Below are 114635 nucleotides of genomic sequence, written 5' to 3'. Positions count from 1 at the left end.
TGAGGGATGGGACGGAGACAGACAGTTCAGGGATTGAAACAGCCTGGGAAGAGCTCAGACTCTGGGCAACCCTCACTACCAGCACCACCCAATCCAGGATAAGCAAATTACGATTTGCAGTAACCATAGTCTGGCCTATCCAGACTACTTGGGAAACTGTATTTATCACAAGCCACCGTGCGTTGGGAGTAACTGGAGCACATGAGGAAGAAAGAGCAAGCTCACAAAAGGGTTGCACTGCTAACACATGGTTTGACTATGATCTCTTAATTGGGTCCAGTTATCGTCACTCAGAGAGCCTAGAAAGCTGGTAGAAAGCATGTCCATAATGTCTGAGCCCTGAAACATCTTGAGGCAAAGGTAATGCTAGCAATATCAACCCACACCACGTCAAGGAGAAGTGTGTTACATTTTTAGACTGTGAGCCCTCTGGGAGACAGGCAACCATTTTAAAACCATTTTTGCCACTATCTAAACTAATCTGAGAACCTCTTAGATGAAAAGCAATACATAAATAATAGAAGTAAGCAAGCAGTAAGTCACTAGAACCAACTTTCCCACCATGACCAGAGGATATGTTCATCCTTTGACTCAGAGGAGGCCATAGAGGATCTCTCAGTCTATGTAAGGTTTCCCAGCATTGCTGGAGTTCACACTTAGAAGACCAGGGAAGGCCCCTTTCAACAGTCAGGGAGGGGTCAAAACCAGTTCATTCTACCTGGGCAGTGGCTGTCATAAAAACCAGCAGTCAATTTCAGGCACGTGCTGGAGCAACATCTCTCTGGTGTTGTCAGATGCAGCTCTCTTGAAGGCCTGCTGGGAGCTATCCAAGGTCCTGACCTGCTTTCTCTTGGAGCTGTGCAACGCCTGTGTCCCTCCCAGATCCCAGTCTCAGCAGAGACCCCAGTTTGGAAGCGTTTACAGAGTCACTTGGCATCCTGACTTCCCTCATTGCTGCAGGAGCAGATAACTTGAGGCCATGATCCTGTCACTGCACCAATGAGGGAGCTGCACAAGTGAAGCTGCTCCTGTTGAAATGTCCTTGCCTGCTCATCCTCTCAGTGGAAGTTAGCTTGCACTGTGGTTTAGCTATTCTTGTGAAATTTTAATTGGATGCATTATGTATTTTTGGCCATCGATTGGAATTATAGCTGCAAAGTCAGTTCAGGAAATGTGACTATCTGGGGCTGGGGATACAATAAAAAGATCAGGACTGGGTAGAGCAGCAGGTATTGTAACTCCTCAGGTTTCAGTTCTGGGAGCCAGTGTCTTAGCAGCAAAACCTCAGCAAATAAGATCTTCTTTGTTCCCAGCCAGTGACTCAGGCTGGCTGTAGAGCAACCCAGAATCAGATGCTGTCAATTTGATGACTGCCTAGGACTGGGTTTCTCTTCCTGGCACGCTCTCAACTAAGAGAAGAGCCACAGGACAAAGTATGACCCATTCTGCTAGCCACTCCAGCTTCCCAATTTGCAGGACCAGAAAGAGCAAAGGATCATCGCTTGGGGGAGTTCACTAAACCCCTTCCAAGGCTAACTTCACAACCATGAGGTCTAGAAACCTGGTCTTTCTTCTTAGGGAAAGCTACATTTCTCAGGATGCTCGTTTCTCTGCGCCCAGGACCAAGTTTCTACCCAGCCTCCAGAAGCCCTGGAGTTCCTTTTAAGTTCATTCCTGTTCATTTGCTTTGGGAACTACAAAGAGCTCATGAACTGAGTCCCACCAGGACACCCTTGTTAAATCTGACAGCGGCTTCAAAACATGAGGGTAAAAGCCGTGGGATTTTACACCACTTCCTCCTGCAGTCTGGAAAGCACCCAGGAGATGCTGCCGGGCAGTGAAGCTGAGACTTTCTACTTGCAAGCATGCAGACGCTCTTCACTGGGCTACAGCCCCATCACCTATGACAGGCCTGCATAGCATAAGGCCCAGGGGCCAGATGCAGCTTTGTCTTTACGTCAAAGCTAGAGATTGGTATGCATGACCAGAGTCCAAAGAGCCACTGCAGACACACCCAAGAGATCCAGCTGGCTCACTCAGTGGGGTTTGGGACTTCCTTTTGCTGCAATGACAGCAGGCATGCACGCAAGCCCACTGCTGCCCCGTCCCATCACAAACTGCCTTTGGAAGTGCCCTGCATTTCAAAAGTGGCTTGCCATGAAACCCTGGAGGCTGCTGTTCAAGAAACGCAAGCCAAAAGGCCCCTTGGGCAAGCAGAAACGTGGCCATGCAGCCCTTTGGATCCTGGCCAATATTTTGCATTAACTTTATAGGGCAAGAAATGGTTATTTCCCCAAAGGAGTAATCATGCGGAGCTGAAAGGACGGGGGACACCATTTGAACAGCACTGAACAAGGCTTTTGTTCTCTGCACAAAAAGAGAGAGAAAGTCACTGTCTGCTCCAGAGACGGACATCAGCCACACCCACACCAAGTCAGGGTTCAGCACGGAAAAGAAGCCAAGCCAGCCCCACTACCTACCCTGGTGGAAATGGAGGCGGTTGCTGGGAGTTGCCTACGAGCTCACAGGGGCAACTGGGCTGCTCGGATCGTCTCTCTTTGTACTTGAAAGAATCTCAGTCTGTTAGGTAAGGCTGAGTGGCAGGTGAACTTTATAAAGGGGCGTGGCCAGGGAGAGCAATCCTGGGAGGCAGCCAATGGCAGGGAAGATGGACCTGGGGCAAGAAGATGGACCTGGTGCCAAGGGCAGAGCTTGCGTTCTCCCCTCCTCTTTTCCTTGTTCCCCTTTGCCCCTCCTTGCTAACTGCTGTTTATAAAAAGACAGAAGAGAACAGAGAGAGGCTGAAACATGGTCAGTGGACCTTCCTGGCACAGGGGAAAGGGGTGTCCCACCATCCGGGATGGCTCGGCATATTCTTTGCATATGTTATCCTGGATGAGGGGGACAACAAACTGAAGTTGAACCCAAATAAGAGAGAAGTACTGACTGTGGCGGGTCGGGAGCTGAGAGATGGTTTAGATCTGCCTGTTCTGGGTGGGGTTACACTCCCCCTGAAAGATCAGGTACGTAGCTTGGGAGTGCTCCTGGACCCAAAGCTCTCAGGCTGAGGCGGTGGCCAGGAGTGCTTTTTATCAGCTTTGACTGATACGTCAGCTACGTCCATTTCTAGTGGTGAGTGGCCTCAAAACGGTGGTGCATCTGCTGGACCAGCCTAAAGCGTATGAGCCACAAATGGGGACCGTGTTGAGTAACGATGGCCTGACACCAGACTGGAGATGGGGTGGGGCACAGGGGGCTCCTTCCCCTGTGTTCCTTAAAGAGGATCCAAGGAGCGTCCAGCCAGGGCTGAAGAGTCATGCGCCTCCCAATCCACAGTTACGTGAATCCAAAAATCAAGGAGAAGGCAAGATTGACTGTATGGGAGGTGGGAGCTGCATAAGACGGGGACAACCTACCCGCATTCAGCCCCCAGCATTTTATTGAAGGTGGACAAAAGGCCATCTTATCCAGATCCCAGCAGCTCCCACACGATCACGCTCCCCTCCTTCTAGCTGGATCTTTGAAAGCACACGACGACCTCTGATCAGGCACACATAGGGCTCTCCTAGCCTGGCTGGGCACTCCTCCAGCTGTTTAGCATCACGCGAACCAAGTCTAAGGACATTTGGACTACGCATCCCGCATGGACCAGTTTGGCCAGTTTGTTCAACTCCAAGAGCTCCTCCAGCATAAACAAACGACAGGAACGCCAAACCTGGAGGGTGATACTGGTCCGCCTGCAATGTACAGAAAGTCAAAAGCAGGCCCTGCCCAATGGTGCCAAAGAGGCTGGAAGGGAAGCAAACCCAAAAGGGCTCCCTGTGGTGTAATGGAAAGCCCAGCAAGCACAGCATGTCGAGTTGATGGCTGACTGATTTCTGGCAGAGTCCGGAACTCTGGCTGAAGGGAGAGTCACAAGCCCCTCACTTCAGCCTCACCTCCGACTGCCGCTTCTGCTGTCCTCTCTTTGTGTCTAAGGGCCAAGAGACACCAGCGATGGTGTGGGCACCTTTGAAGGTGGCGGCTCCCTTACACTGAGCAGGAGGAGAGCAACTGTCCCTGTCTGTCCCAGCATAGCATCCCTCCCAGTGGCTGTTGTTGGGGTCTCCTGTGGACTTTTCAGACTGTGAGCCCCTTTGGGACAAGGAACCATCTTCTCATTCGTTTTGCTGGGTAAATGGCCTGGGTGAACAAAAAGGTCTTTATCTGGCAGCTGAAAGAACAAAGTGATGATGCCAGGCAAACCTCACTAGGGAGGCTATTCCATAAACGGGGTGCAGCCACTAAAAAGGCCCTCTCCCTGGTAGCCACCCACCTCGCCTCATTTGGCAGGGATACCCGGTTCAGATCCCCACCAGACTATGGGAAACACCTATACTGAGCAGCAGCAATAGCTGAAAGGCATCGTCTCACACTGCGTGGGAAGAAGCAATGGTAAACCTCTCCTGTATTCTACCAAAAGACAACCACGGGGCTCTATGGTCACCAGGAGTCGACAACGACTCAACGGCACACTTTACCTTTACCTTTAACTGAGCAAAGAGGCATCTTTTAAAGTGGCAATTCTCTTGCATTTAGCAGAAGGAGAGCAAATGGCCCTATCCAGCCCCAGCACAGCATCCCTCCAGTGGCTGTTGCTGTCTCCTTTTAAAATCTGAGCCCTTTGGGGACAGGAAACCATCTTATTTATTTTTCTATGTAAATTGCTTTGGAAACTTTGGTTGAAAAGCGATACATAAAATAGTAGAACTGGAAAGGGTATTATTTGTGGGAATCAGAAACTTGAAATGATGCAGGATATCATCCCATTCATGTAAAAAAATGTAAAAAAATAAAAATAAAAATGTAAAAATAAATAAATCTCATGAAGGTGTTTATGTCTCTATGTTTTGTCCATTGATTGCTGTTTTAAGTTCTGTCACTATATGCCACCCTGCGTGTGTTTTTCCAAGAAAAGGCATAATATGCTGGGGAAAGTTGAAGGCAAGAGAAGAAGAGGATGGCCAGCAGCAAGGTGGACAGACTCGATTACGACAGCAATGAATGCACCACTGAGAGACCTTAAAGGCCAAGTGCAAGACAGATCAGCCTGGAGAGAATCTCTCTATGTGGTTGCTAAAAGTCGTTGACCCTAACTTGATGGCGCTTAATCAATCAATCAATCAATCAATCAGTCAGTCAGTCAATCAAAGGCACACATAAATAAAATAAACATTTCAGCTCAGAGCGAATCATGACCCACTTTCTCATGCAAAAAGTCATCCAATTTTAGAGGTTTATTTTCCTCAGAAAAAGGTAGGGCTTTCAGTTTTCTCCAGTGCTCTTGATATTACAGGACAGGAAAGATCAGTGGTTATGGGTTGGCGATCACTTCCAAGTTTATCAGTAACGGTACAATTCTGACGCATCAGGAACACAGATCTCCCTTCATAGCACATGTCATCCTTGTGACGGTGTCAGTGATGTGGCCTTGCTGGTCTCAAAAACTGGCGATCAGAGCTGCGAGGGAGCACATGATTTGTGCGAACAACTTGGAACCAGTTCAGTAGCCTGCTGGGAAACCTCCTTTCCGGGAATCCGAAGCAGCGGCCCAGCCGTCATCTGTCCAGAGAATGGCCTGTACCACCGACCCTGGAATGCTCCTTTTGATCTTGTGCTTCCTTCTCTTTAGTTCCTCTTCTATTTCCTGGTTAGAGAGGAAGAATAAACCAACACATGGACCCAGGTTACACATCACTTCCAGCTCTGTCCAAGAATCCTTCTTAACTTATTCTGCACTTCATAAGAACTGCCTGGCTGCAGCAGGATCATGAGGCCCAGAGGTCCAGCAGATTCACAGAGGCTAGCAAGGGGCGTCTTAGAAGCCCAGGGGCAGAGTCCATGGCTTTGCGTGTGAAAGTCTCAGCTTCAGTCTCTGGCTGGTTAGTTAAAAGGATTTCAGGTACCAGAGCTGCCTACTGAGACTCCCTTGTGGGAACTGTGATGGCAATGGATGCTGCCAAGCCAAAAGGTTAAGGGTTGATGTTACCTTTAACTCTTGAAGGGAGGTGGGGGGGGATGATATCTAGATCTGGATGCCTGCACACTGGCCCCCTTTCTCACCGTCCTAAGTGCCTGTCACCCAGCTATCTCATTCAGCGTGATTCGTCTTTTCTAAGTTTTTCTTTTTTTATGTAAGCATGACCTTGAGTGGCGCAGCAGGGAAATGCTTGACTAACAAGCAGAAGGTTGTCGGTTTGAATCCCCACTGGAAATACCGTTACCGAGCAGCATAAGAACATAAGAACAGCCCTGCTAGATCGGGCCCAAGGCCCATCTAGCCCAGCATCCTGCTTCACACAGTGGCCCACCAGATGCCACTGGAAGCCTACAGCAGGAGTTGAGGGCGTGCCCTCTCTCCTGCTGTTATTCCCCTGCAACTGGTACTCAGAGCAGCAATATCGGAAGATGCTGAAAGGCATCATCTCACACTGTGCGGGAGGCAACAATGGTCAACCCCTCCTGTATTCTACCAAAGACAACCACAGGGCTCTTTGTTACCAGGGTGCTTTCCAGGCTAGACCCCACAATGGGGTCAGGACATATCTCAGACGTGTGCTTCCACACTTCCTGCGCCGTGACACCGCAGTCCCTACGTAGAAAGCAGGGCGCTGTTCACATTTTCAATGCCTTGTTGCAAATTTAATCGCTGCAATATAGAGCAAGGATGTTGTACATCCGGCATGAAAAAGTTGCTGGTTTGGGGTGCATGAACTTTTGATGCATGTTAAAAGTGCTTGCAGGATTTTTATTTTTATTTTAATAATAATTGGCTATATATAGATAGATAGAGAGAGAGAGAGAGAGAGAGAGGGGCTTTCACTGGTTTCAGACACTTCTAGACGTTTTGAGGCTCATGTCATCTGAGAAGGGGTAATGTCTAGACAGCCATGACATGACAGAACTTCATCACAGAAAATGAAAGCCAATGTAGAGTGGTGGTTAGCGTGTTGGGCTAGGACCAGGGAGACCCGAGTTCAAATCTCCATTCAGCCAGGAAACTCACTGTGTGACTTTGGTCCAGTCACTTCGTGCTCAGCCTAACCTACCGCACAGGGTTGTTGTGGGGATAAACACCACCAAGTACGCTGCTCTGGGCTCCATGGAGATAGGGTGAAATATAAATGCAAATAAATAAAATAAATAACGAAGCTCCTGGGAGGGTCATGTCATTATCGAATCAGTTCCCCCAGTCTCCCCTGATCTAAACCAACAGACCTTTTCCACATTTGGCTCCAGCACAGTAACGTCAGGAAACAGCTGGTTATGGACTCGGGGTGTTTCCACAGCCGTCTTAACATCATAGCCGAACCAAAGGGAATTGATGATTGTCTAAACAATGCAAAATGCCACAATATTAGCATATAATCCCACATTTTCAAAATAGTTTATGAGATCTGCAGTCTCCTAGTTATTATTATTATTATTTATATTTATAGCCCCCTCTTCCTCCCAGGAGCCCAGAGCGGTGTACTACATACTTAGGTTTCTCCTCACAACAACCCTGTGAAGTAGGTTAGGCTGAGAGAGAAGTGACTGGCCCAGAGTCACCCAGCAAGTCTCATGGCTGAATGGGGATTTGAACTCAGGTCTCCCCGGTCCTAGTCCAGCACTCTAACCACTACACATCGCTGGCTCTCTGACAAAAGGCCCCACCAATAGCATTCGAAACAGTCCTGTATTATACGGGAAGTCCCGTATCTGAGGCAAAAATCTCTTGTCCTGAACAGGATGCTGTTTTTCCCATATTACTGGCAGGGTCTGGGGCTCTCCCTCATCTCTCAATGCATTTACATTGAGCCCTTTGAAGTCTGGGTGAAATCCATATTATAATGTAAAAGAAACAACAAAGTTCGCAAAAGAAGCCCCAGGTGCTCTGCAAACCTGCAGGAGCAACGGCCTGGTTTTATTTACATCTTTCAAGCTGCTAATGGTTTACTTTTATCAAATGTAAATAGACCTACAGACTCCTGCTAACCGACTCATCACTTCTGGTAAATAAAAAAGCTGTGTATGTATGTATGTGTGCAAACCTGGGGGATTCTCTTAATTTTTCACCTGACACTTGCTCTACGTCTACGTGTGATGGTCTGTGTGAACAAGAAGCTTTGTGAAATGATGGGGCTTGTTTTGTTGTTGTTCTTACAAACGTATTTGGTGAGCCACTGTGCGAAACAGGATGCTGGACTAGATGGGCCTTGGGCCTGATCCAGCAGGGCTGTTCTTATGTTCTTATGTATTGCTACTCAGGCTTCTAGGATGACCCCACTCCTAAGAAACACACACACACACTTGTGTCCCGTATTCAGTCAATGGAATGTTGGCAACCCTACCCACCAATCTGCGATCCATGTGGGAAACCAGTGGGAAGTTAACGGACAGGAAGGCCTTTGCCTTCCAGCTGCCAGTGCCCAAGGCAAATGGTAGCCACATTTCTCAACTGCAAGAGAACCTCTCCTCATTCTGTCTCTGCTTTGTCATGATATTCCAAGGACAGTGAGTTCAAGATGGGCCAACTGGGCTTCCTAGAGCTGCTTGCAAGAGACTGTACCACCCTAGAGAAACCACTCTAGGAAGAATCTGCAGAGCCATCTTGGAGGCACTTCCTCCCAATGGCTAGAAAAAGAGGTGATGGCTGCCAGCTTCATTCTCCTAGGTTTCTCAAGGGTCTCTGCTTGGATTCTGTATTCATACGTGTCACTTCCAGTTGCCATGCTATCGGCTTAAGCATGCCAGACTCCCTAACGGTAGACCTTCCTGCAATGGTCGGCCTTCAATAGTAGGCCTTCAGTGGTAGACTTGCAATGGTTGGCCATCCCAAATGGTAGGCCTTCCTGCACTCGCCAGATGTTCCCTGTCCCAGCCACTCTGGCTTCTTGGGCATCTTTCTCAGTCCAGCGAGTGGAACCTACCAGTGCTGTAGCTGTGGTGATTCTCGTCCCTCCAGAAGCACCAACCACCATCCTGACCTTATTGTTCTTATCCACCAGGATAGATGGGCACATGGAAGAGAAAGGCTGTTTACCTGTTAGGGATGGAGAAACACAGGTTATCTTTTCTGCCTGGCAAAATGAATTAATGAGTTGTAGTTCAGCAACAACTGGAGTGCCGAAGGTTGCCTACCCCTGCAGTAGGGGATCCAAGGTAGAGGAAAGGTACTGAGGATTCCTACAGTCCGCATGGATCAGAGAGGCGCTGTGGTATATAGTTTGGCCAGGTAGAGGGCAGTTGACAAGAAAGAAGAGGGGATGAATTTCTTATGGATGAACCAACTCCTCCCTATCCCACTCCAGCATAGCATCCCTCCAGCAGCTGAGGTGGGTGTTGACTATGTTTCATTCATTCATTCATTCATGCATTCATTCGATTTCTAGACCACCCTTCCAAAAATGACTCGGGGCGGTTTACACAGAGAAATAACAAACAAAAATAAGATGGATCCCTGTCCCCAAAGGGCTCACATTCTAAAAAGAAACAGAAGATAGACACCAGCAACAGTCCCTGGAGGGATACTGTGCTGGGGGTGGATAGGGCCAGTTACTCTCCCCCTGCTCAATAAAGAGAATCACCATGTTAAAAGGTGCCTCTTTGCCAAGTTAGATTGTGAGCCCTTTGATGACAAGGAGTCACCTCGTTTATTTTTCTGTGAAACTGCTTTAAGAACTTTTTTGATTGAGAAGTGGTCTATGAATAATCATAATACAGTTGTGTAATACAGCACAGTTCTGAACTGAACCTAATACAGTCATCATCATCAGAACAACACCATGTATAGGAAGTCAGCAACCAGAAGCTAGCTCCGGGGGTCTTACCTGGGGCAATGAAGTTTGCTTTGGAAGGGGGAACCCCAAAGCCATTGATGATCTGAGGAGAGCTGAAGTCGTCCATCTCATCATTGAATATAATCCCATTCACAGTGGAACGAACCTCGGAGCCAAAGCTAAGCCAGACAAGAAAGGTACAACACACCCCTGAGTGGAGCAAACTCTTTGGACACCACAAGCTTCTGTGCAGAAAGCGGGAGGCCATCTAGTCACACAAGGACATAAGGGAGCGACGTGGCCACCCAGCGCCATGACCAGCTGACAGGTCTAGGGCGCTTTCCAGATTAGACCCTACAATGGGGTCATGTTGGGTCTCGGAAGTGTGCTTCCACACTTCCTGCGTTGTGACACCGCAGTCCCTATGCAGACAGCAGGGTGCCGTTCTCATTGCCAATGCCTTGTCGCAAATTTAATCGCTGCAATATAGAGCAAGGATGTCATATATCCAGTGATGGGAAGTTACTGTTTTTTCCAGGTTGTTAGTTGCCGCAAGATGGCTCCCCCTGCTGTTTACGCTTAGAATGCGACTTGCTTGAACAGAGGCATTTTGCTGCTGTTGAGCAGCTAGCCTGGAAAACACCTGGGTGAAAACACTGCACATCCTACAGGAACACACTGGGTGCCCAAGCGCCTGCTTTGCATTCTTTGGAAAGAAAAGCAACAGGCCTGAGTAGCAAGGAGCTCTGGCAGGTTTTAGAAATGGGCCCAGAAGAATCTCTGAGTGTGTGTTAAGGTATGTCGGGGTTCTATCCTGCCCTTGAATTTTGGGACCCAGTTCTGCCACCACATGGAGAATACTGAATCTGTTGTGCATAAGAGAGCTGGTCTTGTGGTAGCAAGCATGAATTGTCCCCTTAGCTAAGCAGGGTCCACCCTGGTTGGCACTGGAATGGGAGACTACCTGTGAGCACTGTAAGATATTCCCCTTAGGGGATGGGGCCGCTCTGGGAAGAGCAGAAGGTTCCAAGTTCCCTCCCTGGCAGCATCTCCAAGAGAGGGCTGAGAGAGACTCCTGCTTGCAACCTTGGAGAAGCCGCTGCCAGTCTGTGTAGACAATCCTGAGCTAGATGGACCAAGGGTCTGACTCAGTAAGAGGCAGCTTCCTATGTTCCTAAGTACAGCCTGGAGAGCTGAGAGACAAATCACTAATCTGGTGGACTATGAGCTATGCTAGTCTGAATACTCCCCCTTAAGATACTTTGGTGATACCGATCCAGTGAGGGCGATACCCACCATCGTCAGCAGAGCCCCTACATGGAAGTAACGTTTGAGCTCATACTATTGGTTGATGGTGCTGGTGGCGGACACAGCACTGCCATCGTCAGCCACAATGGAGAGGTGGGATGTACCAGCATTATCCGGTGTGTAGTATTCTGGCTCATAGTAGCTCGTTTCGTGCGTGACATTGGTGATCTTGGCCCACAGGGCCTCTGCAAAGGACACCGATGTCATGCTTCTGATCACCTGGAAGAAAGGGAAAGAAGAAGAGGATGATCCCACAGAGATGGGAAAGGCATCGTTACAGGGCTGTTTGGAGGCTACAACTCCCATAATCCCCAGCTCTAGTGGCCAATAGTCAGGGGTTATGGGAGTTGTAGGCAGCATCTGCAGGAGGGCAGAGGTTGTGCAGCCCTGAGAGAAAAGAAGGCAACTCAAGGCATCAAGGACCTGGAGCACCTTCCCTATAGAGAAAGGCGAAGGTGCTGGAGGAGACACCCATCTTCCATACTGCCAATAAAAGGAGCCAGGATGGCTCAACCATTGTGCAGCTGTGGCTGTGCACAGAAAACGGGTCACAGGGGTCCCTACCAGGAAGGTGGGCCACTGGGGGAGCTGTGCTTTTCTTTGCCAGCTGCACAGCTGTGATGGTTAGCAGAGCCACAGGAGCAGCTAGGAGCAGCTGGACAGAGGGCTGTGGTAGCAATGGTGGCGATGAACGGCCAAAAACTTCGGACACCAGCTGCTGCCAACGTTGCTACTCCATTGAAATGAGCCCTCCTGCGTCAGATCAGAGGTCATTTTAGCCTGGCATTCTGTGTCCAGCTCTGGTCTGTCAGACATCATAAGAATCTTCCAAGGTTTCAGGCAGGAGTCTCTCTCAGCCCTATCTGGAGATGCTGCCAGGGAGGGAACTTGGAACCTTCTGCATGCAAGCATTCGGGCGCTCTTCCCAGAGCAGCTCCATCCCCTGAAGGGAAGATCTTCCAGTGCTCACACATGGAGTCTCCCATTAAAAGGCAAACCAGGGTGGATCCTGCTTAGTGAAGAGGACAATTAATCCTTGTGAGGCACAGCCAGGAAATGCTTGACTGACAAGCAGAAGGTTGCCTGTTCGAATCCCCACTGGTAAGTTTCCCAGACTATGGGAAACACCTCTATCAGGCAGCAGCAATTTAGGAAGATGCTGAAAGGCAACATCTCATACTGTGCAGGAGGAGGCAATGGTCAGCCCCTCCTGTATTCTACCCAAGACAACCACAGGGCTCTGTGGGTGCAAGGAGTCGAAATCGACTTGACGGCACACTTGACCTTACCACAAGGCCAGCTCTCCACCCTAGAAAGTTCACAGGCACACCATGATATCTTCTATATTATACATATATACAATATCCCCTGTGTTACAGACCAGTTGGCCACCAACCTTGTGGATGCTGATGAATCTCGGGTCCCCCAGTAACGTCCTCTTCGCGTAGGCAAAGCGGAAAGCCTCCACAATGCGATGGTAGGTGAGGCCCTTCTCCTCCAGAGTCTCGAGGCTCTTGCTGGAGAAATTAAATCCTGCCAACAGGAGGCAAAGACTGAGGCATCAGACATGCAAGCGGACCCCTCCCTAACAGGAGCAGAGGAGGCCGGGTCTTGAGCCAAAGTGGGAGTTCGACGGGTGGCCGGTCAGCCTCGGACCCTTGGCTGCTTGGAACTTGGGTTTCCTTGCCTGAGGCTGGAGGGTGAAACTTGGCAAAAGGTGATCCTCCTCCTCCTCCACCACCACCATAAGCTTGGGTCCAGGGTATCTGAGAGAGCGCCTCTTTTGTCCTGATCCCCACCACCTATTAAGATCATCTGGGTGCTTTCCGGACTGCAAGCTTGTCCGGCTACACATCCCTGTCCCTTTTACCAAGCCTGGCTGGGCTTATCGGGTCTGGCCTCAGAGCAGGGACGGGGAAGGGGGTTGAGCATCACCCAGTGCCTCCTCCGTCCCAGGCCTCCTGACACCCTGCACCAGCCAGCTTCTCATCCCCCGCCGGCTCCTTCTATGCCTCCTCACAGGCCATGCATCACCTGCCCCCAATTATGGGGCCAACGCCCTTCTTTATCCCCTGTAATTGACTACCCTTTCCAGCTGTGGCTGATGCCTCTCCCCACTTCTCCCTCCTCCTGCTTAGACCCCCTCCCTTCCCTTCGGGAGGCGTGCTGCTGATGTTACCTTTGCCTGCCTCTCCTCCGGCCTTTTCAGGGCTCCGCTCCTCCTCCACTGGAGCCGGGTCCCTGCCTGTTGGCAGTCTTTCCTCTGCTTCTCCCCAGATGCCACCTGTCCCTCTCGCCTTGGGCCCCCTCACCACCCCACCCTCGGAGGCAAGGACAGCTGGCCTCGCCGGACAAAGCTCTACAGCAATTAGAAGTGCTTTTTATTTTTTTATTTTTTTTATTTTTACATTTCTATACCACCTTTCGTTAAAAGAAAACCCCAAGGCTTTGGCTTGGAAGGATCATATTCAAAACATAAACAAACCCTAATGGGGAAATACAGCTATTTTTTGGTCACGGATATGCAGCGTTGCCGCACTGAAACACAAAGATAACATCCGAAAGAAGGCATCAGATATGTGGACGGCACCCTGCTGTCAGCGCAGGCAGTGTGGTGTCAAAACACAGGCAGTACGGAAGCACACTTAGCAGAAACGTTGTGGTGCATAATCTGGAAAGCGCCCTGGGGAGAGGTCCAGTCACCGTGGCCACCAGCTCGTTTGCTAGCTACTGCCCCAGGGCTCAGGAATGCAGAGAGAGAGAGAGAGAGAAAGAGAGAGAAGGAAATCTTACCTTCCAAGATGTTGAGGATGAGGGCCAGCACCGGCCCACTCGTTGGGGCGCTGGGCGTGTACATGGTGTACTTGCCAAGGGTGATTTTCAAGGGTTTTTTCTTCAGAACTGGCCGGTAGTCCCTCAGGTCTTTCAGCGTAATGATGCCCCCTAGGAAAGAAAGAAAAAAAAGCAGTGGAGGTCCTCATTGGATCAGAGCCCATAGGAACATAGAAAGCTGCTTTATACCAAGTCAGACCATTGAGCACCTAGCTCAGTATTAGCCTCTGAGAAAAAATCAGATGATTCTCCTTCTTCTCCCCACCTTGCCCGCATTATCTCTCTGCCAGTCATATAACAGAGTGTTATCTGGTCTAAAGAATTTAACAGCTGGGGAACAGAAGAGGCCTTTTATCTGTACTCGTTTGTTTAACTGAGGATGGCATGTACGCTTATTTATATACACCAACTTTGTTTTTGTGCAATAAAGGGTCTTTTTGAAGAGAGTTAAATAAAATTTTAGAAGTCTCAAAGACCTGGGGGGAAACTCACACTTTGTAGACTTTAGTCATTTAAAGAGCGCAAACTCCCATAGATTCAGTCCGATGGATTTCAACAACTGACAAAGGGGACAGTAATTACTACAGTTCATGATCTTATATTTAAAGGAAACAGGCTCACCTATAAGGCACTACAAAGACCAATCAATCGGTTCATGTTTTAGCTGGCAACCACAGACTAAAACGGCTCGGATACTGAATCTGTACAGATGGCGAGGAAACGGAAACGGAGGTACGTCCACGAACGTACGTGAACGGTTGCCAGTATTTGTTTGTATTTAAAAGGAAATGGACAAAAATAGGATCAGTCCGTTTGCATTGAAATATTAGACATACAGGCTTCTCACCTGCATTCTGGATGTCCGCGACAATTTGCTCAGCGATGCTCCCACTGTAAAAGACGTCTGGTCCCTCGTTGGCCAAGATCTCGTAGGTGTCTGCTAGTTTGGGCAGCTTGAGAGTTTCCCCCTCACGGAGGACTCTCCCTTCTTTACAGAAGACCTCGCTGAGGGCAGAAGAAGAAGCGATGAGGAGGAGAGTCAGGCTTCATTTGGGAGACCCTTTGGCCGAGGAACGTAGGAGGATGCCCTATACAGAGTCAGACCCTTGGTCCATCCAGTTCAGTGGCTCTCCAAGGGTTTCAGGCAGGGGTCTTTCCCAGCCCTACCTGGTGATGCTGCCGGGGATGGAGCCTGGGACCTGCTGCAGAACCTACCACAAGGACGTATTGTTCTCAATGGATGTCTTTCTGAAGTTGAGGGCTCCTGCCAGTCCTTTCCCGACAGGGAAACCTTCCCTTGCCAGTTTGATGCTGGGCAGGAACAGCTCTTTCCAGGGCAGACTGCCGTGGCGCCGGTGTGCCATCTCATAGCCACGGATTTCTCCTGGGACTGCAATGGACAATCCGCCTGCAGCAGACAGAAAACGGACAGGTCAAGTCGCTGCACTTTTTGCATGGGGTTTTTGGGACAACTTTGAGTTTGCAGGAAAGCCTTGCAGTAAAGCCTGATGTCTGGGAAAGCTCCAGGGTTTCCTTGTAACAGGAGTTCCTAGACGTTGTTGACTACAAGTCCCATAATCCCCAGCCAAAGGCCATTGCAGCTGGGGACACTGCCCACCCTACGATCTTTCTTGGCCAACGCTGCTCCAGGCCCCCAACACATCCTTTGAGCTGTCACACTGCACAGCCTGAGCAAGAATGTGTGGTTGACTGCGCTCCACCTGCTGAATGGACAGCCTGCCGGCAGCGTAGCTCTCGGGTGGGACAGGAGAGAGTGGAGCAATCTGAGCTGCCAGGAAGCAGAGGCAGCAGTGCCTCCTTTGGCATGTCCCCCACCCCCCGCCCCTGCTATTGCTGCTTATCCTGAGTCAGACCATTGGTCCATCGAGCTCAGGATTACCTACTTTGGCTGGCAGCAGCAATCCTGGGTTTCAGGCTGGGATCTTTCTCAGCCCTGTCTGGAGATGCAGCCAGAGACTGAACAGACCTTCTGCATGCAGCATGTGTCTGCTGTCACTGGCTGACGGCCCCATCCCAGCATAACTTTACCTTGTTGGGAAAGGTTCTTGTTGCTGCCAAACATGTCCCGGGATGCAGCTTTGGGCGCCACCTCTCTGGCATTAATGACTTCCACTCTCCCTTTCCAAAAGCAAAAGGAAGACCAAGAACTTCTCAGTACGCTGCCACCCCACTGCCAGGGAGGATTCAGACCAACACTTGATGTGCTGGTGCCACTAACAGACAACTGCAGCTCACCTGCTTCTGGCTCACTGTGCATTTAGGAACAGCAGACGCTGCTGCCTACCGGGTCAGACCCTTGGTCCATCTTGCTCAGCACTGTCTACCCTGACTGGCAGCGGCTTTTCCAAGCTTGCCGACAGGAGTCTCTCTCTTAGCCTTGTCTGGAGATGCTGCCAGGGAGGGAACTTGGAACCTTCTGCATGCCAGCAGGCTGGTGCTCTTCCCAGAGCGGCCCCATCATCCCCTCAGGGATCACACAGATCTAACTCTGCTCAGATGTAATCTCCCATTCAAATGCAAACCAGGGCAAACCCTGCTCAGCAAAGGAGGCAATTGGCTACCACAAGAACTGCTCTCCTCTCACATTGCACAGAAGGGCCAGGAACAGGCAAGCTCTAGAGAAGATGTGTCCAAATTCCAGACAGTCACTGTGCTGAAATGCAGAATTGCCATATAGGAACACGGGAAGCTGCCTTCTAGTGAGTCAAACCGTTGGTCCATCTAGCTAATTATGACTGGCAGAGGCTTCTCCAAGGTTTCAAGCACAGGCTTTTCCCCAGCCTTAACTGGGGATGCTGCCAGGGATGGAACCTGCTGGCACCTTCTGCATACCAAGCAGATACGCTCCCACTGAGCTTGGCCCCGTCCCCTAAGGGGAATCTCTCACAGCAGACAATGCTCACATGTAGTCACCCATCCAAATGCAAACCGAGGTGGATGTGGCTTAGCAAAGGAGACAATTCGTGCTCACTACCTCAGGACTGGCTCTCCACCCTAAGAACGGCTCTTGAGATGTGAGCACTGTAAGACATTCCCCTCAGGGGATGGAGCTGCTCTGAGAAAAAACAGAAGGTTCCAAGTCCCCTCCCTGGCAGCATCTCCAAGATAGCGCTGAGAGAGACTCCTGCCTGCAACCTTGGAGAAGCCGCTGCCAGTCTGTGTAGACAATCCTGAGCTAGATGGACCAAGGGTCTGACTCCGTAGATGGCCGCTTCCCATGTTCCTTCCACTTCCATCCATCAAGTTCTCCTGCTTTTCTGTAGCATTCATTGAGTTTTTGACATTACTTAAAAAGTCAAAGAGGTGGGGTTCTTTAGCAGAAACACAGTGAGCTGGTGGATTCTCCCAACCACCCCACACCTCAAAAGTTACGGTCGATTCACACAACCATCTTCCAAATGCCGAAGCCAACACAAAGACTATTTCAGGCGAAGAGGGGCTTGCGAAGGCTTTAACACATCCATAATGATGTGCATTATTAAATCATGACCTCAGCCCCGCCTTCCCCAGATATTTTGGGACATAGCAGGTTGAGTATATTGACAAGGAGGACACTGCAAGATGCCCAAGTCCCACTGAGACACGCCCTCACCCTTCCGTGGTCTTTCTGCAGTCGAATTCTGCAACACATGTCTGCCAGAGACGCCTGGCTCTGCCTGTCCTTACCATCAGCTGTGTAGATGGTGAAGATGAGGCCTCCTCCAATTCCCATGCTGTGGGGGTTCATCAGGCCCAGGCAGAGAAGAGCAGCAATTGCAGCATCCACGGCGGACCCTCCCTTTTGGAGGATATCTCTGCACAACAGAAGAGACAGTAGCATCAGAGACAGGCCCTGAGGGTTATACAGCCCTCGGGGACATACTTTGTCGGGGGGGGGTGTCACAGAGTACTTCAGAGAGGAGGGAAGATCGGAGAAAATTGCCCCCCACGTCCACCAGTGCGCATTATTCTGCTGCTCTTTTATTCTGCAACATTCCGCTTTATCGTGAGCTGCCTTATTGAATGAATCAGTTTAATGATTGACTGCCTTATTGTGAAAATGCAACATGTGCTTTCATTTCTGCACGTGTGCTTTCTATGTCAGGATATCAGCCGTCCTCCTCCTTTGTCTTTGTCTTCTTCATATTATTATTATTAAGACAGACCTACATGCTGCTTTTCAGCAAAACAAATAAATAATCCAATAGCCCTGACTATTCTTTTTTCTTTTCTTTTTTGCGGGGGGTGGGGGGGGGCGTTCTTTACATGCACATTTATTTTCATGCTGGGAGGAGACTTAGAATCCATCATATATGCAACCTTATCGTGCTGAGGGAGCATCAAGTGGTCTCCTGAAATGACTCCTCCACACTGTGGCTGCTGTTCTGGACAGCCTCCACTGGTAAATAAAGCTTCTCTGGCTTAAATGCAGCCGACACAGTCATGGGCATTCGCAGGATATTTTCCAGGGAGGATTTCACATTTTCCAGCAATCCTATTCCCCACCCCCCAGAGTAGGAACATAGGAACATAGGAAACTGCCATATACTGAGTCAGACCATTGGTCTATCTAGCTCAGTATCGTCTTCACAGACTGGCAGCGGCTTCTCCAAGGTTGCAGGCAGGAATCTCTCTCAGCTCTATCTTGGAGATGCTGCCAGGGAGGGAACTGGGAACTTTCTGCTCTTCCCAGAGAGGCTCCATCCCCTAATAAGGGGAATCTCTTGCAGTGCTCACACTTCTAGTCTCCCTTTTGTATGCAACCAGATCAGACCCTGCTTAGCTAAGGGGACAAGTCCTGCTTGCTACCACAAGACCAGCAATCCCCATTTAATTGAATGGGAACTGGCTCAGCCTGGGAGATGGCAACTGCCCGCTCTCCCGGACACAACAACAACAACAAATATTTATGTACCGCTTTTCAACCAAAGTTTCCAAAGAGGTTTACACAGAGAATGAATGAATGTCTTTTACTGCTAAAGACAGGCATGCCTTTGCTGGATTCCTCACCTGTGAAGGGACATCCAAAGAGAGTCCGACCTACCTCCCAGTGATGGAGCACTGCCCAGCATCTGTGGCCACAGCCGCCTGTTTGTAGACATGATGCTTCTCTTGTACCAACTGTGACTTTGAGGGCAGCCCAAAGAAAAGCCCCACACAAGCAGAGAGGATCAACAGAAGCACCATCACAGCCTCAGTGTCCAAGCGCTTCTTCATATTCCTGGGGAGAACAGAGGGCAGAAAAAGGATGAGCCAGGCCCACCGATCTAAGATGACACTCCCATAAAAGCAGAAGCTTTTACGGAACCACTTTCAGCTCTGGAGAGGGAGGGATGCCTGACCCTTCCTGGGACCAAAAAGAGAAAAAAGAGAAAAAAGAGTGAGAAACACTGAGAGGGACACCTTTTCACCAGTGTTCCCAACTTCCCTGGGCTTTTGGATTTGTTCTTAAACTATCAGCACTGATGCACCACCAAGCAGAGTTTGACTCCCTAACCTGCCTCCAGGTTTCTGGATGGGGACTGATGCCAAGCTTAATAAGAGCTCTACCCTGCCAGCAGGACGGTCTGTGCTCCTCTTTCTGAACACACAGGCGCAGTGTGTCACTGCGGCCAACCCATCCGCCCACCCTTGTTGGAAATCCAGCTCCGGCAGCATTGACTCCTTCCTTGCACCTTCTGTCCTGTTGACAAGCAGGGGCATTGGGAACAGAGAGAGGACGCAAGGGTCTACCTGCTTGCTGCATTTTGAATTTCCCCATGCATTTTTGAATTGAATTTTTGATTTAAATTACCTTGGTAAATTACCTTACCTCTGGGATGGGTGATATAGAAATGAAATCAAGCAAGCAAGGTCAGGGCACAGGCTTTCTAGCTAAGTGGACCGAACCCGCTTGGACCTAACCTTGAACAGCTTAGGTCCGAGTTATCTTAGAGAGTGCCTTCTTCTGCATGATCCCCACCACACATTAAGGTCATCTGAGGAGGTCCGTCTCCAGTTACCACCAGTTCGTCTGGTGGCGACTCAGAGGCGGGCCTTCTCTGTAGCTGCTCCTGGGCTGTGAAATGCACTCCAGGCAGAAATCTGTAATTTGAGCTCATTACCGTCTTTCAGGAGAGCCCTGAAAACCTATCTGTTTGGCCTGGCCTCCCAGGGTTTTGAAACGACTGAAAAACTGTTTTAAATTGTTTTAAATGGTTGTCCTGGTTTTCTAGGGTTTTTAGCTGTTCGAATTGTTTAATTGGTTTTATTCTGTTTTTATAGTTTTGTTTTTAATTGTTAATGGGTTTTAATTGTTTTTATCTTGTTGTAAACCGCCCTGAGCCATTTTGGAAGGGCGGTATATAAATCAATTAATCAAATAAGTAAGTAAGTAAGTAAATAAGTAAGTAAGTAAGTAGTATATAACTTCCTTAATAAACCTTTGCAAGATTTTGGACCTTAAATATCTGCCTCAAGACACTTATGTGAAGCCAGCTGCTTCTCACTTTCCTTTCTTATCCTGGGCAGGATGCTTCCCTGCACCATCCTTCAAAGGCAGCATAGCTGTTGCACAAAACTCTCACCATGGATGCCCCTCAGCCCCAGGGGCACAACGCAGCCGGTCTGGATGTCATCTTTGGTGGGGTGGGGAGCAGGTTCAGAGGACAGCCCACCTGGTGCTGGAGCTGTCTAGTGGGGGGCAGCATAAACATCCCAAATGGCTTCAAAGCAAGAGGGTCAAAAATGGGTGGGATGGTTTAAGCATCTTCTCCACGTCATGCAACCAGGGAGCCCACCTCCCCCCAGAAAGTAAGAGGTTCTCCGCCTCTGGTTGTTTTTTAAAAGACCCTTAAGATGCACTGGTTTTCTCAGGCTTCTAGTTAGGATTAATTTAAAACCGTTTAATTGTTTTTAGTCTGTAAAATCATTGGTTTTTAAAACTGTTTTTACACATATCAGGCAGTAGAGAAATAGGAAGGAAGGAAGGAAGGAAGGAAGATCAAAGATGAAAAGAACCGCTCTCTCTTTGGGCTAAGAAACAGCATATCTAGCGCACAACCCTACACTCAAGTTTCCTCTGGCTGGAGAACTTTGGGATTTGCTCTTAAGTTCCCTGTGCTGGAGGACTTGGCTGATCCATTGGCTTCAAGGACCTGTACAAGTGCCAAAGTTCACTGAGAAATGCCCACCACTGGCCCAACTCCACCCGCAGGGAGCTAAACATCTGTAACATTGGAGGTGTGCTGGGAAGGATGTACGTGGTCCTTAGTCTAAATCTTCAGCTCCCTCCAGCCTTATTCTTGGCCCTGGACGAACGTTATGCTGGCAAGAGTTAAGTAAGTCAACACACCCATTGAATTCTGTGAGAGGTAAACCAGAGTTTTCTGCCCACACAGCTGTGACTGGGCCTAGAATCATGGGATGTTACAGTTGGAACTTGGAACTTTGGGAGTCTTCTAAACTTCCCTGCTCAGGAGAGGAATCTGCAAGGCTGTGCTAAGGCATCATGGCTGTAAGGACTCTGCTGGCTTGCCAGGACCCAATTTACCTTCCATGGAATTCCTCTTCAGGCTTACACAGATCCCTAATATTGGGGACCCTTCAGAAGGCTAGAAAAGGAGGTTCCTGGATTCATGATCACTCCGGGCTCACTCTGTAATGACTGCTCTTGGCTTGACCAAGGTACCTGTTTGAGTTGGAGGCAAAAGTTTGCCTGGGTTTCGGCGATGCAGTCTGCATCATGGTGCAATGGAATCCGCATCATGGTGCAACTGAACTACACTCCTGCCTTCTTGACACACGGCTGACTCCTGAAGGGCTTGTTTCATCTTCAAACTGCGGTCAATCTATTTAAAAATGTTTCTGAGCCAGAGGAACGCACACATGCGTGTGAAAGTGTCTGCGTGCATGGGAAATATGTTTCGTTTATTTTGGTCAATGACCTGAAACCAGTGGCTACTTCTTTACTGGGCCCGTATGAAGCTTCAGTGGCCAAAGCTGGAATCTCTGCGCCGTCCCCCTGGCACCACGCAGAGACGACCATCCTCACCGTGCAGGGCTCACCGGTAGGAGGCAGCTTCCCATGTTCCTCAGTAATGTTGAAAATAGTCCTAAGAGGCCTTGTCTTGAGTGAGTCCCAAGCCAAAGCCTGGAGCATGAATTGGCCCTTGATCTGGGGGTCGTTCTTTGTGATCTCCCAAGGATGTCCACCTGCCTCTCACACAGCTGCGTTTGAGCTTTTGATCTTGAACCAGGACTTCCAGTGGAAAGTAACGTGTACCTAAGATGGGAGCACATTCTGTCCTAACCCACGAGCTGCAGATAGAGCTTTTAAACAGCACGTTCCCTAAATAATGCACTGGGAAAAAGGACAGTCTCAGATGTGCCAATGTTGGTTTTTGCTTTTTTGCGGGGGCAGGCCTGGTCCCAGATCTAATTATAGAAAAGCAAGAAACTAATTAAAATGGACTGAGAGTCGGAGAGGAATTGGAAATCTTAGACAGGGGAAACTAAAATGAAATGGTTGCATGCATCAAGTGCTTTCTCTCACAATGAAATCCTCCAGCTTGATTCAGCAGGGTTGTGACAGAAGGGTGGGAATCAGGGCTATGCTGCTGCTGAAGGCCAACCAGTAGGTAGTTTGTGTGGCATTCTGTTCATGAGGTCCAGCGACTTTTTGGAAGGTTTGAGGGGAAAGCCAAGGGCACATGGCGTAGGTGGCAAGGAGTGTGGACTCATGGTGTCCTCCTGAGAAATTGCCACACTTCGGCTCTGACACCATTGAAAAAGAAAGATGATAGGTGAATGTAATCAACGGGAAAACCCAACAGGCACTAACAAAATAACTCTAAAACACAAGGAGGTCAAGGCAGGCTAATGGAAGGGACTTTATGACTCTGTTGTTTATTCGAGTAATTGTGCTTTTCCTGCACTCAAAACAGGGAAGGTACAATAAACACACATTTGGCCTCACAACTCAACAGGCCGTTGGGAAAAGCTCTGGACAATCAGGCATTAAAACCACAGCCACCCACAAGCCCATTCACATGACCCCGCATGCCCAGCTCAGCAGGCTCGAAACTGGGCTGGATTTAGGTGCACGCGCTGAGCAGCAAGCTACCGCTTAGGGCTCACGTTGGGAGGAGGGGCCGTCGACTCCCCCCGCCCGAGAGACTGGATTTCAGTGCCGCCTGCTGCGCCCACAAGGCCCCCCTGGATGTCTGCACTTGGGAAGCCCCCCCCGCCCTCGCCCCCGCCCCAGGGCCGCTGCCTGCCCGCCTGCCCAGAAGCGTGATGGCGAGCCTCCGAGTCGGCCTTGCTCAAGTCAGGGCCTGGGGAGGGTTTTTCAAAAATTAAACCTCTGGAACGCGGAGCGGCTGCTTCAGCCCAGCAAGTGGCGAGAGGGAGCAGCCCGCCGCGGGCTGGCGAGCCGGAGGAGACCTCCGCCCGGGGGCCCCTGGCTGGCTGCGGCAGGCGGGCGCGCTGCTAGTTCGGGCAGCTCCGAGGAGGCACGCCTCGCAGGCGCAGCAACCCCCCTCCGGGAGCCTCTCGGCGGTGCGCGGCACGTGCGCAGGAAAGCGCAGCCGCCGCCGCCGCCGCCTGGTCCTGCGGTTGCGGCGCGGCTCTGCCAGCAGGCGGGGTGGTGGCGGCGGCGGCCCCGTGGCGCGCCTGCCAGGCTCGTCGTCCTCTCCCGCGGCGGCGGCGCCATGGGCTCTCGGCTCAGCCGGCAGAGCAGCCTGGAGGAGGACGACGAAGACGACCCGCCGGGGGCCCCCAGGAAGGCGAAGGCGGCGGCGGCTCCGCGGCGGCGCAGGGGGGACTTCGCGCTGGCCTCGCTGCTCCGCGCCGGCGGCGGCGGCTCCCAGAAGCTGCCCGGCGTGCTGCGGAAGAGCTGCCCGCTGGCGGCGGCGGCGCCCTACGTGCGGCGGCTGGGCTGGATCCGCGAGATCCAGGCGTCCCTCCGCGAGCACCGGCGCGACCAGGCGCTGCACGTCCTCCGGCTCCTGCGCAAGGTAAGCCCGGGATGCGCCGCGCGGGGCGGGCGGGCGGGCGGGGGGCTGAGAGGCCGGGGAATGCGCCACGCTGCGGCGGGGATCCCCCCCCCGCCCTCGCCCGGACGGAGCGGCGCCGGCTAGAGCTTGTGCAGCATCGGCGAAGGCTCTTTGTTCGCTGGGCGGCGGCGGCGGCGGCGGCGGCAGCAGCAGGGCGTGGCTGCGGCTGCTGCAAGGCCCCCCCACCCCGCCTCTCTCCTCCGTCCCGCCTGGCCTGGGAGCCCGCCTGTGTGAGCACTGCGAGAGCTTCCCCTCGGGGGATGGAGAAGCCGCCGCTCTGGGAAGAGCAGAAGGGTCCAAGTCCCCTCCCTGGCTGGCAGCATCTCCCACCCAGAGAGATTCCTGCCGGCTACCTTGGAGAGCCGCTGCCGGCCTGGGTAGACAAGACTGAGCTACAGGGACCCATGGCCTGACTCCGTATATGACAGCTTCCTGTGTTCCTATGAAACATCAGCCAGACAGCTGGAGATGTGGGTCTGGGTAGAGGGAGAAAGTTGTGGGGTGCAGAGGGACAGCTGTGCAGACAGTGCCAAAAACTCTGGGATTTGAGGAAGTCTCCTAACTGACACTGAGGACGATTCCTGCTGGGCATTGCAGGGGGTCCGGGAGGGGAGCAGGCTGTTCAGGGAATGAAAGGGAAGCCACGAGGACTTGGCAGTGCCACCAGCCTGAAAGGACCTGCGGGTCCTTTTTGCGTGGACTCCACTGTGTCACCCCAAACTGAGGCCCATTGGGGAGTTCATGGCATGGTTCCATAAGAATACGCATATGACAAATATGTATATACCACTTGCTATTGCTATTGCTATTTTCAACAAAAGTTCCCAAAGCTGTTTACATAGATATAAATAGATATATGGCTCCCTGTCCCCAAAGGGCTCACCATCTAAAAAAACATAAGACAGACACCACCAGCAACCACTGGAGGGCTGCTGTGCTGGGGATGGATAGGGCCAGTTGCTCTCCCCCTGCTCAGTAAAGAGAATCGCCGCTTTTATAAGGGGCCTCTTTGCTCGGTTCTCAGGAAACAGACCCAGGTCCAAGAAGGCCTGTCTCGTCCAGCATCCTGTTTCCCACAGTGGCCCAAATTTCAAGCCCCACATTTCAAAGGGTGGGGAGTCAAAAGAATGGGCTAGTGCCCCACAGTTCTGCTCTGAGCTGCTGATTCCTGACTCTTTCCCCACTACGATTCCAAGCCAGTGCACACATTAAAGAACCTGCAGCCTTTCAGCATTGGGTGTGTCCCCGTCTCACACCGAAATAGGGCATAGCTGCACTTTAGTGGGTGGTTTTCCCCTACAAAGCAACCCTGTGTTGTCTGCGTTCCTTCTCAAGAGAGGGAGCAACGTGTCCATGGGGCACCATAATCAGCCATTAGTTTTGCTGGAAAGCCATGCGGGGAAAGGAGTGGAGGGCCGTGGGCCCAGGCCCTGATCCCCACCCCCTCAAGTGGCATGCTGCAGCCCCATACCTGCTGGGGCTGCATACCCACTGCCTCTCCAAAGTGCCTTGCCCGTGGCATACATCTTCTGGCCTCTTCCTGCAGGACCTTGGGCTAGAAGGAACGTTCCTCAATGAAGTCCTCTACAAGAATGCCGCTTTCCTTAACCTTGTGGATCCCATCTCCCATGACCTCCTGATGAGCCTCGCAAGGGACCTGCAGTGCCCCAAAAAGGTGAGGCTGCCGTTCACGAGCGGTTTGGCGGGGAGGGAGGGAGGGCTGTGTAGACACCTCTTGAGCTGATCAGCCTTCCAGGTGTGCCTGGGGTAGAGGACCACGGGAAGATCCCATGGCAAGGTTGATAGCCCTCGTACAGCACGATCTGCACCCCAGGAGATTAAACAAAACATACTTCTTGTGCGGCTGGGGATGATGGGAGTTGTAGTCCCAGCAACAGCTGGAGTGCCAAAGATTGCCGACTCCCGCAGTATAATACGTATGACAAGTGGGACGATCCCTTGTGACTGCCGTCTGCTGATTGCCCATCAGCCTGGTCTGTACCCCAGGAGTCTGGGGGCTTTTTAATGACTTCTTTCTGAGTAAGCCTGCCCAGGGTGGCATTCTGAGGACCCCAATCTACCGTGCGCTGCCTTTTGATGCTGTTTCCATCTGCCTGCCACAAAAGAAGCTCATTTGACTGTTTACAAGGCACACAGCGAGCATTTCAAAGGAGGGGCTGCTCCGTGGTGGCACTTGCCCTTTCCCGAGAGCATTCTCATCTCCGTCAAGTTGGTGGAGCAAGTGATGGTTTTGACGGGATGACGGAAGGTGTCTGGGTTTTTTGAACGGCGCTTGTTTCACGTGACGTTGCAAGGTTAGGAAGGAGGAGGAGGAGGAGGTGTTTTTCATGCCTGTATTTTTAGCTGTGTTGTGCAGCTGCCTTATGTTGATGTTTTTGACCGAATGGAAGAATCCGCAGAAGTCACAGAAGCAAAGTTACACTGACTTCAGCCCTCCCTTGATCAGGGGTGCTCAGCTTCAGCCCTCTTGCAGATGTTGGCCTACAACTTCCATTGATTGATTGATTAAGAGCTGTCAAATCAGTGTCGACTCTTAGTGACCACAAAGATTCTCTCCAGGATGATCTGTCTTCAACTTGGCCTTTGAGGTCTCTCAGTGGTGCTTTCATTGCTGTTGTCATCAAGTCCATCCACCTTGCTGCTGGCCGTCCTCTTCTTCTCTCTCCTTCAACCTTCCCCAGCATGTGAAATTAAGGATATTGTGTGATGGTTTGCACGCTCTGTTAAGTCTCCTTTCTTTGGTATGGGTATATAAACTGACAAACCTATTGTTTGGTCTTTAGCACCTGGCCCTCAAAGGTATACTGTCACTGGACATGGTAGCTCTATTTGATGATCTACCATGTCTGTCAGTGCCTCTCCTCCCTGCATTTCCATCAGCTAGGGATGTGGCATGTTAAGTGGATGCTTAGGAACATAGGAAGCTGCCTTATACTGAGTCAGACCCTTGGTCCATGTAGCTCAGGATTGTCTACACAGACTGGCAGCAGCTGTTCAAGGTTTTTCAAGGCAGAGGCTTCTCGTAGCCCTACCTGGAGATGCTGCCAAGGATTGAACCGGGGACCTTCTGAATGCAAAGCAGATGCTCTTCCAATCAGCTGCGGCCCCAACCCCTAAGGGGAATCTCTTACAGCAGATAGCACTCACATATAGTCACCCATCCAAGTGCAAACCAAGGCAGACTCTGCTTAGCACAGGAGACAATTCCGGCGTGCTTCCGGAAGGCCAGCTCTCTCCTTAGTGAGCTCAGGGAACTGGTGGCCTGACTCACTAGAAGGCGTAGCTGCATCAGCGTGCTGTGACTTCCGTTCACTCGCCGAGTACCCAAGTACCATTGATGGGATGGGGTGTGCCGATTCCCCAGGATTCCGATTCTGCTCTGACCTTGACACATGCAAGCCATGACTCAGCCCAGCCCAGACAGCGAGGGGCACGTTCCAGAGAAAAGGTCTAAAAAACCTGGCCAGCAGCGGAATTGTCCCAATGGTTACGTACGAAGAAGCTGATATTGTCCTAGCTGCTGTGGGAATCTGAGCCCCACGTCACAAGTCCCCGCCATGGACTGGCTGCTTTCTTTTTTTCAGGAGTACGACCCCTGGAAGTCGTCGGACCGGATCTGCCGGCAGCTGATCTATCACCTGACTCCTCATTCGAAGTGGCACCGTCCTGGAGTCCCTCGCAGGAAGTCTCAGGCGAGGTAAGTGGCAGGGCCGGGTTTGAAGTGGGGTGGGGTGGGGGGGTTGCCTGTGAGTTTCCTCCGTTCTGCCTGAGCATCCACAATGGGAGAGTAGGGTGGCCATATCCAGGCTTCCCAAATCCGGGTGGCCCTATGATGCAAATCATGCGGCAACTAATTTGCATTTTTTTTTGACAGGTTTGTATACTTCCCCTTCCTCCTCTGCCCTCCCATGTGATCAGATCCAGAGTAAAATCCGGGCAGCGGATTTGAAATCCGTGTAAATCCGGGTGGAATTTAGCAGCCAGGGGGAGGAGCCAAAATCTGGGCGCTACCCTCAATTCCGGGGGACATGGCAACCCTACAGGAGAGCAGGAGACCCAGCCCATGGCCAGCGTGGTGTAGTGATTAAGAGTGTGGGCTCTGGGGCCAGTCACTTCTCTCTTGGCCTCACCTACTTCACAGGGTTGTTGTGTATTTAGGATGCCACCCAAATCCCTAACCTTTGTGCAAACTCCTGCCTATAAGCAGACAGAGGTTGAACCAGCCGGCCAAGTAAACGGATCCTTCTCTGGCGCTTGCTGTGGTGAGCATTGAGGGCACCCCTTGACTTTGGCCTCCCTGCAGATGTTGGACAACAACAACTCCCATCATCCCTGACAGTTGGCCATTGTGGCTGGGAAAGATGGAAGCTGTATTTTCTTTCTTTCTTTCTTCAATTTCTATACCGCCCTTCCAAAATGGCTCAGGAGGCCCCTGGGAGAGGCTTGTAAAATGGTGTATGGTATGGAAGAAGTGGACAGGAGGAGGCTCTTCTGTCTCTTGCAGAACGCCACGGGGGCACCAGTTTCTCACGCACTGCTTTATGGTTACAGTGGAGTGCAGGATCCAGCTAGGAGAACCTAGGAAGCTGCCATATACCGAGTCAGACTCTTGGTCCATTTACCTCAGTACTGTCTTCACAGACTGGCAGTAGCTTCTCCAAGGTGGCAGGCAGGAATCTCTCCCAGCCCTAACTGGGAGATGCTGCCAGGGAGGGAATTTGGAACCGTCTGCTCTTCCCAGAGTGGCTCCATCCCCGGAGGGGATTATCTTACACTTCTAGTCTCCCGTTCATATGCAACCAGGTGGACCCTGCTTAGCTAAGGGGACAAGTCCTGCTTGCGACCACCAGACCAGCTTTCCTCCCTTATAAAGAGAGGTTTCTGCTGTCAAGAAGCCATCCTTTTTTGTAGAGAGACAACACTGAGGAAAATATAGGGAGCGGAAGTGCCTTTTCCTAGTTCACCCAAAGGCGTAAATATCACAGGTCGGAAAGCAGAGAAATCGCATCCAGTGAGCCAAGATTCCCAGACGTCTCCCCCGGCAGGCTGCTTGGCTGAGAAGGCTCCTGGCAAGCAAATACTACCCCCTTTCCTGTCCTAAAATGCTGTTTCCACTTTCTGGCAGTTTGTCTGATGGGTCCGGAAGATCATTAGCATCCACCAGCTTCTAATTACTCGTTATGAAAATCTGGCTGTACATAGCAGTGAGGCTGCTTTCACTATTGGGGAGGTTGTAGTGGTGACCTTCCAGAGGTGGAAGTGGCAAGGGAAGGAGTGTGCAGGAGGAGGATGTCCAGGGGCCGAAGCTTGGGAAGGACTGTCCCAGCATTGCCGTCCAGGGAAGGTGTTGACTAGAGATGTGCCAATCAATTCAAATGTGCATCAATTCGACTCCAATCTTGGTGATTCGAGTGATTTGAATTCGAATCAAATCACTCCTTAAAAGGGCAATTCAATTTGAATTCAAATTGAATATTCAAAATTCAATTCAAATTTGATTTGATAGCCATTTGTCACTTTTAAAAAACCATTTAGGCCCCCTGATTGGTTAAAAGCATTGCCAAAACAGGGTTGAATCTAACCACATTCGAACTGTATTTTTAGACCAGAATCAAATGTTGAACAAATTTTCAAATTCAGTTCGAATTCAAATCAGAAAAATTGTTTCATGCACCTCTCTAGTGCTGCCCAATTTGGAAGGGTGGTAGAATACCATCTTTGCATGCAGAAGGTTCCCGGTTCTGTTCTTGGCAGCATCTCCCAGTAGAGAGATTCTTGCCTGAAACCTTGGAGAGCTACTGCCAACCGGTGCAGACAATATTGACCTAGATGGACCAAGGGTCTGACTCAGCAGATGGCAGCTTCCTATGTTCCTTCTGTCTCCCCTCTCTCTCTCTCATTTAGCCTGAAGAACAGTTTACAGAAGAAGTTGAGCCAAGATGCTGTGGATCTGTCGGGGATCCCTCTCTCCATGCGGGACGTCCACCGCATGGCCTATTACCTGCAGAACAACGGTGGCAACCTTCGCACAGTGGACCTGAGCTTCACCGACCTGACCGACGACATGATGCGCTTGCTGCTGCCGTTTCTGTGGCCGCTGCCCATCCTCACCCACCTCTCCCTCAACGGGAACCGCCTGACCCGCACCACTGTGAAAGAGCTGACCGACGCCATGAAGGACCTGAACAAGTTCCCCTTCTTGGCCTGGATCGATCTGGGCAACAACGTGGACATCTCCTCCATGCCGCAGCCCCTGCTGGTTGGCCTGCGGAAGCGCCTCAGCCAGCAAACCACGCTGCCCACCATCCACGAGTCCCTGGACTGCGATTCTGAGCTCTCCAGCGGGCCCGAGAGTAGCCAGATTGAGGAGGAGGCATTGCAGCTGGGATCCGGGTGAGTGGGCATCCTCGCAGTGAGTGTTCTGACTGCAGAGGGGCCCTTCCGTTGACTCTCTGGTGTGTCTCCTGCCTTGACCAACTTAACTCATTTCCAGGGAGAGTCCGTTGCTCTTCCCCACTCTCCCCAACCAGTCTTTATCTCACACACATCTAAAAGGGGTCTAGGCACTGGCTGTAGCGAGTGCCGACCGCAGCTGGGGGGAAAGGGAACTCCTCAGATGACAAGAAGCTTGTAGGGCTTGGAAGAACAGGCCCCTTGGTCTGTGGGGCAAAGCCCAGGCTGCCGAGCCTACAGTCAGCTTGCCTTCCCTCCAGTTGTAAGTGTGCAGGGTCTCTGACCCCCAGGGGCAGCAAAGGGGCTGCACCTAAAGGCTGCTCAGACAGCAGTTGGGTTGGATGCTGAGCACCAGGCCATCCTGCCTTGCTCTTGGGTTTTTTCTCTCATCAGAGGGCGATGGAATCTCACATTCAGCAGAGTGAAAGACCAGGGGACATGCATTGGGGCTGTCTCGGGAGATATCCAAGCTAGGGGCGCATGAGCCGGCTGGGGGGATGCAGGCATCTCTTTGTGGGTTAACTGGAAGCTTTGTAAACTCCACTTTTGTACAAAAAAACAAGGGCTCGTCCTCCCTGGAGACCGTTTGATACAGAGGCACAAGCATGCATGTTTGAAAACAAAAACTGGACTCTGCTTCGCTTGCCGGCTCGCGGGGACTGTGTGACATCTCAAGGTGGCATTAACAAGGCTCTGCTTCCAATGCCTGTGGGGAAACTGGTGCAAAACGTCCCCTGTGTATTGTCGGTGTTGATCATGGCTGTATGTGACCAACGATAATAAACTGGTTTTCCTGGCTAAGAGGCAAAGGACGGCATGTGTTGGGGAGCGCGTGGGGCTGGGTGCAGATACAACCCACCTGCAGCAACCTTGCACAGACCATCCGGAACACTCTGCTTTTGGCAGAGAAACCCAAATATCTTTTTTCTATCATTCTCAGCTATCTGGTAAAGAGGAAAATACCTTAAAAATAGAAGGGGATAGGAATAGCAAGTAGATTTCTCTACACATCCTCAGCAATGGGGTAAGTTTAGTGTCAGCATAATGGTCTCTTGCCAGATGTGCAATTTTCAGAAGCAAAGCTGACAAAAAACTGGTTTTAAAAACTGTGGCAATTGAAGTTTCAGCATGATGCTATTTCCCCAACACACATGGACAAAATTAGCGAATTTTTACAAGTATCAGAAATATGGTACAAAGTGTCTTAAATATGAGCAACAGAAATAGCAAGTAGGTTTTCCTCTACCTTGCTGAACAGCAAGACTGACTTAAATTAAGACTAGAGCAGTGCATATATATTAGAGGCCTATCTCCTAGTTAATTTGTAACATCACTCCCCCCCACCCCCAGCCAAGACTCACTTTGGTTTTTCTCAAGCCCAAGCAAAACAGCTGTGCTGTTGCTACCCTGCAACTAGTGTTTAGAGGCATCTTTCCACAGAGGCTGAAGGTGGCCTATAGCCCTGAGTCGTAGTCACCGATAGACCGGCCCTCCATGAATTTGTCTAAGTCCCATTTAGAACCATGCAAGCTTGTGGCCATTATACCCCCCCAGAAAACGAAAAATAAGAATTAAATTCAGGGCAACACAAGTATATGTACATGCTGAATGTGCAGTCTTTATTCTGAAATATGCAATTTTGGTATTTAAGTAGAACTCAAACTAGACAAAAAGTTATAACCAAAAGGTAAGCTGGCCAAATGCTGCTTTACGCTTGTTGTTTTTGAAACACTTGTCCACCATCAGGACTGAAAACTTAATAGGATATTTTCTAAGACTACCTGTACTTCAGTGGCACAGACTTGAGCCCTGAAGAAGAAAGATCACAATCTCCCAAATTATTTGTATAAACCAACAGGAAGAATAGGGCAGACGACCAACCAACTAAAAATTTAATCAGCTGAGAGCTATACACAAGCCATAGTAAAACGAGAGAACACTCAATTGCGTAGCACTGACTGCTGAAAGCGGGACGTAGGGCTGACATTGCGGGGTCAAAAGCAACCTGGCAGTGGCCATCTGCTCTAAGGGGCTTCTTCAACATGGGAGGAAGAGCTATTTTGTACAGTAGAAACACAGCTAGTAACCCACAGAAGAGGCCTTTCTCCCTGGTTTTGTAAGAAATAAGTTTATTGAAGCACACAGCCCAGAACACATTTCAATTGGGATGCCCAGAATACATTTCAATTCGTCAAGCAAAAGTATAGAGTTATCGTCGCTTCTGGAAGATGTTGCCACGTCCCATACCACGACCTCTTCCTCTTGCGGCCACTGAAGGGGAAAAACAGATTGTAAATGTTGCAGGACACACACAAAACGAGGTTTTGAAAAACCCCACCCAAAGTCCTCAGGTCTGCTTGCTGCACTTGCCTCCCAAGATGCAGGCCTGACCAAAGAAGAAAGGATATTGGATTGCCTCTCTACTTTTGACCAGGAAAGGATTGGATTAAGATCTACTGTATTTACCCAAACAGAACATGAGTGAATCCAATACGACCCCTTTAAAAATAGGGGTTGCATACAGGTTATACCTGCATTTTCCTGAAAAGAAGACGACTCTGAATTTAAGATGACCCCCCTGATTTCTAGCATCAAACTTGGAAAACGCCTAGTCTGAGATTCTGGTAAGTACACAGAAGCCCTTTCTCCTTCCCCTCCCTGGCTCACAACACTTGTCTTGGTGGCCTCGATCCAGACACTTACCCTGGGCTTTGAGAATAGCTGCTTTCCCCCTTCCAGCCCCAGAGCCTTGGTTCTTGTTCTTCATGCTTTTCAACATTGGGGCATTTTTCAGCATGTCCGGCAGAATGAGGAACCGTATTTTGCTGCCCCGGATGTACACCTGCTCTAACTGCGCCACACGCCCATCTCTGTAGGTCACAGTGATGTTGGACATCTGAAAGAGAAAGGCAGCTGCTGAGTACAGAGGCCTTGCAGGGGAAAGTCAGCCACTCGGAGACCATTTGCAGTTTCAGCGTGTTTTATTATAATACCCTTTTGATAAGGATGCTCGTCTATCACCCCCTTGTTGAAATACCCAGGGTGCTTGGATGGGTTCTATACCACTCTCTGTGGTAGCCAAGTTGTGTGTGTAGCCAAGTTCACACAACAAATGACTCAGTCATGAAACAGGTGTTTTTTTTGGGGGGGGGTGCAAAACTGTAAATTTCTGTGGCTGATCTTTGATCGTAAATACATATTTTAAACTTCTGCAAAACCTGACCAGGCAGTAACCCATCTAAACTCTTTTCCCACTGAAATTGATAAGCCAATTCAGAGCTTTGACCAGATAGTTTTTCCCACCTGAGGATGTAGCCAGCGAACAGTCTCCCTGGGCTGCTTTTTTCCTCCAAGGGCTTTGCACTCCGCTAGCACCTACCTGGCAGTTCATGTTGTCCTCGGCCTCAATGAGTTTCCCTCGATAAACTTCTCCTGTATTGGTCTCGCAGGTCACGATGTGGCCCTCTGCTTCATGCAGCACCTTAATGGGCACCCCAATGGACATGGCTGAAGCTCTGTGGGTTCAAACTTGAGAGGGGGAGGAGAAAATGCACAGCGGTCACAAAAGCTGCCTCTCTTCCATGCATGGCCTTCTAATTTTAACACATTGCAAGAGCTATAAAACCCAGCTCAAAGGGCACAGGACCTTGGAATCCAGGGATGCCCACCCAAAGACTGCTGGCAGAGCCATTCAAGAACCACTGCCCAGGGGAGAGACGATCATCACAGCAGAGTGAGAGCCCACATGGCAGAGTGAGAGGAGAGTGCAGCAGCAGAAGGGAGAGTGAAGCGTTCACAGAAGAAAAGTCTGAATGCATTACAAGTCCATGAGAGCCGGGCAGTCTAAAGACTGAGCGTCCACAATCGGCAGCGAGAACACATTTGGGGGGGATGCCATTCTTTTCGAATCGGAGTGACCTGGTCTCTAAGGGTTGTCCAGAGACCAATCCAGCTGCTATTTTCTAGACCAGCGGTAGGCAACGTTGCAGCTCTCCAGATGTTGCTTAACTACAACTCCCACCACCCCCGTGTCACAATTTATTAGAGCAGGGGATGGTGGGAGTTGTAGTTCAGCGTGTTGCCCACCCTTGAAACTAGACTAGGTACAAAGACAGCAGCCCAATCTAGCAGGGCACGCTGCAGCAGCTGGACTCCAGATGCTACTGAGCTGCAACCCATCATCCCCCAGCTTCCACTGACTGCGGCTGGGGACAATGAGAGTTGTAGTGTCCCTCGATAAACTGCTGTGATGCCCAGATGTTGTTGACTACAACTCCCATAACCTCCCCCCACAAAAAATGCTATTGCAGCTGGGGATGCTGGGAGCAAGTGGCTAGCTAGCAGCACTTCAGCAGAGACACTGGCAAGAATGGCATGCTAGCTTTAAGTTCACCCCCCTGTGTGTTGACATGCATGCACACCACTGCACACTACAACTCCCAGCATCCCCAACGGCAGTGGCCTCAGCTCAGATGCATCTCTGCCTGGTTCCTAGATGCAAAGTTCTTAAGACCTGGGATGGGGTGGGTGGGAGGGACCCAGAAAGAGGCCCATTTGTGCCCTCCAGTCTGGGGCACCTGGCTGGCCACCGCGAGGAGGACCGGATGGGCCCGGCCCAGCAGGGCTACGGGCCACGGGAGCCAGGTAGAGCCTCCTCGTCCAGCAGCAGTCTATCTCCGCCCGCCCCCCCGCGGGAAAGGGCTGGCCCGGACCGGATCCGGTCCTTTATTCAGAGAGACAGGGCGGGAGGAAGGAGGAGAGACCAAGCCCTCCGAGGCTGGCGGCGGCCCAAGGCCGGAGCCCGCCGCCCGCCTCACTTACCGTCCGCGTTGTTGCTGCTGCTGCGTCCGTCCGGCGTGCCGCTATTTCCAGTCCCCGCCCGCGCCCCGCTCTCCCAGCATGCAGTATGCCCAGCAGCCGGAAGTCCGCTGCCGCTCTGTCCCCCGAGGCCTCCGAACTCTATGGGTGGGCGGTGCGTCGCCCCGAAGGGCTCGGCCTGGAAACTGGAGCCTCGAGCTACGGTTCCGCGCAGCCCCGGCGGCTGGCTTCTCCGAAGCAGGGAGAAAGTGGGGCTCGTCCCCACCCGCGCCCCCGTCGCCCCCTCCTCCTCCCTCCGCTGTGGACCTGCAGGCAGGGGCTGTCGCTCCGGGGCAGAGGGGGCGCTGCGGCCTGCCGCGGGCGCTGGCCCGCCTTGCACCCGTGCCGGGGGCCGTCACGTGTGGACGCGGCCCCGGAGTCGCCGCCGCGCCCGCAGGGCTGTTCCCTGAGCCCGGAAAGCGCTACGGGCGCGGGAGGCTCCCCGCCGCGGGCTGCCACACGCGTCCCCCGGGCGTGGGCCGCGTTCACACGTTCTGCCGCCGCCGTGCAGCGTGGAGGCGGGCGGCCGGGCGGGGCGGCTGCTGCTGCTGCTGGGACGGAGGCGGACCTCCGGCGCCCAGAAGGCCGGGCCGGGTGACAGTCGCGGGCTCCGCCTCGCTGGGTCGGCAGCAGCAAGGGGAGGAGGAGGAGGAGCCATGCCCGGCCCCGCGGCCGCCCCCTGAGCGGCTCCTCCGCCCGCCATGAAGAGCCCCAAGGAGGAGGACGCGGAGCCGCCGCCGCCGCCCCCAGGTCGGTCCGGGGGGGGGGGGCGCGGAGGAGGACTCGCCCTCGGGGCATGTGCAGAGCGCCCGCGCGAGCAGGCAGCCTGGCGGGCCTGGCCCAGCAGAGCCCCCCTGTCCAGCTGCAGTCTACCTGTGCCCTCGGGGCGAGGGGAGGCAGGGGCGCCCGACTTGCGGTCCCCTCGCCCTTGAACCTGCCCGTGGCGGCGGCGGCAGCAGCAGCAACAGGGTGGCCAGACCCGCGGGCGGCGCGGACGGGCTCCTCTCCTCCCCGGCGCCTGGCGGAGGGCGGGGTCTTAAGCCGCCTCCCGGGGGGCTGGCTGCGGCTGCCCTCCGGGGTGTGTGGTCTGCTGCTCCGCGGGGTGGCCTTTCGGGTTGCTCTGGCGGCTGCTGTGGTGGGCCGCCCTGAGCAGGCTGGGGCTGGAGGGGCGAGGTAGGGATGTTTATCATCATCAATAATAATAATAATTAATAACAGCAACCACAACACGCTGCATGGGGTGGTCGCAGGAGGTGCAGACAGCCTGCTTGTCTGGTTTTTTTTTGGGGGGGTTGCCCTGTGGGGGAAGGTCAGTGACCCTGCGCCCCCCCCCCCCAGACCCCCACAATGTAGGGTGCTCTGAATCCAGAAAGGGCACTTTGTCGCCTCTGCATCCTGATCCTGCCTCTGTTTGCTTGGAAGGAAGCTGCTGCCAGTGAATCTGATGGGGCTCCCTCCCAGATCAGGGCGCTTCGGACCCTCGCCTTAGCTGGGTGGGGGCGCCACGTCTAGCTGTTTTAAGGGCTTTGCAAATGATGATGGTGGTTTGCTGACTTTGCTTACGCCTCGTGGGGGGATGGAGAATCCGGGGTTTATTTAGCGGGGGGGGGGGGGGGCAGGTCAGAAGTGCTGGATGTTCAGAGTTTCCCCAGAAACGACTAGAATTCATAATCAGAGTGGTCACCATGAAGGCTTTGGCATTATTCCAGGTTACATATGTTTAGTCCTCTGTTTTTAGACCCCCAAATAAGCTGCTGCTGCTGCTACTGGTATGTAGGCCGTTTCCCAACAAAAACCTTCAAAGCGGTTTACATAGCAAAGTAATCATAAGTAGGATGACTTCCTGTTCCAACAAGGCTCATAGTCTGGAAAGAAATATAAGAGAGGCACCAGCAGCAACCGCTGAAGGAATGTTGCGCTGGGGTTGGATAGGGCCCGTGGCTCTCCACCTGCTAAATATAAGACAATCACCCCTTTAAAAGATGCCTCTTTGCCCAGTTAGAAGGGATTAACACAAGATGTCCCTCCAGCAGTGCGAAAGAGGGGATGAAATCCTGAGTTGCAAGCTCTGAAATGTTCTTGTGAATGCCCCAGATGTTGCATTCTGCTATAGTTTAGGTTGTATCCTGCACTTGGCGTCAGTATTATTTATTGTCGAGTCCAAACAGTCCTGGGTTTTGCAGTCATGGCAAGCACAGCTCAAGAGGCAGCACAAAGACAGGGTGCGGGTCTTATTTGTTTGTTAGTTAAATTTCTATACTGCCTCTCATTAAAACAAGCTCAAGGTAGTTCACACAGAAGTTAAAACAAGACTATAAAAATGACACAATTAAAATATTAACTAGAATATAACAAATTCTAGATGCAAGTTTTGGGCGGTATAGAAATATTTCAAATAAAGAATACAGATCTCATTAAAAGATTAAAACCAAGCACAATAGAACCATAAAAGATACAAAGCAGCAGCAATAGAAACAAGCATATAAAAGCCTGGGTAAAAAGCCAAGATTTCACATGCTTTCTAAAAACTGTGATGGAGACTGAGGACCAGTCTTGGTCGGCCTAAGCAGGGTTTGCCTTGGTCTGCATTTGGATGGGAGACTACATGTGAGCACTGTAAGATATTCTGCTGAGAGGATTTGGCTGTAGCTCATTGGCAGAGCATCTGCTTTAAGGGCCAAGTTCCATCCTTGGCAGCATCTCCAGGTAGGGCCTGGCAAAGGCTCCCGAATCTGAAACTTTGGCAGCCCGCTGCCACTCAGTGGAGACAGTACTGAGCTAGATGGACCAAAGGTCTGACTCTGTATCAGGCAGCTTCCAGTGCTCCTGTATGCTTCAACTCAAATTTGTGGAGCAGTTTGGCTTGCCTTGTAGCCTCCTAGCAGGATGAGGCTCCTGGCTAGGGATTGCTGGGAACTCAAAAGGCCGATGAACTGGCCATCCTTGGTACTGAGGAGATCCTGGTCTCATTCTGCAAGGGAGTGTTCAGAAGTGGTTGTGCTGAGACCCGGCCTCCGTCTGTGCATTCAAGAAACACCCATGCTGCTTTATTGGGAGAGGTGGTGGGGGTTTTGGAGATGGTTACTGGGCTAGCGTGTACATGAAAGAGCTGGTTGGGTGGCTGCAGCTGTCCTTCGTCAGCCTTTGAATGACCTCTGGAACTCATATACACCAGGTCTTGACAGCTCCTTGGATTGAGGAGCCAGCCCCAAAATGTAGAAGGCGGGCAGTGGACGTGGGACAAAACTACCAGCCTTCGTGACAGGCGGTGTGGCGGGAGAAAGCGGAAACGGGCTTCTCTGTATCCCCTTTAACATATGTGGAACTGAAACCAGGCTACCTGGGATAAATAAAGATTTTGTTAAATAACTCTGCCTCTGCATATCCTAGCCTAGGCACCACGGTTAAATTTCTAGGCCCCATGGTTCCCTGGCACCTGGGACTTGTCAAGGCTTAATACAGTGGCATGCTCACCAGCCATTATTTGTGATTGCCACCAACCCGCTCTTCTCCCCCAAATCCTCTTGCACAGAGAGAGAGCTTAGATAGAAGCGGGTCTTCTTTGTTTGCACTGGGAGAGGGAGATGGTAAGAAGCAAGGGGAGCCCCCCCACCCAGCTGCTTGGAAAGGATTCCTGCTCGCTCTTACTCTCTCAGAAATGGCCGTGGAAATGACCTCTGGGGAGGAGAGCTGGGTGGGGCTGGGGGTCCTGCTCACCAGAGGGCTGGGGGGGCACTCGCCCCACTGGCGAGCTGGCAAGTGGGTTTGTTGATGCCCATGCATTGAATTTATTCAGGGGCGGTTCTCCCGTTTTAACTGGGTAACCAAATGCGTGTGTCAGATAAAATTCAGTGTCTGGAAGTTGTTTTTGATCAAGGGTTCCCAGCCTTGGTGTCTGACTCCAGAGCCCTTCATCCCCTGCCACGATGGCCTTTGTAGCCCAACACAGCTTGGGGGGGGCCACCCTTTTAGCATTTGATGAACGGATTTCTTCAGAATGGGGCAGCATAGGAGGAAGGGATGGGGCCGCAGGAGACGAGGAGCCGTTCGCTTCAGGGGTGGGTGCAAAGAGAGGGTTCTGCCTGCTGTGGTCTTGAGTCCCGTGTCCTCTTTGCTGCAGTGGATGACGTGCAGTTGAAAGTGCCGGTTCTTCAGCAGCTGTACCACTGGGACTGCGGCCTGGCCTGCTCCAGGATGGTCCTGCAGTAAGTACATTTGGTGGGGGGGGGCTGACGTGGGTGTGTGTGGCGGGGCGGGGGTTGGGAGAAGGGAGCTGTTGGTAGCCCTTTTTAGCCAGATGGCTCCTGGGTCCCCGAGTCAGCGTGGAGGTCCCTAGGCCTCACTCCACTGCCTCACTCCACTGGTTTCTGCCTGCGTGGCCGTAGCATCCGTCGTGAAAGGTGAGGCTGTGGAGGAAAGAGATCTCCGCTCCCCACACCATTTGCGTCAGAGGCAGCTCCCCAAAGGCCCGACTGGTTTGATGTCAGCAGTCTGGATATTTCCCCCTAGCCCTGGACTGCACCGTTTGGGCTGCCCAGCTGGTGTGGGACTACAGCTCCCATCATCCCTGGCTGTTGGCCAGGATGCACTTTTTATCTGCAGCTCAGTTTCTCTGGCGGGAGCCAGCTGGGAGCTTTCCCTCCGCCTTTGTGGCTCTGCGTGGCAGCTCTGTTCCTGTCTGGGCCCCATGTGCAGTCCGTGTTCCGCGAATAACCGTCTGTGTGCTGCTGTGTGACCTGGGTTTCTTTTCTCAACCTGCTCGCTGCCCTGCTGAACTCGTCTTTCCTTCCACAGAGGAGCACGAGCTTTAGGTGCAGGAGAATGAAATACCTATTTAGAGGGTCCACTTAGTAGATATGAAGCAGAAGATTTTCATTTCTCTCCACCCCTTCTGCCAAGACGTTAGTCCATGCACTGGTAATTCCCCATCTTGACTACTGTAACCTCTCTCCCTCCTCCCCTCCTCCCCACTCCAACCTCAGTTTCCCAGACCAGACATCATACCTTGCAAGTCCAAAACGAGACCCCCCTCTCTGTTCTACAAGTCCAGTGTCTCTCCCTATATTGGGGCCCCAAGTTTCTTCTCCTCACTGCCACGTTGCCCCATATCCCTGACCCTGAATGGAACTGTGCTCTCCCACTTTTCCTGAAGCTTCTCCCATTTTCTTCTTTGGTTTCTCTTCGGTTTCCCGTAGCACAGATCCAGTTCAGGCTTTATCACTGTGTGGAGACGGGGGATATGCCAGATTCGTATGCTTCCTCCTTCCCTCTCGTGCATGAGTCCCCACCCCACCTCCGTATCTTGCTTTAACCTGTGTCCGTTGCTGGAAGATAATGGTCTCAAAACTGTGGAGCACTCACTGGTAACTTCTCGGCTTGACTACTGCAATGTGCTGTATGTGGGGCTGCCTTTGTATGTCGCACAGAAACTTAGTTAGTTCAAAATGCAGCCACCAGATTGGTCTCCAGGATTTCTCGGAGAGACCATATCATGCCTGCATTGACGGCCAATATGTTTCCGGGCAAAATACAAAGTACTTTAAGGTCATCCGGAGAGGTCCGTCTTCAGTTGCTGTCAGCTCACCCGGCAGCAACTTGGGATTGGGTCTTCTCAGTCCCGGACTCTGGATATTGGAGGTTTAAGAGTTCTAGCAGCCTTCAGAAGAGCCCTAAAAACACATCTGTTTAGCCCAGCCTTTAGTGAGTGCGGAACTGGTTTTAATTTTGTATTAAGGAGTTATTTGTGTTTTTAAATCTGTTTTTGTATTTTGTGAACTGCCTAGAGCCATCTGGGTGAGGTGGTAAAAGAAAAAAATCTAATGGATAACAACAGTTTAGCACAGAGCTGCACAAGTTCAACCCTCCTGTTGGACTACAACTTCCATTATCCCTATTGGCCACTGTGGCTTGGAATGATGGGAGTTGTAGTCCAAAAACAACCAGAGGGCCAAAATTGTACAGCCCTGATTTAGCATAACGGGCACATTGGGGCTAACTATGGTTAGAGTGAACCAGTACTGCTCAACACTCTGGTTTCCAAGCAAAAACAGGTTACTTCTAATCATGGTTCGCCTCCGTGCAAAGCTCAACTATGGATAAAACAAACCTAGGAAGGAAGGCGGGAGAGCTTTGACCTGTGGCACGTTCCCAAACGCTGCTTATTTCTGAACCAGTTTACAGTCGGGGTCCCCGGGACCTTTCCATGGGACGTTCACTCCGTCCTCCCCCTTCTCCAAATGCTTGCCTTACAGAGATGGCAACCTTCCTCTTTCATCCCTATTATTTTCCGTAAACCAAGCAATTTTAAGGAGCTCGAAGGAGACCCTTTTCAAAGGGCATTGCCTTCTGTAAGCGTCTCTGGCCCTGTGACTTTTATCAAGGCAAGAACAGACTTCCCGAAGGGAATGCTCCTGTTACCTTTAAAACAAAATACCGTGGGATACTCTCCATCCCCTCCCCCGCTGTGAGCATTGTGCTTCACACCCCGGCGGGTTGGGGATCTCTCCATTGCCCAGGCAGGAGGTCTCATAGAGCCATGTTTCTCTTCTGTCACACATCATGTTCCAAGATTCTCTTGCCTTCTTGCTGCCCTAAGCCGCTCTCCCTCACCACTTCCCAGGTACCTGAACCTCCTGAATGATGACGAATTTCAGAAAGCCATCCAGGACCTCCGGTTGACCAAGAGCATCTGGACCATCGACCTTGCCTACCTGATGCGCCACTTTGGTGTAGAACACCGGTTCTGCACCCAGACCCTGGGAGTGGATAAGGGCTACAAGAACCAGGTCAGTGGGTGGGTTGGTTGGTAGGCTGATTTAACCATATTTTGTATACCACTGGATACATGTGTTGTTGTTGTTGTTGTTGTTATTATTATTAATAATAATTCAATTTCTATACCGCCCTTCCAAAAATGGTTCAGGGCGGTTTACACAGAGAAATAATAATATTTCGTATACCACTGGATACGTGTGTCATCATCATCATTATTATTATTATTATTATTATTATTATTATTAATTCGATTTCTATACCGCCCTTCCAAAAATGGCTCAGGGCGGTTTACACGGAGAAATAAATAAATAAATAAATAAGATGGCTCCCTGTCCCCAAAGGGCTCACAATCTAAAAAGAAACCTAAGATAGACACCAGCAACAGTCACTGGAGGTACTCTGCTGGGGGTGGATAGGGCCACCCTAGGCAGTGTACATAATTTAGAATACAACAAAGGTGAAAACTGAATTAAAAACAAAACCGTTTGACAGACTAAAAACCATTAAAAAGCCATTTTAACGAGAAGCCTGAGAAAACGGGTGTGCTGAAGGTCTTTTTAAAAGCCACAAGAGATGGAGAAGCTCCTGTTTTGACAGGGGGTGCATTCCAGAGCCCTGGGGCAGCCACAGAGAAGGCCTGGTGCTGAGTAGCTGCCAAGCGTGGTCGGTTGGGGAAACCCATGCCTGAAACCTCTGCAGAGCCACCGCCAGCCACTCCAGACCTTACTGAGCTCGATGGACCTGAGGTGGCTTCCTAGGTCTCGAGCCAGATCGGTAGCCCTCGGGGAAGAACTCCAGTCAGCAGCCTCAGCTCAAGCGTGGCTCCCTTGTGTGCACCGTTAACGAGAGGGGTCTCCTTACGAGCCACAATCCTTGCTGGGTGACTCTGGGCCGGTCACTTCTCTCCCAGCCTGACCTACTTCTCAGGGTTGTTGTGAGGGGAAACTGAAGGATGTAGTACACCGCTCTGGGCTCCTTGGAGGAAGAGCGGGATATAACATGTAAACATAAAAATAAATAAGTACAAAACCTGGTTGCTGTAGTCCAGAGCTGATTTCATTCTGAGCTGTCTCCCTTCTCCAGTCATTCTACAGGAAGCACTTTGACACGGAAGAGAACCGCGTCAACCAGCTCTTCGCACAAGCCAAAGCCTGCAAAGTGCTGGTGGAGAAATGGTGAGCTCTGCCTGGTGGCCTCTCCCCCATTTGGCTTTACTCCATGTTTGCAGGGAGGGCAACTCCAGGGTCTTAATTCCAGCTGGGTTCCAGAATGTTTAGCCTCAGATGTGAATGATCTCAAGTCAGCCTTCTTGTAGGGGTCAGCGTGGGCTCAGGAATGATCAGATTTAAAAAGCAAGTCACTGCAACTTACTTTGCACACTTATAGCTCAGCACTGTACATATTCACTTGGCAGGGAGTCCCACTGGATTGAGTCCTCAGTAACCGCCTGGGATTGCACCCACTCTGGAGCCTCACTTTCCCAACTTGTTTCTGTGTCTCTGTCTCTTTATTTATTTGTTATACTTGTACACTGCCCCAAACTCTGGGCAGTTTACAACATCATAAAACAAATTCAAACAAACATCAAAACAATTAACAACCTTGGGTGGATATTTATTTACTTATTTATTTTACATACCACTTGGCTCCAAAGGCTCTAGGCAGTTCACAAAAATAAACACACCAAGAACAAAACAGGACAAACGGTTAAAACCATTTAGAACCTCCATATAGACACCTACTGGCAAGAGGACACCTCCTGCGAGGCCATAGTTTCACAAAACCCTTAAATATTATAGGATTTGAAGTGTGCAAAATACCTCAGAACCAGCCTCGCCCTCTCCCCCCCCCCCCCCCCGTCTGCAGCACGGTCACTGTCCGGGACATCCAGGAGCACCTCTCCAGGGGCCACGTGGCCATCGTGCTGGTCAACGCCGTCCTCCTGCTCTGCGACCTCTGCTCCAGCCCAGTCAAGTACTGCTGCTTCCTCCCGATCGGCCAGAAGTGCTTCTGCAGGAGCCCCGACTACCAGGGCCACTTCATCGTCTTGTGCGGCTACAACAAAGCCTCAGGGAGTATCTATTACAACAATCCTGCCTATGCTGACAGTGAGTTAAACCGCCCGCCCACCCCCCACAACCCCCCACTTCTCCTTCTCTCCTGACTCTTTGAAACTGAAGAAGACGAGTGCAAGCCCAAATGGGGCGCTGCCTGTTAAGTGGCCGGCTCTGTGCTCTGTCTTTCGCCCGCCCTCCCGGTGGTTTCATCGGGAGTTGGTAAATGGTCTGGGCAAGGCCTTCTGTGGAGATCGGTTGCGGCTGGGTTTCCAAAGCATCGAAGTCAGGCCTGCTCCACTCAGCCCTCCACCCACACAGAGCTGTTTTTGGACTACCACTCCCATCATCCCCAGACACAGTGGCCAATAGCCAGGGATGATGGGAGTTGTAGGCCCAGCATCTGCAGGAGGGCCGAAGTGGAGCAGCCCTGCAAGTCTAAATGTAGAAGTGACTGCTTTTGGCTTGATAATGGGGGGCGCGGGGTGCTGGTGAGTAAACAGCCCAGCGTCTGTCCGTTGTAGTAGCATTGCCTTGCAAAAAGAGGCTGGCCTTCTGGTTCCTTTCAGCCCGGATTCCTTGGTAGCCATAGGGACACAGGAAACTGCCTTCTACCAAGTCCGTTCCCCTCCTGCCTCAGTTTCCTCCCCTTCCTCTGCTGTGTCTCTTGTGTCAGAAGCTAGATTGGGAACTCCTCGGGGCAGGGACCTGGCCTTTCATCCTGGTTAAAGCATAGGAACATAGCAAGCTGCCTCCTACGGAGTCAGACCCTTGGTCCATCTAGCTCAGAGTTGTCTACACTGACTGGCAGCAGCTCTCCAAGGTTGCCGGCAACCCTACCTGGAGATGCCAGCAGGGAGGGAACTGGGCACCTTCTGCATGGAAAGCAGATGCCCTCTCTGCCCCTGGGCTGTGGCCTCTTCCCCGAAGGAGAATATCATGCCATGCTCACAGGTAGTCTCCCATTCCCCGATGCTGTTCGCTGCAACTCCCAGCACCCCTCACTGCAGTGGGATCTTGGGCTGGGGGTTATGGGAGTTGTAGTCTGGGAATTCCTGTTAGAGGGGAGGCTGGGGCAGACCCTGCTTCGCCAAGGGGGCGACCCATGCTCACTGCTGCAAAGCCAGCTCTCTTTCCCCCCTCCCCACTGAACCTGCTTTGGTCTCCTGCCCCACAGGAACATGCAGCACCAGCATCAATAACTTTGAGGAGGCCAGGACAAGTTACGGCACAGACGAGGACATCTTGTTCGTCTACACGGACAGCTGACCCCCTTGGCCCCGGTGCTTCCGCCTCAGCACTGGCTCCTCCCACCCAGTGGGGGCCACGGACTTTGTCTCAGGACTCCTGCTGCAAAGACTCTGCTTCCGGCCTGCAGCAGGACCAGAAAGAAGGGATGCTCTGGAGGTTGGTAGAGCAACGTTCCTGCCCCACAGCCCCCTTTTTATTCGTGGTGATTCTGATGATGAGAAATAGCCTGTGTATATACACCACACTATAAATTATATATAGATATATCACACACACACACACACACACACACACACACACACACACACAATTTGCATTTTTAATTTTGCACATTTGAGAGGTTTTAAAATGCAGACTCGAGAGTTCTTTTCCTGTTGAATGTTGGGCCTCCTTTCCCTGGGAATAAAGTTCACAGGAGACAAGGCTACCACCAGGCTTGTTAGAATTGCTTATTGCTTGGACGCAGGTACAGAGCGAAGCTTAGGAACAACGGGTCCGCTTTCCTCCTGGCAAGGGCTGCTCTTTTGCCTCGTTTGGAGTCGGAAAATAGGATGCATAACCTGGATTATGAGGGGCACATGTAGCAAGAGGAAGCTGGTTGACAGCGTCCTGCTGGCAGAAGAGCAGCGGGTGGCCTGCCCCTTCCTCCAAGCCCCACGGACGCTGCTTGCAAACGCACCGAGCCTCCATGGCTCTTAGGCATTTTCTTAAGAACCAGTGGGAGAAGCACCCTACAGCCGTGAGGCAGCCACGGAGGCTCTGTGGGCCCTGCTCTTCCATCAGCAGGACTCTGTGCAGAAGGTCAGCGATTGTCTACAATGGAATAGCCCACAGACAGGATGGAACGGCTTGATCCACTCAGCGTCTCTTGAGATGGAAAGTTGCTGAGAAGCAGTCGCTTCTTTCTCCACTTCCTGGCGGCCAAATGGTTCTTCGGGAAGCATCTCGTGACAGCTTGTAATGTTGGCCTTCGGCAAGTTAAAAGGTGGTTTCAGCCAGAGAGGGGAAAGTCCTCTTGCCGGGACTAATCCACCTTAGAAATGTTTGTGGGAATCTGCTTGCCCGATACCACCCACTGCTCTTTGGATGATCTCATTTGTCGCTCTAGGCTGTTTGTTTTGGTTCTCAGTGTCGTTTTGGAAGGGCTGCTGCAGCATCCTGGCTGCACCAAGTCTCCTCGCAAGAAATTAAACCTTGTGAAGCGGCAGGTTTGAGCAGAGCCCCTTGCAAGCCCAGCGGCCTCAACCCAAGATAGAAGTGAGCACCCTTAAGCCCACTGACTTCGATGGGCTTAAGCGGGTGTGCGTTTTTCTGAAGTGGTGCTAATGCCAGGCTCTACAACGTTGGCCCTTCTGCAGATGATGGACTACAATTCCCGTCAACGCCCGATGAGCCACTGTGGCTGGGGATGATGTGAGTTGTAGTCCAAAAATAGCTGGTGGGTCAGAATTGTGCAGCTCTGTCTGACCCTGGCAAGTACCTGCCAAGCAAGGGAATCTCTGAATGCGGCGTCTTTTCTTCCACCCCAGGCTCATAGTACTGCTTCCAAGCTGACCGTGGGCTGTATGAATTGGCTGTAGAAAACAGACCATCGTCTTACAATGCTTTCTAGAGAGCACACGAACCAGCTGGGGCGGTGGGTACCCTCTGGGACAAATGCTCATTGTGACTTTTGACAAGGCTTGGAAACCACCAACCCCCACCCCCACCCCGAGATGGAAAAGGGATGAGAACATTGCAAGTCTTTCAGCTTTCAGTGTGTTCTCTTGTCCTGATCGCCAGCGGCCAAATGTGCAGTGGTGTTTTAAAAGCTTTAGAAAAACTACTCAACGCTTGATTGAGCTTGTCAGAGGAGTGGAAATGAAGTCTGACAGCAGCCTCCTCTAAAGACTACTCCAGGGTGACAGTACAGCGACTGGTTCACTGTCATTCGGACCCCAACCCTTTCCTCCATGCAAAAGTGGCAGCAACATTGCCCTAATCACTAGAGGGTGGGGTTAAAAAGGGGGTGACACGAAACAGAGAGCTGCAAGTTAAATTATTAATTTTTATTTAACATTTTTATACCGCCCAAAACTTACGTCTCTGGGTGGTTTACAGCCAAATAAAAACAAAGGTTAAACATTAGTTAAAAACAGAAACAAGAAATTTAAAACACAATTTAACCAATATTCTAAAAACAACATTAAAACAATATCAGTTAAAAGCCTGGATGCCCAGATGTCTTTAAAGACTTTTAAAAAATTGTCAGATGGGGAGGCTCTTATTTCACGAGGGAGCAAATTCGATGGTGAACCGCCTGGAGACTTGTATGGGGTGGTAGAAGAATGTGTTAAGTAAGCAAATAGTCAAGCCAGCGCACCAAAGCTGTTGCCTCTCCTCCATCTCCCATTGCTGGAAATCACTGTGAGCATTTGTCCTCCGAGGTGGTGCTGACAGCCAAAACTTGTGGGCCCGGTTCATAGACCAAAAACAAGAGCATCTACACAGATGCTAGAAACCTGTCATTGGAGGGCGGAGTGTTTGTTGCCAAGCCGATGGTTTTGAGGTTCCTTAAGCACAGGCTCCGAACTCCTGTTTATAATGGAGGCGGCGGCCACAGCAGGGAAACGTCTCTTGGTCAAGTTCCAGGCGGATTCCGGCCAGACATTCTACCTCATCGCTCTACACTCATGTTTCGGACTCCACTCAGGGACGCGGTAGATTCCCAGGTGGCTTGAAGCAAAATGTTCATACTGTAATGTCCACTGTGCATTTCACTTCAAGTACTGCGCGGTCAGCTGCTGGACAGAGACTTCTTGGCCGAGTGTCAGAAATTAGCCAGAGGCAGGAAGCTGCTGTTGCTACTTCCCGGTCCCAGCAGAAGAAACTGGAAACTCAAACAGGAATCAGTGGTGTGGTTTGGCTTGTACTTGACCTCTTTAGAGAAAGATGCTCTGAATGTGACATGTGGTGTCTTAAGTGGCATGGAGTTCGGGCTCAGTATCTGGCCTGTGGTTGCGAAGGATCAGCACTGACTTGACGGCACTCAGTCACTCAATCTGACATGTGCCCCCACTTCCTGGAAATGGAACGAGATTAGTGCTGGTCAAGATTACTTCAAAAGCACTTGCACCAGATTGTTTGATGCTTAGAGTCATTTCTCTCCCTCTTATTTATGACCTTTTAGGCCAGGATCCAGAGAGATCCATGCTTACTAGTACTCTCTGGCTTTCCTGCTCTACCTGCAGCTTCTGCAGTGCTGAATTTACCTGATCCAAGACTTGGTTTCCCCCATGTTCTTTGACGTTAGAAACCAGGCGGTCACCTTAAATCCAGAGCCCTCATCCTTTTGAGGAAATCTTGGTATAACCTGCATTTAATCGCTATTTTTTAAGGGGCTCATCTTAAATCCCGAGTCAACTTGTATTCAGGTAAATAAGGAGCGCCCCCCTCCCCGCTTTTGTGGGGGGTAGAAACTAGAAGCTTGCTCCGCTTCCTTATCTACACTGTGTTTGCACTGCTGAAACCTTTGTGTCAAAAGCCAGGGCCACTTGATCATTTAGAAGCAGTTAGTTCGGTCCTGAGGGAAGAGTTTAAGCCGGACTGCTTGTCAATTCCCAGCATATCCAGGTCTTCCCGTGAGCAGCCCCCTAGATCAGTTCTTCTCCCATCACAATTTGCAGGAAGTGAGCTAGGAGACTGCCTGGCTGCAGGGCATGGGCTTTGCAGTGGCTTAGGGAGGTCATGGGTGCAAGCCCTGAGGATCTGGAAGGCAGCACAGGGGTGTTCTCTGACAAGGGGTTGGGGGTGCGTGTGCGTGGCCTCAGTCCTGATATCTGTCAAGTGTATAGCAGGCAAGCAATGGATTGTGTGCAAGCCGCCCCCAAAGAAAGGAGCCAGGCAGTCCTGGCCCAGCAGGAGAAGAGCTTTCTTTCTACTGATGTGTGTGCACATGTGGTCGCTTTCCATGCTGGGAAGTAGCTAGGTTCCGAACAGTTCAGCCAGCAACAGGAGAAAAATGCATGCAAGGCCATCTTGTCCGAACGCGAGAGCCCGAGGGCTACGTGGGAGCCGCTCCGTTTCTGGCCCAAGTCAGGGCGCCTGCAGAAGCCATACCTGGGCAGAAACGCCCCTCGATACAAAAACAGGTTACAAGCTCATCCTCTTCTAGTCCATCAGGCGACTCCACACAAACCGCCTTTTGTTAGAACAGGCTGTGTTCATTGTACATAACAAAAGGGATATTTTACTTGCAGAGAAATTTTATATGCAAAATATATTTTGTTTGTAATTGAGTCACTCTCAATAAAGGTTTTAAGTTAATGCCAGACATGCTGTGTGCCACCTTCCTTGGCTGGAGACGCCAGGGGAAAATGGGGGGGTGGCAGCTGTGCTCACTTGCACTTTATTAATTTATAAGTTTCTTGCCCACAGTGATTCTTGTATCGTTTCATGTAAGTTATAGCAGAAATTTCAACCAGGGGTGTAGCAAGGATACAAGTGTCCCTAGGCCCCTGAGGGAGGGGAGCCTGCTTGCTGGATGAGAGCTCACTCTGGGATGTTGTATGAATATAGGAGAGGACTGTAGTAGGTATATATGAGTGCATAGAACGGTTTCTGAGCCAGGGGGATGCATGCACGAGAAAGAGAGAACGTGTCTGCATGTGTCTGGGGAGTGTGTGATGTTGTTGGCACATGAAAGGACATGCAGAAAATGTTTCGTTTTTCACCATGTCCTTAGAGTTTTGCAGCAAAGATATGGGGTAGGGGGCAGAAGGTGGGAGGAGAGGCCAGGGGCCTTCCCCGCCTCTTGTCCCAGAGCAACCCTGCTACGCCCCTGATTGCGACACATTACAACCGTACACATGCCTTCACACACACTGCTAGAGGAGTCGTTTTCTTTTATAAGAGCTTTATTTATTGAATTGGTTTATGTTCACAGCCTTTCTCTTCCTGTGTTAACCATGTTCTTCACCAGAAGGCCCCGTCCACCCTAAGTACTGCTCCCTAATGGTTTTTTGGGCTTGTGCGAAGCTTCTGCAAAGCTGAATTCTCTGCGCCAGCCCCCCAGCACCATACAGTGCTGTGCCCAGTGCCAGGCACTCCTCGAAGGGAGACAGAGCCCATTTGAGCCCTTGCACTATCTTGGAAGGTGTGCACGGAGTGCTGTCCTAGAGCTCGGAAAAGAGGGCTCTTCCAGCACTGAGAGAAAAGCACAGTAGTACCCTGCAAAGGTCGGCACCGTGGGAAATGGCTCTCCTAGTAAAAGGGTGTCTGTTTTTTTAAAACCAAAATGGCCCCCCTACCTGAAAAAAGTGAAGAACACTGGACTAGACTGAGGAGGGGGTGTCCCTGCCCCAGGGCCACTGGACAGCAGAGCAAAGTTATTCTTTGATCACATTAGGCACAAAGTTAGGCTGGACGGCTGCAGCTAGTTCCTTGGCATACATCTCGTATCGCCCCGTCATCTGGAAGAAAGAATGGAGCTTTACTCTGCAACTTAATATTAGTCACTCTGAAGGACATCAGTAATAGCCATTTGAACCCTTGAGAGAGAGAGAGAGAGAGAGAGAGAGAGAGAGAGAGAGAGAGAGAGAGAGAGTGAGTGTGTGTGTGTGTGGTGTTTAAGAGAACTGTGATGGCCTTGCAGATAAGACCGCAAAAGTTAGTCTAAATTCTTACCTTGAAGTTCCACTTGTCAGCAACCTGCCTGCAGAGGTTCAGATCCATCTGGGCTACCAAAAGCCCATCCTGGGTACGGGAGAGTCCAGGGGTTCGACTCCCGTCCGGGGCAGCCACATAACTTGAACCATAAAAATATCCCAAGTCATGGTGGGCTTCAAAAAAGAGCAAACAAAAAGGTCACAAACCAGGGAATTAATATAATGTAACATGCTGCAAACATTGCATAGTCTAAAGAGTTTTTTTGCTCTCTTTTCCTGTCACCTGTACACTTCTGAGGCAAGGCAGAGACAGGTTTATGGAGACTGTGGTTCTGATAAGAACACAAAGCCCTTGTTTAAAATGGCGACTATTGCTAGCAGCGTCAGAGTGAGCCTCCCACACCGCCAGGAGCCGAGCTACAAGCACAGGGCTGGGCTGGGTGAAATAAGGCTCAGCAGTCGGCTTCATAAAGGTCAGGCTAGGAGGCTGAATAAATTGTAAACAGTCACAGAAACTCTGCTTTCACGGTGTCGCATTCTGCTCTCCCACTCTCTCGCTCCTCCAGTAATGCATCCAGTTCTGTCATCGTGAAGCTTCCTTACCCCACAGTTGAAGTCCGGCACTTAGCAGCACAAACCCCAAGCCTGACTAGTTGGCAAGTGGGCCAGAGAGGCATCACAGGATTGGGGCCAGTTCAAGCCAACGGTCAAGTTCAAAGGGCTCAAGGGTCAAGGTCAAGCTCAAAACCGCAGATATGCGCAACACATGCTACCGCGGATATTGAATCTGGTGCTTGTTTTTAAGCCGTGGATGTGCAAAACTGCAAATACTGAAACCGCAGTTAATGAGGTCTGCCTGGATATAATTACCCCACCACTAAGAGCTTCAGTCCTGCCCGGGGTTGACTCAGAAAGCCTGGGGCACGAAGCAGGGAAGAACTGCCCCAGACGCCCAAGAAGGATCCCTCCCGAAGAAGAAGAAACAAAGAAAGAGACCTACCATCCCCACCATCTCCGGATGTGAAAGGATTTGGATACACCTCCTGTCGAAAACACAAGTGTGCACAGTGAACAGGAGATGGCACTGCAGCTCCACTCCCGGCTGCGTCTCCCACCCCACCCTTGGAAAAAAACTAGATTAACAGCAGTCACACACAGAAGCTTTGGCTGCCCAGCAATCATTCCACCTCTAAGGCGGCACATCTGGCTTTTGAGTTGGGCACCGCTTGCACACTCTAGCACGGTCTGTCTTCCATAGTTCTTGACAGCTAATCCGGAGAGGCAAGGCTTTCTGTAGGCACCAGACACTCCATCCTGGACGGGCAAAGAGAAACCTTTTGCTGGTGACACTTTTTACTCGAGCCACCTCGCAACTCCAGGATCGCCAGACAACCGAGGAGAGTCAAAGGCATCCCCCTGCTCGCTGCCAAAGAGCTTGCTGGGTTGCTGTAGAGCGGGCCTGCTCAACTTTGGCCCCCCGACCCTGCTGTTTTTGGACTACAACTCCCATAATCCCCAGCCACAGTGGCCAATAGCCAGGGATTGTGGGAGTTGTAGGCAGGTGCCACACATGCCCAGAGAGCCAGGGAGATATTGCAGGGAAAGCCTGGCTCCTGGCAGTCCTGGACCAACACCAACCTCCTCAGGGCTACTGCCTGGCCCTGCATGGCCACTCTGCAGTCCCTTAACAAACAGTAGCCTGCAGCATGTAGCGGGGAGAGAAGCGGTGGACAAGCTTCCTTGCATGCAAATCTCTGCCCAGCCTGTCTGCTTGGAACCATATTTATTTATTTTCTGTATTTATTTAACTAACATGTTTTTTTATACCACCCAAAACGAGTATCTCTGGGTGGCTTTACAATAAAAACAGTACACATTAAAACAGAATCAAAGCAATTTAACAGAATGTTAAAAACTGCAAATCTAATTAAAAGCCTGGGTGAACTGATGTTAGGAAATGTTTCCCTTCGCAGTTGCTGGAGTATCCCGAAGCAGCACTGCCACAGCCTGTATTTCCCTTTCCCCAACTTCCTTACCAGGCACAGTGGAGAAGAGAAGCAGAGAGACCCCTTTGGGTAGAAAAGCAGCTCATGCACTGCAGGGATGGAACCCGGGACCTCCTGCATGGGAAGCAGATGTCCCGCCCCTGAGGGGGATCTCTGACTGCAGACAGTGCTCACCCACGTAGTCCCCCATCCAAATGCAAACCAGGGCAGATGCTGCTTAGCAAAGAGGGCAGTGCACCACCAAGACCAGCGCTTCCGACCCGTCTTACCGTTCCCACTCGATTGATGGCACAGGTGAAGCAGTGGCTGGCAATAGCTGCGTTTCTTGCTTCGATGGGCCACATGCATTCACTGAAAATACAATGTTAAAAGGCACGTGAGAGGAAGGCACAGCTCTGGCTGCCTCACCTGGCAGATGCCATTCTGCAGCCCACCTTCTCTCTGCTTCCTTTCAAGACTGACACACAGTCCAAAGAGGTCCCACCCGGGGTGTGTGTGTGTGTGTGTCTCGGGGTCTGCTTCCTCCTCATTAATATGGAGCACAATCCCGTCAGAAAGTTCCCCTTCGGAAGCCTCACTCCTACGAGCCTCGCTCTGCCTTTTTTTGGTTAAAAATAAATAAATCAGGGAAGACACACACGGCCGCATGCAGCATCCAGTTTGGTTGTGAGCCTGGGCTAAGAACAGGTTCTTGGAAGAGGCCCTGGTGCAAATTAAACCGGAGGGAGGAGGGGAGAGGAAGAAAAGGGACGGCACGTGCACGGATGCAGAGGGGAAAGGAGACTGCAGATGCTGGCTTGTCATTTGCAGAGATTGTTTGCAGTCGAGGATCTGAGAAGTCTCTTCCTGCCATTGAAATTACCCCCTCATAAAGCAATCAAGCAATCAAGGAAAGAGCGTGAGCAGGCCAATAATCCAGCCACATTAAAATAACCCAGAAACGTCAGGAAACTCTTCGAAAAGGTCATCCATGCTGGTTCCCTTTGTGCTGGGCCCTAAGCAACTCTACATAGGAACATAGGGAGCTGCCATATACTGAGTCAGACCCTTGGTCCACTGAGTTCAGGATTGTCTTCACAGACTGGCAGCGGCTTCTCCAAGGCTACAGGCAGGATTCTCTCTCAGCCCTATCTTGGAGATGCTGCCAGGGAGGGAACTCAGAACCTAGATGCTCTTCCCAGAGTGGCTCCAACCCTTAAGGGGAAGATCTTCCAGTGCTCACACTTCGTCTCCCATTCAAATGCAACCAGGGCAGACCCTGCTTAGCTTGGGGAACAAGTCCTGCTTGCTACCACCAGACCAGCTCTCCTCACTTTGAATGTGGAAGAGAACTTAACTTTGATTGGATTGTGTCCAGTGCTCAAGCTTGAAATTAGGGGCTCTCAAACTTGGGTGGGCCCCCAGATGTTACTGGACTACAACTCCCATCAATGGCCACGCAGCTGCCTCCGGCAATATGCCGTTTGCAGCACCTTGGCAATTCAGATAATTGTTACACAGAAACACCTGAAATGCACCTTACGGATACAAAAAATATTTATATACCTCTTTTCAACAAAAGTTTTCAACAAAAGTGCTTTACATAGAAATAAAGTAAATAAACAAATAAAATGGCTCCCCTTCCCCCAAAGGGCTCACAATCTAAAAAAGAAACACAAGATGGACACCAGGAACAGCCACTGGAGGGATGCTGTGCTGGGGATGGAGAGGGCCAGTTGCTCTCCCCCTGCTCAATGCAAGAAAATCAAAAGGTGCCTCATTGCTCAGTTAGCAGTGGACATTAGTCCAAAGATAAAGATTTGAGGGCGGCCCGGGATAACCAGCCATGGTGTGCCGATTTCTGCAATGACCTAACATGATTTCGACTTCACCTGAGGGTCCCAATCGTGGCAGAAGGGTTGAAAATGACCTCCGCTCCGTTCAAGCTGTACATGAGCCAGTTGAGTGGATGATGGCGCCCAAAGCAAATGTTCACAGCGATCTTCCCAAACGGGGTTTGGAACACGGGATGCCCTCTGTCCCCTTCCATGTAATATGTCGACTGCAAAACGGAAGAAGCCGGTCAGGGCTGAACGAAACCTCACACACCCACACAAAGAGTTGAAACACGCTTCTATTACACACAGAAATTGATATAAGCCCAAGTAAGTGGCCAGGGGGTTGATTTAGAACAGATCACCACCACTGCTAATAGTATTTATATGCAGCGTTCTGTTGGGTCCTCAAAGCGGTTTAGAGGCGAGATCATAAGCCACCTTCCCAGCCTTAAGCAAGAATTCACCCCCAATTCCAGACTGGCGTTCTGCACTGAAGGCCACTGTGGCTGGGGATGATGGGAGTTGTAGTCCAACACTGGGGAACCCATATCCGAGAACCCCTGGCTTAGGCATGATGGGGGTCCTAGGTATCACGGAGTGGCATGTCCCTTGCGGACACGGCTTTACAAACCAGCAAGAGCTCCCACTTTCTCACAAGCAGAGCCACCACTCACTTCATTGAAGTCTCCCACCCTTGGGATGTGATTCTTCCGGCTTTTCCCAAGGACCGCACCAGAGTTGGAAATCACCACTGCCGTGTTCCACAGGGTCCCTCCGTGCGCATCGTCTCTTTCCAAGATTGGAGAGACAACCACCATATTGTGCTTCCTGGCCAGCTGCAGACATAAAAAAGAACGCCTGTAACACACTTACTCCTGTAATAACTAACACCCCATGGCAAAAGAGGAATGAGTTCTGTTTGTATTCAAAGCCACCCGAGAAACTCCTGGTCTGGAGGAGCGCTCACACGCAGCAGGGACCTCCTGCAGAGTGCAGACACAGGAAGCTGCCATATACTGAGTCAGACCCTTGGTCCCTCTAGCTCAGGATTGTCTACCCAGACTGGCAGCGGCTTCTCCAAGGTCGCAGGCCGGCGTCTCACCCAGCCCTATCTGGAGAGGCTGCCAGGGAGGGAACTTGGAACCTTCTGCAGATGCTCTTAAGAGTTCAGCTCCCCCTTCCAGATGCAGAACCCCGTAACAAGGAGTGGCAGCAGAAAAGGAACAGCAGCAAATGAACAAAACTCCACTCATGCTTTTAAGAACATAGGAACAGCACTGTTGGATCAGGCCCAAGAAGGCCCATCTAGTCCAGGATCCTGTTTCACACAGCAGTCCACCAGATGCCTCCGAGAAGCCCACAGGCCAGAGGTGAGGGCATGCCCTCTCTCCCACTGCTGTTCCCCTGCAACTGGCACTCAGAGGCATCCTGCCTCTGAGGCTGGAGGTGGCCTATAGCCACCAGACTAGTAGCCGCTGATAGACCTGTTCTTCATGAATCTCTAGATCGAAGCCTCCTCCTCCTCCTGAGATAAGAGACGCAGCACTAAATCAGCCTTCTACAGATCTACTTTAATCACTGGAAGCCTGGAACTGCCTTTTCCAGAGAAATTATAATATTGTTTTCAGAATTTAGATGCTGTGCTTTTTTCAAAAGAAAAGGCCAATATAATAGCTTGTATTATACTGCCCTTGGGCCCTGGAGAGTGTATTTTGCATTACATTTCAGCACCAATCACTCATGTCTTTCTTGATCCAATTACATTTTCTCTTCCTTCCCCTGGTGTCATTTTACTTTCTCATATGCCTGAATGTTTACCACAACATCCACCATGATGTCATTAATCTCACATTGAGAATCGCCCCACACTTGACCCACGTTAAGAGTGAAAACGACAGGATGGCAAGAGACATAAACGGAGGCACTTCAGTTCCTTCAGGGCCATAAAATAAGACAACAGGCTGCATGAACAAATTATTTCCCAGAGAACAAGAAGCTTCAAGAGGACAAGGAAGCTAGTAATTTACGGAAAATGGTAAAAAGGCAAAAACAACAGAAATTGTTCTGTCCAAGAATTCTCTGGGGACACACGTACTTACAATCACCACAAATGGCACGACTCACTGATTTACAGGGAGCAACATCCACCAAGTTTTCCATTACAAGCCTCCTCAAAATGGCCAGGAAATACACAGGATCAAAACCATGTTGGTCAACCACGGCTTGTTAAGTAGACAGGTAGCTGCTCACCCCTGCTCCAAGAGAGTGTCATACTCCCCCAAGCTGGCAGGCACCCATCAGTGGAAAGCACACCATGAATGCAAGGCAGTAAGACGTGATATATGGCACACTGTCTATTTTGACACAGACCTAGTAAGCATTAGGAGGGCGAAAGGAGTTTGGAAAATGACAAAGGGGCATGAATTTAGCTCTTCTACCTGCTGGCAAAACATTGTCGTGGGGCCATCTTCTGCCGACTCCGCAAATTCAGTCCAAGGAAGCCTCTCTCTCGTACAGAAAGCAAAAGGCATGGCTGTAAAAACACCATCATGAAAAATTAGCACAGAGTTTTCATCACAGACCATCTCTCTATGGGGCAGAAGAGGTCTGCTTTGGTTAAACTAAAGTTTTGGTGAAGCAGGTTCTGCCATGGAAAATAATCACTGCCACATCCTTGGATTCTGGTGGGTCAATCATATACCTACCTTCCTTGTCCAGACTGAATCGTCCGTACCGATATGAAACTCCGTCCTAGGCTGCCTTTTCACAGTGCCAACGTGCTTGAGAACATGTTTTATTGAAGCCCAGATGCAGTTTTCTTGAAACTAGTGAGGAACAATTTTAACAGAGACCTCTTGGAAGTCTTGAGTATGGCCACTGCCCTTGAAAAAGGCCTTTTGGGCTGAAACAGATTGGGCTGTTATAAAACACATTCTCAAGCATCCTGAGAAGGGCGTGGTCTTTTCTTGTGGGCATTCTGGTGGATGCTTCCTGGGTTTTTTGTGCTTTCTGCATTTTCACCATGTCACTCAGAAGCATAAATGGCAGCCCTGTTCTTGGTGCCCTATCTCATTAATTTCTCTCTTGCTCAGAGTGGCTAAGAGAATTTTTAAAACACAACTCACTCCACGCCTCTTGGAAGCAGACGATGTTGACCCCACACATGGCTGCCACGTCCACAATCTCTTCTATGTGCTTGTGTAGCGCGGCTACCTAGGCAGAAGAAGCACAGCTGTTAAGGTCTCTATACACAATACAGTTCTGATACATCCACCGTTACTCTCATTTTGCCTCCCAAATTTAACCACAATCGGACTCCCAAGCTGAACTTCTGCTGGATTTGTAGAGGCCAGGATGTTCTGATGAAGCTGATGTTACTTTTTAAACTCTCAGGCAAGTGTGCAGCAGCTACCCACGACATGGCTAGATTTTGTGCAGCATTATGTAGAGTGATATAGCAGCAGGGCTGACAAATCCCCAACTGACTAGATCTATCAAGTCTCCAATACAGTGGTAACACCTTATGTTCATAAAATGTGAGAGTTTCCTTGATAACTGGATTTGATTATATATCTCTGCCTGTTACATATTTTGTTGCTGGTCACAGACTGTAAAAAAGAACTGGCTGGCTGAACTTACGCTAGCAATGGCCAGCTCCAGAACTGGAAGGAAAAGGGATGGACCTTCCCAGCCAGGCTGTTTATAAATAAATAATTTATAAATTTATTTATAAATAAATAAATTGGCTGCCTGTCCCCAAAGATCATGCAGTCTAAGAAAGAAACACAAGACACCAGCAACAGCCACTGGAGGGATGCTGTGCCGGGGTTGGATAGGGCCAGTTGCTCTCCCCCTGCTAAATAAAGAGAATCCTTCCCCACTTTAAAAAGGTGCCTCTTTGCTCAGTTAAGAGGGGTTCCCCATGAAACTGATTGCCAAGAAATTTAGGACCAACAAAAGGAAGTATTTTTTCACACAACGCATAATCCGCTTGTGGAATTCTCTACCACAAGATATGGTGACAGCCAACAACATGGATGGATTTAAGAGGGGTTTGGATAAATTCATAGAGGAGAGGTCTATCAATGGCTACTAGTCTGAGGGCTATAGGCCACCTCCAGCTTCAAAGGCAGGATGCCTCTGAGTACCAGTTGCAGGGGAGCAACAGCAGGAGAGAGGGCAGGCCCTCACCTCTTGCCTGTGGGCTTCCAGTGGCATCTGGTGGGCCACTGTGTGAAACAGGATGCTGGACTAGATGGGCCTCCTTGGGCCTGATCCAGCAGGGCTGTTCTTATCTGAAGATATGAAGATGACATGGCAAACAACAATAGCTTGTGACTATAACCAAGTTGTAAAATTTATTACAGCCAAATCATCGCTGGACAAAGGCCCAATTACCAGACTCTCATCCCTCCGCACTCTTCCGCTGGGCTGCCTCAGCAATGTTCTATGGGGGAGCCAACGTAGCCCAGAAGGGAGTGGCCGAAACACTCTGGAATTCATTTATTACAGAAACACAACAGTCCTATCTGAGACATCAGCCTGGAAATCACACTAGCTGAATCCTGATGATGGAGACAAGCCCTGCAGTACCACATTAAGTGGTTAGAAAAACAAGTTCATCATTCCAACAGTTTGGGAAGCAACAAAGGAGATTATATCCTGCACAACCCCTGCTGTCTCCCAGACTGATGAAGTTTAAGCTGCAAGCACCATCAGGAACAGAGGACGCTGCCCTTTCCAGAGTCAGAACACTGGTCCAGCTAGCTCAGTCCCGTCTACACTGACTGGCAGCAGCTCTCCAAGGTTTCAGGCAGGAGTCTTTCCCCGGCCTACCTGGAGAAGCTGCCAGGAACCTTCTGTGTGCAAAGCAGATGTTCTACCATTGAGCTGAGGTCCCATCCCCTAAGGGGGATATCTTAAGAGCTCGCATGTAGTCACCCATCCAAATGCAAACTAGGGCAGACCCTGCTTAGCAAAGGGTCTCATTACCACAAGACCTGCTCTCCTCCCCAGCCCAGCTCCCCACTGTTTATTTGCCCTCCTGACCCAGCAGCCACGGATTCGCTATCCCTCCACCCCCCACGGGACGGAGCCCCCGCAAATAAGAGGGTTCTCCTGTACGTGCTTAGCTTGCAGCAGCCGTTCCCCTGACGAGCAGTAAATGGTACCTGTTCAGCAACTGGTGCATCGGTGGGAAGCACAATCTTATTCTGAATCAGTCCCACTCGGACAACACGTGGCGGCCTCAGCTGTTCTGGTTCAGCTTCAAACCCGTAACCTTGTAGTTCAAAGCTTCTTTCCGCAGCGGCTGACGCAGCGACAGAAGACAGATCAAGTGGCCTAGAGAGGAAAGAACGTGAAAGGGCAAAACTCCGCCAGCTTCCTCCTGCACCAGACAGGCTGTACGCATTTGGCACAACCAGACTCTTCGTGTCCAGAACTGTGTGCCTTGAAGGCTAAGCAAACTCTCTGGAGTGAAGATGTTAGCAAAGACACTGGCAGCCAGCATGGTGTCGTGGCCTTGGACTAGGACTGAGGAGACCCAAATTTAAGCCCCCATTCACTGGGTGACTCGAGGCCAGTCACAGATCTGGAGAGGTTCATCTGCAGTTGCCACCAAACCGTCTGGCAGTTCTACTCGGGGACAGGCCTTCTCCGTTGCTGCCGCTGGACTTTGGAATGCGCTCCCTGTTGAAATCAGAGCCTCCCCATCTCTGGCAGCTTTTAAAAAGGCACTGAGGACACGTTTAGTCACCCAGGCTTTTAATTAGATTTATAGCTTTAATATTTTAAATATTGAGTTTTCAATGTTTTCAATGTTTTCAATTGATTTGATGTTTTAAATTATTTTAATTGTAAACCTCCCAGAGATGTAAGTTTTGGGCACTGTAGACATATTTTAAATACATACATACATACATAAAGAAATAATCTCTCAGCCTAGCCTACCTTACATGGTGGTTGTGAGAAGAAACATAACCATGCACACCATTCTGGGCTCCTCAGAGGAAAAGTGGGATATAAATGGAATGATAAATGAATAAATAAAAATGTTACCACTTGCTTGTACCTTCACACACCCCTTCTTGTTAAGGTGGCTACGTTTTGCAGTGGCCAGTAAGATTAGACGCAATTTGTTTATAGATGATTTTGACCTCTAAAAGATTTTAGGTTATTGTTAGCAAACTGCTGTATTTTTTATGGTTGTGAAGATCTGTAGGTTGGTTAGAGGGTGGGACTGTTATACTGTTTTGTTTTTTGTTTCTGGCCACTGACCAAAATAAATATTGACTGACTAAGCAGACCCCCATCAACGAAGAGTAACTGTTTGTTACAGCTTCCATTTAATAAGAAGTCACATCCAGAACATATTTATCCCCAATGGAATGTGCCCTTTGTCCAGGCCTGTTCTGCATGACCTGCCACTTGATGCAGCACTGTCCTAGTACACAGAAACTTTGTGATTCACTCGTGGAACTCTGAACCAAGCTTTGGAACAGTTCTAGCAGAGTCGCATAATTATTGGAGAAACCAAGGCACCCACTGGAGAGGTTTGTTCTGCAGGCAGCTTACTATGGTGGGTAATACCTTGGGGCTTCTGCCGTGGTTGTGACATTGCATGTGAGTCCACATAAAGGGGCTTCGCTGTGCTTTACCTCTATTTTAAATGGTTTTGTGTTAATGTTTTTGGTGTTTTTAGATTGTGAACCACCCAGGGTCTTCTGTATCGCTCAGTATAAAAATGAGTTAATTAAATAAATACGTTGAGCTGGACTTTATGGCTTTGGGGTCTTCTTCGGCATCCAGGAAACCTTGAATTTAAAAACCCGGGGAAATGGGGTTGCCTTAACCTAGCCGTCTTGCTTGCACAACCCCAAATCACAGGTTGCAGGCAGGAGTCTCTCTCTCGGCCCTCTCTGGAGAGGGAACTTGGGACCTTCTGCAGTCAGGTGCTCTTCCCAGAGCCGCCTCCCCCCCATTCCCTAAGGGGGAGATCTTCCAGGGGCCACACGTGTAGTCTCCCATCCAAATGCAAACCAGGGCCGACCCTGCTTAGCAAAGGGGGGCATTCGTGCTTGTGCCAGGTTGGCCGCCTCTGCTGGAGCTGGACTTTAAGGAAAGGGATGGGATCCTCCTCCTGCTCCTCCTCCTGTGGCTCCTGTATTGATCCAAGGCACGCCGAGCCGGGAGGAGAGTCAGCACAGCACCAGCATACCCAGGACAGTCCTGCGAACCCTCCTGAGCATGCGCGCCGCGAATGGGTGCCGCGAAGCCTGCTGGGAACTGTAGTCCTGACTCACCTAACGGCCTCCCCGTAGAGGATCCGCTTCACTTCTCCGAGCTCGGCGGAGGGCAGGTGCCGTTCCAGGCAGCGCTCCACGGAGTCCAGGCCGGCCGCCATCCTCCTCGCCGGCCAGAAGGAGACGACAAAAAGAAGCGAGAGGCCGCTGACCCTTTACCCGGCCGGGCCCAGCCGCCGGACAGATGCCCTCAAGGGGGCGGTGCTCTCTGAGGGCTTTCTCGTGATTGGTGGGAAGGCGGGGGGAGCGGCGGTGTTCGCGGACGCCTCGCTCGTGATTGGTGGGAAAGAAAGGGGGAGGGGTGGTGTTCGCTGAGTGCTCGCTCTTGATTGGTGGAATAGGCGAGCGGCCCCTGTTGGCGGGAAGCAGCGGCCCAGAGAGCACGCGCGGAGCAGCCCCTGCGGGGCGGGCGGGAAGCCCCGTCTCACCTGGGCTCCACCCACTCCGTCCGTCAGGCGCCTGCGCCACCAGGTGTGACCCGTCTCCGCATCATGTCCTTTTCAGGCATAGAAGCCTCACCTGTACACTGTAGGGCAGGGCTATTTATTTATTTAGCGCATTTTTATACCGCCCCAACCCCGGGTCTCAGGGCGGTTAACCTTGCAAAAAAAAAAAAAACCCTCCTCCAAAATGTGGTTGGACTACAACTCCCATCACCCCCAGCCACAGTTGCTGGGGGTTGATGGGCTTTGTCGTCCAATCCCATCAGGGAGGGGTCTATGGTTAAGGTGCTCTGCTGTAGGGAGTTCCCACCCTGTGGTAGGACTCCAGATGTGGATGCACTGCAACTCCCATCAGCCCAAGCACAATACACTGTTGCTGGAGATGATGGGGACTGTAGTTCATCCACATCTGGCGTGCCACCACAGGGTGGGAACCCCTGTAAAAGCACAATTGGAAGGCGTCTGCCTGGGTTAGTAGCATAGAAACACCAATCTAGGGGAGGAAAAATTGCCTTCTGCAAGCATGCAAGCTTTCTATCCTAAATAGTGTGGTGGGCAGCATCCATTGACTCCAGGGATGATCTTCTACAATAATATACACCCACACCTTTATTTATGTCAATTTCCTGGGGGACAAAATACAAATAATATCGCTATCCCAACCACCAGCTCTCAAACCACTTATCTTTGCCAAACCAACAAAATAAACCAGTTCTAAACCAAACAGGTTTGTTGAAAATACAACCGTTGATCCAACCATTTAATGACTTAGAACCTCTTAGACCTTGTAACTGGATACAATCAGATCACACCCAAGTTTGCTGGCCATGGGAACATGCCATTCTATTCCCTCCACAATGATGAAATTAGTTTTGGGGTACACAACCCACACACCCCAACAGGAAAAGCAACAGCCCAAGCACCTGAGCTCCCAAAAAAGCCACTTGTTCAGCTCTAGCAAATTCGGCCGATTTAGTTTTGTGTAAATCACCTTGAGTACAGTACATAAACCCCATTAATCAAATAGCCAAATAAGATGGCACAGTGAACCTTCCATTCATTTCAGTAGTTCTAACCTAGAGCCACAGCCTTGAGTCAAATCTCTCAAATTATAAGAGATTACTTAGGAAAGCATTTGCACTGATGGGAAAACCATTGCTCTGCACAGAGAGGAAACAGGCAACTTTTCCCTACAAGGTCATGTTTGCCATTACATGGACCTTTCACAGTAGTTTGACACATTACAAGTGCCAGAAGCCATAATGATTAACCATGTTCTCTCAAGTTGGTTTGGAGAGCCAGGTTATCACTGGAAAATCATCCCAGAGCCAGCAAGAATCCATCTTCCACGCGAAGAACAGTTCAGACAAAATAAGCAGCTTTTGTACCCAGCTCATCTTAGACAAAAACATCTACCATAAATAAAGACTAGTTATTCTAGTAGGTACACGAAGAGGCCACCCTAGACATCCAATTATTTCCACTTGTCCACAGTTATTTGTGACTGTAGACAGTTTTCTCAAGTGAACTTTGTGTGCTTTTATTCCTGCTTTGAGGAGAATATAAACTCTGCCCCTGAGCAAAACATACAAGCTACATATTGTATAGACACCTATCTATACAATATACTATTAACAGATCTTTACATTATCTCCTTTACTAAGCAGACAGTACTTGGAGCCTGCTCCCAACAAGCTTTTTGAGTTAAATATTAACCCTGTTGAATAAAACTCTGTCGAGAAAGAATGACTAATCTTTAACTTGAATCCAAATAAAAAGAATCCATGGGTAATCTACTTTCCCATCAGGACCTTAACATGTAAGCTTTTTGTTTCACCCAGCTGTGCATTCTTTGATCCGCCAAGTTGGTGAAAAGTACAGAGGACAGAGACAGGATGTAATCAAGGGAGAATTTACATCCAACTCAATCCCATTGAAATAAATGGGACTTCACCTTAATTCACCACCGCATTAAACTGTCACTTAATGAATGAAGGATGCGAGAATGAATGAGACAGCCTAGAATAAAAGGGAGGGGGTGTTAAAGAAAAGTGTTTGCAAAAAAAATCTGCAAAAGAGGCGAGGCAGCATTGGTGGTGTTCAGCAAGGGGGGTCCTCACATCCCACCCCACAGAGGTGCTCTTACCCCTGGACTTCCGGGCCGATGCCCAGGGCCTCCACAGCTCCTGGGGGCTCCCAAACCCTCTTTAGTCTGTCCTGGTAGTGTGGTTACCTGGTGGAGCAAGATGATGCTTAATTTGCAGGGGAGGGGGGCCTCCAAAGGCCTTTAGGTCCAGGCTCCAAAATGACCTAGGTGCACCTCTGCCCATTGTAGCAGGTTTCTCAAACTATACCAGCATTACTAGAGTTGTAGAAGTGTGGTCAAAGCAGTCTCCAAGAAGTGCCGAAACTCACACCTATTTGCTAGAATACCCACTAGAACCTACATATAACACTGCCTCAAAGGTGAATACGTTGACCAAACTATCTATTTATCACGAGAAAATACCCCAACTGCTTACTGGAACGTGCAAGATAATAATATCACTTTCTCTGGTTATACATTAACTAAAGAAGAGAGAAGTGTACTGTGACGCGGCTGGTCCTTTTGCCCTGCAAAATCATGCGAGAAGCCACAACTATGTGGTGATCGTGAAGCATTTTCCCCATCTTTTGTGACTTGAAGAAACAGATCATGACAAGTATACATCCAGGAAGACAGTCCATAGACAAAAATAGTCATGGAAATCCCCTGATGGGCATTATCCAAAACATACATTGATGTCTGCCTTTCCTTTTACTATACCTTAGAAATATTGATATGTTCCTTAACTGGGCTCATTGGAATCCACTACAATTTCAATTATTCCCATACTACAATCAACCCTTTACTTATTCCTAGACCTGTGTGTGTGTGTGTGTGTGTGTGTGTGTGTGTGTTTAGATCATCATTCTATTAAGACATGGTCACCTCCAAACCATGCAATGATTGTAGATCTGTATGTACTTACCATTATTCACACAATGATTAATAGGCATACAGCAGCACACACCATTTGTATATTGTTTTTAAGTTGCCCAGTCCCTGTGCTGCTGTTGTTTTTAACTAGAACACATGTATATTTTATTTATTTATTTATTTATTTATTTATTTATTTATTTATTTATTTGATTGATTTATATTCCACCCTTCCAAAATGGCTCAGGGCAGTTTACGACAGGAAAACATATATATTTCATTGTGTGATAAATATAATATAATATATTTTTTGTTGTGTAAACATATATATTTTGTTGTGCGAATAACTGTATGAGCAAACAAAACCGTGCCATTGACACCAGATGATAATGCGCACATTATTTCTTTATTTAGCACATTTCTATACCGCCCCATATACAAATCTCCAGGCGGGTTTCACATGGGTTTTAAGCATCTCATCCTATGAAGGCCTTGGAAAGGATATTTAGATGCCGTGATGTGTCTATACCTACAAAGATTAGAATCGTTCGGACAATGGTTTTTCCCATGACGCTCTATGGATGCAAAAACTGGACTTTGAAGAAGTAAGATAGAAAAGGTATTGATGGTTTTGAACTTTGGTGCTGGAGAAGACTTTTGAGGAGAACATGGACAGCCAGGAAAACAAACAAATGATCATAGAACAAATCAACCCAGAATTTTCACTCAAGGCACAAATGACCAGGCTCAAACTATCATACTTCGGACACATTATGCAAAGATCCAGCTCCCTTGAGAAGTCCATCATGCTGGGGAAAGTTGAAGGAAAGAGAAGAAGAGGATGACCAGCAGCAAGGTGGATGTTACGACAGCAATGAATTCACCCCCGAGAGAGCTTAAAGGCCAAGTTGAAGACAGATCATCCTGGAGGGAATCTATCTATGTGGTCGCTAAGAGTCGACACCAACTTGACGGCACTTAATCAATCAATCAAAACCTATATAGTGAGCACCATAATTAACCAAATTTCAGAGAGATCCATTCCGAGATACAACAGCTTAAAGAATTTCCCTTCTTGAGGGAAAAATCTCTTGGTTTGTAACTCCCCCATCTTTATGTGCACTTATAAAAAACCTTCCATTTTTCTTTTTCACCACTTCAAATGCTTCTAAATGTGGATATACTTAGAAGCTCGCCAGCCAGCCTTATATCCCAAGGGCCACTTCCAGCTTTGGATGACTTCCTAGAATTATTCTCAGTGGAGCTCTGGAAGCAAATCTATTCCAAAAGGCCTGTTTATGCTCTCAGCTTCGTTCACTCAATGGTGCATCTTCCGCAACAGAAGCCAGCAAGAAACCAGATTGCAAGCCTCACACCACAAAAAGCGGTGTAACCTGCAGTGTTTTGTGGCACTGAATCCAAACCACATTAGAGATCCGTTGTAAGGGGACAAGCCTCCTACAACGGGCAAATACAGCTATTTTTTTTGCAACAGACTTGTGAAGTTGTAGCACTATAACGCAAAGATAAAATCCGAAAGAAGGCATCAGAAATATGAATGGGAGCTTCCTTACAAGGCAGGGGCTGCGATTTCAGAACACAGGCGATACGGAAGCACACTTCAGAGACCCATTGCGGCACTGTGATAGCGTGCAATCTGGAAAGTGCCCTGGTCTTGTTTTGGTATCCAACTTCTGAAGGAGGTCACATAGCTGAACTCTTTCCTTAAGTCTGCCTTTCTATTCTTAGCCTGAACTTTCAGCAACTTCTCTTTTGATGGCTTGTTTGTTAGCAAAGTGGCCTTGTTCAAACTGCAGTACGTGCATAGGAAGTGGACTTTGTTTCAACTAAGATGAAGATGCCGGAGAGAGAAAATTACCCAGGGAAAGGAAAGATTTTTTTTTAATGCTTTTTTTTTTTTTTTTGAGACAAGATAAAACTGCAAACTTAACACAGCAAACAACAGAGAGGTTGATTCGTATGGGAAGCAAACTAAAGTTGTCCTCATTTTTACAGATTGAGGTTTGGTTAAAGAAATAAGCTAGCCAGTGGGCACAAAATTTTACCACTCAAAGTGAAACGTGAAAGATAACAAAACTGCTGTGCAGTCAAAAGGTGTGTAACCTGTGTACTCTCCAGGACGGAAAGGAAAATGAAGACTTCTAAAAGAAATGATCATTGCTGGACTTTTTATTAGGCAGTCATGGTCCACCTCATGGGGCTGATTTTGATAGAACACGAAGCATCTTTTTCCCTCCTCTGCAGCAAATAGAAGGAATTTGGGAGGGGGGATTAAAGTAGGGGAAACAAGGTCAAAAGCCTCCCCCAGCACTGCACCTTCAATCTAACCTTTCCCCCCTTGCTGCCACCACTGTTTTTAACCAATGAAAAAGAAGTTAGAAGATCGAATGTAACATCCACTTGCGTGTAGCATCCACTTTCACCCCTAAAAAAGTCACTGGGAAACAATCACTAAACAAACCAGGGCAGACCCTGCTTAGCAAAGGAGACAATTAATGCTTGCTAGCTTCCTTAAGTGGCACAGCGGGGAAATGCTTGACTAACAAGCAGAAGGTTGCCAGTTCGAATCCCCGCTGCTACTATATTGGGCAGCAGCGATATAGGAAGATGCTGAAAGGCATCATCTCATCCTGTGTGGGAGGAGGCAACGGTAAACCCCTCCTGTATTCTACCAAAGAAAACCACAGGGCTCTGTGGGCTCCAGGAGTCGAAACCGACTTGACGGCACACTTTACCTTTACCACAAAACCAGCTCTCCTCCCACATGTGATTCACGAACACAGACAGAACACAGACACCGTTTTCCCTAAAAGCATGTGGGGAAAGTCTCACAGGTACAGCAGCCGCCACTACCAGGACTGACAGTATTCAGAGGCGGATTCCTGTTGCCGAGGGTGGCAGCATCTCACCGATGTCTGTATTTGGGCTTCTTCAGCTTAGCTTCACTGCCAGGCTAGCGATGCGACATCCTGTCAAGCAGGGCCAAGCCCAATTACACTCCAAAAACAGCCGTACACTGAACCTGGCACTGTTGACCCCCATGTTTTGCCAAGAGGGATCGATGCTGGAAACAGGATATAAAAGAAATGAAACAGCAGCTTAATTGGCTTAACAGGAAAGTAGTTTGATGCATAGGAGAGGGCATTTCCAGGCCAAAGCATATTCGGAATTCTAAGACCTCCCAAGGCCAGACTGATGCAAGCACGCCATTGATCTCCTGGCAGCCTCTCCAAAGCAGAAACGACTCTTCAGTGGGCTGGATTTTCTCTCTCTCACACACACACACACACCCCACACATACACCCCATTTCACCCTTCTCTCTCTGCCCTGTTTCTTCGATGTGACTTGGCTGTTGTTTTTCACCACTGGATACAGAGAGGTCCCTGATAGGGGGTGGTCTGTAGCCTTGCCAACCAACCCACCCAGTTATTAGCCCACATACATTTTTACTAGCCCACACATACTGATGTTTGTCAATCGCCTGAAAGGGGGGATGGCAAAAAGAGAAGAAATAGCTCTCTTTCAGTTAACAGAAACTTCCCTCTGTTATTAACTGGAAGTTTTCCACACCCGGCTTTTAGTTAGAGTCTCCTCCAGAATGCAGGGGGTGCATTCACATTTCGGCCAAATTTACCCCAAAGTCCCTGCGAGCGATCAGGCAGGACTTCACACACAATTCGGGTTTTTCACTGCACATTAGAGTATAGCCCGATTTATATCTGGGGTGGTTTTGATTGTTTTTAATGTTGTTTTAGAGCATTGTTTTTTTAAAAAATATTAAATTGTTGTGTTTTCAATTTCTTGTTTTTGTTTTTAACTAATGTTTTAATGTTGTTTTTATCTGTTGTAAACCGCCCAGAGACATAAGTTTTGGGCAGTATAAAAATATGTAAATAAAATAAATAAATAAAATTAAACAAAACAATCCACTTTTTTCGTCCGTTTTTGGGGGCAACTTCAAATTCACGGTAAAGCCTCACAGAAAACCCACGGTAATGCCCGCTCTCTGGGAAAACTCCTGAAGGCAATAATTCTTATTTGCCATAGGTGATCAGGTGAATATCTAGTTGCAGACCCGGAAGGCCATGTGAGTCACCATCTTTACTTAACCTATGTCAGTTCTAGAAAACCAAGTGCTACCAAACTCAGTGGAGCTAAAGGAACATAACTGAGTAATGAGCAGAAAGAAATGGTTGCATGCAGAGCTGCTGTTTGGATTAGGGGGTTGAGGAAGTATCATCCGGAACCAGCCCCTAAGGACTAGTCGCCCCGAGAGCTTTCTCCTCTTCCGCCATGAATCTTGTCCAGTTCCCTTTTAAAGCCCTCTAGTGGCCATCAGTAAATAATACTGTGTTAATTATGCATCGCATGTTTTTTTAAAATAGTGCTTCCTTTGGTCGGTCGTGAATCTCTGGCTCAATTTCATTGGATGATCCAGATTCTAGTATTATGAGAAAGGGTGAGAAAATTATGAGAAAATCTCCTCTCTTTCTGTTTCCTCTCTTTTCTTTCTACTAGTTTTATTGAATGCTTTTTAGACATTCCTGTAGCTGATTTTGGTGCTGGTTTTATTCATGTTTTTGGTTTAAATTTTCTGAATACATATATGTGTTTCTTGGCTGCTGATGACCATATAGGAGACGTAAGCAGAAGAGCAATTCTTAAATCACAATAATTTGCATTTTCTGCCATAGGGACCGAGCGTCATTGGGTACGACTCAAGGGGACGTCAGTCTTCTAGCCAGAAGTTTATACAAGCTTCCTTACACGTCTCACCTGCAAAGATCAGGTAGATGGAGGGAAGAGAAGCTTCTGGAGCTTTGAGATCAAAAAATAAAGCACAATTAAAATGGGAGTCTGGGAGTCCGTGGGTCCATAGCCACCTAATGGCACAGCGGGGAAATTACTTGACTAGCAAGCCAGAGGTTGCTGGTTCGGATCCCTGCTGGTATGTTTCCCAGACTATGGGATTTGTGTGTTTCCTAGACTATGGGTGTTTCACAGACTATGGGAAACAGCTCTGTCGGGCAGCAGTGATACAGGAAGATGCTGAAAGGCATCGTCTCATACTGCACAGGAGGAGGCAATGGTCAACCCCTCCTGTATTCTGTCGAAGACAACAACAGCGCTCTGTGGGCGCCAGGATTTGACACCGACTTGACAGCACACTTTACCTTTACCTGTGGGTCCATAAAGTTCCTCAAGTGGCTGGGACCTTTGTTCAGCCCCAACTCAGTTATCAGCTTGCTGGGTAACTGAATAAGTTCCTATCAGCCTCATCTGTAAAACCAAAAATTTGGAACAGCAACAGTTAGAATAACTATGCTGATATCAAGGACTTGGCTTAAGGATGAGGGAGGTGAGGACCATAAAAAGCATATTGCTATTTAAATTATTATTATTATCACTAGCTTTATTTATTTAGTGTTACATTTTTATACTGTCTTTCATGAAGTATCTCAAGTGGTTCACAGCAAAAATATTAGAACTATAATATCAGTAACAAACAAACCCAAAAATAAGACAGCAAATAAAACCAGCTCACACAGCAGCCACAATAATAAACACAAATATTTTTCTCTTTTCTAAAAAAAAAAGGAAAAGTACTTTCCCCCCTCAAAGTTAAAAAAGAAAGAAAAAAGCCCTCAAAGCAGTTCTAGCAAAAGGCATTAGAAGATGGTTCCCACCCTGCACCAATCCAAAAAGTAACACAACAAGGGAGACACCCAAAACAGCCACTGCGAGGTATGTTATTCTGGGCTGAAAAGGAACAGCTACTCTTCCCCAGCGAAACGGAAGAGAGGTACCACTTTGCAAAGTGCCTCTTTGCCCAGCTAGCAGTGGATAATTATAAGAAATGGTCCTTGGTCCCTGTCGGGTGTTACACTGTGTGTAAAACAGTTTAACCCCCTTCCCTCCCCCGACACACAGTTGACGGGATAATATAAAATTGCACATCATTTTCCGTGTATAACCTGGACAAAGAGAAGCAACCCCTTTCCAAAGAATGAGTCTGACACCCTGGTATGACTTTGTTGTCATGCTGCAAATAATGTCCCCTTCCCCCCCCCCTCTCCAAGCTGCTTTCGGAAAACAGCTCTGTTTTCCGAAAGCTCTGCGTTTTCCGCAGCTCTGTTTTCCTTGGATGCTAAGTGCAGGCCACCAGCAGCTGGCCTGCCTCAATGCCGAAGAACTCTGCATATTCTGCCATTATTACTCCATTATACCAAACCTGCCCTTCCTCCCGGGAGGACCATCAACACATCAGCCTTAACTGGAAAGATGCAACAGCTGACGCTCTGGTCACAGATGGAGGCGCACAGTCGTCCTCCTTCCACAAGGCAGCTTGAGTTTCCACTCGGTGTCAGTTCTTGACTGCCCAAAGTGGAGCACCCAAAGACAACCCCTCTTTTCTCTCTCCACCCCATTTAAATCACACACCCCAATTCCTTCCTCCTCCCTTAGCTGACCTTTCCCTTCATTCTCTACTTGGAATGGTGGAGGAAAAGAAGTCGCATGTGTTTCTTTCCACCTGCCTCCATCCCTCCCTTCTTCTGCAGGCCTTCCATGGATGGGGTTGCAGGCAGCAACGTGGGCTGCCCCGAAGAATGGGTCCAGAATCTCTCTCTTGAAGCAGCCAGTTTCATGGTAGGACCAGCCTATCAGCTTAGATTACCTGCAGGGTGAAGATACACAGCTATCAAGGTTGGGCCTCCTCCTTTTAACATTCGGTACTTATCACAGGTTGGATATTTGAGCAGAGCTCAGAATATGGTCTCTGATCCAGAAAATGTTGCTTAGGTACATCCTGAGGTACTTTGGATCCTTTGCTTTTAACTACACCTTTAGTCTTGTGCAGAAGACTCGGGAAACTGGATCCTTGCTGCCTGGAAATTGACCTATTAGTCACGTCTTTCTTATAGCCCGGTCAATTTCAGATAAGTAGTGAGGAAAAATCCAAAGGTTTTGAAAACCAGGACTGATGCCAAGGGTAGTATTGTAAGTAACATACTAAAAGTCCCAAACATGTTAACTTGAGTTCTGGCTGCCATCTTGGGAAAATGGTGGCCAGAAATAGTTTTTTGCTTATGTATCACAAACCCTTGGTCTGATGGAGAAATATTTAATACGGAAGGGTAGAGCATCAAAATCTCTATAAAAATGTGGAATTCTGTGTAGAGGTCAACCAATGTTCTTGTCATAAAAGATAGGTTTTGGGGGTGATGGCGATTCTACCATTAGGGCTGCCATATCCTGCCTTTCCAAATCCAGGTGCCTAATTTGCATATTATGTAAATTGGCTTGAAAATAATTTTTGAGCAGAATAGTGACTGCACGTTTTGCTCCATAACTTCGCTTCTGCAAGGGCTGGAGCTTAGCTTTTTATTTTATTTTATTGTTATTATTTTTTAATGAAATCTGAAATCTGGGTGAATCCGGGTGGGCTAAGCAACCTGGGTGAGATGCTTAAAACCCACGTGAAACCCAGAATTTGGGGAGGCATGGCAACTCTACCCACCATCTCCTTTTGTCTTTGTAGCTCGCTTATTTCAAAGTTTCCTACAAAACTGAACATAAACAAAATTACAAACGTGAAACTGAACGGCACAACTTTACCTTTGCAGGGAAGGGGTTCCAGGAATGCATAGGAAAGAGAGTATATCCGGGTAGTGAGATCAAGTAGGCATCTCCACACCCAACGTTTCTACAGCTGCATCCTGGCCCATATCCTTTTGAGTAATTACCTGTAATAAATAGTCGGAGAGCATCTGGTGCAGGTGGTTTGAGCATCTGAGTGGGAGTAACAGTGGTGGTTGAGATTTTCCAGCCTCAAAGTCTAGGGTGGTTTTGTTTTATGTTGGATGTGCTGGGACGCCCAGAATGCATGCTAGCAGGACGCAGCTTCCGTTGGCAGCAGTGCAGAAAGCTGAAGTTTATTTCCTGTGGCCAATCTTGTAAAGCAGTTGCAGATCCAGGAGTGTGAGTGGAGGTGTCTTGCAAGGCTAGAAAGAAGCAGTCTTCTGCCACAGCAACCTCATCACATGATGCATCATGCTCATTGATAACGACTGTAGGGTCAAATATCACACAATGCAGCTTTATTGGCTTTACGCATGACATCTTCGTGGAGAAGAGAAAGTGGAATTCTGGAAACCGTTTAGTAGGTTTTATTTTCCTGCAATGCAGATTCTTCAGAAAAGGAGCGATGGGTCAAATGAACAGCAGAATGTATTCTATTGTGCAGCTGGACACATTCTGTGAAGTGGGGGAAATTGTGCAGTTGGAAAGATGGGTGGGGGGGTCAGTAAGGAACAGAGCTGTTGAATGAGGTGAGAAAAAAGGTCTCAGCCCTCCGTTATAGTTTGGGAAGGAAGATCATCTCATCAGTTCTTTGCAAGGGATCTTCTTTTCCCTTCCTGCTATTATTTCCCTATCCCTTCCCTCCTCCCTGTCTCGTTCTCTTAAATTCTCTTTTCATTCTCATTTTCTCTTCCCTCTGCTACATTTTTCTTTTTCCGTTGGGGAGGTGCTCACAGATCCGGGAGGCAGCGGGGGTCGGGGGACACCAGCTTCTTTTGCAGGTGAGGGGGGAGAAAGCTTAGAATACACCCTGCAATCACATCATGGACTTGTATGCTGGTTGTAACAGTGGGAGTACCCTGTTACAACATTACAGAAAGTTTTTCAGAATGTTGGCCAATAATCTGAATAATTGCTGCTTTGCCTATTTTGAATGCCTCATGACTTTTGAATGTTTCAATCTTTTAACTTTCAATGGCACATTAAAGAAGGTCATTGAAAAAATGCCTCATGACAGTTTTTTGTTGTTGTTTTTATCACCAACCACTCCTGTTGCTAAAGACACAATCTTGTTCAAAACTGGGAAAGGAAAATGAGTCGAAGACCACGGGACACGTTTCTGGACATCTGCATCATCTCTGGCTATGTCCAATTCTCTCCTATCAACATGCTGTTCTGTAGTATCAAAGTTTATGCCACAAAAATCTTCTAAGTTGTCACATGCGTTATGGGTGCTAGGGATTCCCAGAATCCACCCATGCAGTATGCTTCCTCTCATTCCTCTTCCATGAATAATGTCACTGACAACACCATCCTCAGTGCCTGTACCAATTTTCAAAGCTTTTGGGATTTCCCTCGCTATTTGCTAAATACTGCGCAAAATTATAACAGTAAAATAAATTTGCTGCTGTTATTTTATTTAACCTATTTGTATACCACCCAAAGGTCTCATATCTCTGGGAGGTTTACAATAAAAACCAGTACAAATTAAAACAGAGTTAAAACATTAAAACAATTTTCAATGCCAGGGCTATTGCCTTGTACCTCGTCCCTTTCCCTCTCATCTCTTGATTTATTTTTTCTTCCTCTTTCCTACTCTGAAAACAGTGTTGCCTCCTACTCTTTCTGTGAGCTGCCTCTGGCCACTGCCTTTATTGCTATTGGGGGCTCATTTGTTTTATATAATGCCATTTTGTTTGCATTACGAAGTTTAAGAGATCAGGTCCCTCTAACCAAGGGTTTACAATCTGTAATTTCACAGTGGGGAAACAACACAGAAAGTGGGGAAAACTGTGGTATATATTGTTTACACCACTAAGACTTAGAGAGAGAGAGACTGACCCTAAAATATATAGTTTGACCTGAGCTTTTCACTCAGTTCGCAAGTTTCTGAGATAACTTTGGGAGTACCCTCCAAGTACCCTCCCTCCCTCTATCTCACGTAATTTGCAGCATTATTGTGAGGATAAAAGAGGGGGGGAGACCATGCATGCCACCTTGAGCTCTTTGTAGGAAAGGTGGGTTAAATTATTATGGTTATTAGTTATTTTTTAAATGTATATGCTGCTTTTACAAAGTGTTCCACAACAATAACAAAATCAACAGCATAACTAAAAACATAAAACTTTCTCTTTTGGATTGTACTTTTGGTCACCAATGACACAATTTTAACTGGACGCTCCTGTGCCCATTCTTCCGATTAATTAATTAATTACTAATAATCTGTTAGCTTTGCAGACAGCAGAGGGCATGCTTGCCCATAGTTTCTCAGCAAGTTTAGGAACTGCGGGCAGAAGAGCTGCTCAGAGAAGAATTTGTTAAGGGGCGGCTGACAGATAACATTTTGTTTATTTATTTATTTATTTTTATGAAGAAGAGCCGATTTCTCAAAATAGTGATCAAAACACCGAGTTTCGAGACTAATGCGTTGTTGATTTTAATTTCTCCTGACAGTGCAGAACTGAAAAGAAAAATTGGTGGATTTCGCCCAGTTTTTAAAAATCCATTAACAAAAACATTAAAAACCTAGCAAAACTTGAGGCCTGCTATGCTAATAATATATATGCATATACAATTACTACTGTTATTTCTTTCTTATGTATGGGGATCTTTTGTTGTTGTTGTTGATGGATAGGATCTGTTGGTATGGTTTTGTTGGACTCTCAGAGATGTAACCTTTTCTGTTTCTATAATACTAATAAACGCATTTTTTAAAAAAACACCCAGTGAAACTTTGAGGGTGGGGAGAGTGGAAGACAGTCAGTCAAGCCTCAGAAGACTTTTTATTACTGTTTCCCTCTTACAAGGGAGTTTATGAGTTGGTTATTTCCCAGAAACAGGTGGGCAGTGGGCCAAAAACAACACGCAGCGATCTGAAGAATACAGCCCCAGCAGACTCTGAAATTTAAGCTGTCAGATTTGTGGCTCAACCTCAACCCAGGATGCCTCAACCTCAACTCGGGAGCACAACCGGTGTCGGCTGCCACAGCAAAAGCTCTCTGCATGCCCCTCCAGGTCTGCCACCCTGGTTGTGAAGCAAAGCTCAGCAAAGCAGGTGCTTGGTTGGAGGGGCAAACTTCCAGGCTTGTTTCTCTCTCTCCCAAATTTCCCTGCCTTTCATTGTGTATCTTTTTTCGCTTTGTTTTTAAATACGAACAGGAGCAAATTTGACTGTTTGTTTCAGGGGCAAGAACGTTTCAAGCCTAGAACTGAGCTGAGCAGAGCTTATGGGTGGAGAGAGGATGTGGGTACAGGTGGCAGGTCTTCCGTGGTACCTAAGGAAGGGCCGTCCTGCATGTAGTGTGCACTTCACAAAACGTGAAGGCCTCGTGGGTGCATGCATGCATGCATGAGAGAGAATATGCACATCTAGTCAAAGCTGTGTGTGCAAGATTTAATTCTTCTGGTAAGCACATAGGAACCTAGGAAGCTGCCATATGCTGAATCAGACCCTTGGTCTATCTAGCTCAGTATTGTCTTCACAGACTGGCAGCAACTTCTGCAAGGTTGCAGGCAGGAATCTCTCTCAGCCCTCTCTTGGAGATGCTGCCAGGGAGGGAACTTGGAACCTTCTTCTGCTCTTCCCAGAGTGTCTCCCTCCCCCTTACAATGCCTCACACTTCTAGTCTCCCTTTCATATACAACCAGGGTGGACCCTGCTTAGCTAAGGGGACCAGTCCTGCTTGCTACCACAAGACCAGCTCTCCTCTCCAACCCTGGCATTTATAAATTATACTGACAAATTAGATAATGGGCAAAATACACGATTGTTAGAGCTTTATTACTATCCTTGTTTTGCTTATGCGTATATTAACCAGTGAGTATAGTTGATAATTGATGACAAAGTGAATTGCCTAAGAATTATCAGTTTTTAGTTCATGCATATTGATATTATTATTATTTACATTTTATATCCTGCTCTTCCTCCCAGGAGCCCAGAGCGGTGTACTACATACTTAAGTTTCTCTTTCACAACAACCCTGTGAAGTAGGCTAGGCTGAGAGAGAAGTGACTGGCCCAGAGTCACCCAGCTAGTCTCATGGCTGAATGGGGATTTGAACTCGGGTCTCCCCGGTCCTAGTCCAGCACTCTAACCACTACACCACACTGGCTAATGGCACAGCAGGGAAGTAACTTGCCTAGGGAGTCAGAGGGGGCACAGAACCAGCCTGATCTCTGCCTGTTTCAGGGCAATAATGTCAATGGAAGGGGATAAAGACAGAGACAGGTCAGCAGAGAGTTGGCTTGTAATGGACAACACTGAACAGAGGAAAGCAGGATGGCACCCCAGAAAAAGGCATCACAAGAGGTTTGGTTTGGAGGAGGGTCGGCATCTATTTTAACACTCCAGAGATCCACCTGTTCTCTCCACAGCTGGCCGGTCCTGGGACAACTGTAACAGATCCACAGAACAAAAGTCTCCTTATGAAAAGGGAACTGCTTTCTTGGCGGCTGGAGCAGGGAGGCTATTTTTGGCTGAGCCGATGGCATTCCCAATCCCTCAACGAAGACCAGAGCAGAACAAGCAAACGCCTGGGCAGCACAACATCGGAGGCACCTCAAGGTTTCAGCAGACTCAGAGAGGTCAATGCCATTAAAAAACAAAACCTCATGAACTTGTTTTGTCAGCAGCCCCCGGGGCGGAATGGAGATCCCGAAGACCTGGTGGGCATTTCCACTGCGACTTCAAATTTCCTTCCCTCCACATGCGTTTAATCAACCACATCAAAGGTGATGCAGAACCAAAGCAGCATCACGGGAAAGTGAAGGACCCGCCTGCCTCTGGGACCACAGCCCAGTTGCGCGCACACGAGAGAAGCATGACCATTTGCCAGCCTATAAGGACCAGCATCCCTGTTTGCGTTGGGAAGTCCCGTGGGGGGGCCTCCTCTCTGAGTTTCCGAAATAGGAGCATCAGAGACTAAGCCAGCCAGACGCTGCATTGCTAAGAGGAACACACTGCTACGCCCGGACACCGGAACGGTCCGTAATGTGGCTCTTGCCAATATTTTATAATCAGCTATCTGCGATTGCCGATGACGTTGATATGGCCTGTGCCTGTCATCTTGCCCTCCTTGTTTCCATTGGCTAAGATATCTGCATTCCTCACCAGCAACAACAGGATGTGCATTCAAGAGTCACCGTGGCTGCTACTTAGATCAAATAGCACCCCCCACCCACCCCCAGCCCCCAGTTTATGTCCTTCACTTTTCCAAATTAGCCAGTTGGCCTTTTATTCTCTTCTCTGGGATCAGATCGCCCACAGAGGATCAGGGCACCCGTTTGGACTTGGTAGGTACAAACCGAGTTGATTTAAGACTCGGCTCCAAGACAAAAGGCGTGCATGATTCCTTTCCACATGAGGCAGCCCTGAGACGCGGGTCCAAAATAAAGCCGCGCTCCTGCATATCTGGGGCATGTCTGAACCCTCCTCTAAGCAGGGTCAAGGGCACACGTCTTCAGCCAAGAAGCAAGCAACAGATTATCCATGCCAGGTCTCAACAAATTTTTTTTTGGATCTCGGAGCCAGCCCAAGAATTTAGGGGCCAGACAATGGACACCTAAAATTACTGGATTTGGTGACGAACTCTGTGAAAGGGAGGGAAAATGAGCTTCTTTTTATGCGTTTATTTTTATGCCCTTTAAAGGTAGAACAAAAGAGAGGAGGAGATCTACTCTGGTGGTAGCAAGCATGAATGGTCCCCTTTGCTAAGCAGGCTTCGCCCTGGTTGAATCTGAATGGGAGACCACATGTGAGCACTGTAGGATATTCCCCTTTAGGGGATAGGGCCACTCAGGGAAGAACACCTGCATTCCTGCATGCAGAAGGTTCCAAGTTCCCTTCCCGGCAGCATCTCCAGAGAGGTCTGGGAGAGACTCCTGCCTGCAACCTGGGAGAAGCCGCTGCCAGTCTTTGTAGACAACACGGAGGTAGACGGACCATTGGCCTGACTCTGTATATGACAGCTGCCTATGCCGCTATGCTCCAGAGGACTGCCTGAGACAAAGGAAGATTCGATGAAATAACTCTACTTCTAAATATCCTAGTCTGGGCACCATAATTGCAGGGCACCTGGGGTTTGTCAAGCCCCGATGATGATGATGATGATGATGATGATGATGATGATGAATTCAATTTCTATACCGCCCTTCCAAAAATGGCTCAGGGCGGTTTACACAGAGAAATAATAAATAAATAAGATGGCTCCCTGTCCCCAAAGGGCTCACATTCTAAAAAGAAACATAAGATAGACACCAGCAACAGTCACTGGAGGTCCTGTGCTGGGGGTGGATAGGGCTATGTTAATACACTACCACAAGACATGGCTGGGGGTGATGGGATTTGTAGTCCAACTGAATTGTAGTCCAACCAATGGAACAACTGAAGAGCCGCAGGCTGGCTGGCCATGATATAATATTGTACTAACTAGTAGTGCCTTTCCCGGTTTCCATGGGAAGAAAGCAATAATTAATGCAGGGGTGCACAACTCAAATGCCCCGGTGGGCCAGAACCACCCATGATGTAGTGCTTGGGGGCCAAAGTCAATTTTCAGCACATTAACCATGACATTAAAATTATTGTAAACAATATTAAAGAAGTTATAGCTCCTTGTTGATCTCCCCCATTAAGGGACCCACAATTTTTAACCAAGGATATTGTCCAGAAAATAGGTCTTATCCCTGCCAAGTCATTGGGGGACCTAGAGTGCATGCCAGCCCTAAATAAATGTTCTTTCCTCTCCCTAAATCACTGCCATCTTCAGGTTGCAATGCTAGTCATGCTTACTTGGGAGTAAGCGCCACTCGGTACACCATGGGACGTATTTCTGAGTAAACATGCATAGGAGGGTGCTGTACGGCAGTTTCCAGCTCCCATAATACCGCAGGATATCCTTATCTGGGGGCCAATAAAAAAGTCAATGCGGGCCGAATCTTATGTTGTGCCAGCCTGAATTGAAGTCTCACACCCAGCCATCTTGTGGCAGCAGAAGCTGGCAATAAGAGACAAGTAGAGAGGCTATCCAAGAGCAATTAGGAGGACAGCCGTTCATAATTTCTCAGCTGCGCTCAACAAGAAGCAATAGAAAGAGCGGAACCTGCAAACAGGAAACTTCTAATTAAAGGCACAATGGCCCTGATGTCTCAGTAGCACTTTCCCAGCCTTGTAACTGAGAAATAATCGCCACAAATCAGGCCTGTACAGAGGGAAGCAGGGTCATCTCCCTTGCAGTTTTCAGCTAGCCTGACCTCTCTACCCAAATCTTTCCTGCCACATCGCCTTGAAGAGGAATACGAATACGCCAAGTATTTCTATACCGCTTTTCAACAAAAGGTTCCCAGAGCAGTTTACACACACATAGATAGATAGATAGATAGATAGATAGATAGATAGATAGATAGATAGATAGATAAGCTCCCTGTCCCCAAAGGGCTCACAATCTAAAAAAGAAAGAAACACAAGATAGACACTAACCTGGGAAGCAGCTAGAAGGGTTGGACTAGAACAAGAATTCTCTAAGAGGCGCCTGGCCCGTTTTTCTGAACGACTTTGAAAATGTCAAGCGAGCTTCAATTATAAGGTAAATAAACTAACACTTTAATTACCTTACCTCTAGGAGTATTTATTGCATAGCAAAATCCTTGAGTGCCCCTCCCAATAAAGTCCCCCCCCCAAACAAGTTGTCCTAGCGTGGCCCCCGGAAAGACAGGCGAGGTGGGCGAGGTTCGGAACGGCTACCCTGCCAGAGTTAAAAGCTCAGCCTCTCTCAGCAACCCACCTTACCCTGCAGAGTAGCTCCGCCTGGATTTCCCAAACAGGTGAGTTGTACAGTTGCCACTTTTGCCTGGCGTGTGTTCCTCTCGCCATTGTTCCCCGGAGGGACTTCACGCAGCACTTGTTTTTCAGAGCTCCATTGTCCCTCTCCAGCCTTTCTCTTTGATGCTTCGGAACAAAAACATCCAGTATTGGAAAAACGTTCCCAGCTTCACACTTGGCTGCGCAGCCGAGCAACTGCGGAGAGGAGTCCTCCCCGTCTTAGAGGCTCGGTCTTTACTGCACTCCACAGTGAGGCCTTGCAGCTGTGTAGGCAGGTGCCAATCCCAGGACACCTGCGCTCGCCCCACCAAACAGAGCAAAAGCCTACATTCACGCATGGTCCGCTTCTACAGAATGCATCAGCTTTCCATCAGCTCCCCTCACATTCCAAGTTGTTCCACAAGCGGACCAAAGGTCTCCTTGTCCTCCAAATCAGAGCAAGTGTGCCTAATCAACCAGTGGGTCCCACTCAGCTCCAAAGAAAAACACTTTCCATTACATTATTTTATTTGAGGAAAAGAGCTGGTCTTGTGGTAGCAAGCAGGACTGGTCCCCTCAGCTAAGCAGGGTCTGCCCTGTTTGCATATGAATGGGAGACTTGATGTGTGAGCACTGGAAGAGATTCCCCTCTAGGAAGAGCATCTAGGCTCCAAGTTCCCTCCCTGGCAGCATCTCCAAGATAGGGCTGAGAGAGAGATTCCTGCCTGCAACCCTGGAGATGCTGCTGCCAGTCTGGGTAGACAATAGTGAGCTAGAAGAAACAATCGTCTGACTCAGTAGATGGCAGCTTCCTACGTTATATATTTGTAACAAATATATTTACCCTGCTGCACCTTCTTTCTCTAAGGGATGTTCAGGGTGAGTTATAATTCAGAACCACCATTAAAGCAACTTAACAAACAATTGATCACTAGCAGCAGCAGCAAGCCAAAACAGCAAGCCAAAGAAGCAGAGAAAAGCAAGAGAGCATTTCCACAAAAACACATCCTCACTATTGTCCAATGCCCTGTCCATATTGAAGCCCTGGCTCCAGAGGTGTGGGGAGCAACCAGCTGGTGTGAATGAGCAACCCACCCCCACAACCCAGCATGGCTCCTCCTTGCCATCTCTGCTACCCAACCTCCTCCCTGCCCCCCGCCCCGGCAGCCAACTAACCAGACTCTCCTTCGCCATCACTTACAAGAGAGGGACCCAGACCAGGTGACAACAGTTGGGTGTATTACAGGGGCGCCCAACCTGTGACACTCCAGATGTTGCTGAACTACAACTTCCATCATCCCCAGCTACAATGTATTGTAGTTCAGTAACAACTGGAGGTTGGGAACCCCTGGTGTATCGCATGGCTACTTTTTGAATTTCTTCCCATCTCTCTCTCTCTCTCTCGGATCCCCCAGTGCACTTTACCTTTGTGCATAACTTTACATTTGTGCATCATGCATGTATGTATGCGCAAAATAAGAGTGAAGAAAAACTGCATGGAAAAGCAAGCAGAAGCACCCCAGACCATCTGGAGCTGGTAATTTCCCAGCCAGCTAGTAACGCTAATGACCAATAATGTAATCAAGACACAATTTGACTGCCTAGAGGTCCCAGGAGTTTCGCTTTCCAGAATCCTGATGACTAGATTGTCCACTTTGAGAACTTCTGGTCAATGCACTCGGACATTAATTTGCAAACCACACACAGACTGTCTCACGGCAAACCGAAGGGAGAAGGAGAGAGAGGCATATGCAAAGCTTTTGCATGAAACATGAGCAGGCAGTCCCTGGGAAAATCTGTGCTGAAAATCCACATTTTGCAAATGAGATAAACGACAGGACGCTTGTATTTGCTGCACCTCTCTGCTCCTTGATGAGCAGACTTGTGAGGGGCACATCCGGTTCACAGAGCCCGTGCCCTCTCTGCCACTGTCTTCTCTTCTTGTTTTTATTTGTTTTTATTTAATTAATTATTAAGAGATTTAATATACCGCACAATCCACAGACTCGGGGCAGTGTACAAACAAGAGCAGCATCTGAGATTTAAGGGGGTGGGGGAGAGGATAAATCAGCAACAGCAACAACAAAAATCAAAGTGCAAATGCCTGGTGGGGAAAAAATGTCTTCAATAAGGTTTTGAAGGCTGAAAGGGAGGAGGCAGACCGAATCTGGGGGGTGGGGGGAGAGAATTCCAAAGTGAAGGGGCAGCAACAGAGAAAGCCCTTCCATGGGCCCGAGTACTATGGACCTCTCTGAGACCAGGGACTGAAAGAAGGCCAACCTGAGAAGATCTCATGGGACAGGCCGGGAGAGGCGGTCCTGAGCCCTGAAGGGTTTTAAAGGTGAGAACCAGCCCTTTGAATCGGACCTCGAAGCAAATAGGTAACCAGTGCAGGGACCACAAGAGAGGTGCCACACGATCATATCTCCTAGTACCTATAAGCAGGTGGGCAGCCACACTCTGGACCCACTGAAGCTTCCAGGTCGTCAATCCCAGGTAGAGCGCTTTGCAGTAATCCAGACAAGAGATGACGAGGGCATGAGTGACCGTTGCCAGGGCCCGCTGGTCGGGATAGGGCTACAACTGGCGGACCAACCAAAGCTGGGCAAAGGCCCCTCTGGCCACGGCCTCCACCTGCTGCTCGAGCAGGAACCACGAGTCCAAGACCCCCAAGTCGTGGACCACCTCCTTCAGGGGCAGCCCACCCCTGTCCAGACTCAGCAATTGGCCAGATGGAAGGAGCAACTCAGTCTTGGGGGGATTAAGTCGGAGCTTGTTTTGGCCCACCCAGACCCTGACAGCCTCCAGACCCTGGGCAAGCCCCGAAGCGGCATCTCTGGAGAGGTCTGGGGTGGCACTATACAACTGGGTGTCCTTGGCATATTGATGGCATCTCACCCCAAACCGACGGACGAGCTGCCCCAGTGGTTTAATGTAGATGTTCAGAAGAAGGAGTGCGAGAACTGAGCCCTGAGGCAACCCACAAGGGAGTGGCCACCACTCGCCACCAACACACACCGACTGAAAGCGCCCACGAAGGAAGGAACGGAGCCACTGCAAAGGTGCCCCCAATACCAACCCACGCAGGCACTCCAGAGGGATTCCATGGTCGGTGGTATCGAAAGCCGCTGAGAGATCTAAAAGGACCAAGAGAGGGGCGCTACCCTCATCTACCCTGGACTAGGACCGGGGAGACCCGAGTTCAAATCCCCATTCAACCATGAGACTAGTTGGGTGACTCTGGGCCAGTCACTTCGCTCTCAGCCTAGCCTACTTCACAGGGTTGTTGTGAGGAGAAACTCAAGTATGTAGTACACCGCTCTGGGCTCCTTGGAGGAAGAGCGGGATATAAATGTCATCATCATCATCATCATCATCATCATCATCATCGTCGTCGTCACGATACAAGTCATTATGATGGCTGCTAGCACCCTGTCAGCCGTGACTCTGCCCTGCAAAGAACCAGCAAGCCAAGGAGTCTAAATGAACCTGCTGGAGCAGGCCTCTGTTAGGGTCATCGCCACAATGTCAGCGCAGGGCAGCTGTTGCGCCTTAAGGCAAAAATGGCGGCTGCCCCACAACCTCCTCCACAGGGGCTGGTCCATCCATATTGGCGGCCGAGGTGGTGGTCTAGAGAATGCCAGATTTTAAGGGGAGCTGCCGGTACCACCACGCCAAAGTAAATAGCTCTCCTCCTGCCAACGCGACCTAAGCCCCGAAAATCATTTTGATGGAAACAGAAATAATAAAACTTTATTTTTACTTGGCAAAGAGGCAACGAAAAGCTAATAATCTAACAAAAACAGTAATCTTGCAATAAGCCTGTTTTCATTAGAAAGACCTTTAGATGAAAATACATATGTCAAACTTGAGATTTGATCTTTTTTATAATAATAATTAATAATAATAATAAAAAAACCCAGAGGCCCCACATAATGCGAGACCCTATGCTGTAGCTTACTCAAAAGGTACAGCTGTGCTGTCGCCTGGCACCCACAGAGCCCTGTGGTTTCCTTTGGTAGAATCCAGGAGGGGCTGACCGTTGCCTCCTCCCACGCAGTGTGAGATGATGCCTTTCAGCACCTTCCTATATCACTGCTGCCTGATATAGGAGTATCCCATAGTCTGGGAAACATACCAGCAGGGATTCGAACCGGCAACCTCTGACTTGCTAGTCAAGTCATTTCCACGCTGCATCATTAAGTAGCTTGCTTAGCCTTCTGCCTCGGCCTCACTCTGACTGCAGCTTAATCCATCATCTCCTCCACTACAAAATCACACTCTTGTATGCCATGTTAACACATCCAGGATAACGGCGGCTCACACTCAGGTTTCCTGCTCACACTCACTAACACATGTAACTATCTCCAGTGTGCAAAACCATGCAGGATGGAGGACGTGTGCATTTTAACGGCTAGATATCTAGAACAGCTTGGAAACCGTCTTGTGCCCAACGCCCCGGCCTGGCAGGGCCAATTTGCATCTGCTGCTCATTTAAATCAGGTTTGTGCAGGAAAACACCCCCTGGGTTGAGTTCCTAGACTTTCCCTCCAACCCAATAAAGAGTCTGCTGCATAGAATCAATGTGTCCTCTGCAATCAAGAGTGCCCTAACTCCGTAACAGCCCCCAAAGGACAGCTTTGTAGGAGTCTCAATTCAAGCCACCAGCCAGACAAGCCCTGCCCAGAACTCTTAGTAAAGGCAAACACACACTGGAGTTTTGCTAGACTCCAGAGGGAAATGAATCTCACTGCATTCCCTTACAGAAAAGCAGGCCTTTCTACTGGCTGGAAAACTTCACTCTTGGTCGTATTTTCCTGCTTAGAGAAAACAGAAAAACACATATGCAAAAACCATGCACAAATACATACAAAACAACTCTGTAATACAGATCGTGCACGACTAAACCAACAACTCAGCAACTCAGAGCCAGTTTTGAACTGATTCAGAGACGGTTTGTACAGAATTAATATGAAGCTTTCACAACGGCAATCAATGTAACTCCTATAAAAAAGGGGAAAATAATATTCAGAAAAGACACATAAGAACAGAACAGCAGCCCTGCTGGATCAGGCCCAAGGCCTTTCTAGTCCAGCGTCCTGTTTCAAACATTGGCCCACCAGATGCCTCCGAAAAGCCCACAGGCAAGAGACGAAGGTATGTCCTCTCTCCAGGAGGCTATTCACACTTGGCTTCAGGGTAAATGTTGAGCGAAGCCACTTCGAAGGACACTCGTGGCACTGAGGGAAGTAGCCCTGCCCCTCTGCTCTTGGCTTTTTTTTTTTTCCCCCGTTTGCTCCGGGGTTTTCAGAAAAGGTAGCTTAAAACCAGCATTTTAAAAATCCGGAGATACCTCAAGATACACTAGAATTCGCATCACAAAGCCCGACTTGTGTGTGGGGTAGGTCCAAGGATCTCGTTGGGAGTTCGGGGTATGTTTGACTGGTGTGTGAATGCACACACTCTCTCCCGAAGGAGATTCAAGGCAGAAGCCCCACGTGTAAAGCCTCCTGTTGCTGTTCCCCTGCAACTGGCATTCAGAGGCATCTTGCCTCTGAGGTTGGTCTTTAGCCAGCCACAGATAGACCTGTGTCTCCCATGAATTTGTCTAAGCCCCTCTTAAAGCCACCTGAGCTAGTGGCCATCACCACATCCTGTGGCAGAGAATTCCATAGATTCATTTTCTGCCGTGTGAAAAAGTACTTCCGCTTGCCAGTCCTAAATTTCCTGACTCTCAGTTTTGTGGAGTGACTGACTCCTGGTTCTAGTGTTGTGAGAGAGGGAGAAAAATTTCTCGCGGTCCACTCTCTCCACTCCATGCATAATTTTATACACTTTGATCATGTCTCCCCTTAGTCACCACGTTCCCAAAGTTCCCCAGATGCTGTAGCCTAGCCTCATAAGGAAGGTGCTCCAGACCCCTGGCCATCTTGGTTGCCCTCTTCTGCACCTTTCCCAGTTCATCAGTTTTTGACCAGCTGTTCTCTGTGATAATGAGAACCACACTTTTTTTAAAAAAGAAGAGGAGATCATCTAGAGTCTATGAGGTTACCCTGTTAAATCAAGCAGCTGGGGGGGTGATGCCATTTCTCTGTGTCTGGAGATGTAGGAAACAAGATCCCTGCTCTCACAACCTGGCTGGGTTCTGCTGCTGTACAAAAACATCACTTTGGCTTGCAAGTGAAAAGAGACACCCCCTCGGCAGCTTAATTAACAGCATCAGCAATCCTGAAATTTCCAGAGGCCCTAATGAATTAAAAATGATTGCTCAATAGGCAGGCCAAGCAAAGCAATTAACTCCTCGTTACAGGGGGGGGAATAATGAAAATGATTAGCAGGATAAGAAGCCAGCTTTGGCTTAGCGGGATGACAACTTTATACTGAGATGTTTTCTAATTTAGTTTGGAAAATGCGAGCGGTTGTATGTCCCTCCTGGCTGAAATCGATTTGACTCTGACGCTGGTGAACAGTTTCCCTGAAGGGCATACCAGCAGGACTTGGAGCAACCAAAGCACACCTGGGAAATGGGGCCTGCCTGCTTCTTCCGCCCATCACACCTTGCCTGCTTTAACATTCCTATCACAAAGGTTCCTGCAGTGATTTGGTCTGGAGTGATATGGTCTTCTCCTGTGTGAGGAGAGCCATTCCAACAGCACTATTACGCTGGAATTTGTTTTTCATTGGAAAGCCAGCAAGGGAGGGATGCAACGGAGAGAGACAGCGGAAAGAGAGAGAGTTGATGCCGTCTCTCACGAAGCCTGACACGGATTTAGCTCTTGGCATCGATAAAGCCCTCCGGCACACGATGGGAGACTCCCTCGTGAGAGCATTTCCGCCAGCACGAAGGCTCCTGGTATTTTCCCACACTGCCTGCTAGGATCCAAGGGCTCTTGGCCCAAGGGACACCTTAGCCTGATCTTCTTCACCAGGGCTCTGGAAAGAGTAGAGGACACCCGCCGTGTCCCCGCGTGTTTTTTCTGCGATGCAGAAAGCCAAGAAATGCAGGACCCCCAACCGCCTCCCAGCAAGAACAGGACCCCAAGGAAATGCCAACTGTTGATGAGGGGGAATGGAGAACTAGCACAGTGGGATCCAGTCATGTTGGGGGATAATGATCCCCTCCTCTGACGTAAGGAAGGTGGCAGCGACAGCTGTGCCCCTGTCTTTTTTCTTGCTCCCCTCTTCTCTTTTGCCGAAGGCGGCAGGTGTGACGACAATGCCTCTGCTTTGTCGGGCGAAGATGTTTCAACGCGGAAGACACTGGCTGGCTGAGAGAGACCATCAGGGCCTTCGGAAAAAGCCCAGGCTATGATGGTATTCTTAAGTTTCATGTCATTTTGAAACACGAATATTCCACTTTTGGCCACACAGCCACATGCAAGGCTGTCTTCTACAGAGCGCCTCCATTGGGCTGTCTAGCACAGTGGTATCTACACTGGCTGGCAGCAGCTCTTCTGGCTCAGGGGTCTCTCCCAGCTCTGCCCGGAGATGCTGCCAGAGGCGGCTGAACCTAAGCAGAGGTTCCTCCACTGAGCTGCGACCCCATCCCTGAAAACGACCTTCTGGGGTCCTCTTGCCGATGGCAGCTGCCGTCAGGCCTTGGCTCCATTTAGCTCCGTGTGTGTCTCCACAGACCAGGGATGAAGAAAGAAGGGAGAAGCTCCTATAGCAGGTCACCTTGGGATGTCCAGCTTGCCGTGAAAGGATGCCCAAATGCAGCACCTGCAATCTTGCAGCAGCACCTTCACACAGCCACCAAGGAAACAAGGTGCTTGCTTCCATGGGCATAGGAAGATGCCTGCTACCGAGTCAGACCCTTGGTCCATCTAGCTTAGTATTGTCTACGCGGACTGGCAGCGGCTTCTCCAAGGTTGCAGGCAGGAGTCTCTCTCTCTCAACCCTATCTTGGAGATGCTGCCCGGGAGGGAACCGGGAACCTTCTGCAGGCAAGCAGATGCTCTTCCCACGACACCCCATCCTTTAAGGGGAAGATCTTGCAGTGCTCACATGAAGTCTCCCATTCATTTCCAAACCAGGGCAGTTCCTGCTTAGCAAAGGGGATTCATACTTGCTACCACCTAATGGCACAGTGGGGAAATGACTTGGCTAGCAAGCCATCGGTTGCCGGTTCGAATCCCCGCTGGTATGTTCCCTAGACTATGGGAAACACCTCTATCGGGCAGCAGCGATAGAGGAAGATGCTGAAAGGCATCATCATTTCATACTGCATAGGAGGAGGCCATGGGAAACATCCGTTTTAACTGAGACTGTTTTGATTGTTTTTAATGTTTTTAGAATGTTGTTTGAAAAAGTTTAAATTGTTGTGTTTTTAATTCCTTGTTTTTGTTTTTAACTAATGTTTTACTTTTGTTTTTATCTTGTAAACCGCCCAGAGATGTGGGTTTGGGGTGGTATAAAAATATGCAAAACCAACCAACCAACCAACCCACCCCTCCTGTGTTCTACCAAAGAAAACCACAGGGCTCTGTGGTCGCCAGGATTTGTCACTGACTCGACGGCACACTTTACCTTTACTTTACTACGCTCGCTACCACAAGACCATCTCTCCTCATTATTGGGCACCTTACTGGGCTGACGTCACAGCAAATCAGTGGGCCCGCTCCAATCCATGTCAGAAACCACCCTCTGGCCTGCCCGGGCCCATGGGAGTGATGGGTGTTGAGGACGTGCAGAACGGCAAAGATGTTTTCCCGAGAAATTGATTCCCAGCCTCAAAACTACCCTGGAAGTTAGCAGAAGATTTTCAGTTTTAGCAGCTAGAAGTGTTTAGTTTCAGCTCAAGATAAGCAGAGGGTTATTTATAGTTGTGTGTTTACTTGTGTTCACAGAAGTCGTGTGCTTTGACTTGGCATCTTTCACTACTGTGCTAGCGATCCCTGAGGCTACAGCCACCGTGGCCCACTGGAAAAGCTCCTCAACCCTTCACTGGGGGCCAAGGAGCGCATTCACCAGCTGTCTGGTGTGATTCTGAAAACCGTATTGTTTATTTAAAATACGTCTACCCCGCCCCTCCAGTGAAATACTTCTTGGGGCATCTTGCAAAAGTAACAAAAGGCTTTTATGTAGGTTTTGAAAAAGGTTTTAAACAGAGGTGCATTATTTTTATATTCAAATTCAATATTTGCACTTTCAAATTGTATATTGTTAGTTTTGCATTGTTTTGATTATATTGTAAACCGATTATTTTAATGAAAGGCGGTATATGAACAATGACACACCAGCTCAGAAACATAGCGGCATTTGTGTAGAGATGGTTTTAATTAAAATGGCAGCGTTTAGATTCTACAATTTACATTTTTTTGTTTTAAAATCGCATTTCGGTTTCCAGAAAACAGAAGTTGCAGCTTATGAAGAGGAAGGGGAAACTGAAAACAGCCAAGGACCAGAGGGAAGGGTGGGCATACAGGAGTGGGCATAAGGAAAAGACAAAAGATTTTGCGAGCATGGAGGCCACATGGGGCCGTCTTGCCGTACAATCTGCACGGAGAGTGTATCTGTCTCAGACGGAAACAACACTCCTATCGCCACCTTTCGTCTGCCTCTCAGCCACCTTCCTCCGTGGCCTTTTGGACAAACCCCGCCGTCCTTTTCAAAGCCTCCCTTTAGCTCTGGCAGAGCTCAGCCACTAACGACAGGTGCTAATCACCAGGCAAGCAGGCACAGATCAGCTCGGCCACTTGGATGATCAGATCCGGGGGCTGGGGCACCAGTGTTCCCAACAACAGGGCTTCCCAGATGTTGCTGACTACAACTCCCAGGATCCCCAGCTGCAATGGCCTTGGCTTGGGGATTCTGGGAGTTGTAGTCCACAACATCTGGGAAGCCCTGTCAGAGGGGACACTGGGTGGGAAAGGCCAGCCCAGCGAGAGTTTGGGGTGGGTGCCAGGAGACCTGGAAAAGGAAGCCGCCTTGAGTTTGATGGCTAGCTGGCTGGGAAAGTGGCCACAAGACTAACAGTAGCAGCTTTGTGGATAATGCCCAGGTTCTGTGTTGCTTGGGCCTTGGCACAAACTGAGTGGCACTTACACTTGTTTGTCACCGGAGCCCCGAGTTCAAAACACAGCTCCTGGGGCAGAGTCCTGGCCCTGCCTTGCCCCAGAAGCAACCCCGTCTTTGCAGATTCCACTGGCTTGCATGGACAGGCAAGACCCGCCCCAATATTCTCTCACGCACGCTTGGCATGAATCGGAATACAGCCGTCAAATTACTTCCAGCACGCCAAACCACAGGTGGGGGACGTCGCAATCGCTTGCGGGCTGGACAGACAGGAAACCGCCGGGCTCTGCAGGATCCAAAGAATGGGCAGCAGCCAGGTGAAAAGCAGGTCGCACCCCAGAGCTTCACGACTGCACACCAACTAGAGTCGCGCCCTTGTGGGGGTGTCCAGGGAGGAGATGGACTTCTCTCTCCAGGCGGTCCCAGGAAACAGGGAAGGGTCATCTGGTGGGAGCCGGAGAAAAGTTCCCCACACGGCAGCTCCTCCTCGGTACACTGAGGCAACTTTCCACTCACATCCATTTCTCTTGCTGAATACAAGCAGACTGTGCTGAATGGGGCCTCGGGCATTCGGGACAAACTGCGGCTACTGCAATGCCCCAAGGCTGGAAAGCGTCTGTCTGTCAACACGGGCCTGTTCCCCTCTCTCTGCCTGCAGCTTGCAAAACATGCCCCAGCCGCCTCCTGCCTCCAGACCCCTCTCCTAGAGCAGTTCCGGGGGGGGGGTGTCTTCCTCTCAGAGGCAGACCCTTCTCCTTCCATCACCATCATCCTCATCACCTGAAGTGACTCCTCTCTCTCTTTCTACCACAGCTGAGGCAGAGAAGGGGGGGGGCGGGGGGAAGGAAAGCCTCCTTTCCAGCAGAATTCCTGCCCGCAAAGCATCAGGAAACATCGGAGGCCTCTAACGCGGAAGTCTCCAAGTCCGTATAAGAGAGTCGGACCCCGAGGAGCTCTTTGCTAAGCAGCTCCATTGTCTTGGAAGCCCCCGAGAGGTCCCCGTTCTTGTAGAACTGCAAGATGTGGCCATTGGCTTCCCCATCGAAGGCCGTCCCGTTCTGGTGCCAGTCCAAGCTCAGCGTGTGTTTCCCCAAACTGCTCTCGCTGTAGATGCCATCCATGGGCCCCGGCGGGTAGAAGTCCAGCGCATACTCGCTGATCTGCGCGCTGGTGTTCTCGGCATGGACGGAGGTCCTCTGGCTGGAACTGGAGGGCTTGAACCGTTCTTTTTTGCCCAGGATGTGCTGCCCAATAATTTTATGGAAGGTGTGCCGGAACTCCTGGACCCGGTAAGCGTAGATCATGGGGTTGACCACGGAGTTGGCATGGGACAAGATGATAGCCACGTACATCAGCCAGAGAGGCGGGCGAGGGCAGCACGCGCAGAAGAGGATGTAGCAGTTGACGATGTGCATCGGCAGCCAGCAGAACGCAAACCACCCGACGATGATGGACAAGGACTTGGCCGCGTGGACCTCCTTCTGCAAGGTGGAGCGGGCCCGCTCTCCATGGGCCACCTTGTTCTCCATCTGCTTGAGCTGCCGCCGGGCGGCCATGAAGATTTTCAGGTAGATGCCGAACATCAGGAGGAGCGGGAGGAGGACGCAGGCGAAGAAGTTGTAGTAGACCATGTACTCCATGGTGACCACGGACTCAAACTGGCACGCCAGAAGGCCACTGCTGCAGTTCTGCACGGACGCGTTGCTGTGGCCGCCGCCCTGCTCGGCCCCACGGGAGGAGTATTTGTGCCAGCCCAGCATGGGCGTCAGGCCGATGATGAAGGACAGGACCCAGAAGATGGCAATGATGCCTTTCGCCCGCGAGCCGGTCACCAGAGCGTTGTACCTGGAAGGAGAACAACGTTGAGACAACAACATCAGAGCACGGAATCGGGTGCCGTCTAAGTTGCTCGCGGGCGGGCACAAAAGGCCGCCCCGTCCAGCTCACGCCCAGCAAGAATCCTCTGTCACAAGGCAAGCTGATGCGATAGAGATACAACTCTCATCACCCCCAAATATTGCCCCCCGTGGCTGGGGAGGATGGGTGTCCAAAGTCTGCACGAGGAAGGCCGGCATGGTGCAGCCAGAAATCACGACTCTGCAAATCGGTGCACCTATTCATGCCACCAACGACAGTTCCCAGGAATCTTTGTCACTTCACGAGTGCCGCACCCACCCTGCGGCACCTTCAACGGTGACCAGTCCACTTCCGGGCTAGATTCAAGATGCTGGTCCCAACCTTTAAAGCTCTACACGGCTTGGAGACGGAGTACCTGTCGGACCGCATGGGCCCATGACCTGCCAGAGTCCTCCGTTTGGCACCTCAGGCCCTGTTCATGGCCCCGCCAGCAATGGAAATCCAATTGGCAAGGACTAGAGACAGGGCCTTTTCGTTTATGGCCCCTCGGCTTTGGAACACCCTCCCCAAATAGCTTCACCATGCTCCCTCCCTCCATTTTTTAAAAACCCAATTACAAACACATCTACTTAAGCTTTTTAATATTTTATCTGCTGCTTCTATCTGGTTGGATGGAAAGCCAAACCTGGTCTGTTTTTACCATTTTATCCATCCTGGCTTTCTCCAAAGAACCCAGGGAACTGTCTTGAATAGTGGTGCTGAGAATTATCTGGGAGAGATTCTTTTTGCCCACAGAAAGGCAGTTCCCATGGTTCCCTGGCAGAAAAAGAAACCTGTTGAACCCATTTAAAGCTGTAGTGTTGCTATGCTTTGTGAAAAGAATGTATTATCTCTCAGAAAATGTATTATTTGCATCAGAATTGAAGAAAGGTTCTGGGGCTCAAAGTAAGCCAGGACCCTTGCCTCCTAACTCCAGATATATGGGGTCTGGTTGTGGTAAGAGGAAGAGAGATGGTCTTGGGGTAGCAAGCATGAATTGTTTCTTTTGCTAAGCAGGGTCCACCTTGGTTTGCTTTTGGCTGAGAGACTACCTGTGAGCACTGTAAGATATTCCCCTTAATGGCTGGAGCAAAATGGAAGAGCATCTGCTTTGCATGCAGAAGGGCCCAAGTCCCCTCCCTGGCAGCATCTCCAAGACAGGGCTGGGAGAGACTCCGGCCTGCAGCCTCGGAGAAGCCGCTGCCAGTCTGGGTAGACAATCCTGAGCTAAAGGTCTGACTCAGTATATGGCAGCTTCCTTTGTTCCTAGGTTTGGAGAACACACACCGTGCCAGCCAGCCTTGATGCGTGAGCTCTCTCAGTCTACCTGCCCAGGGAACATGGGCTTCTCCTGGGTCGCTGTTTTTTACCCAAAGTGACTTCTAGCTGCTCTGCTTATGAACTTCCTGTGCTCAACAGTTGTGGTCCATCTGAGAACATTCTATGACATCACCGCAGTGTAGCCAATAGCAGGAAAGAAGGAGCAAGAGCTTGCATAAGCGACATAGGCCAGCGCAGCAAGAAGGAACTTCCCGCAGGCCACTCAGTGGGCTCGGAAGCCACACTAGGGGAGACGGAAGCTAACCCCTTGCACCACAGTCGCCTGGTCACTTCCAAGAGGAGAAGTGGCAAAGCGTCATCCAACTCCTGCTTTTGGTGTGCTTTTTAATATGCCCCAAAGCACACAATCTGACTTGCATCACACATACGCAGCTGACTTCTAGCAAGCAGGGGCAACGTTTTAAAAAACATAGGAAGCTGCTTCCTACTGAGTCAGACCCTCGGTCCATCTAGCTCAGTGCTGTCTACACTGACTGGCAGCGGCTCTCCAAAATTCCAGGCTCAGGGGGTCTTTCCCAGCCCCACCTGGAGATGCTGCCAGGGACTGAACCGGGGACCTTCTGCATGCAAGGCAGGTTCCCCCTGACAGGGATTCCCGCATGTTGTTGACTACAACTCCCATCATCCCCAGCCAAAGGCATTGCAGTTGGGAGTGATGAGAGTTGTAGTCAGCAACATCTGGGACTCCCTGGCTGTTCCAGGGAACATACAGTCTACCACTGAACAAGATGGCCCCATTCCCTTCAATAAAGGGAAGCCCTAAAAACTTACAAAAGCTCTAAATGCTGACTTGTTCGGCCTGGCCTTCCAAGGCTTTTAAATTGTTCTTCAGAAGTTTTAATTGGTTTTAAATGGCTCTGAATCAGGCGTGCACGTGCGTGAGCACACCTTTTTTGATGTCCACTCGGTTGAATCAGGAAGGCCCCACTCTGAAGACAGGTGCGCACACCCTGCCTTGATAATGCCGCCCAGAACAAAACCCATTCTGCTCAGAGATGGAAAAAATCAGAACACACACGGCTTCTGAATGGTTTCCAATTTGTTTTTATATTGTTTTAATGGTGGTGTTTTTGTTTTTTATTTGTTATGTACCGCCCAGAGCCTTTGGATGGGGCGGTATAAAAATGTAATAAATAAACAAACAAATTTGATTCAATATTAGCAATATAATTTTCATATGTAAACCCACCCCCAATTTTTACTGGGGGTGGGGGCTGCATATTTAATATCTGACCTTTCAATATCTGATTTTTATTCGATAGATAGATAGATAGTTTTTATATCTGACCCCCAACCTGGGGGTCTCGGTCAGCTCACTTCTTCCTGGGATGACTCCTGCAGCTGTTTCCTCCCTCCCTCCCTTTCGGGTCCCCCCCCGCCCCCCCGCCCAGCTCCGTCCCTGCGTTCCAGGCTGAGCTTGGCCCCGCGGCCCCAGCAACCTCTCTCCTCTGCGGCTCCTTCTCCCTGCTAAATTCCTTTCACAAACATTTAATAATGAAACATCCTCCTCTCTGCTCTCTGCGGGTTTAGTTTCCAGGCCCCGGAGCAGATGGCTTCTCTCCCAGGACAAGTCAAAGCCCCAGCAGGGGAGGGAAGTCACAGCCTCCGGAAGCCGCCTTCGCGCCCCATTTCAAAGGTTGAAATGGCACTTGCGTCATTCACGCCCACAACTGCCCTGCGAGGCAGGCCACCTTCCTCCCCATTATAAGGGGGGAAATGGAGGCGCAGAGAGAGGAGCTTGCCCAGAGGCTTGGCAGGTGAGCATCGTGCTCACAGATCAGACCCCAACACTCTACAGACGCAGGAAGCTGCCTCCTGTAGAGTCAGACCCTTGGTCCATCCAGCTCAGGACTGCCAACACTGACTGGCAGCAGCTCTCCAAGGGTTCAAGCAGGAGTCTCTCCCAGCCCTACCTGGAGATGCTGCCAGGGAGTGAAGCGGGTTCCACGTGCAAGCAGATGCTCTGCCTCTGAGCAACGGCCCCATCCCCTAAGGGGAATATCTTGTAGTGCGCGCTCATGTAGTCTCCCATCCAAATGCAAATCAAGATGGAGCCTGCATAGCAAAGGGGGCAATTCATGCTCACTGGCACACAGGGAAATGACTTGACTAGCAAGCCAGAGGTTGCCAGTTCCAATCCCCTCTGGTATGTTTCCCAAACTATGGGAAACACCGCTATCGGGCAACAGTGATACAGGAAGATGCTGGAAGGCATCATCTCATACTGCGCGGGAGGAAGCAACGGTCAACCCCTCCTGTATTCTACCAAAGGCAACCACAGGGCTTGGTGGTCTCCATGAGTCAGCACCGACTCAACGGCACACTTTACCTTTACCACAAGACCAGCCCTCTTCAAGGGTTTCAATGTATCCTGAGCAAAGAAGATAACGGGTGTTGAAATGCACAGCCTGGATTTTCCAGACCGAAACTTCATCACTGTCTTATCCTTTACCGGGGGGCGGGGGGGGGGACCTGGGCTCTCCAGCCGTTGCTGAACTTCAACCCCCATCACCCGCACCCAGTGTTCCCTCTCACAGGGGTTCCCAGATGTTGTTGACTACAAGTCCCAGAATCCCCAAGCAAACGCCATTGCAGCTGGGGATTCTGGGAACTGTAGTCAACAACATCTGGGGACCCCTGCTAGAAGGAACACTGCCCCCAGGCACAATTGTAGCTCAACGACAGCCAGAGAGCCCAGGTTGCCTCCCATTGCCCTAAATATTCATGTTCAGCATCAACCATGGCAGTTCCACATTGCACTGACAAATACTGAATCTTGCACATCATGTGCCTCCCACAGAATCTAGCAAACATTTAGCAGAAGGGCCAGCCAGGGTACAGAAGGCGGCACCTCCTAGCGGCTGCAAGTGAGACGCCTGCAGCCCAACATGTGGTTCTCCAGCCGAAACAGAAACCAAACCAGTCTGGGGCCAGTGTGTGTCCACACACAGCCTTTGGCCTCTGCCTGTAGGGTACAAGAAGGGTTTCGCGATTAGCTGTTCCCAGCTGCCAGAGGCACCCATGGGGTAGGCTCACTCCCCTGGTCCTGGAGCCTGCAATCTCCCAGCCCCCCTCGCCTCTTCTGCCAACCCTAAACGGATTGGGCCCTGGGTATTTAAGAGAATATCTTCTTCCCCACCGCCCACTGAAATCATCAGGAGAGGTCCGTCTGCAGTTGCCACCGGCTGGTCTGGTGGCTACTTGGGGACGGGCCTTCTCCGTGGCTGCCCCAAAGTTTTGGAACGTGCTCCCTGCTGAAATAAGAGCCTCCCCATCTCTGACAACTTTTAAAAAGTCTTTAAGGACACATCTATTCACCCAGGCTTTTAATTAAACATTGTTTGAATAGTTCTAACGTTGTTTTAAAACATCATTTTGAAATGTAAATTGTTGTAATGTTTTAACTTTGACTGTATCGTTTATTTCGTTCTAACGAATGTTTTAATCTTTGTCGTCATTTATTTTAACTCATGTTATAACTTTTTCTGCTTGGTGGTTGTTTTGTTTTGCTGCAGAAGAACTAGATGGACAGGGACTAATGCAGTGTGTATTGAATGTTGGCCCTTGACCTAACAGGCAGGCAGGCTGATGACAAGGACCTGGAAGTTTCACAGACAGGGCTCCCCAAACCGCCCCGAAATCCACTCCCGATTGGAGTGTGCCAGTCCACACTGGATTTAACTCAACCTCCTTGTGGGCTCTCAGGGACCAGGACAGGCAGGGCTTTGGTTTCCCTCCCCAAGGGCGGCTGCAAATTCTGGCTCAGCCCGAGTTATGTCCGGGGTAAAAATATCCTCTATTTCCAGCAGCTATTGAAAAAAAAAACTGGGGGGGGGGGTGCGTCTGCTTTCTCCGAAGGTGTTGATGGAGGTGCTGATGGCTACGCCAATGGTCCATCTAATCCCTCAAATTAAAATGCCTCGAATCTGCTGCATGAGGCACAGAGCCATGTGTGAAAGACTGCCAGGTGAAAATCCTCCCCAGCGGTGCCTTTCCTCACACTCCTATGCGCAAATAATCTCACACACTCCCCCCACTTCTGATCAGGAACCAGGCTTGCCACTGAGTCAGGGAGGCGGGAGCGAACTAAGCAAGGGGCATTTCCCAGCCAGTGGGGTCCCCTCCTTCGGGGCCTGTCTGTCCCTCCTTGTTCCTCAGGGGATGGAGCCCCTCTGCGAAGAGCATCTAGGTTCCCAGTTCCCTCCCTGGCAGCATCTTCCAGAGAGGGCTGAGAGAGACTCCTGCCTGCAACCTTGGAGAAGCCGCTGCCAGTCTGTGAAGACAATACTGAGCTAGACCGACCAATGGTCTGACTCAGTAGATGGCAGCTTCCTAGGTTCCTCCCGTGGGGTCCGTTTCCCACCTGCCCCATCGGTTTCACAGAGGCCAGAACCTGCCTTGCCCACTGGCCATGCCTGCAATGCTTCCCTTGCTTCCCACATGGGGCACAGGGGTTGAAAAGGAGCCATTAAAAGCACGGAGGAGGAACCAATTGAGGAAACCTGCTCACCCCACCCCACCCCACGCCGTTTCCTTCCTGACGGGTTTTCTACTAGCCTTTCCAGACGCAACAGTTTTGTTGCTGCTTGGGCTTAAAGAAGTCCCACTTGAACTTTCAGGGGCATTGCGGGAGAGGAGGAAGGGGACGAGAGCAGCTGAAGGCCCTTAGAAACTTCACCACCGCCAGGAGGCCAAGCACGGGCCAGATCGCTGAGTCTGCCCAGCTGTTATCCCACGGCTGGAGAAAGGCGCTGCTGCGTGCCATTACAAATAGCATCCCCCCTCCCAAGGGACTTGCATTCAAGCAGACTGGGAGGACTGGGGGAAATGACAAGATGACACAAGGACCTTCCCAGGGCATGCACACGGCTGGGGCAGCTACAGTTTAGGATGTGGGTTCTTGTGCGTGTGTGTCTGGCCTGCCAGGGGATTCTCCTTTCACCCCACAGCATCACGGTGTGGCTTTGTATATGTGGGGACGGAGGGCAGTTCAGAAGTAGCATCTTCACACGCTGGTTTATAAGCCGTGGAAGCGGGCGTGACGTGTCCCCTTGGCTAAGCAGCATCTGCCCTGGTTTGCATTTGGATGGGTGACTGGATGTGAGCGCTGTCTGCTTTAAGATATTCCATTAGGGGATGGGGCTGCAGCTCAGTGGAAGAGCATCTGCTTGGCACGCAGAAGGTCCCAGGTTCAATCCCTGGCAGCATCTCCAGGTGGGGCTGGGAAAGGCTCCCACCTAAAACTTTGGAGGGCTGCTGCCGGTCAGTGTAAACAAGACTGAGCTAGATGGACCAAGGGTCTGACTCCATATACGGCAGCTTCCCGTGTTCGATTTCCAGTTTCAGATTCTAGAGGCTCTTGGTCGCAAACTCATCCTGCTTCTGTTAGTCCCGGGGAGGCGAAAATGCAATGCAGGGCACTCAGACCCCCCCCCCACCCCGGCACCACCTGAGCATCTTATTCAGCGCGAGAAGCTCCTGCACTTTGGCTTCTTCTTGGGACCACGACTCAGTGGCTAAGCACCTCTTTCCCACGAGCTGAGACCCAGAGATGGAGGAGCCCACGGCCTCTCACTGCCACCCAAGGCAACTTAATGCACATTCCAAAATTCCACCAGCAGAGCCTACACATTTTAAGCACTTATCTTTTGCACAGTCCTATTGGGGTGTGTGCGTGTTTTGTTGTTTTTAGAAGAACTTTGCTTTTTCAAAGAAGAAGAAGCAAAGCAGCAAGAGATACTCTGAGTACAGAGAGAAATAGGAGCTTGTTTGTTTGTTTAACAAAGGGAGGTGGAAAAGGCCAGAGGCAGGAGAGCTCAGCCAGTTGGCCACAGAACTGCGTGCAGCAGCGCAAGAAGAGAGAATTCGGGCACGGAAGTGAAGGACTCGATCCCCACGCGAAGATGACCCCCTGCCCAACCAGCAGCCCCTGGAGGTGAAGTTGCAGAGCAAGATCAAGAGTAGGAACAAAGCCCGAGAAAGGCTGGACGAGGCGCGCACTAGAAACTCTCAGGGGGGTTGAGACCAAATTCCAGGGTCTAAATCTGCACTCACAATTCAGCAGCTTCGCTCTTTTGAGTCTCCCTCGGAAACCGTCACCCGCACTCTGAATACAGCCGGGTAGTACGACGACACACTTCCTGTTAAGCCCAAGGTACCTGCTCCAGCAACCTGGCTGAAGCTAAGCAGGGCTGGCCCTGGTTGGCACCTGGATGGGAGACCCCCTGGGAACCCCATGAATATTCATATATTCATGAATATATGAATATATATTCATTTATATGAATATAAATGCAGTGTGCGTGTGTCTCTCTCTTCCATTGCTTGACCAACTGGCTTGACTCTGAAAAACCCCCAAGACCACAGAAACATAGGAAGCTGCTTTATACCGAGTCAGACCCTCAGCCCGTCTGGAGAAAGCGGGTCATGTCCTTCTGTATTGTCCTTCTGAGATATTTGTGCTGGTTTTATTACCCCACTCCCCCCCACCCCCCAAATGCAGGTAAGTCTGATGAGTTTTATTTCCCCTGACCTGAATGTATCTGACTGTATCACAGACAGAGTTGCTAAGTTCTGTTCTGCTGCTTTCACCTGTCACCGTAAATTGATTGCACAGTCTTAGCTTTTATGTTTTTATGATGGTTTTTTATGTACGGCGTATGGTGCATGATATAACTTGGCACGTGGGTTCTGTATTTAATTTATTTATTGCTGGCCTGTGACCACAATAAAATCCATCTTTCTATCTACCCTGAGTCCATTTAGCTCAGTACTGTCTACACTGACTGGCAGCGGCATCTCCAGGGTTGCAGGCAGGAATCTCTCTCAGCCCTCCCTGGAGATGCTGCCAGGGATGGAACCGGGGACCTTCTGCATGCCCAGCAGATGCTCTGTCCACTGAGCTACAGCCCCATCTCCAACACGGCTGACTCTCTTTGCCAAAGATAAATCCATTTCCCCATAAGAACATGCAAAAAGCCCTGCTGGTGTCCCCTCCCAGCTGGCGTTAAGGGACATCTGTCAAGGAAAGGGAATATTGTGCCTGCGACTCCTAGCGATCACATTCCATGTGATTTCCTTGCTAGGAGTGGTTTGCCAGTGCCTCCTCCCACGCAGGATGAAATGATGCCTCCGGCACCTCCCTATATCGCTGCTGCCAGGACTCACAGGGGTTCAGCCAGCATTGCCCCAATATGGCACCAGCATTGCCCCAGGGTCCTCCAAAGAGGGCACCAATATCCTCTTGGGCAGCTTGAAACACAAGATCGGGACACTGGCAGAAACCGCCCCCTGCCTTCTGCCAAGTTCGTCCCGCACCTTTGGCGGCTTACCTTAGAGGAATCCGGACCGCGATGATCCGGTCGATGGCGATGGCGAGGAGGCTGAAGATGGAGCTCTGGGTCAAGACCAGGACAAAGCAGACGATGAAGAGGCAGCCGTAGAAAGAGGCGCAGAAGCCGGTGCTGATGGCGATCGCGAAGGGGATAGCCAGGAGGCCCACCGCAATGTCTGCGACCGCGAGAGACACCACAAAGTAGTTGGTGACGTTCTGCAGGTTGCTGTTCAGGTAGACTGCCCAGCAGACGAGGATGTTGCCCAAGATGGCCAGCACCGCGATGACCAGTTCCAGGACGATATAAGCCACATCCAAGGCAACGTTGTTCCCGTGCGCTGGAGTGGTGAGGTTAGGGCAAGGAGGTGCCATTGAAGCCCAATGTCCATATCTGCAGCGCACTGGGCGATGGGCACACACCTCAAGTTGTGCGGGACCCGAAAGGAGCACGCTGGCCTCTGGCTCCCATTAGCCACGGCAGATCCCCCTGTAGGGGACGCGGCCACGGCCACGTTGCTGCGCAGGCAAGAAGACGCAAGCAAAGGTCTTCAAGTGAGTAAACAGGAATGCCCGCCTTGTGTGTAGGCAGGCTGGTGTCTATGTGAACACTGGATTTCCGGTTGAAATTTCACATCACTCTCCGCCGTTTCCTGCTTTCATTGCAGTCTCTCCCGCAAGCGCTCTTTCCTCCTGCTTTCATTCTAGGGGCAGGGCTGCGGAAACTTGCTCCAGAGATGCCCACTTCACCACTCACTGCTGCCCTGGAAAAGGAGAGGGAAATGTCTCAGCAAACCCTTCTCCCTGGCAGAGGCCAAGGCACCGTCTCCACTAACACAGCACCCAAACCATGTGCTGGTTTTCTCAGAGGCCTCCCAGCTCAAACAGAAGGCAGTCGGTTTTACAAACATCCAGGCTGAGAAACTCAAGGGGCCCAACTTTCGCAAGGCTACCGAATGGGCTGTCAGGCGGCCCGTCAGGAAAGAGGAGAGACCAGAGAGCTAATTATGTCCCGGGAGCAAATGGGCAGATTTATGCTTTGGTGCCAGAGTGGAAGACCGAGAACGTGGGGAGCTGCTTTACGGGTGTGGGTGTGTGTGTGTGACACCCACAAAGTGGAAGTGTGGAGCCTTTCCTATTTCCCCACCAAGGACCAAGCAGCGGAGGCCAGGTTCCAGCTGTCTCACGACAGTGATAATCAAGAGCAAAGACAGTGAAAATAAAAACAAGATTAGCTTGTGCTGTGCTTCTGATCTCAGGGCCGTAATCTAATTTGGGGGCTCTCATTGGTTTAAAGGCTTCCTGCTCTCTTGGAGGAGAGCAACTGGCGCTCTCTCTGGGGCTGCCAAGAATTGCCATTATCACACAACTCCCTGCCACTCCCTCCTGGGCCGGTTCACATGTGACAGGGACCCACAAGTCCACGTGACATCCCTGAACCACAGGGACGTGCATTTCCCCACCCACCGCCACCCTTCCACCCAAGCAGGGTGGATTTGATTTAAATCAAACTGATTTAAATCACGATTTAAATCACTAGCAGGGTGGATAAAAATCAAAAAAATCCAATTTAAATCAAAAAAATTGGATTTTTTTGATTTAAATCGGATTTTTTTGATTTAAATCGGATTTTTTTGATTTAAATCGGATTTTTTTTATTTTTATCCACCCTGCTAGTGATTTAAATCGTGATTTAAATCAGTTTGATTTAAATCAAATCCACCCTGCACCCAAGTGAGCCTTGGGAAAACTCCACTTCTGATTTAGGTTGAACACAAAACAGAACCTACCACAATATCCCAAACGACTTAACCAAGTTCCCCAAAATAAACCTAGATCTGAATGCAAAGTTTGAAGTGGGTTTCAGATCTAGGTTTGGTTTGGGAAACTTGGTTGGAATAAACCCAGATTGGTGGGTTGGGATGTCATGAGAGATTCCGCTTGTTTTTAATCTAAATTAGAAGTAGAATCCTCCCCAGGTTTGTGCAGACAGAGAAGCAATCCGTGTAGTCCAGAGAGCTGGTCTTGTGGTAGCAAGCATGACTTGTCCCCTTAGCTAAGCAGGGTCTGCCCTGGTTGCATATGAAAGGGAGACTTGATGTGTGAGAATTGGAAGATATTCCCCTCAGGGGATTCCCCTCTTCTGGGAAGAGCAGAAGGTTCCAAGTTCCCTCCTTGGCAGCATCTCCAAGAGAGGGCTGGGAGAGATTCCTGCCTGCAACCTTGGAGAAGCCGCTGCCAGTCTGTGAAGACAATACTGAGCTAGATGGACCAAGGGTCTGACTCAGTAGATGGCAGCTTCCTACGTTCCTGAATCAAGCTTTAAGTGGGGCTCTGTGCAGCACCTGAATCGGCCCAGGGTGTTTGGGTGTATGGAAAATTGGGCACAGGATTAAAAGCAGCAAGAGGCATGGGCTCTTCCACTAGTGAATCCGCCCCAGTCCTCAACATTTATGGTAACTGCCAATAAAAAGTTCTGGAGAAGTAGCTGTATTCACCTACTACAGCAAGAACGAGGAGGAGGAAAGCTGGTCTTGTTGTAGCAAGTAGGAATTGCCCCCTGCTCTGCCTGCAGAAGATTTTACACACACACACACACACACACACCTGTATGATCCCTGGCAGCATCTCCAGGTAGGGCTGGGAAAGATCCCCGGCTGGAACTTAAGAAGTGCTGCCTGTCAGTGTAGACAACCCTAACCTAGAGGGTCTGACCCTGTAGAAGGCAACTTTATGGACTCATGTAACTGAAGGCCATAAAACCGTAACCAAACAACAAAGCAGACAAATCAACTATCAGGCTAAACAAAGGAAATGATTGTAAACAAGGATGTGGTCCCCTAATCAGTCTTGGGAGGGAGAGCAGGGGTTATTTCTCCCCACCACTGCCTCTAGCCTGATCCAGACATTACATTGCATATGCCTTCAGGTGTCTGTAGACCGTTTTAAAAGTGAACCTGTCTAGTGGCACTTTATATTGTTTTTATTTCCCCCCACTTTTTTAGAATAAAATTTACAGTGCAGAACAAAATTAATCCAAACACAAACAGCAAAACATCACACAACAAACCCCGATTCATCCGTCCATCCACATTCTGATATTATCTGGGGTAAGAAGACAACTATTATTTTCCCAATTGGTATAAAGAATGAAATCTGACCATATTACAGAAAAAGAGTTATTTGCGGTCTGGTTTGCACAGGACCGAATAATATGGGTTAACTTTTTCTGAGATCACGATATGATGCCATGGATGCTTATACCAAATAGTAATCAGCATGGTTTAATTTTTCCAGGGCTTGGCTATAGCTAAAGAGGCAGCAGTTATCATAAACACCACTCTTTCTTTTCTTTTTTGAGGACACATCAGTATTGACTAATGACACTTCATAATTAATACTTGTTGCTTAAGCCTGCATGGACGACAGGCTTCTCCAGATGCAGTAAAGTATACATGGGTGCAGGAAAGGAGAAAATAAACCACTGGGGCCAGAATTCTGTGAAATGCAAAAGGTTTCCCTAGAATCGGCAGGCTGTCTTCCTGTGTGCTAGTCTTAACTTTCTCTCTCATTAGGAACACAGGAAGCTGCCGTATACTGAGTCAGACCCTTGGTCCATCTAGTTCAGTATTGTCTGCACAGACTGACAGCAGCAGCTTCTGCAAGGTTGCAGGCAGGAGTCTCTCTCAGCCCTATCTTGGAGATGCTGCCAGGGAGGGAACGTGGAACCTTCTGCTCTCCCCAGAGTGGCCCCATCCCCTAAGGGGTATACCTTACAGCACCCACAAATGTAGTCTTCCATTCAAATGCAAACCAGGGCAGGCCCTGCTTAGCAAAAGGGACAATTCATCCTTGCTACCAGTGTTCCCCCTAAGGGGTATGCGCGTGCTCATAAGTTTTTGGATGTCTGCTCAGTTAATTTTAGATCCCGCTCAGGTTAATCAGGAAGGTCCGACTCTGAATGCACATGGTGCGCACACACTGTCCTGATACTACCACCTAGAACAAAACTCATTCCGCACCCAGACGAAAAGGGTTTGAGAGAACACTGCTTGCTACCACACCACCAGCTCTCTTTAAGAAGACCCAAGTATTTCTGCTTCACAGATTGCATTTGAGGCAGGCGGGGGTGGGCATGAACACCCTGCAAATGTTCCATGTGCGACCATCAAGATGGCATCAGGGCTCCAAGAGGGCATCGCCCAACCAGCCAGTTTGGGAGCCCTCTCTTTCTCTCCCTGGGACAGACCCCCGAAAAACTGGATCTCACCCTCTGGGCACCAGATCAATGCTTCCTGGCTAGCCGGGGCCACGTCCCTCCCGCCTGACCCTCGCCATTAACTAAGTTTCCCGGGGCCTCCTCTCACAAGCCCGCAGCAGCTGCCCTCTTCATTTTTCATCCCCGAGAACAAGCTGTGCCACGGCAGGACTCGGCCGCTGACAACCAAATTGTCTCCTAAAAACCCAATAAAGCAGCTGGGTGAAGACCTGCCTGTGTCTGTCGGCACCTCTCCGTTGGCCAAAGGAAGCCAACCGAGGTGAGGCTGATCATTGCTGCGATCGCCGAGGAGGGGAGCTCGGAGAAGTGAAGTGTCCCCTGCAACGCCTTCCTGGCGGGGGGAGGGATTCGTGCACAGCAGGCACCCCAGGGGCCCCGAAGCCACAGAGCATCCCGGCAGAGTCAGGCCAAGGGCCCAGCACCCTGTTCCGAGCAGTGGTCAGCAGGGCTGTCCTTCGGGCATGGCAAGCAGAGGGACTGCCCCAGGGCCCCGCTCTTTTAACCCCCCCCCGTTAGAATTGACTGGAAGGGCCCCCCACCCCACCCTGGGCCCTTCCAGGGCTCTCTAAGGAAATCCCTGGTTTGCATCTGAATGGGATTCTTCTGCATGTGTGAGCATTGTGAAGAAAGAACATGATGGCGTGCTCCAAGCAGCGTTCCCTCTCACCGGGATTCCCCAGATGCTGCTGACTACAACTCCCATAACCCCCAAGCAAAGGCTATTGCTGATGGGGATGCTGGGAGTTGTAGTCCACAACACCTGGGAATCCCTGTTGGAGGGGCTCCAAGTTCCCTCCCTGGCAGCATCTCCAGGCAGGAGATCTGATCTGCAACAGGCAGTAGGTTTTAAGCAAAGAAGTGTCTAATATTTAAAGCTCCGAAACGCAAGAGCGCACTTGGCTAATGCAGAGGTTCCCAACCCTCAGGTCCATAGATGCTGTTGGTCTACAAGCCAGCCGTGGCTGCGGGTGATGCTGGGACTTGTAGTCCAACCACGTCTGGGGACCCAAACCGGGATATGCTTGTGCTTATCTGCTTCTGCTGTCGATCTGTTTGAGGAGGAGCGAAGGTGGAGGAGGAGACGGCAGCTTTTCTACTGATCGAGCCTGAACCGCTAATACCAGTTCTAACAACAGTGATGCAAGCGGGGGGTAGGAACATAGGAAACTGCCATATACTGAGTCAGACCATTGGTCTATCTAGCTCAGTATTGTCTTCACAGACTGGCAGCAGCTTCTCCAAGGTTGCAGGCAGGAATCTCTCTCAGCCCTATCTTGGAGAAGCCAGGGAGGAAACTTGAAACCTTCTGCTCTTCCCAGAGCGGCTCCATCCTCTGAGGGGAACATCTCACAGTGCTCACACATCAAGTCTCCCATTCATATGCAACCAGGGCGGACCCTGCTTAGCTTTGGGGACAAGTCATGCTTGCCACCACAAGACCAGCTCTCCGTGTGTGTGTGTGTGTGTGTGTGTGTGTGTGTGTGTTGGTGGGTAACTCTTCTGTGTCCTCTCTTCACATGGGCTGCATTTCTATTTGTCTTTTAGATATTCATCAGATTCCAGTAACAAGAGGAAATTAAATATTAATAACAGACAATTTCCCTGGCAGTTGTTTCTCCATTGAGAGGAAGCTGCTACCCAGCGAGTGCCATTGCCGCGGCTGGCAAAGAGCCCAATCCAAAACTTCGGCGGCCTTTTGCAGGGGGCCTCTGCTAGAATGGCGAAATACCCCAAGAGCGCCACGGAGGCTGGACAAATGTCCCGGTGTCCGTACCCGGGCACAGCAAGGCAACAAGCTGGAAGGCAAGAACTCCAAGGATGAGAGCTGGTCTTGCACTAGCGAGCATGAGTGGCCCTCTTTGCTAAGAAGGGTCTGCCCTGGTTTGCATTCGGATGGGAGACTACCTGTGAGCGCTGTAAGATATTCCCCTGAGGGGATGGAGCTACAGCTCAGTAGAAGAGCACCTGCATGCAGGGAAAGGCGTTCTCTCGGGAATGATGGGTATGGTGGGCAGTGTTCCCTAGGAACCTACCACCTACTGAGTCAGACCCTTGGTCGATCCAGCTCAGTATTGTCTTCACAGACTGGCAGCAGCGGCTTCTCCCAGGTTGCAGGCAGGAGGAGTCTCTCTCGGCCCTCTCTTGGAGATGCTGCCAGGGAGGGAACGTGGAACCTTCTGCATGCAAGCTGGCAGGCGCTCTTCCCCATCCCCTGAGGGGAATATCTTCCAATGCTTCCAATGTGGAGTCTCCCATTCAAATGCAAACCAAGGTGGACCCCGCTTAGTAAAGCCATTCATGCTTGCGACCACAAGACCAGCTCTCCTCCTCTGCACTGTGGAACTTGCAACACCCTTGACGAAAAAGAAGCTTCGGAGGAGCTTTCCGTGGGAAAGGGGAATCCCTCACTTCTGCCTTTAGACGCTCTCCAGGAACACGGCCGACCAGGATTCCCACTCAAGCCAGGGGTCCCACCAAACCTTTCTCCCGCTGCAAGAGCCCATCTGCTCTCACAGTGGCTACAGCGACCAACGGGGCCAGGCAGGCTTCAGAATCCTCTGTGCCTCCTTGTTAGCACCACCAGCTGCAGACTTGATGTGTGAGCACTGGAAGAAATTCCCCCCAAGGGATGGAGCCGCTCTGGGAAGAGCAGAAGGGTCCAAGTTCCCTCCCTGGCTTCTCCAGGATAGGTAAAGGTAAAGTGTGCCATCGAATCGGTGTCAACTCGTGGCGAGCACAGAGCCCTGTGGTTGGCTTTGGTAGAATACAGGAAGGGTTGACCGTTGCCTCCTCCCACACAGTATGAGATGGTGATGCCTTTCAGCATCTTCCTAGACGGCTGCTGCCCAATAGAGGCGTTTCCCAAGCCACGCCCCCTACTGAGCAAGGCTTAATTAGCACTGATGGTTTTCCTAGGCAGAGACGTGCCCGAGCAAAGAGAGCCATGGAAAAACCAGCCCGCTGGAGAATGAACCTTACGCACGCTTATCAGGAAGTTAGCCCCACTCAAATCAGGGCTGCTTTCCTGTGAGTAAACAAGACTGCGTTGCCCATGCTGTCATGGCGGCCCCAGAAACAATTCAAGTATTAGTCCCTGGGGCTGGGGAGGCTACAGTTTTTGGAAGATGTCCTTACAAGGTTTTTGAGCCGCTGAGCTTTCAAAGAGAGCCTATCCTCTACGTGACTTTGCCCCCATCACTGGTCCTGTTGTGTTTGCTTTCTCTTATCTAAATGGCACGCATGAGGGGCCCGGTACAGATCGAGACCACGGTGGTGGAGAACCTTAAATCCTGCTCCTCCATAAGCCATTCCCAGAACATTCCCCACAGGCCGTTAAGAAAAGCTAGCAGGTCAGGGTCAGGGATGCAATGCAGCTCCCTTCCAGTCTGGCACCAAATGTAGGAAGCCGCCTTACGCTGAGTCAGACCCTTGGTCCCTCTAGCTCAGTGTTGTCTACACTGACTGGCAGCAGCTCTCCAAGGTTTCAAGCAGGAATCTCCCTTCCAGCCTTACCTGGAGATGCTGCCAAGGAGTGAACTGCAAGCAGACCAGCCTAAAAAAGCCACTCAGTAACTCACTCACTGTTTGGAGGCTATTTAGTTAGCCCTAATGAAGACGGGGAAATAACCTGCCTAGGAATCCAGAGGTTGCCAGTTTGAATCCCTGCTGGTATGTTTCCCAGACTATCGGAAACATCTATATTGAGCGTGAGCAATATGGGAAGATGCTTAAAAGGCATCATCTCATACTGTGAGGGAGGAGGCAATGGTCAACCCTTCCTGTATTCTACCCAAGACAACCACGGGGCTCTCTGGGCGCCAGGAGTCGACACCGACTCAACGGCACACATTCCCTTTAAGGAAGGGATTCCCTTCCTGTGACTTAAATCTCAGGTGGTTTATTTCAGCGAACTGAAGATTTAATCCATATAAATGTTTCCATGGAAATTACTTCCAGATATCAGGGCCAGAAACCAGCATTCGGACCAGGGCCTGGTCTTTCAGATTTCAAGGTGGGGCAGGGTGTGAGGACATTCAGTCACTGAGTACGCAGCAGCAGCAGCCTGTGGGGCACAGATTTGGAAGGCAGGACACAGAATGGGGAGGGGGCTGCAGCTACCCTCCTCTCCCAAATGCCCCCCACCCCGATGCTTTGTGTGTTCAGGATCGGTCCGACATTTTCAGTTTGATCCCTTTGCGGCACGATAATAATGGGTCTCTTCCTCTGCAGCAAGTTGTGCACAAACAGCACTCGAGCACATTGATCTCTTAATGGGAACTTAGTCCAAAAGGTTCTTCCGTCGCCTAATCCGATTCGGCACACTAAGTGCCATTTCCTGCTCTACCTGTCCGTCACGGTCACCGGCTGACACAAGCCAGGCTGATTCTCCCCATCTGTCCGGGTTAGGGGGCGGGGGGGGGGGCAGAATGGGAAGCCACACACCCACCAGATGGCAACAAAGAGAAGGTTGATGGATGCCAAACCATCGCGCCCCAAGGCTGCCACAGACAGAACCAGGCTGTTCACTAAATTCAGAACGGTTGCTAATTTGAATCTCCCCCCATTCCTCCTTTCTTTAAGCAGCCGGCCCTTGAGCCGTCCCACTCCCCAGACAAGCTGGCTGCTTACACACTCTCTCGGGAATAAAAACTGGTTCCGTGCACCTGAGGGAGGCAGCTCTGGGCGAGGTGAGCTCATGCCGTGATGCATTTATTTCGCCTCTCGTTTCGGCCCAGCCAAATATGCCGATTCGCCCCAGGCACCTCTCCAACTTCCTGAGACCAACACAGAGCTCTTTGCACACTCCAAGTCCCTTTCTGCATCTGCAGGGATGGCCGCTTTGTTTTTACACCCACCCGCCGCGGCGACCTGTTCACCAAGATTCAAGAAACCCCCAACCAGACAGAGCACCAAAGCAGACTCTTCCCAGGATCAGCCTTCCCCATGCCCCACCCCGCCCCACCCCACCCCACCCCTTGGGCACCAGACTTTGCAAAACTCCTTTGAACAATGAGCCAAAGGTAAACCTACTACAGTGCCTAAGCGGGGGTCCACCCTGGTTGCATTTGGATGGGAGACTTGATGATGTGTGAGCACTGCAAGATATTCCCCTCAAGGGATGGAGCCGCTCTGGGAAGAGCAGAAGGTTCCCAGTTCCCTCCCTGGCAGCATCTCCAAGAGAGAGCAAGATTTTATAGGACAAGATTTTTTTATTGAACCAACGAACTATCAAAGCATACAGTACGTTACCAAGATAGGGCTGAGAAAGATCCCTGCCTGTAACCTTGGAGAAGCCGCTGCCGGTCTGTGAAGACCATCCTGAGCTAGAGAGCCCAGTGGTCTGACTCAGCAGATGGCAGCTTCCCAGGTTCCAGGCAGCTGGGTGAGCTCCAGGGGCGGGCTGGAGAGGGGAAGGCACCCAGAGACGGCCCCAGAGCCCAGGGGGCCCCTCCAGAAGGGTCCCCAGCAGCCTGGAGAACTGGAAGGGAGAGGCGCATCCCTGAAGGGAGCGGTAGCAGCCGAAGGGAGGCAGCCGGCTGCAGGGAGGAGGAGAGGGGAGGATGCAGGTCACTTCTGGGGAGACGCAAGCGAAGCTCACGCAGCCCACACGGACCCCCAGGACTCTGCCCCCCCGCCCCACTCCTCTCCCCACGGCACCGCCAGCTTGGCCGAAGGCCCCTCTTCATTCAGCCTCACAAGCCCCCCCCCGCGCTACCTGGCGGTCTCCTCCGGGCTGGCCCCGACTCACCTGGGCGTCCTCCTGGCCACAGGAAGCCCAGCCTTGGAGCCCAGAAGCGGCTTCAGTCGGGGTCCGCCCTGGCTCCTGCCTCGGTCGCTTACGGCCGCCAGTGTGGGGCAGTGCTGGGGGCGAAGCCAGTGCTCCAGACCTCCGCGGGGGCCAGGCAAGCTGCGGGGGGCGCCGCTCCGTCTCGCGGCATGGGGGCCCCCTCGGGAAGGAAGGCCAGGAGCCGCCGCCGCCGCCGCCGCCGCCGCCTTCTACCCCGCGGGGCTCAGCAGCACGTGTGGGGCGGGCGCGCTCGGGAAGTCCAGCCCCAGCCCGCAAGCAGCGGAGGCGGAGGCTTCTTCTCCCCCGCAGGGCAGGCAGCCCGGGCCAGCTCCGGTGCACAGTCCCCCTCTCCGCCGCCCGGCCCACCTCGCAGGGCTGTTGTGAGAATAAGCTTGGTGGGGAGGGGGGAGGAGAGAAGAGAGGGCGGCACCAAAAGCCAGCCGGCCGGCCGGCGGGCGGGCGCGTCGCACAGCAACCCTGCGAGGGAGGCTCGCACCCTCCTCTGCTTGCCACCCTCCCGGGGCGGCAGCGTCCACGGCTCCGCCAGCCGGCTCTCCTCCAGGCGCGCACGGGCGCGGGGCATGCCCAGCCCGGCCCCACCCTGCGCGGCCTTGGCGGGGGTGGGGGGGGCAGCGGTGCTCTTCTCCCCGCGCCGCGCAGCTGGAGTCTCCAGCTTGGACACGGTGGGGCGCAAGAGGCCTGCGGGGTGCTGGGGGGGGGCAGCCCCTCTCCCCCCCTCGGCTTCTTGCGCGGGGCCAAGGAGTCTTACCTGCCCCGCAAGCAGCCGGCCCGCCACGAACTTCTCCCACCCAGGGACGGGCTCCCTCCTCCGCTTACCTGCCTGGCCGCCGCCGCCGCTGCTGCTGCGGACTCCGCGCCCGGCCGCCCCTCCCCGCCCGGGCCGAGCCTCCTCCGTCCTTGGCCAGGCGGGCGGGCGCTCCGCGGAGGCGCACCACCCGCGCCCCCTGCTGGCCCGCAGCGGCCCCGCCCCGCCGCCTCTTCGCAAGAGTCCGGACCTCCTCCGGCCAGGCAAGGGGCTTCCCCTTCCTGGGCACCTGGGAAGCGCCCTTCTACCGAGTCCGGCCCTTGGTCCCTCTTGCTCAGGGTTGTCGGCACAGACTGGCAGCGGCTTCTGCAAGGCTGCAGGCAGGAGTCTCTCTCGGCCCTGGCTGGGAGTTGCTTGCTTGCTACCGGGGAAGGAACTTGGAACTGGCGGGCGCGCCGGCCCCTCAAGGGGACTCTCTCGCCCTGCTCACCAGTAGCCTCCCATTCAAATGCAAAGCAGGGTGGACCCTGCTTAGCAAAGGGGACAGGTCAGGCCTGCTACCACAAGACCAGCTCTCTGCCCAGAAACCAAAAGCTTCCTGCCTGCACAGCTTGTGCTTGCTTTGTCCATTGAAAGTGAACAGCCCCTGGAGGGAACCATCACTTTCTTCGGAGCAACTCACCCCTTCCAGAGTAGTGAGCCAGCCTTCAAATCCTACCGAGCTCTTCTTCGGGCTGCAGCTCGTCCTGCAGGCAGCAGGAGTCTCTCCCAGAGACAGTCCCCTGCCTGGAGATGCTGCTGGCCTAGGACCTTGAGCCTGGGACCTTCTGCGTGAAAAGCAGGGTCCCTCGACCGACCACTCGGCTATGGCTATGGCTTCCTCCCCCAATAACACGCGTCTAGGGCAGTTTGGGGGTCACCGTACTTGACACCCCTACATAGCAGGATGTTCTTCTGAACAGATCTCACCAAGGTGGACCAGGGTGATGGGTCTATGGCCTACAGCGTGCACCAACTGCGTGCAGGATCCATGGTGCCCGCAAAGAGCGGCATTGGGGACCTCTCCTTCCTGGCCACTTCCTAGCTCCACAGGCGGACTACTGAGAGAGAACCAGGGGGCAGGCGGGAGGGCCAGGGTGGATGGGGCGCTGCGACAGTTCAGCAACGCCGCCGAGAGTTCACCTTTGCACAATAAAGGAACTGTTGGAAGTCCGGAGCGGATCTCAGCAAGACTATCATCTGACTTCACCCAGACAATGTTTCCTTTTGACATGTAAAGATGCACCCAGAAGGCATCTTTTGTGAACCTGGCCAAGAGTTGTACGGCACAGGAAGCCGACAAGATCAACTACGGATTTCTTTTTCACAGGACACACAGCAGCAATCGTTATCTTTCACTTCATTCTGCTCACATTTGGGGAACACAGTTCAATATGTTTGACTCGAAACATATATCAGAACTGTACTCCTGAGGCACACTCACGAGTGAGCCCTCGTCTAAAGCAGCGTTTCTCAAACCTAACCCAGGGACTCATCTGGAATCCTCTCCAGCCACAATGACTGAAGGCCCTGGAGGATGGGAGTTGCAGTCCAACAACATCTGCAGACCCAAGTCTGGGAAACCGTTTTAGGGGATACCAACCTCGGTCACTCTTAGCTCACAGGGGGGCCTTGGCATGAAGGGTACTTCCTTTCGTAGGCAATTCCATCCACAAGATTTGCACATGAGCCTTTTATTAATACACACGTGAAGAAGCTTTTATTTATTCATTCATTTATACCCCACTCTTCCTCCAAGAAGCCCAGGGCAGTGCATATGGTTATGTTTATCCTCACAACAAGCCTGAGAGGTGGGTTAAGCTGAGAGGTAAGAGGCTGGCCCAGAGCCACTGAGCTTCATTCATGGTGGCCCCTCAACGGGCAGGGCTTGCGTCCAGCCCCCCCGACATGCTTTCCCAGACAATCATTCTAATGCTCAACCCCAACTGCCATCGAGCCCTTCTTCCTAGCTGCAGGCCTGAAATCTTATTTCTCCAGCAATAA

The 114635-nt window shown here is 50.3% G+C and overlaps 6 protein-coding genes and 1 non-coding gene across 16 annotated transcripts; 3 read left to right on the top strand and 4 right to left on the bottom strand.

Moving 5' to 3' along the window:
* Positions 1-5261: 5261 nt before the first annotated feature.
* Positions 5262-23148, bottom strand: LOC128338007 (glutathione hydrolase 1 proenzyme-like). Of its 4 annotated transcripts, none has more exons than XM_053279868.1 (13): positions 22474-23148; positions 18985-19161; positions 17628-17755; positions 15990-16079; positions 15156-15348; positions 14788-14945; positions 13902-14051; positions 12505-12641; positions 11143-11327; positions 9852-9979; positions 8952-9064; positions 7258-7371; positions 5262-5686 (listed from the first exon to the last, which is right to left on the bottom strand). In XM_053279868.1, the coding sequence occupies exons 2-13, from the start codon at positions 19155-19157 to the stop codon at positions 5543-5545; spliced, it is 1713 nt and encodes a 570-aa protein (XP_053135843.1). In that variant the 5' UTR covers positions 19158-19161; positions 22474-23148; the 3' UTR covers positions 5262-5542. The 4 variants fall into 4 exon arrangements, with proteins under 4 accessions (XP_053135843.1, XP_053135840.1, XP_053135842.1 ...); XM_053279865.1 differs by having other exon boundaries at positions 21866-22522; XM_053279867.1 differs by lacking the exon at positions 22474-23148 and adding an exon at positions 21274-21336.
* Positions 23125-31249, top strand: LRRC75B (leucine rich repeat containing 75B). The gene is made up of 4 exons (XM_053279869.1): positions 23125-23935; positions 25521-25649; positions 27580-27692; positions 29900-31249. Exons 1-4 carry the CDS (start codon positions 23630-23632, stop codon positions 30390-30392), a joined length of 1041 nt encoding a protein of 346 aa, XP_053135844.1. The 5' UTR covers positions 23125-23629; the 3' UTR covers positions 30393-31249.
* Positions 31250-32560: 1311 nt separating this feature from the next.
* SNRPD3 (small nuclear ribonucleoprotein D3 polypeptide) lies at positions 32561-36313 on the bottom strand. Of its 2 annotated transcripts, none has more exons than XM_053279705.1 (4): positions 36179-36313; positions 33828-33976; positions 33152-33344; positions 32561-32719 (listed from the first exon to the last, which is right to left on the bottom strand). In XM_053279705.1, the coding sequence occupies exons 2-4, from the start codon at positions 33951-33953 to the stop codon at positions 32658-32660; spliced, it is 381 nt and encodes a 126-aa protein (XP_053135680.1). In that variant the 5' UTR covers positions 33954-33976; positions 36179-36313; the 3' UTR covers positions 32561-32657. The 2 variants fall into 2 exon arrangements, with proteins under 2 accessions (XP_053135680.1, XP_053135679.1); XM_053279704.1 differs by lacking the exon at positions 36179-36313 and adding an exon at positions 35270-35922.
* On the top strand, positions 35869-49694 carry GUCD1 (guanylyl cyclase domain containing 1). 3 transcript variants are annotated; one of them, XM_053279700.1, is made up of 6 exons: positions 35869-36055; positions 39426-39510; positions 41925-42090; positions 43163-43254; positions 43946-44187; positions 45311-49694. In XM_053279700.1, the coding sequence occupies exons 1-6, from the start codon at positions 36007-36009 to the stop codon at positions 45400-45402; spliced, it is 726 nt and encodes a 241-aa protein (XP_053135675.1). In that variant the 5' UTR covers positions 35869-36006; the 3' UTR covers positions 45403-49694. The 3 variants fall into 3 exon arrangements, with proteins under 3 accessions (XP_053135675.1, XP_053135678.1, XP_053135677.1); XM_053279703.1 differs by lacking the exons at positions 35869-36055; positions 39426-39510 and adding an exon at positions 40100-40222; XM_053279702.1 differs by lacking the exons at positions 35869-36055; positions 39426-39510 and adding an exon at positions 40506-40668.
* Positions 49695-50258: 564 nt separating this feature from the next.
* On the bottom strand, positions 50259-62401 carry UPB1 (beta-ureidopropionase 1). The gene is made up of 10 exons (XM_053279699.1): positions 62157-62401; positions 60024-60195; positions 57978-58065; positions 57291-57385; positions 55527-55688; positions 54907-55076; positions 53305-53386; positions 52030-52072; positions 51049-51203; positions 50259-50834 (listed from the first exon to the last, which is right to left on the bottom strand). The coding sequence occupies exons 1-10, from the start codon at positions 62255-62257 to the stop codon at positions 50751-50753; spliced, it is 1152 nt and encodes a 383-aa protein (XP_053135674.1). The 5' UTR covers positions 62258-62401; the 3' UTR covers positions 50259-50750.
* Positions 62402-90431: 28030 nt separating this feature from the next.
* On the bottom strand, positions 90432-112844 carry ADORA2A (adenosine A2a receptor). 4 transcript variants are annotated; one of them, XM_053279170.1, is made up of 3 exons: positions 112664-112844; positions 101761-102523; positions 90432-93037 (listed from the first exon to the last, which is right to left on the bottom strand). In XM_053279170.1, exons 2-3 carry the CDS (start codon positions 102132-102134, stop codon positions 92077-92079), a joined length of 1335 nt encoding a protein of 444 aa, XP_053135145.1. In that variant the 5' UTR covers positions 102135-102523; positions 112664-112844; the 3' UTR covers positions 90432-92076. The 4 variants fall into 4 exon arrangements, with proteins under 4 accessions (XP_053135145.1, XP_053135148.1, XP_053135147.1 ...); XM_053279173.1 differs by lacking the exon at positions 112664-112844 and adding an exon at positions 112596-112620; XM_053279172.1 differs by lacking the exon at positions 112664-112844 and adding an exon at positions 111755-112107.
* TRNAA-GGC (transfer RNA alanine (anticodon GGC)) lies at positions 99568-99639 on the top strand. Its single transcript has one exon. It is a non-coding gene; the product is annotated as a tRNA-Ala (tRNA).
* Positions 112845-114635: the final 1791 nt, after the last annotated feature.

The sequence above is a fragment of the Hemicordylus capensis genome, chromosome 15 (assembly GCF_027244095.1).
Source record: "Hemicordylus capensis ecotype Gifberg chromosome 15, rHemCap1.1.pri, whole genome shotgun sequence".
Taxonomy (NCBI): Eukaryota; Metazoa; Chordata; class Lepidosauria; order Squamata; family Cordylidae; genus Hemicordylus; species Hemicordylus capensis.
This window is presented reverse-complemented; position numbering and strand designations above follow the sequence as displayed.

What these genes read in the sequence shown, in the direction of transcription:
- GUCD1 (XM_053279700.1), top strand. Translation starts at nt 36,007, where the DNA reads ATGAAGAGCCCCAAGGAGGAGGACGCGGAGCCGCCGCCGCCGCCCCCA. An exon ending in ATAAGGGCTACAAGAACCAG is followed by an intron (nt 42,091 to 43,162) that starts GTCAGTGGGTGG and finishes TCCCTTCTCCAG; the next exon opens with TCATTCTACAGGAAGCACTT. An exon ending in CAATCCTGCCTATGCTGACA is followed by an intron (nt 44,188 to 45,310) that starts GTGAGTTAAACC and finishes CCTGCCCCACAG; the next exon opens with GAACATGCAGCACCAGCATC.
- UPB1 (XM_053279699.1), bottom strand. Translation starts at nt 62,257, where the DNA reads ATGGCGGCCGGCCTGGACTCCGTGGAGCGCTGCCTGGAACGGCACCTG. An exon ending in ATGCACCAGTTGCTGAACAG is followed by an intron (nt 58,066 to 60,023) that starts GTACCATTTACT and finishes TCTTCTGCCTAG; the next exon opens with GTAGCCGCGCTACACAAGCA. An exon ending in CTGCTTCCAAGAGGCGTGGA is followed by an intron (nt 57,386 to 57,977) that starts GTGAGTTGTGTT and finishes GTGTTTTTACAG; the next exon opens with CCATGCCTTTTGCTTTCTGT.
- ADORA2A (XM_053279170.1), bottom strand. Translation starts at nt 102,134, where the DNA reads ATGGCACCTCCTTGCCCTAACCTCACCACTCCAGCGCACGGGAACAAC. An exon ending in GCGGTCCGGATTCCTCTAAG is followed by an intron (nt 93,038 to 101,760) that starts GTAAGCCGCCAA and finishes TTCTCCTTCCAG; the next exon opens with GTACAACGCTCTGGTGACCG.
- LOC128338007 (XM_053279865.1), bottom strand. Translation starts at nt 22,080, where the DNA reads ATGCTCCAGGCTTTGGCTTGGGACTCACTCAAGACAAGGCCTCTTAGG. An exon ending in GAAGTAGCCACTGGTTTCAG is followed by an intron (nt 19,162 to 21,865) that starts GTCATTGACCAA and finishes TGTTCTCCCCAG; the next exon opens with GAATATGAAGAAGCGCTTGG. An exon ending in CAGTGCTCCATCACTGGGAG is followed by an intron (nt 17,756 to 18,984) that starts GTAGGTCGGACT and finishes TCTGTTGTGCAG; the next exon opens with AGATATCCTCCAAAAGGGAG.
- SNRPD3 (XM_053279705.1), bottom strand. Translation starts at nt 33,953, where the DNA reads ATGTCCATTGGGGTGCCCATTAAGGTGCTGCATGAAGCAGAGGGCCAC. An exon ending in AGGACAACATGAACTGCCAG is followed by an intron (nt 33,345 to 33,827) that starts GTAGGTGCTAGC and finishes TTTCTCTTTCAG; the next exon opens with ATGTCCAACATCACTGTGAC. An exon ending in AGCTATTCTCAAAGCCCAGG is followed by an intron (nt 32,720 to 33,151) that starts GTAAGTGTCTGG and finishes TTTCCCCTTCAG; the next exon opens with TGGCCGCAAGAGGAAGAGGT.
- LRRC75B (XM_053279869.1), top strand. Translation starts at nt 23,630, where the DNA reads ATGGGCTCTCGGCTCAGCCGGCAGAGCAGCCTGGAGGAGGACGACGAA. An exon ending in TCCTCCGGCTCCTGCGCAAG is followed by an intron (nt 23,936 to 25,520) that starts GTAAGCCCGGGA and finishes CTCTTCCTGCAG; the next exon opens with GACCTTGGGCTAGAAGGAAC. An exon ending in ACCTGCAGTGCCCCAAAAAG is followed by an intron (nt 25,650 to 27,579) that starts GTGAGGCTGCCG and finishes TCTTTTTTTCAG; the next exon opens with GAGTACGACCCCTGGAAGTC.